General features: G+C 43.2%; 1 protein-coding gene and 1 long non-coding RNA gene across 5 annotated transcripts; both read left to right on the forward strand.

Annotated features, from left to right (window-relative positions):
* Nucleotides 1-4,826: 4,826 nt before the first annotated feature.
* Nucleotides 4,827-88,482, forward strand: LOC143775737 (uncharacterized). 4 transcript variants are annotated; one of them, XM_077264238.1, is made up of 13 exons: nt 4,827-5,000; nt 8,739-9,416; nt 28,598-28,657; nt 42,506-42,558; nt 44,330-44,474; nt 44,565-44,929; nt 49,576-49,804; nt 49,920-50,037; nt 61,287-61,407; nt 77,614-77,725; nt 82,421-82,533; nt 85,292-85,385; nt 87,154-88,482. In XM_077264238.1, exons 1-12 carry the CDS (start codon nt 4,842-4,844, stop codon nt 85,356-85,358), a joined length of 2,220 nt encoding a protein of 739 aa, XP_077120353.1. In that variant the 5' UTR covers nt 4,827-4,841; the 3' UTR covers nt 85,359-85,385; nt 87,154-88,482. The 4 variants fall into 4 exon arrangements, with proteins under 4 accessions (XP_077120353.1, XP_077120354.1, XP_077120357.1 ...); XM_077264239.1 differs by having other exon boundaries at nt 85,292-85,373; XM_077264242.1 differs by having other exon boundaries at nt 4,844-4,941.
* A 2,082-nt stretch (nt 88,483-90,564) lies between these two features.
* LOC143775739 (uncharacterized) lies at nt 90,565-95,222 on the forward strand. Its single transcript, XR_013215698.1, has 2 exons — nt 90,565-92,727; nt 92,806-95,222. It is a non-coding gene; the product is annotated as an uncharacterized LOC143775739 (long non-coding RNA).
* The last annotated feature ends 12,234 nt before the right edge of the window (nt 95,223-107,456 follow it).

The following is a 107,456-nucleotide window of genomic DNA, read 5'->3' on the forward strand; positions in this document are numbered from 1 at the left end:
GAGTAGTAGCAGCAGTTAGAGCAATCCAATGCAGCCTGTTAGTCATGGGCACACTATATATATATATCCTTTATATACAACAGCAGTTAAATTATTATTACTATTATTACTGTATTTATATAGCGCCAACATATTCTGCGGTGCTTTACAAATTGTAGAGGAGATTTGTACAGAAAATTGACATTACAGCATAACAGAAATCACAGTTCAAAGTAGATACCAAGAGGAGTGAGGGCCCTGCTCGCAAGCTTACAAACTATGAGGAAAGAGGGGAGACACAAGAGGTGGATGGTAACAATTGCTTTCGTTGTTCGTACTAGCCATAGTGTAAGGAGTTCATGTAAAGCTGCATGAACCAGTTACCAGCCTAAATATGTAACAGTACAGACACAGAGGGTTATTAAATACATACAGTGTATGAGAACATGATGCGATGAACCTGATTATGGTTGAAGTTTTTTGAATGAGCCACACAGGGATAGTTAGGTTAATGCATTGAAGCGGTAGGCCAGTGTGGACAAGTGCGTTTTTAGGGCATGCTTAAAACTGTGGGGATTGGGGATTAATTGTATTAACCTGGGTAGTGCATTCCAATGAATTGGCGCAGCACGCGAGAAGTCTTGGAGACGGGAGTGGGAGGTTCTGATTATTGAGGATGCTAACCTCAGGTCATTAGCAGAACAGAGAGCACGGGTAGGGTGGTAGACTGAGACCAGTTATGGAGTGGAGCCAGTAGATAATGGTGTTGTCTGAGTGCATGCAAAGTTGGCAGAGCTGGGCTACATTGCAATGTGCAGGATCTGTGAGGCAACAGTGTGGGCTGCGACAGGTGGTGAAATCTTTGCCAGCATTGTAAGCAGAGCTGCTGGGACACAGCCCCGACTGTACACTGGCATCATCATGTGTGGCCATTATACAGTATTGAGCATCGTGTGGGGACATTATAGAGTAAGGAGCACCATGTGGGGCCATTATACAGTATGCAGCACTGTGTGGCCATTATACAGTATGGAGCATCATGTGGGGCCATTATAAAGTATGGAGCACTGTGTGGCCAGTATACAGTATTGAGCATCATGTGGGGCCATTATACAGTATGGAAAACTCTGTGGCCATCATATAGTATTGAGCATCATGTGTGGCCATTATACAGTATGGAGCACTGTATGGCCATTGTACAGTATTGAGCATAATGTGGGGCCTTTATACAGTTTGGAGCACTGTGTGGCCATTATACAGTATTGAGCATCATGTGGGGCCATTATACAGTATGGAGCACTGTGTGGCCATTATACAGTATTGAACATCATGTGAGGCCATTATACAGTATGGAGCACTGTGTGGCCATTATACAGTATGGAGCACTGTGTGGCCATTATACAGTATTGAGCATCATGTGTGGCCGGCCATTGTACAGTATGGAGCACTGTGTGGCCATTATACAGTATTGAGCATCATGTGGGGCCATTATACAGTATAGAGCACTGTGTGGCCATTATACAGTATTGAGCATCATGTGTGGCCATAATACAGTATGGAGCATCATGTGTGGCCATTATACAGTATAGAGCACTGTGTAGCCATTATACAGTATTGAGCATCATGTGGGACCATTATACAGTATGGAGCACTGTGTTGCCATTATACAGTATTGCGCATCATATGGGGCGATTATACAGTATGGAGCACTGTGTGGCCATTATGCAGTATTGTGCATCATGTGTGGCCATTATACAGTATGGAGCACTGTGTAGCCATTATACAGTATTGAACACCATGTGTGGCCATTATACAGTATGGAGCATCATGTGTGGCCATTATACAGTATGGAGCATCATGTGTGGCCATTATACAGTATGGAGCATCATGTGGGGCCATTATACAGTACGGAACACTGCGGCCATTATACAGTATTGAACATCATGTGTGGCCATTATACAATAAGGAGCACTGTGTGGCCATATTGTTTTCTGTTTAGAATTATTGTTTATGAAACGGTGTGATCAGCAGCGCTAAATGGGTGTGGTCAGGGGCAGATTATCAGAGGGTCAATGTGGGAGGTAGCCCAGGGCCCAGTGGTGTGGGGGGGCCCTGGGCTACCGCACAGATTGACCCTCTGATAATCCGCCCGAGTGTGACTGTGAATGCCCTCCGGCATTTATGTGCCCCCGGACCCAGTGGGCAGAGAGAGGGGGCCCGCATCGGGCCCCTTCTCATCTGCTCATTGGGCCCCTTCCGGCGCCCGCACGTCAATAGTTAACAACAGCCGTCAGCCAATCGGAGGCTGGCAGCTGAAGTCGGCCGCAGCGCACACGTCGCCGGCGTCTGACGTCATTGTCAGTCGCCGGCGAGTGTGCACTGCTGGAGGGAGCTCGCCGCTTGGAGCGCTGGTCAGGTGAGGAGACTGTTTGTTTTTTTTTGTTTTGTTTTTTGATAAGCTAACGGTGGACACACTGGGGGCAATGCTGGAGGACACACTGGGGCAATGCTGGAGGACACACTGGGGCAATGCTGGAGGACACACTGGGGCAATGCTGGAGACACTGGGGCAATGCTGGAGACACTGGGGCAGATTGCTGGACACACTGGGGGCAATGCTGGAGACACTGGGGCAGATTGCTGGAGACACTGGGGCAGATTGCTGGACACACTGGGGCAATGCTGGAGGACACACTGGGGCAGATTGCTGGAGACACTGGGGCAATGCTGGAGACAGTGGGGCAGATTACTGGACACACTGGGGCAATGCTGGAGGACACACTGGGGCAATGCTGGAGACACTGGGGCAGATTGCTGGACACACTGGGGACAATGCTGGAGACACTGGGGGCAATGCTGGAGACACTGGGGCAGATTGCTGGAGACACTGGGGCAGATTGCTGGAGACACTGGGGCAATGCTGGAGACACTGGGGCAATGCTGGAGACACTGGGGCAGATTGCTGGACACACTGACGGCACTTCTGGACATACTGGGGCAGATTGCTGGACACACTGGGGGTAATATGCTGGAGACACTGGGGCAGATTGCTGGACACACTGGGGCAGATTGCTGGACACACTGGGGGCAATGCTGGACACACTGGGGGCAATATGCTGGAGTCAGACACTGGGGCAGATTGCTGGAGACACTGTCTGGGGGCAATGCTGTACACACTGGGGCAGATTGCTGGACACTGGGGCAATATGCTGGACATACTGGGGCAGATTGCTGGACACACTGGGGGTAATATGCTGGACACACTGGGGGTAATATGCTGGACACACTGGGGGCAGGACTGGAGGCATGGGCAGAATGTAGACACGGGGCATGATTGGAGACACGGGGCATAATGAAAGACATGGGGCAGGATTGGATCATGGGGCAGGATGGATACGATGGAGACAGATAGGGCAGGATGGGGAGATCATATGGGGCAGAATGGATACTCATGAGTGCAGGATGGGAGAACATATGGCTGGAGCCAGGAATGAGACACACGGTGCCAGGGTGGGGAATATTATTACCATAGGGGCTAATTAAGGGATATTATTACTGCAGTGATGTATTTATTTTATTTTTTGAGTATACTGTTTTAAATGGGGGGCGGTCCTGTTACTGTGCAGAGTGACACTATATCGCCTTTTTTTCTCCATGTGGTGTAATGTAGAAGTTGTGAAAAATTAAGTAATGTGTTCTGCAAGCAGAGCTCGAGATAACTGTATTATTTCCTGCAGAAACGAGTCCTGGCTGGAAGAAATGATGGCGGTCTGTTCTGGATGAAAGATGAAGGACTTCACCTAGAGACGTCACTGGTGAGTCAGTGTTACCTATACACTGACACAATACACTGTATACTATATACAGAGGTCCTGTGTACAATGTCACCAGTGATCACTGTATTACCTCTACACAGACACTGCATACTAAGTACAGATCTCCTGTGAATACTGGCACTTATGGTGATAGTATTGTGTTTTTTTCTTTAATTACTGATCAGTATTGTAGTATTCAGTCACTATGTGGTGGTAATATGTGGTCTGGAAATGGTGTTGTGGTGTTTGTCCCTTGAATGTGCTATTTGGTCACCAAGTGGTGGTAATATGTGGTCTTGCCATGGTGCGGTGGTATTTGTTCCTTATATGTGATATTATTCGATCACTGTGGTTGTAATTTGTGGTCTGGTCATGGCGCGGTGGTATTTGTTCCTTGTATGTGATATTATTGGTCAAAATATACCTAAATTGTATTGCAGATTTTAACAAATATTTAATAGGTTACAGTAGAGTAGGGCCCGGTCATTTTTCTGGAATAATCTGGTTCGGGTGTCACATGACACCCCCGTCACATGACCCCCATCACATGACGGGGGGGGCCACAGTGTCTGAACAGCCCGGGGCCCTGGCTACCCTTAATCCACCCCTGGGTGTGGTTGGGGCGTGGATATGGGTGTGACTAGTTGTGAAATGGGTGTGGTCAGGGCGCGGGCTAAACTTTGCCACTGCGCGCGCAGCTACCTTTGTCCCTCTTGGCCTTCTTCAAAAGTTGGGAGGTATGATGTCATATGCCCTTCATGACACAACAAAGACTTTGTGCCAGGCCGGCTGATCAAAAAAGGAGTCAACAGTTCTGTCATGTAGGTGGTGGTTATCAGGGCTCCCGACCAACAGTCACAGACCACCGATGTGGCCACTGGACCGGTTCCTAAATGGACAGCACAATACAAGTCAATAGGGTCGCACTTTGACCCCAAGGGTACTGAGACAAGGATGCTTGTCATGGTGGCAAAATTGTCCTGGCCATAGTCGCCCTATACCGTGCACAGCACTGGGGTTAATGAAACAGTGACACTGTCTACAACCATGAATAACATTGTGAAATCCACACAGCACTCAGCAGCCCTGCCCTCCCTGCAGGTTATTGACACGGAACCAACGGCGGCTGCGCACACAAGCGGGGAAGGTAATTCTGAAGGACAAGTTGCTGTGGGGGACTGGTTTACGTGCTGTACCAGTGTGCAGGTGGGTGACAGGAGCTGGTCTGAGCTGGGGACTAGAAGAACGACATTCTGTGAGGAGCGCAGTCAGTGTGTGACACACGGAATACCGCAGACGCAGGCTGCTTGTAGAATAGGGGGCGCAGTGGACGGGCCGCTGCACTGAGAGACCTGTGCGTCCGCTGCCAGTGCGGAGGGCACGGCCCGGAGCCTGGTGCCAGTGTGTGAGACGTGGCAGGGACTGTGCCAGCTGCTGCTAGAGCCCCCAGCACAGCGGCCATTGCACCGCACTAGGACTGTGTGCATGTATATGTGGTCTATGGTAATACACATAAAAAGCCTCCACACGCTTCGCTACCTCGGATTTGTCAGGGTATGTTCACAGGTTTTTTTTACGTGGACTTTTCTGGAAGAGAAAGTAATTTCAAAATAATTTTCTGGATGTTTTCTTTATTATTTGCTGAAATGGATTCAAAAGTCCAGATTTAAAGCGATTTTCATAAGAAACTCCTCAAGACTTGATGTTTTTCCACATTGAAAAAAATACTCGGAAAATAAGACAAGCCCTTGCGCGCGTATTCAAAGGATATTTGAAGCATTTAGTCAAGTGGCTTTTGGTACCCCACAGTCCACATAAGCCCAGGTTCATAGTAGTGTACTTCATGTTCTGTAAATGGACCCAATGCCCGATCTCCCCACCCCGGCTTACAGCCTTAGGACTCATGCAGACGACCGTATTTTTGGTCCAACCGTGGGGCAACCTCAGATCAATGTTCTATTAGATCGTGCATATGTCTATTTTTTTTCCTCAGGTATAGCTGGTCCAAGGAAAAAAATCACAGCATGCCCATATTTGATCTAATATTTGGTTCACACTCAGCTATGCAAGTCAATGAGTGCCTGAAAAACATCGGACTGCACTCAGGTGACATCTAAGTGCAGTACGATTTCCGCACACTTACACAATGGAGAAGATGGAGACATATTTTTTTCTCCATCTTCTCATCCGATAGAATCTGATCAGAGTGTGATTTGCATAATCAGCTTGATCCTCTCAGATGAGAGAACATACAGTTGTCTGCAGCTAGCCTTATATGTGTCTGAGATTGTATGCTCGGGTTGGGAGATGCGCAGTCTGTCCTGCCATTGCAGGCTGTATACGAACAGTTAAATACGCTTGTGTAAATCTGCCCTATGAAATTATTCAGTCTGAATGTACCCTATGGCATTGTGCCTCTGATCATATAACCATAAATGTTGTGGTTGTGTAGCAATTATAGAGTTGTTAAAAAACAGAAATTGCAGGCAGGTCGCACATCTCTGCTTTGAAGGTGGGTGGTAAGGTAGTGCCATGTTGTGCAAACCATTAATATTCCAAAGTGCAGATTTATTGAAAGCCACCTTGGCTTGAGATATTGGGGCAGGTTTACTAATAATAATAATCTTTATTTTTATATAGCGCTAACATATTCCGCAGCGCTTTACAGTTTGCACACATTATCATCGCTGTCCCCGTTGGGGCTCACAATCTAAATTCCCTATCAGTATGTCTTTGGAATGTGGGAGGAAACCGGAATGCCAGGAGGAAACCCACGCAAACACGGAGAGAACATACAAACTCTTTGCAGATGTTGTCCAAGGTGGGATTAGAACCCAGGACTCCAGTGCTGCTGGGCTAACCACTGCGCCACCGTTACTAAAATGTCCTTAGTTTCTAGACTGTGTAAACTTAAACTTGTCAGGCTTAACATTGCTTACTTGGCACCATAAATTTGTAGCAAAATTTAGTCAGAGTTTCCTATCTTAAAAGTAATGTATCATAAAAAAAATAAAATGTGAAACAATTGAAAAAAAAAAAGTATTAGCGTTTCAATTCATTTAAAAAGTTTTTATGGTATAAAATGTGAAAAAATATTTTTAAGTGTTTTATTTTTAGCTTTTAACCCCTGCATGCCTGGTGATTGAATTTGTTTTCTGTTTCTTGCACTTTTGTTTTGTTTTTTCTCTTATTCCAAGAGCCATAACTTTTTAACATTTTTCTGTTGACATAGGTCGCGGCAAGACATGTCACATGCCGTTAAGGGGTTAAACACTAGGGGAGCAGCTTCTCACATTTAACATGAAAACGGAGTGTACTGCTAGTTTGTATTATGACTGAAGTAAATGTGGGTGGCATCTGCTCAGGTGTCTGATGTCACTGCTCCTCTCCTCTTCTGGGAGTTTGCAAAAGGAGGGGGGAGGATAAAGTTTAGGATCACAGTGCGGAGGCGTTGCATTGGTGACTGCAATGTAATACTGACGTGAGCACTTTCACTGAGGATGCCTGAGATTTAATTATTTTTGTGAGCGGTGACTAGAGCCGGCGATGGTGCAGGGAGATGGGGCTCAACTTCACTTCAATGCTTCCTTCTATGTTGTTAGGTTTTCAGCTACTGTTAGGCCATTTGCACTATATCTAATCCTGCGAAGGCTGAGTCCTAGGGAAAAGTGTTTCCCAGGAACAAATATTTATAATAGCAGTTGAAATCCTAATAACGTAAGAACAGGGTTAAGGGGGTGTAGCTTGCACCCCCCAACACAGCCCTGGTCACCGCTCGCTCGTCTTTAGGAGAAGCCTAATTCCATTTTATTAGAACCAAGAAAAAAACTACTTAGAGCAATATAAAATAGATATACCAAGGTTAATTATCAAATCCATGATTTTTTTTTTAAAAGACACCATATGATACACTGGATAAAAAATATCGATGTTGAAGAAAAGATTAAAAATTACATAAAGATTATAAAAAGAAAAGCATCAGCAGTGTAGACCAAAGTGCAGTACCGGGTGAAGTATTGATAAACGAATATATAAAGCGCAAGTGCTTAATTGGTGATGAAAATGCCACGGTATAGATCTAGTAAATAGAAGTTACAGTATAAGTTACTGAACCAACAGTGACAATAACATATCACAGGCAAGAGTATAAGACTTGGTTATATACTTCCAATCAAGATATCGGATTTGGCTTCAGCATGGTAGAAGTATTAAAATATAACTTTAACTATATTAGGATAAAATAGCCACAGACTAATTAACAAACATAAAAACACAGAAGTAACCTCATAAAAGTTATCACCTAACCAAAAGATTTTCACTAATCAGTAATCATGTGCAATAAAGTACCTATTGAGGTGATGTACAAATAAACTGTAAACAATTTTGAAAAAGAAACAGTCTCGCCAGGTCTTGGTGGTGTCCTTGCAGAATGATATAAGGACTAAAAAACAAAGATAGAAGTAAAAAAAAAAGTTAGAAAAATGAAAAGAACTATAAAAATTCAAATCACCCCTCTTTTCCCCATCCAAAAATTAAAGAAAATAAGCATATTTGCCCAACAAACAACAAAACCATGCATCTTCTGTGAAATAGCCGCGACACATTAAGCTGCGGCATCGGACAGCTGATTATCGGAGCGCTCCAGGTATCCGGGTTGCCTCTGCAGCTTATTCGGTAAGCGCTATAGCTTGCCGAATAAGGATGGAGCCGAACATATTCGCTCATCTCTACTTATAACTGGTTTTGTCAAGCTTCAATCCTTATGATTGCTGGAATAGTGCTGCATGCTGCGTTATTTCCTTCATGATGATGGAACCCTTGATGTATCATTTTATTACTTCTAAGGCCATCATAATAGTTTTCTGGTATGTTGATAACGCTTTGAACACCTTGAGGATGATATATAGAAACCAAGCACTTCTGACTGTAATCTATTCACTTTAGGTCACTTTTCTTCTGCATTCTTCTATAATGGCTGAAAGTGAAGTACAAAGCACAGAACTCCCTCCTGTCACACAAGAGGTCACTGCTCAGAATCAGATTTTGACACCGCATGCCCAGCCGCCTCGCTTGTGTAGGTTTTACTCCCAGGGACGTTACTGTCAGTTTGGACAGAGATGTCGTTTTCTACACCAACGCATAGATGACAGACGTCCTGAGAAAAAGCCAGTCCTACCAACTGATTCCGGGGAACAGAATAAGGTTACAGAACAGCTGGTTCCTCATAACAAAGACGAACTGAACCTTGTTCTGCCAAAGAATCAAACTGAATTGCCAAACAAGCAATATCGAAACAGAAAGCTTTGCCGATACTTTGCGTCTGGATACTGCTCTATGGATCAAAACTGCAGGTTTTGGCATCCACAGACACTTCCAGCAGTACGCGATAACTTCTCCGGGAATAAGAAACCTCCTTTTAGAACTAAGGTGGAGCGACCATCAGTTATTCCAGAAGAAATAAGGACTACAAATCTTTCTGCAGAGTTGGCCACTAAGCTTAGAGACACGGAGATATCCCAACTCTTGAAGCGGTTTCCAAAGGACAAACTGATCATCCAAGAGAGAGAGGATGGAAAAGTAACATATTATAGGGTAACTGTGGAGCCTACAGATCCAGACTGGGTGAGTCAGTAACCCGTATCCAAAAACAGCACATTATAGTTTTGTTTATGAGAAACCATAATAAATGCATTCTTCATTGTAAAGGAGGCAAAACAAGGTAGTCAACAAAAAACTTGTATATGTACATGTGTCCTTTTTAGTTCTACTTTTATTTTTATCTTTATTTCTGCACCCGCCATTTCACATGACTCTCAAATAAGCTGTCAACTATTCATTTCTGGCAATGACGCAATTTATATCTTGTATTTTTCACCAGTTTCCTCTCTGCAGGTTCAATCGCTAAATGTCAGTTTCCCTTCTAGTTGGTGGAGACTAGTCGCTGTGAAATCCCCCATACACAGAGATAAAAGGAGATTCTGATCCCCTATTTCTTTGTAGCACATGACCAGAAATAGCAGCAGGGAGGACAGTATACCTCGGTTCTGAGCAGGGTATCTGTGAATCAGTGAGATAGAACACGTGCTAAAAAGCAATGTACAGTACCTGTGTTTCTGTCTCAATACTGCTTTTCCTCCCCCTCACTTCTCCGTAAACTCTTATGGGCAGCTTGTAACCTGATTCCTAAGTGAGCCAACTCATGTCTCAAGAAAGATTTAGCTAGTTTTAAGAGTGAATTATTCATTTAAGAATAGAGTGGGGCATGCAGAGAGAAGAGAGATTTTTTTGTCTAGTGAGATAATTAAAAAGTGGCTTATGTTCACTCATAGTCTCATACTAATAATTTTATGCAAACAATGTTAATAACTACTGTTTTTTATTCCTGCAGTTCAGACATGCCTGTAAACATTGCAGGCTTTACAGTAGCTGTAAGTTGGTGCAAGCATTCCTATGCATGTATACACGTGTGAATAAGACGTGAGTTTAATTAGTTTGCATCATATGCAAAAAAAAAAAGCACATCTTCTCCTAGCCAATTGCATTATTAAAAGCAGATTTCACTTGGATGGCATCCATGTGCTGTTCATGATTTTCACGGAGCCATAAACTTGTATGTGGAATTTTGATTTGTGATTCCGATCACTTCATTACAAGTCTGTAAAAAAATGGACATGTAGACGGGGGCGTGGCCTGGCTGTGAAGGGGAACAGTCACATCTTTGTGGAGCTCCTGCCCAGCGCTAGTTATTCACTGAATTTAACTAACTAAAGATCACAAAAACAACTCCCCTTAGTGGACACAAGGTTGGATTCGATCCCGGAGCAGTTTGTGGAGGATTGGGGGTCTCATCCCGGCGTGAAACTCGGGTCCTGAGGAGAAGGAGGGAGCGAGAGTGAGGACGCCGCCATCTTCATTAGAATCAGGAGCTGATCTTCACCGGACTGTAGAGGACACAGGGAGGTACGCGCTTCCCCCCTTTCCTCGCACCGGGTCTAGCCGCTCACGCAATTTACTGCTTATCGGCGGGGACGGCCCCTTCAGCCCGACACCTCTGGAGGTGTCCCACGCCGTGCCGCACCACCGTTACAGCTGCCCGACCTCTGCGCCCTGCAGCGCACTCAGAGGAGCACGGCAGTTGGATACACAGCTGAAAAGACACCCTTTTTCCCCCGGCGGTCTGGTAGATATTCCCGGTACTTCCCTAACAAAGACAACGTGGGATCTGAGATTTTCCCGCCAGCCCCAGCGCCATCTTGGACCTGCCACATTTTACAGGGAGAACCCCTGCGCGCCTGACCAGCGAGCTGTGCCGATCTGAGATCACCCTCCACCTGCAGCTTCTAGCTACATTCTGCACGCTGTCTCCTGATCCCCCATACCCATCTACTTGGTGGCTGAGAGACTGGGGAAACTGCTTATGACCAGAGCACACATTACATTTGGTATGCACTAATACAAAGAGCTATATCTGGTGCTGAGACCCTTCCTCACCCACAGCTCATAATTGCACTCCATCTCCTGCTCTCCCATACCTTTTTGTTCATATCCAGCTACAGCTCAATTAATACAGTTATTTCTTACTGCATTGAGAAATGGACTGTCTCCTAGACTGATTTTCTCCACTGCTAGACAGACATCTAGCGACATCTAGTGCCCAATCTCAGAACTAGAGGTACATTTTATAATATACAAAAAAGACTCAGCTAGCCACTGTTTGCCCCCACTGCTACAATAGCGACACCTAGTGTCCATGTTGAGCTCTAATTCTGTGCACATTATGAGGATTACCTAAAAAATCCTCTTCTTGGAGGCGCATGTGCGGTTTTCAGCGATGATAGTCATATCTTGCTGATCTCCGCTACCCGACTTACTTATTTAGGCCCTAATCAGCACCTGAATCACGCCAAGCTCACCGCAACTGGACTCACTGCTCCCTCAGGAGACCCTCCTGGCGATGCCTAAGAAGGGAGGTGCGGCACAAACACCAGGCCGCAATATTGCTGACCTTCTTCAGAGTGGCAGCATTTCCAAGATGACTACTACGACTTCTCTTCCCTCGGCCTCTACGGGAAACACAGGAGATATAATGGACCAAGATGAGACCAGTCCCCAAATGGAGACAACGATCTCCACGGCAACCCTTACCAAATCCTTGCAAGAGACTTTTCGATCTGAGCTTACTTCAGCCATGCAGAAGATCTCTTCCCAGATACAGGACATTATGCAACGTACGGTGGCCCTGGAGGAAAAGATGGACGCCACTGCAGATGCCTTAGAAGAGGATCGCGAAACCCTCAAACTACACGCAGAACGTGTCGCAGAACTGGAACTCCGATGCGAAGACTATGAGAACAGATCACGTCGGGGTAACCTGCGGATCAGGGGACTTCCCGAAAATATTGTAGCTCTCAAAGACACTGCTACTGCCCTCTTCACCGCGCTGCTCCCTGACACAGATCAGTCTATGCTGCATATCACCAGAATCCATAGAGCCCTGGGCAGACCACGCAATAACGATATGCCCAGGGATGTGATCCTAAAACTACATTATGAGGAGGCACGAGATCTAATCCTGAATGCCGCACGTGAAAATCCAGACCTGCCGGGACTTCCGTCTTCAGTACATATCTACGCGGATATCGCATCAACCACCCTTGCCAGAAGGAGATCCCTCAAACCAGTAACATCAGCCTTGCAGACGGCGCAGATCAAATACAGATGGAACTTCCCCTTTGCCCTCATCTTTACATACAACTCTCAACTGTACACCTGCCGTACACTAGAAGAAGGGAAACAAGCCATGCTTAAAGCTGGGATCCCGATTTCTATAGAGACTTCAGCCATGCCACAGAGAAAACCAAGACCGTCAAGAGAATGGCAAAACATTCCCAGAACAAGGAGCCAAAACGCACGGGTCGTCTGATATGTCCAAATTACAAGATCATCCATCTTGATTTCCGAGGGGCGGAGCGGGCCGTTACTGTTCATCCTGATTGCTCCTGGAGTTGAGGGGGAAGGGGATGTTGGCTCTTTACTGCCTCTCCTCTCTGCCCTCCAGAGTTAGTAATTGTATACTGAATGTTTATATAGATATTCTATTTTGACATTAATCGTAAGTGGCCCATCAGATTGCTGCATCCCTAATTGACCCTATCCTTCCCCTACCTTACTCTGCTCTGACCTCCCCCTACTTCCTCCCAAATAATTCCCATACTGCAGTTCCCTCCTTTTCTTCTTCCTCTCCCTCCTTTTCCCCTCTTTCCTCTCCCTACCCCTTCTTACCCCACCCCCTCACCTCTCCCCCCCTCCACCCATTTCCCCCCCTCCCCCCCTCTTTCTCCTTCCCGTCCCCCCTTTCCTTTCCCCCTCCCCCCTCTCTTCCCTCTTCCCCCTCTCCCCTCCCTTCCCTCTTCCCCCCCCTCCCTTCCCTCTTCCCCCCCCCCTTTTTCTCTTCCCCCCCCTCCCTTCCCTCTTCCCCCCCCCCCTTTTTTTTTTTTTTTTTTTTCCTCTCCTTTCTCTATCCTGCTTCTTCCTATCTCTCTCCCCTGTACACATATCACTCTACCAAGGGCCTAAATGTCGGGTATACAACATGCTGCCTAAACTTGGCGACACCTGGTACTCCACTTAATATGGTAGACCAGATCGCCATACTTTCCGGATATGGTATCCGTTTGTTATTATTAACTGTTATGTTTGTCTTTGTCTCCCCACAGTCTGTTTCCTTCCTATTGTTTCCCCACAGAGATCATCACTGCACTTACCAATCAATTCAACGTTTGCTAATTGGAAATACGATTCTGGTTCCTGCCCAAACCTCCTCATTCTTCAGCGGTAAATATTCACTGAAAAATGTGTAATGTTATTTCTCATAATGTCAGAGGGTTCAACTCGCCCATTAAACGTAAGAAAGCCTTCCTTGATTACTTAAAACACGCACCAGACATTATTTGTCTCCAGGAGACCCATTTTTCCACCTCCTCCCACCCTAAGCACTTTGATGCCAAGTATTCACAACACTATATGTCCAATTGGGATAAAAAAACGAGAGGTGTCGCCACTTTCATTAGGAATAACTTCCCATTTCAGCTCATCAGCACACATTCGGACTCAGAGGGCAGATTCCTTATTACTCTTGGAACATCACAAAACCAGACAATTTGCATTGTTAATAGCTATTTGCCCGCAACTTCCCAGAGATCGGTTTTTCAGCTAATTATATCACAACTAACCACTCTTACGTATGACCACCTTATTTGGTGCGGCGACTTTAACTTTATCATTAATCCTAAATTAGATAGCAGCGCTCAGAAGCGATCGGATTTAACAAAGGCTGACAAAAAGAAAATCCAACACCTAATGAAAGACAACTGCCTGGTCGATGTATGGAGGGAACTAAACGGTCCTGTAAAGGGCTACACATACTTCTCACCTGCACACCAGTCCTATTCTCGAATAGACCTACACTTAACTACTGCAAGAACGATCCCATCTGTCCTACTCTCTCGTCATATTCCATCATCATGGTCTGACCATGATGTTGTCCTATCAACATTTAAATTCAATGTCACCACTTCTAAATTATTCAAATGGAGACTGAACGAATCCTTACTTACTGACCCTGCTATACTCTCTAAAATTAAAGAGGAGTTGGGACTGTACTTCCAGACTAATTCCACTGATGACACTTCTCCTGGAGTAGTGTGGATGGCGCATAAAAAATTTATTACTGGCTCCCTAATCAAAATTGCGTCCCATAAAAAGAAACAAAGATCTGAATTACAAACACGCTTAGAGACTAAACTTATGAAACTTGAACTTGCTAACCAGGCCACCACTTCCCTCTTTCTGATTAAACAAATCAGAGACACTAAGCTACAATTAGACACTATTCTTACAAACAAAACAGAGAGAGCGTTAACATGGACTAAGTCAACTTTTTATAAATATGCAAATAAACCTTCTGGCATGTTGGCACGTAGACTCAGATGCAGAGAATCTTTAAATAATGTCACCTACATCAAAGACTCCAAAGGCAAAATTTCCGCACACCCGGATATAGTATACGAAACATTCCGAGACTACTATCAGAAACTATATACATCCCCTCAGACTTCTTCACCGCAATCCTTATCCTCCTTCCTAGATGAATTGAAATTACCTAAAATTCCCAACTCCTCGATAGACCAACTGCATGCACCAATATCTGAGGATGAAATTTCTGCAGTAATTAAAAACCTAAAAAAAAATAAAGCTCCCGGACCTGACGGCCTCACGGCGCTATACTACAAGAAATTTACAAACATCCTCATACCACACATTAAAACTTACTGTAATGCTCTACTAAATGGCACCCAGATGCCCCCTGAATTCTATATTGCCCATGTGACGGTAATCCCCAAACCAAAGAAAGACCATCTCCTTCCCAAGAATTATAGACCTATATCATTGCTAAATGTAGACCTCAAACTCTTTACATCCATTATTACCACTAGGCTCAACAAATTTTTACCCACCTTTATCCACCGTGACCAAGTGGGGTTTATACCTAATAGACAAGGTCCCGATAATATTAGAAGAAATCTAAATATTATACATTCAGCAAACTACCATAAGCAACCCCTACTACTATTAGCTTTAGACATAGAAAAAGCTTTCGACTCGGTCTCATGGTCCTATTTATTTGAAGTCCTATCCAGATTTGGCATCCCTCGCACCCTTATTTCATGCCTCCAACTATTGTACGACAGTCCTACAGCCTATCTGAAACTCCCGTCAACTAAACCTACTCCTATCAACATTAGTGTTGAGCGATACCGTCCGATACTTGAAAGTATCGGTATCGGAAAGTATCGGCCGATACCGGCAAAGTATCGGATCCAATCCGATACCGATACCCGATACCAATACAAGTCAATGGGACTCAAGTATCGGACGGTATTCCTGATGGTTCCCAGGGTCTGAAGGAGAGGAAACTCTCCTTCAGGCCCTGGGAACCATATTAATGTGTAAAATAAAGAATTAAAATAAAAAATATCGCTATACTCACCTGTCCGACGCAGCCGGGACCTCAGCGAGGGAACCGGCAGCGTTGTTTGTTTAAAATTCGCGCTTTTACTTGGTTACGTGAAGTCCCGGCTTGTGATTGGTCAGGGCGGCCATGTTGCCGGGACGCGGACCAATCACAGCAAGCCGTGACGAAATTACGTCACGGCTTGCTGTGATTGGTCCGCGTCCCGGCAACATGGCCGCCATTAACCAATCACAAGCCGTGACGTCACGGGAGGCTGGACATGCGCGTATTTTGAAAAGCGCGCGTGTCCAGCCTCCAGTGACGTCCCGGCTTGTGATTGGTTAATGGCGGCCATGTTGCCGGGACGTCACTGGAGGCTGGACACGCGCGCTTTTCAAAATACGCGCATGTCCAGCCTCCCGTGACGTCCCGGCTTGTGATTGGTTAATGGCGGCCATGTTGCCGGGACGTCACTGGAGGCTGGACACGCGCGCTTTTCAAAATACGCGCATGTCCAGCCTCCCGTGACGTCCCGGCTTGTGATTGGTTAATGGCGGCCATGTTGCCGGGACGTCACTGGAGGCTGGACACGCGCGCTTTTCAAAATACGCGCATGTCCAGCCTCCCGTGACGTCCCGGCTTGTGATTGGTTAATGGCGGCCATGTTGCCGGGACGTCACTGGAGGCTGGACACGCGCGCTTTTCAAAATACGCGCATGTCCAGCCTCCCGTGACGTCACGGCTTGTGATTGGTTAATGGCGGCCATGTTGCCGGGACGCGGACCAATCACAGCAAGCCGTGACGTAATTTCGTCACGGCTTGCTGTGATTGGTCCGCGTCCCGGCAACATGGCCGCCCTGACCAATCACAAGCCGGGACTTCACGTAACCAAGTAAAAGCGCGAAATTTAAACAAACAACGCTGCCGGTTCCCTCGCTGAGGTCCCGGCTGCGTCGGAGAGGTGAGTATAGCAATATTTTTTATTTTAATTCTCTTTTTTACACATTATTACATTAATGTTGTTGCGATACCCGATACCCGATACCACAAAAGTATCGGATCTCGGTATCGGAAATTCCGATACAGCAAGTATCGGCCGATACCCGATACTTGCAGTATCGGAATGCTCAACACTAATCAACATACAAAGGGGGACGAGACAGGGCTGTCCACTTTCTCCAGCCCTGTTTGCCATGGCCATGGAACCACTAGCTGAGGCAATAAGGCTTAACCCAAACATACTTGGGCCTATAGGACTCGGCGCACAGTATAAGGCAAGCTTATTTGCAGATGATTTACTGCTGACTCTATCCAGCCCACTCACCACTCTCCCAAATTTATTTTCAGTTCTACGTAAATTTGAGTCGATCTCAGGACTCAAAATTAATGTTGACAAATCCGAAGCTCTATTCCTTAACACCACTAAGGACATGCAAACAAATATTATCTCCCAGTTTAAATTTACAAAAAATGAACACTATATAACTTATCTCGGAGTCAATCTCACCTCTCATAAGTCGACCCTATTCAAGTGGAATTATCTCCCATTAATAAAAAATCTCCGAGCTGACTTAACTAGATGGTCTGCCATGAAGTTGACCTGGTTGGGCAGATTGCATGCAATTAAAATGGTCTCTTTGCCTAGATTTCTGTACTTATTCCGCTCTCTCCCCATATCATTACCCCATGAGACCCTACACGAGGTTCACTCTATAATTTCAAAATTTATCTGGCAGGGGAAAAAACCCAGAATCCGTCAAAGAACTATGTTCATGCATAGAAGAATGGGGGGGCTTTCCATGCCTAACTTCACACTGTACTACAAATCGGCTCAGTTAGCCCAATTGACTAACGCCTGCGCTGTCAACCGTGCTCCGAGATGGGTTGACCTGGAATCGTCCCTTCTACTTCCGTTTTCCTTGCCGGGCCTTATGTGGTCCACACAAAAACTACCAAAAGGTCTACACATCACAGCACCTTTCACAGCACATTCCCTGATCCTTTGGAGGAAAGTAAGATTTAAATTTGAACTCCAATCTGGGTCTGCCCCGCTGACCCCCCTCTTCTGCAACCCCATGTTCTCACCAGGACTTGACCCACGTTCTTTTACTTGGTGGAAAGCAAACGGAATTACTACTCTAAAGCACCTCTGCTCACCCTTTAATATAATTTTATCTAGACAAGAATTCCTCCATAAATACAATCCACCCATTAGCGAAACCTTCCGTATCTATCAGGTTTTCCATTTTGCGGAACAGTTTCTACAACGGAAAATCCCTTTTCGCGCGACTGGCTTTGAACAGAGATGCATGGGTGACCCACTGGGAAGGGGAACTATTTCTCTGCTATACGGATCCCTCAATGCAGCACATGGTGTTGACAAACTACAATACATGAAACAGTGGGAGGAAGATCTAGGTATCCAATTAACTTTGGAAAATTGGAGACGATGCTGTGACACAATTTCCAGGGGTAGTCATCAAGCCTCCCTGGCGGAGACATCCATTAAGGTCTTACACAGAACATACCAAGTCCCAAGTAAACTTCACATTATATACCCCAACATTTCAGATCAATGCTTTAGAGGATGTGGCGCAGTGGGAGATATGAAGCATATTTGGTGGGAATGTCCGATAGCCTCGGCTATGTGGCAGGAAGTAGGATTAATAATTGGAAAAATGTATGGCGGGACAATACAACCTGACCCGGCCACATTCCTCTTGGGAGCCAAATACCCTGGATTCACTAATAAATTCCACAAGCTGATAGGCCAACTGCTTATGGCTGCTAAGCTACATATAGCTACCAGTTGGAGGTCGCCATTTCTCTCTGTCCAGACAGAGATAAAATGAATTCAATCCTCTTATATGAACGTATACATGCGACTAGGGAAGATGTGTGGGAAACCTTCTACCAGATTTGGAAACCGTGGATGGATCTTAACACACACTTAAATCTTGAACAAACCTTGACTCTATCTATTTGAGACTCTATCCTGTGAGAGATTCTAATGACACTGGGGTCGAGCCGGCGTGGGGTGGGGTGCGGGGTGGTGGGAGGCAGAACTCATAAGATGGAACATAGTATAACCTTGTCTGGTAAATATACTACAGCTTATCACAAAATAAAGTGCAGCATCTCATTACCCTCCCCACTTTCCCTCTTTTATGTCTCCCCATGTTCTTGTCTTGTCATATTTGTATCTTTGAATTTGAGTTAATATATGTATGGTTTTTCTTATTGAATTCCCTTGTAAGGGAAACTGTTGTTCAATTACTATGTTATTGAAAATAAAAATTATTGAAACTAAAAAAATGGACATGTAAACAGCACCATAGATTTTAACCCCTTCATGACCCAGCCTATTTTGACCTTAATGACCTATTTTGCAATTCTGACCAGTGTCCCTTTATGAGGTAATAACTCAGGAATGCTTCAACGGATCCTAGCGGTTCTGAGATTGTTTTTTCGTGACATATTGGGCTTCATGTTAGTGGTAAATTTAGGTAGATAATTTAGGCGTTTATTTGTGAAAAAAATTGATATTTGGCGAAAATTTTGCAATTTTCAAATTTTGAATTTTTATTCTGTTAAACGAGAGAGTTATGTGATACAAAATAATTAATAAATAAGATTACCCACATGTCTACTTTACATCAGCACAATTTTGGAAACAACATTTTTTTTGCTAGGAAGTTATAAGGGTTAAAATTTGACCAGCGATTTCTCATTTTTACAACAAAACTTACAAAACCATTTTTTTAGGGACCACCTCACATTTGAAGTCAGTTTGAGGGGTCTGTATGGCTGAAAATACCCAAAAGTGACACCATTCTGAAAACTGCACCCCTCAAGGTGCTCGAAACCACATTCAAAAAGTCTATTAACCCTTCAGGTGCTTCACAGCAGCAGAAGCAACATTGAAGGAAAAAATGAACATTTAACTTTTTAGTCACAAAAATGATCTTTTAGCAACACTTTTTTAATTTTCCCAAGGGTAAAAAGAGAAACTGGACCCCAAAAGTTATTGTACAATTTGTCCTGAGTACGCCGATACCCCATATGGGTAGGAACCACTGTTTGGGCGCACGACAGGGCTCGGAAGGGAAGGAGCACCATTTGACTTTATCAATGAAAAATTGGCTCCAATCTTTAGCGGACACCATGTCGCGTTTGGAGAGCCCCTGTGTGCCTAAACATTGGAGCTCCCCCACAAGTGACCCCATTTTGGAAACTAGACACCCCCCCCCAAGGAGCTTATCTAGATGCATAGTGAGCACTTTGAACCCCCAGGTGCTTCACAAATTGATCCGTAAAAATAAAAAGGACTTTTTTTTCACAAAAAATTTCTTTTAGCCTCAGTTTTTTCATTTTCACATGGGCAACAGGATAAAATGTATCCTAAAATGTGTTGGGCAATTTCTCCTGAGTACACCGATACCTCATATGTGGTCACAAACCACTGTTTGTGCACACGGCAAGGCTTGGAAGGGAAGGAGTGCCATTTGACTTTTTGAATGAAAAATTAGCTCCAATCGTTAGCGGACACCATATTGCGTTTGGAGAGCCCCTATGTGCCTAAACATTGGAGCTCCCCCACATGTGACCCCATTTTGGAAACTAGACCTCCCATGGAACTAATCTAGATGTGCAGTGACCACTTTAAACCCCCAAGTGTTTCACAGAAGTTTATAACGCAAAGCCGTGAAAATAAAAAATAATTTTCCTTTCCACAAAAATATTTTTCCATTACGTCCCTCAGGACAGCACCATGGACAGCACCATGGAGGACGTCCTTCCTTGACCTATAGCGGGACAGGATCATAGAGAGGTTAAATGGACTCTCCCACCTCCACCCTTTAGTGTTTTTCCTTCCCAAACTCCACATTCGGCAATCAGACAGATTCTTGTCCCTTAAGTCTGTTGCGTTTTGTTTACCAGGGACATCAGCACTGCCTTCTGTACCTTGTGGTGAAGCAGAAGCACTGTGTCGTGTGACAGAGGATCCCATACAGCTCCTACGGCTCTTACAGCAGTCTCGGCTCCTAAGATAAATGAAACTGTATCCAGGGCTCTTACTGTTAAGACCCCATAGTCTCACTGCCTCACAGTAGATAATCTCCCTCTGTAATGAGGAAGAAACCTACTTTTTCTCTAGCCATAGAATTTGGTTACTCCCACAATGGCAGTCTGAGTGTATAAAGATTCCTGAGAAGATTGCCTCTTGGGATATGTATGAGCGTAATATGCATATATGGACAAATAAGTTGACATACTTATAATGTCTGAACTAATGACTCGAATAAATGCAGTTTCGAATAATTTCAAGTGTCGGAAGATTTTTACTAGCACCACCACCTTCATTAATTCAGAGTCCGGACTCCCTGTGTCTAACATCAAGTAAAACAGGAGTGATGATCCACGTTTCTCTTTCAGCGCTTCTAATGAGAAGCCCGACATTGGTAATGGCAGGAGATATTATCTGCCGGATGGTGTATTCCTTAGTTTCAATAATATCCAACCCTTACTTGGGGTTAGACATCTAAGGATTTGGAATAGACGTGATCTCCTGGATGAGTTATGTGCGTACATCCTAATGCTCTGCCATTATCCACGTACTAACTGTTATTGGTTTGATCTTCCCGCAGTCCAGGGCCTCTGTCCTGCAGGTCTCCTTGTAGTACGGTAAGCTGGTCTGTAACCAAGGCTTAACCTGAGCCCAGAAGGTCCGATGAAGGAACAGTCCTGTTATAAGCACATGCAGCTTATTATTGGTCGGTACAGTCCTCATTGTGTGGTGGCTGTGACTTTCACCATATTTTGCTGGGCAGTAAGGTTTTCTAACCCTGTTCTGGGGCTGCGATGTCTATAAGTATCTATCACAATAAATAACTTGCTTGGTTCATTATTGGTATTGGAGTACAATGGGTGAATTTCCCTCTCTGTTTCTGATGCTTATTTCATTTACCACATTCATACTGAAATTGGCCATTATAGATGTATATCAGACACTCACTACGGTGATTTTCTTTGCGGATCTCTTTAGATATCTATGGTTTTTCTGATCTTTCAGATCATTTATATATCTAGTCTGGTTTTTGCCTGGGACTTTGATTCCTGGGCTTCTGTACCCACCCTGAAAGAGTTTCTTTGGTATTCTCCATGGTGCTGTCCTGAGGGACGTAATGGAAAAAGGGAATTAGACCTACCGGTAATTCGGTTTCCAGGTAGTCCCTCAGGACAGCACCCTTAGTTCCCTCCCTTATGTTTCTCTTTTTAGGCTTGTACGGGATTAATCTACCGGCAGATCGTTCGTCCTTTGGGTCACCATGGCTCGAAATTAAGATGAAGCCGTTAAATGGTTATTACAGACATGTTTGTAAGGGCATGTTTAGACTATTTATTTCCATCCTTCTGTGGTACTTTGAAAAAACACTAGAGGGTGGAGGTGGGAGAGTCCTTTTAACCTCTCTATGATCCTGTCCCGCTATAGGTCAAGGAAGGACGTCCTCCATGGTACTGTCCATGGTGCTGTCCTGAGGGACTACCTGGAAACCGAATTACCGGTAGGTCTAATTCCCTTTTTTAGCCCTCAATTTTTTTATTTTCACAAGAGTAACAGGAGAAATTGGACCCCAAAAGTTGTTATCCAGTTTGTCCTGAGTACGCTGATACCCCATATGTGGGGGGAACCACTGTTTGGGCACACATCAGGGCTCGGAAGGGAAGTAGTGACGTTTTGGAATGCAGACTTTGATGGAATGGTCTGCGTGCATCATGTTACGTTTGCAGAGCCCCTGATGTGCCTAAACAGTAGAAACCCCCCACAAGTGACCCCATTTGGAAACTAGACCCCCCAAGGAACTTATCTAGATGTGTGGTGAGCACTTTGAACCCCCAAGTGCTTCACAGAAGTTTATAACGCAGAGCCGTGAAAATAAAAAATCATTTTTCTTTCCTCAAAAATTATGTTTTAGCAAGTAATTTTTTATTTTCACAAGGGTAACAGGAGAAATTGGACCCCAATAGTTGTTGCCTAGTTTGTCCTGAGTATGCTGGTACCCCATATGTGGGGGGGAACCACTGTTTGGGCGCACGTCAGGGCTCGGAAGGGAGGGAGCACCATTTGACTTTTTGAACGCAAGATTGGCTGGAATCAATGGTGGCGCCATGTTGCGTTTGGAGACCCCTGATGTGCCTAAACAGTGGAAACCCCTCAATTCTAACTCCTACACTAACCCCAACACACCCCTAACCCTAATCCCAACTCTAGCCATAACCCTAATCCCAACCCTAACCCCAACACACCCATAACCCTAAGCACAAGCCTAATCTTAACCCTATTTCCAACCCCAGCCCTAATTCCAACCCTAACTCTAATTCCAACCCTAACCCTATGTGCCCACTTTGCGGTTCGTGTGAGATTTTTCCGCACCATTTTTGAAAAATCCGCAGGTAAAAAGCACTGCGTTTTACCTGCGGATTTACCGCGGATTTCCAGTGTTTTTTGTGCGGATTTCACCTGCGGATTCCTATTGAGGAACAGGTGTGAAACGCTGCGGAATCTGCACAAAGAATTGACATGATGCGGAAAATACAATGCAGCATTTCCGCGCTGTATTTTCCGCACCATGGGCACAGCGGATTTGGTTTTCCAAACCTGATGGAAAACTGCTACGAATCCGCAGCGGCCAATCCGCCGCGGATCCGCAGCCAAATCCGCACCGTGTGCCTGATTCTAACCCTAACCCTAATTCTAACCCTAGTTCTAACCCTAACCCTAGTGGAAAAATAAAAGTAAATATATTTTCTTTATTTTATTATTGTCCCTACCTATGGGGGTGATAAAGGGGGGGGGTTCATTTACTATTATTTTTTATTTTGATCACTGTGATAGGTTTTATCACAGTGATTAAAATGTACCTGGAATGAGTCTGCCTGCTGGCAGATTCGGCGGGCGCACTGCGCATGCGCCCGCCATTTTGGAAGATGGCGGCGCCCATGGAGCAGACGGACGGACACCGGGAGGCTCGGTAAGTATGGGGGGGGGGGGGATCAGAGCACGGGGGGGCGGGATCGGAGCACCGGGGGAGCCGACAGGCGGACTGGGGAGGAGATCGGTGGCGGTGGACAGATCAGGGCTTCCAGCCATGGTCTATGATATTGCAGCATCGGCCATGGCTGGATTGTAATATTTCACCAGTTTTCATAGGTGAAATATTACAAATCACTCTAATTGGCTGTTTCACTTTCAACAGCCAATCAGAGCGATCGTAGCCACGGGGGGGTGAAGCCAGCCCCTCTGGGCTGAAGTACCACTACCCCTGTCCCTGCAGATCGAGTGAAATTGGAGTTAACCCTTTCACCCGATCTGCAGGGACGCGATCCCTCCATGACGCATACGCTGCGTCACAGGTCGGATTGGCACCGACTTTCATGACGCAGCGTATGCGTCATAGGTCAGGAAGGGGTTAATGTTTAGGTGTTCTTTCTGTGAAAAACACAAGTAGAACATGTAAGTGTAAAATGGTCATCTGAATGAAACCTAATTTGATGGGTCATTTGTAGCGACCTGGAAAACCAGTGTTAAAGGGGTTATACAGGTTTGGCACAAAAGTCTGCAGTCAATCTATGTAACTGCAGACTTGTGAATCCTCACAGCATGCGCAGCGCACGTAGTCAAGTTCGCTGGTGTCAGACGTATGCGATATGCAACAGCCGCAACACATGCAGGGATTGTTTAACAAAGAGGCTATTCCTGCATGTGTTGGGACTTGTCGAACAGCCGCGAGCCATGCAGCCACGTCGGCTCGAACAAAATATTCGAGCACGCCGAAGATACTCTATTAGCACACGAGCACGCTCGCTCATCACTAATGTAAAAATGACTTTCTGTGAATATGTTCTGTCTTTTTCAGCTTCTTTTATTCACTTCAATCTTTCAAAGCCGTGATACAGCTAAAAAAAAGTGACTAGATTCTTCTGCCAACTTCTGTTAGGAACCCATCACTATTTTTTATATACAGTTAACAGAAAAGAAACAAAAAAATGTTGGTTGCAAGGATGCCAAGAAAACAACAAAAAAGACGTCATGTTTCTGAGTTGTTTTCCCCTGGAAAAACTCAGAGGGTTTGCCAGCGTCTATTATGTGTCATGTGAACATACCTCATAGGCAGAAACCCAGGGGCAAACTACAATAAATATTGCATGTTACACACAGCTGATCAGTGCCAGCATGGACTTATGGTGTAACTGCTTTTCAAGACTGCACAAAGCTGTTGGACGGTGCCAGGTTGTATAACACAACTGTGCAACCTTCATCAGAAACAAAAGTGACATGGGTCTTGAGAACTAATATGTTCAGCATGAACACCATTGTTTTTAATGTGATCACATCAAGAAACCGCCATCATTACATTGATATATGTTCCTTACTGTGCCATTAAGCAGATTTGCATTGTGGTCAATGTTGTGCAAGAGTGCACATGATGAAAGACTCTTCCAACACACCAATACAAAATCGACATAAGCTACATTGTTTCATATACTTGACTGGTGATTAGAGCATATTATTTTGCTTGAAAATGATTATAGGAAATGTCTTTATTCAAATAACCTGCTTTAGATAAGAATTAATATTGGTGTTTTACAGACACCCATCACTGTCTTACAGTGATATATACCCGCTCTGTTCTTATTCTCAGCGAAGTTGCATTTTTTTAACATTTGCTATATGACTCATAAAGATTGCAAAGTGGAAAAATATATTTGTTACAACTCATTAGCACGTTACACTTTTCTTTTTTCTAACATATACAATGCTGCTCATCATTATTGGCATCCCTTCCTTTTTTTCATAGACTGTACAATATCTTCAGAAATAAATGGACATGTATCATAGTAATGTCCTGGTTTTCTTTTAATTAGTGGTCCAAAATAATGCAACAATAAAACATTGTTTTTCAATTTCAGGGTGGATTGATTTAAATCACGCCGATTTAAATCATGATTTAAATCACGATTTAAATCAAAAGATTTTTTTCTATTTAAATCGGATCGATTTAAATCATGATTTTAATCATTATTTAAATCACTGATTTAAATCAAAAGGTTTTTTTTAATATAAATCACGATTAAAATGAGAAGTGAGAGCAGTGCGCATGTGCGCCCATAGTTACACGGACGAAACTAGGGGCAACGATCTAACGCCAGGGTGAGGGGGGGACCCCAAAGTAAGTAAAAATCTTTTTTGTTTTACTATATGGCAATAGGTAGGTGTTTAAAAGCAGCATGTCTTAATTGTATAAACTATTAATAGCCTCCACATTTTGTTCATACTGCCCCTTTAATTCCACACTTCTAGCTTGGTTTCACTTTTGGTTTAGTTTCTTTTTCCATTCAGTTGACATGCCCAAACTTGTTGGATAGTCAGCATCCTACAGAAACCTCTGGAAGAGCATGGCATTGTGAATGTTACACATATACAGCCTTTATTCTACTGAGTTAAACAACTCAGCTTTATCTCATGATGGAAGAACCTTTGGATGGTAAAATATTTTCCTCAAAAAGCAGTTTATTGAAAAAAATCCGATTTAAATCAAAAAAATCCGATTTTTTTGATTTTTTTAAAAAAACATTGATTTTTATCCACCCTGTTCAATTTACATGTTGCAATTTCAAAGAAGAAATAGAATAAATAGCATGTGCAGCAATAAAGGCACCCCTAATTAATACTTGGTTGTACACCCTTTGGCATTGATGACTGCCTCCAAACGGTTCTTGTAGCCTTCTATAAGCTTCTTCTCAGTAGGTATTTTCTCCCACTCTTCCCTTGTATTTGTTCAAGCTCTTGAATGTTTGCAGGGTTCTTTTTCCCAATGGCAGATTTCAGCTCACCCCAAAGATTTTCAATGAGATTGAGGTCAGGACAAATTGCTGGCCATTTTAAAACAGTCCATTTTTTATTTTTCAACCATTCCTGTGTACTTTTGGATGTGTGCTTTGGGTCATTGTCTTGTTGGAGAACCCATGATCTTTGACTCATACCAAGTTTTACACAGGGTAGGACATTTTGCTCTAAAATCTCTTGATAATTCTCTTATTTAATGATTCTTGTGATAAGGTCAAGGCCTTAGGTACCAGACCAGCAAAGCAACCCCACAGCATTATGGATCCTCCACCATGCTTAACTGTTAGTAGGGTGATCTTTTCCTTATAAGGTTTGTTGCACTGACTGTAAACAAACTGTTGCTTTGTATTGCAAAAAGGCTCTATTTTTGTTTCATTTGTCTACAGAACATTTTCCCAGAAGGATTGTGGTTTGTCAATGTACTCTTTGGCAAAGATCAGTCGTTCCTTTTCATGTCTTTTCTTCAGCAATGGTTTCTTCCTTGGCATTTGACCTTAAAGCTCTGCTTGGTTGAGTGTGCGGTGTATGGTATTTGTTGAAACCATGACCCCAGACTGTTCCAGGTTGGCCTTCAGGTCTTTGGATGTTTGACTTGATGTTTTTTCCACCAATCGCATCAACCTTCGAAGATATCTCAAGTTAATTTTACTCTTTCTCCCGCGCACAGGGAGGTTCTTGACTGTTCCATGCTTGGCACACTTCTTAAAGGGAACCTGTCACCAGGTTTGGCCAATACGAATTACGGCCACCGCCTTTCAGGGCTGATATACAGCATTCTATAATGCTGTATATAAGCCCCCAACCCGAACTGTAAGAGAAGAAAAATAACTTTTATTATACTCACCTGCTGGGCGGGGCGGTCCGATCCGAGGGGTGTCGCTCTTCTTGGTCTGGCGCCTCACATCTGCTTGCGATGCAGCCCTCCTGCTTGCTTCATGTGGATGACACGTCGCTACATGATCCACACAGTCTACTTGTCATGGCGCTCCTGCACAGGTGTACTTACCTGTCCTGTTGAGGGCAGAGCAAAGTACTGCAGTGCATAGCTGCCGGAAGCTGTCAAAAAGCCGTGGGCTTGGTGAACAAAACATTGAAATTTTGCGTCCATGGCCAGGAAACTCTCCAGATATCAATCCCATTTAGAGCTTGTGGTCAATCGTCAAAAAGCGGGTAGACAAATGAAAACAAACTGTGATGAACTGCAATCACGTATTAGAAAAGAATGGGTTGTCATTAGTCAGGATTTGACTGAAGCTGGTATCGAGCGGCCAGGGCGAGTTGTAGAAGTCTTAACTGTATAAACTTGATGTATTTGTGAATAAAAGTGTGAAATCTTATGAATTGCTTATAATTGTATGTCAGTAACCATAGAAACATCTGACTTAAAACGTCTACAAACACTGAAACCGCAAACTTTGTTAAAAACAAAATTTGTGTCAGTCTCCAAACTCTTGGCCACGACTGTATGTGTGAGAGAGATAGGAAGGCAGGATCACCTCTTTCCTGTGGTTGCAGCGTATGGAAGACCCCTTAACAGCTAGTTACTATTTTGAGCAGAGTTCAGGGAAAACTGACAATTCAGTATGCAGCCTGCAGAAAAGAAATGTCTGATAAATAAAGGTTATAAATTATTTACTGGAGATAAATTTTCATTTCACATTTTTATGATGGCTTATTCTGAAAAGATACCCAGAACTAAATCTACGCTTAGATTAAAAGCATATGCAGAGGTCTTGTTCTTATTTTCATCCATATTCCTCTTTTTTTTTTTTTTTTTTTTTTTTTTGAGTCCCCGTCCAGACACTGGCTTCATCTGGCTCCTTTATCATTTTACTTAAACACTAGGATAAAAAACTAATGCATATATTTGTCTTCCACAGCCATTTGATCTAAAGGAAATAGAGATTTTACTGGAGTTCCCTGAGGACTATCCCTTGCAGGTATTTAACCCATTATCTACCAATGTCCTTTTTTTGGGGATTCCTAATCTTAAGCTTCTAGCAACTAAGATTTTATAATTTTTATAATTAGGTCCAATTTATTGTGTTGTGTTTGTAAAATGAATGTTTTCAAAATAGGAAATCATGTCATTGTCATTTTTAATTGAATATTGGGATGTTCTTTTCTGAAAAATCCGTACTTGTAAAAATTTTAATTTGGCAAGTAATGGGATAACATTGCACATTGAGCTTTAATGTCAAACCAATGAGCCTTTACTCCACTTACCATTTTACATTTGTGGAAAGAATTTACTTTCTATGACTTGTTCTCAGGGTTGGGGGTTAATTGTACCTGTTAGACATTTGAGGGGATATATATATATATATATATATATATATATATATTATACTAGCTGTACTACCCGGCTTCGCCCGGGTTATTAACTGCTGTTAGTGAAATAGAATGTGTTACAAAAATGTATTCTGCACACAAAAACCACAAAACAAAGAAATGCAATTATTAAAAGGCAAAAACTAAGCTAATAGAAGCATTTCACAACATATATTTCAACACTAGAGGTATTCCAGACAGATTGAACTAAATTGGCCAAGTAATGTGAAGTAATCTTCTACTACTTATTCGAGAGCGTTTTGATAAACGACATTCTTAGTTTTTCCTTCAGGTGCAAAGACAAACAGATTTTTGGCTTTTCCAACTTTTGAACAGGCCACATAAAGTTGACCACGAGAAAAGCATAGAGATTGTAAATCGATTCCAACTACTTTCAAGGACTGTCCCTGAGCCTTGTCGATGGACATAGCGAATGCCAGTCGAACAGGAAACTGGAGGCGTTTAAAATCAAAAGGCAAATCAGATGGAATGAGAGGAATTGTTGGAATGAAAACATTTTCTCCTGTGGCACATCCTGTCAAAATGGTTGCCTCAATTACATGTGGAAACAGGTTCTTAATCAAGAGTCTTGTTCCATTACACAGCTTTGGTGGATCCAAATTTCTCAATAGCAGAATAGGTGCTCCAGGTTTTAGAAAGAGGTTGTGAGGAGGAAGTCCTTGTGGCTCCAAGGAATTGAGGAACTCAGTTGGATATAGCTCTTGAGGAAACAGCTGCTGTTCTCATGTGTCAGCCTTGTTTCTCGGTCTTCACATTTTTCATTGGCCCGTAATGCAGCTTTTCTTTTCGCATCAGCTGACATTCGTGCCATGGAATTCCTTTTCTTATGAGGCATTATTGTGGTAAAAATAGTCTGTAACTGGCAGTTTCTATATCCTCTCACATACAGGTAATGTGGCTGACATCAGCCTTTCCACCAACACACCCTAACTGACATGCTATTACCTCACACAGGCTTTGTTATACTGAGAATGTCCTTTGTTGCCTATATTAACCAATCAGAGCTCAGATTAATTAACTGTAGCAAAATAGCAGCTGAGCTGTGATTGGTTGCTATTGGCAGCCTGATAAATCCCCAGCCAACAGGAAGCCCTCCCCCCTGGCAGTATATATTAGCTCACACATACACATAATAGACAGGTCATGTGACTGACAGCTGCTGTATTTCCTATATGGTACATTTGTTGCTCTTGTAGTTTGTCTGCATATTAATCAGATTTTTATTTTTGAAGGATAATACCAGACTTGTGTGTGTTTTAGGGCGACTTTCATGTGTCAAGTTGTGTGTGTTGAGTTTTGTGTGGCGACATGCGTGTAGCAACTTTTTGTGTGTCCAGTTGCATGTGACAGGTTAGTGTAGCAAGTTGTGTGCAGCAAGTTTTGCGCTTGGCGAGTTTTGCACATGGCGAGTTTTATGTGTGGTGCGTTTTGAGTATGTGCAAGTTTTGTGTGAGGCAACTTTTGCATGTGTTGCAACTTTTGTGCATGTGGCAATTTTTCCGCGTGTGGCGAGTTTTCCATGAGGTGAGTTTTGCACATGTGGCGAGTTTTGCATGTGGCGAATTTTGCGCGTGGCGACTTTTGTGTTTTGACTTTTATGTGGCGAGGTTGGTGTATGTGTGGTGAAATGTGTGCTGAGGGTGGTATGTGTGTTCAAGCATGTGGTAGTGTGTGGCGCATTTTTTGTGTTTGTTCATATCCCCGTGTGTGGTGAGTATCCGATGTCGGGGCCCCACCTTAGCAACTGTACAGTATATACTCTTTGGCGCCATCGCTCTCACTCTTTAAGTCCCCCTTGTTCACATCTGGCAGCTGTCAATTTGCCTCCAACACTTTTCCTTTCACTTTTTCCCCATTATGTAGATAGGGGCAAAATTGTTTAGTGAATTGGAACGTGCGGGGCTAAAATTTTGCCTCACAACATAGCCTATGATGCTCTCGGGGTCCAGACGTGTGACTCTGCAAAATTTTGTGGCTGCAGCTGCGACGGTGCAGATGCCAATCCCGAACATACACACAACGCACACCTTTATATATTAGATAGATATATATATTATTTAAATTCTCCTATCTTGGGAAGTCATCCTGATTGTCTAATTTGCTCTTTCATCTTCCTCACGCAGAGAACTGGGATCCTTCTAACAGCTTTGCTCAATGCAATTAATTCCACCTCCCTCCTCTCTGAGCTTTTTTACAAGATTACATTCAGGAGATTAACCCCTCTGTGACCTTAGACGTACTATCCCGTCGAGGTGACCTGGGCCTATCTGACCCTCGACGGGATAGTACGTCATAGCCGATCGGCCGCACTCACGGGGGGGAGCGCGGCCGATCGCGGCCGGGTGTCAGCTGACTATCGCAGCTGACATCCGGCACTATGTGCCAGGAGCGGTCACGGACCGCCCCCGGCACATTAACCCCCAGCACACCGCGATCAAACATGATCGCGGTGTACCGGCGGTATAGGGAAGCATCGCGCAGGGAGGGGGCTCCCTGCGGGCTTCCCTGAGACCCCCGGAGCAACGCGATGTGATCGCGTTGCTCCGAGGGTCTCCTACCTCCCTCCTCGCCGCAGGTCCCGGATCCAAGATGGCCGCGGCATCCGGGTCCTGCAGGGAGGGAGGTGGCTTACCGAGTGTCTGCTCAGAGCAGACACTTGGTAAGCCTGCAGCCCTGCACAGCAGATCGTCGATCTGACAGAGTGCTTTGCACTCTGTCAGATCAATGATCTGTGATGTCCCCTCCTGGGACAAAGTAAAAAAGTTAAAAAAAAGTTCCCCACATGTGTGTAAAAAAAAAATAAAAAAAATATCCTAAATAAAGAAAAAAAAAATAAATATTATTCCCATAAATACATTTCTTTAGCTAAATAAAATAAAAAAAACAATAAAAGTACACATATTTAGTATCGCCGCGTCCGTAACGACCCAACCTATAAAACTGCCCCACTAGTTAACCCCTTCAGTAAACACCGTAAGGAAAAAAAAAAAAAAACGAGGCAAAAAACGCTTTATTATCATACCGCCGAACAAAAAGTGGAATAACACGCGATCAAAAAGACTGATATAAATAACCATGGTACCGCTGAAAACGTCATCTTGTCCCGCAAAAAACGAGCTGCCATACAGCATCATCAGCAAAAAAATAAAAAAGTTATAGTCCTGAGAATAAAGCGATACCAAAATAATTATTTTTTCTATAAAATAGTTTTTATCGTATAAAAGCGCCAAAACATAAAAAAATGATATAAATGAGATATCGTTGTAATCGTACTGACCCGACGAATAAAACTGCTTTATCAATTTTACCAAACGCGGAATGGTATAAACGCCTCCCCCAAAAGAAATTCATGAATAGCTGGTTTTTGATCACTCTACCTCACAAAAATCGGAATAAAAAGCAATCAAAAAATGTCACGTGTCCGAAAATGTAACCAATAAAAACGTCAACTCATCCCGCAAAAAACAAGATCTCACATGACTCTGTGGACTCAAATATGGAAAAATTACAGCTCTCAAAATGTGGTAACGCAAAAAATATTTTTTACAATGAAAAGCGTCTTTCAGTGTGTGATGGCTGCCAATCATAAAAATCCGCTAAAAAACCCGCTATAAAAGTAAATAAAACCCCCCTTCATCACCCCCTTAGTTAGGGAAAAATTAAAAAATTAAAAAATGTATTTATTTCCATTTTCCCATTAGGGTTAGGGTTAGGGTTAGGGCTAGAGTTAGGACTAGAGTTAGGGCTAGGGTTAGGGTTAGGGCAAGGGTTAGGGCTAAGGTTAGGGCTAGGGTTAGGGCAAGGGTTAGGGCAAGGGTTAGGGCTAGGGTTAGGGCTAGGGTTAGGGCTAGGGTTGGGGCTAGAGTTAGGACTAGGGTTAGGGTTAGGGCAAGGGTTAGGGCTAGAGTTAGGGCTAGGGTTAGGGTTAGGGCAAGGGTTAGGGCTAGGGTTAGGGCTAGGGTTAGGGCTAGGGTTGGGGCTAGGGTTAGGGCTAGGGTTGGGGCTAGGGTTAGGGCTAGGGTTGGGGCTAGGGTTAGGGCTAGGGTTAGGCAGGGTGGATAAAAATCAATGTTTTTTTAAAAAAATCAAAAAAATCGGATTTTTTTGATTTAAATCGGATTTTTTTGATTTAAATCGGATTTTTTTCAATAAACTGCTTTTTGAGGAAAATATTTTACCATCCAAAGGTTCTTCCATCATGAGATAAAGCTGAGTTGTTTAACTCAGTAGAATAAAGGCTGTATATGTGTAACATTCACAATGCCATGCTCTTCCAGAGGTTTCTGTAGGATGCTGACTATCCAACAAGTTTGGGCATGTCAACTGAATGGAAAAAGAAACTAAACCAAAAGTGAAACCAAGCTAGAAGTGTGGAATTAAAGGGGCAGTATGAACAAAATGTGGAGGCTATTAATAGTTTATACAATTAAGACATGCTGCTTTTAAACACCTACCTATTGCCATATAGTAAAACAAAAAAGATTTTTACTTACTTTGGGGTCCCCCCCTCACCCTGGCGTTAGATCGTTGCCCCTAGTTTCGTCCGTGTAACTATGGGCGCACATGCGCACTGCTCTCACTTCTCATTTTAATCGTGATTTATATTAAAAAAAACCTTTTGATTTAAATCAGTGATTTAAATAATGATTAAAATCATGATTTAAATCGATCCGATTTAAATAGAAAAAAATCTTTTGATTTAAATCGTGATTTAAATCATGATTTAAATCGGCGTGATTTAAATCAATCCACCCTGGGGTTAGGGCTAGGGTTGGGGCTAGGGTTAGGGCTAGGGTTGGGGCTAGGGTTAGGGCTAGGGTTGGGGCTAGGGTTAGGGCTAGGGTTAGGGCTAGGGTTAGGGCTAGTGATAGGGCTAGGGTTATTGCTAGGGTTGGGGCTAGGGTTGGGGCTACAGTTAGGGTTGGGGCTAAAGATAGGGTTAGGGTTTGGATTACATTTATGGTTGGGAATAGGGTTGGTGTGTCTGGGTTAGAGGAGTGGTTAGGGATACTGTTGGGATTAGGGTAAGGGGTGTGTTTGGATTAGGGTTTCAGTTATAATTGGGGGGTTTCCACTGTTTAGGCACATCAGGGGCTCTCCAACGGGACATGGCATCCGATCTGAATTCCAGCCAATTCTGCGTTGAAAAAGGAAAACAGTGCTCCTTCCCTTCAGAGCTCTCCCGTGTGCCCAAACAGGGGTTTACCCCAACATATGGGGTATCAGTGTACTCAGGACAAATTGGACATCATCTTTTGGGGTCCAATTTCTCCTGCTACCCTTGGGAAAATACAAAACTGGGGGCCAAAAAATAAGTTTTGTGGGAAAAAAAAAGATTTTTTTATTTTCACGGCTCTGCGTTGTAAACTGTAGTGAAACACTTGGGGGTTCAAAGTTCTCACAACACATCTAGATAAGTTCCTTGGGGGGTCTAGTTTCCAATATGGGGTCACTTGTGGGGGGTTTGTACTGTTTGGGTACATCAGGGGCTCTGCAAATGCAACGTGACGCCTGCAGACCAATCCATTTAAGTCTGCATTCCAAATGGCGCTCCTTCCCTTCCGAGCTCTGTCATGCGCCCAAACAGTGGTTCCCCCCCACATATGGGGTATCAGCGTACTCAGGACAAATTGGACAACAACGTTTCAGGTCCAATTTATCCTGATACCCTTGTGAAAATACAAAACTGGGGGCTAAAAAATCATTCTTGTGAACAAAAAAATAATTTTTATTTTCACGGCTCTGCGTTATAAACTGTAGTGAAACACTTGGGGGTTCAAAGCTCTCAAAACACATCTAGATAAGTTCCTTAGGGGGTCTACTTTCCAAAATGGTGTCACTTGTGGGGTTTTTTAATGTTTAGGCACATCAGGGGCTCTCCAAATGCAACATGGCATCCCATCTTAATTCTAGTCAATTTTGCATTGAAAAGTAAAATAGCGCTCCTTCCCTTCCGAGCTCTGCTATGCGCCCAAACAGTGGTTTACTCCCACATATGGGGTATCGTCGTACTCAGGACAAATTGCTCAACAACTTTTGTGGTCTAATTTCTTCTCTTACCCTTGGGGAAATAAAAAAATGGGGGCGAAAAGATCATTTTTGTGAAAAAATATGATTTTTTATTTTTACGGCTCTGCATTATAAACTTCTGTGAAGCACTTGTTGGGTCAAAGTGCTCACCACACATCTAGATAAGTTCCTTAAGGGGTCTACTTTCCAAAATGGTGTCACTTGTGGGGGGTTTCAATGTTTAGGCACATCAGGGGCTCTCCAAACGCAACATGGCGTCCCATCTCAATTCCAGTCAATTTTGCATTGAAAAGTCAAATGGCGCTCCTTCCCTTCCGAGCTCTGCCCTGCGCCCAAACAATGGTTTACACCCACATATGGGGTATCAGCGTACTCAGGACAAATTGCACAACAATTTTTGGGGTCCAATTTCTTCTCTTACCCTTGGGAAAATAAAAAATTGGGGGCGAAAAGATCATTTTTGTGAAAAAATATGATTTTTTATTTTTACGGCTCTGCATTATAAACTTCTGTGAAGCACTTGTTGGGTCAAAGTGCTCACCACACATCTAGATAAGATCCTTAGGGGGTCTACTTTCCAAAATGGTGTCACTTGTGGGGGGTTTCAATGTTTAGGCACATCAGGGGCTCTCCAAATGCAACATGGCGTCCCATCTCAATTCCGGTCAATTTTGCATTGAAAAGTCAAATGGCGCTCCTTTCCTTCCGAGCTCTGCCATGCGCCCAAACAGTGGTTTACCCCCACATATGGGGTATCAGCGTACTCAGGACAAATTGTACAACAAATTTTGGGGTCTATTTTCTCCTGTTACCCTTGGTAAAATAAAACAAATTGGAGCTGAAATAATTTTTTTGTGAAAAAAAGTTAAATGTTCATTTTTATTTAAACATTCCAAAACTTTCTGTGAAACACCTGAAGGGTTAATAAACTTCTTGAAAGTGGTTTTGAGTACCTTGAGGGGTGCAGTTTTTAGAATGGTGTCACACTTGGGTATTTTCTATCATATAGACCCCTCAAAATGACTTCAAATGAGATGTGGTCCCTAAAAAAAAATGGTGTTGTAAAAATGAGAAATTGCTGGTCAACTTTTAACCCTTATAACTCCGTCACAAAAAAAAATTTTGGTTCCAAAATTGTGCTGATGTAAAGTAGACATGTGGGAAATGTTACTTATTAAGTATTTTGCGTGACATATGTCTGTGATTTAAGGGCATAAAAATTCAAAGTTGGAAAATTGCGAAATTTTCAAAATTTTCGCCAAATATTCATTTTTTCACAAATAAACGCAAATTATATCGAATAAATTTTATCACTATCATGAAGTACAATATGTCACGAGAAAACAATGTCAGAATCGCCAAGATCCGTTGAAGCGTTCCAGAGTTATAACCTCATAAAGGGACAGTGGTCAGAATTGTAAAAATTGGCCTGGTCATTAACGTGCAAACCACCCTTGGGGGTGAAGGGGTTAAAGCTGTCCCCGCACTTTCTCCCAGAGAGTATTCAATATGATGCTTGTTGGCTTTGAGATGATGATTGATGTTATTTTCATCATTTTGTGCGTCTCGGCAGCGCTCTTTGTTGAATTATAAAAATGCAGTGATTGACAGTAGATGGCTGTATTTTGTCTTACCCTCCTCATTGCCCCTTCTTTTATTAAACCTGGAATCTCTGTTCCTGTCCCACTCAATATTGTAAAGCAATCTAAAATCTTCACATGTGTCATAGCTGGTTGTAATGTAGGGCCCCGGTCCTTTATGTACTAAGGATCTGTACTTCTGTCTCTGGCACCCTGGCAGCACAGTACAACATAATGAGCGCAGCCTGCTGGCATGAGATAAGACTTTAGATATGATTCCTTGCTTTGGTCACGAATATCCACGTACATGGAAACAAGAAACACATTGAAATGTGGTTGGAAAAAACCTGATCCAAAGGGCATACCGTATATACTCGAGTATAAGCTGACCCCCCCCCCTAATTTTGCCACAAAAAACTGGGAAAATTTAATGACTCGAGTATAAGCCTAGGGTGGGAAATGCAGCAGCTACCGGTAAATGTCAAAAATTAAAATAGATACCAATAATAGTAAAATTAATTGAGACATCAGTTGTTTGTGTTTTTGAATATCCATATTGAATCAGGAGCCCCATATAATGCTCCATACAGTTTATGATGGGCCCCATAAGATGCTCCATACAAAATACGCCCCATATAATGCTCCATACAGTTTATGATGGGCTCCATAAGATGCTCCATATTAAAATATGCCCCATATAATGCTGCACAAATATTGATTATGACCCCATAAGATGCTCCATACAGACATTTACCTTGTACAATGCTGCACAAATGCTGATTATGGCCACATAAGATGCTCCATAGACACATTTGCCCCGTATAATGCTCTACAAATGTGGATTATGGCCCCATAATATGCTCCATAGAGATATTTGCCCCATATAATGCTGCACATGGTCCCATACAGATATTTGCCCCATATAGTGCTGCACATGGCCCCATAAGAGGCTCCATACAGATAATTGTCCCATATAACGCTGCACAGGGCCCCATAAGATGCTCCATACAGATATTTGCCCCATATAATGCTGCACATGGCCCAATAAGATGCTCCGTACAGATAATTACCCCATATAATGCTGCACATGGCCCCACAAAGATACTCCATAGAGATATTTGCCCCATATGCTGTTGCTGCGATTAAAGGGAACCTGTCACCGGAATTTGGCGGGACCGGTTTTCGGTCATATGGGTGGGGTTTTCGGGTGTTTGATTCACCCTTTCCTTACCCGCTGGCTGCATGCTGGCCACAATATTGGATTGAAGTTCATTCTCTGTCCTCCGTAGTACACGCCTGCGCAAGGCAAAGCCGAAAAGCACTAGTGCGCATGCGCCGGCGCACTATGTCCCGGAAGTATTTTGCTGTGTTCCGGGACATAGTGCGCCGGCGCATGCGCACTAATGCTTTTCGGCTTTGCCCACAGTTGGGCAAAGCATACTGCGCAAGGCAAGATTGCCTTGCGCAGGCGTGTACTATGGAGGACAGAGAATGAACTTCAATCCAATATTGCGGCCAGCATGCAGCCAGCGGGTAAGGAAAGGGTGATTCAAACACCCGAAAACCCCACCCATATGACCGAAAACCGGTCCCGCCAAATTCCGGTGACAGGTTCCCTGTAAGAAAAAAATTACATACTCACCTCCCAGGCCCCCGGCACTTGCTATATTCACCTGCTCCCCGTTCCACCGCCGACCGCCACTGTGTCTTCCCCGTCCTCCGGACTGACTGTTCAGGCAGGGGGCGGAGCGCACTAATCATGTCATCACGCCCTCTGATCTGAGCGACAGTGCAGAGGACGGGAAAGACGCAGTGGCGCCAACGGTGGAACGGGGAGCAGGTGAATATCGCGCACTGCGTTATACTCACCTGCTCCTGGCGCGGTCCCTGCACGTCTGTTCCCCGGCGCCGGCAGCTTCTTCCTGTAGTGAGTGGTCACATGGTACCGCTCATTACAGTAATGAATATGCGGCTCCTATGGGAGTGGAGTCGGGTCCATATTCATTACTGTAATGAGCGGTACCATGTGACCGCTCACTACAGGAAGAAGCTGCCGGCGCCAGAGAACCAGGGACACCGCACCAGGAGCAGGTGAGTATTATTACACAGCTGCCGCTCCCCCTCCCTTGCCGACCCCTGGGTATGACTCGAGTATAAGCCGAGAGGGTTACTTTCAGCCCAAAAAAGTGGGCTGAAAATCTCTGCTTATACTCGAGTATATACGGTATGAAAGCAAGGATATCTCATAGGATTGTTCTTTGAGACAGCCATAACCAATAAGTTGGCCATGCTTACATGTATGTTATTACTATAGGAATTTAACTGGGAAGGAATAGACCGCACTAGGACAACAAGAAATCTTGATATATCCCAGATAAACGCAAATATTGAATGGGTTGTTTGGTGCTGCTCTCTTATGTATTGGACCCGATGACAACACATTTCCACATTCCTGCCAGAACGTGTGCCCAATCAGCATGTATCGCGCAGCTCTCCTATTCTAATGTATAAGATAGGTGTGCGACACCTGCCAATTGTGCATGCATTCTGACAGGTATATAAAGACTGCGACCTCATCAGTGCAACTCACTGGAAGTGAGCAACGCCAGACAATCCCTTTAAGGATATTGTAACATTTAGATTTTTCTCCACAATGTGCCAACAGTTCTTATAATGGTTAGCTATGCCAGGAGTGTCTGATAGCTGTTATTTCCATTTGCTTCAAGGTAGTTCTAACCCCAAATGAATACATCCCCTGTCCATATATCCTATTGGTGCATAAAAAGGATTCCAACAACCAAGAACATTCTATAACAGCCAGTATCAGTCTCTTAATTGTTAACCTAAACGTTTTCTAGTGAACCATTGTAGCATGTCTATAGCTGCCGCATGTATGTTCGAGAAATGGGGTCTGAGTAATAATCCAAGAATACTATCTGATTATACGTTATGCTAGAACACTATTTCCCAAACTCCAGTCCTCACAGCCCCCAACAGATCGTGATTTCAGGATTTCCTTAGTATTGCACAGATGCAATTATTATCGAGACAGCACAGATTGCCCAAGCTTTTCTCACCTGTACAAAAATAAGGGAATCCTGAAAACATGACGTGTTGGGGACTGTGAGGACTGGAGTTTGGGAAACACTGTTCTAGAAGTATATCTTAGGATAAATACAATGCGTAGAACCACTATAGTAAGTAAATAAATAGTAACACATGTAAAAAAAACATTGAGTACTTGGTTGATATCTTTCTTGTAAAAGCTGTTCCTTGCTATGTGCCCACCCAGTGGCAAAGCAGGACCTGGGCCTGACTTTGTATTACACCTGCCTGTTGAAAGCTGGGTTGATTAAAAGTGCACAGCCCAAATGGGTGGCCAATACCTCCAAATGTACTGAGTCCAAGAAACTGACCCAAAAGAAAGGCTAGCACATCTGCTAGTATAGGTGTAAAATACGTAATAGGTGTAATATTAAATGCTTAGTTCTGTATGCTTAAATAAAAAGAAACCTAGAATACCCGGTTTATCTTTATTTATGTAATGGGAAATCATACATTTTTGTAACATACTTGTATTTAAAGGGAACCTGTCACCCCCAAAATCGAGGATGAGCTAAGCCCACCAGCATCAGGGGCTTATCTACTGTATTCTGGAATGCTGTAGATAAACCCCCGATGTATCCTGAAAGATGAGAAAAAGAGGTTAGATTATACTCACCCAGGGGCGGTCCCGCTGCGGTTCGGTCCGATAGGTGTCGCGGACCGTCCGGGGCCCTCCCATCTTCTTACGATGACGTCCTCTTCTAGTAGTCACACTGCGGCTCCGGCGCAGGTTTACTTTGTCTGCCCTGTTGAGGGCAGAGCAAAGTACTGCAGTGTGCAGGCTCCAGGAAAGGTCTTAGAGGCCCGGCGCCTGCAGTACTTTGCTCTGCCCTCAACAGGGCAGACAAAGTAAACCTGCGCCGGAGCCGCAGCGTGAATACAAGAAGAGGACGTCATCGTAGGAAGATGGGAGGGCCCCGGACCGGTCCGCGACACCTATCGGACCGAACCGCAGCGGGACCGCCCCTGGGTGAGTATAATCTAACCTCTTTTTCTCATCTTTCAGGATACATCGGGGGTTTATCTACAGCATTCCAGAATACAGTAGATAAGCCCCTGATGCTGGTGGGCTTAGCTCATCCTCGATTTTAGGGGTGACAGGTTCCCTTTAAAATTTTACTTTCATATTTTACTTATACCTATGCAGTAATCCATACTTATAAATAAAGAATGGCCGGATAACTAATGCTTAATGCATCCATGGGATAATAAAAAGGACCCAATGCTGCATTGGTCCAGTGACAGCATTCAGGTCATAGTTAGCACTGTCCAGGTGTTTAACGGATAGTGTTTTGTGGATTTTTTTGAGCAGCTCCAGAAGTATTTCTGTTTACAGCAATATCTCATCATGTATGTATTTCTGTACATTGTCTCCTTTCTTTACATAAGAAGAATAAATTAAAAGGGTTCACTTCTGCATTGTGAGGTAAGTGCCACAGATGACTTTGTCTCTGAACATATCTGATCTTACATGCCTCCTGACAGCTATGTGCTTAGCCCTCTTATCTAAAAGTGAGTGACACTGGACAATTCCTATAACTTAAAAAAGACATGACACTATAACAGATTTTAAAAAAGGGCTGGATGATTTCCTCAATACACATACCATTGCGGGTTATAGTTCATTTAGTGACAAAATGAACATTTGGGGAGAATGTTGAACTTGCCGGACCTAGGTCTTTGTTCAGCCTACGTAACATGCCAATTTTTTTCACCAAATCTAAATGATGGTGTTCTGAATATGGCAATAGTGTTTTTGTTTTGGCACCTCTCTATTCCTGAGCTATACCACCCCTTCCTTTTTTTGCACCCCCAGTTTAATGGGATTGACTACTACTGTTTTCTTGATGGCCTATCTTTTATATAGGCCATCAATATTTGACTAGTGGGGATGCGACACCCAGCAGCTCCGTCATTTCTCCAATGGCTTCGACCAGGTACTGCAAAGTGAATAGGCCATTAATAAAATCTAGCCTTGTTAGACAGGGTGTTCTTGTCCTCAAGAAGACTTCCAAAGAGAGGAGTTGATGATTGCGCCTCCTTGGCTAACAAGACCAAATTTATATAACGGGCGCAAAAAATAAGCGTTGATCAGGTTTCAGAAACAGAGAGGCACAGAAATAAACAAAAAACAAACCAGAGTCAAGAGATCAGCAGCACTTTGAATTGACCAGCAACCCGATGGCAGAGGAGACCCTGGTGGACCTATGTAGGCTTGCACAAGATTGATCTTACTACAGATTGTTCATCCATGAAGTCGCCATGGCTTGAGATTGAGCTAAAGTCTGTTAAATATGTAATGGTTTTTATTATTTATGTATGGCAAGTGACAGGACATCTTTAACAGCATCACTTAAGGTCAATCAGCAGGTCTGGAAATGTAATTATCCCACGGATATGCCCTCTATATTGACTGCTGCCATGTTTAATTCCATTGAGTAAGCCCATGGATGCATTACACCCGCCTGATCCATAGTCTTTACTACTGTGCAGAAGTGGATGCTTCCGCATGGATATAACAAAGGTTTATTAGATTTCTATACATGTATTTTAGAAAAACTGTATATTTTCCTACTCCTGTAAATAAACTGAAAATAAAGCCTGAATATACCTTAATTTTTTTATTGGATACCTATTTATTTTAGCTGTTGATGCATTCAGAGAATATTTCAAGACTGTCGTTATTGTAAAAAAATGTTTACTTATTCATTTTATTTGCAGGTCTTCACAATTCAGATTCCTGAAGACCAAGATTTACCCTCCATCATGGGCAGGTATGGTAACATGGCATAAATGTATGAGATGGGAATACAACTCTTTCTATTTTTTAGCCACTCTTTCTATTTATATTCTGAATCTTTTTGAGTGAATAACACATCTCACATTGGTGCCTGCTTAGTATCTGTCATTCACGAAGGCAGAGCAGAGTAAAGTAGGAAATAAACCAAGACTGAGTACTTACAAACTCCATGCAGATGGTGCATTGAACAAATAAGGCGTATCTATATTAATCCCTTCACGCCATGGCTATTTTCCATTTTTTAGTTTTTTCATTTTTTTCTACCCTTCTTCCAAGAGCCATAGCTTTAATTTTTTTGTCCACATAGTCATATGAGGGCATGTTTTTTGTGGAATGAGTTGTACTTTTGAATGACATCATTCTTTTTACCATTTAGGGTACTTGAAAATGGGGGAAACAAATCAAAGTGCAGTGAAATTGCAAAAAAAAGTAAAATTCCTCTAATCTCTTTTGGGTTTTATATTTACCATGATCACTAAATTATAAAACTGACCTGGCAATATGATTCTCCAGGTCAGTACAAATATGTAAATACCAAACGTGTATAGTTTTGGGGTTTTATAAGTGGTGGAAAAAATCTTGCAAATGTTATATGAAAAAATATTTCTGCTTTTGTTGCCTGTTTTAGAGACCCATAGCGATTTCATTTTTCGCAATCTGGGGCTGTGTGAGGGTTTATTTTTATTTGTCCCCTGAGCTGATGTTTTTACTGATGCCATTTTGAGGTAGATACAATGTATTGATTGCCTGTTATTGCACTTTATTGCAACGTAGGAACGTCCCAAAAATGTAATTCTGGCTTTTTGACTCTTTTTCTGACTACGCCGTTTACCGATCGGAAACATTTTTTATATTTTGATATTTTGGACAATTCTAAATACAGCAATACCAAATGTGTATATTTTATTTTTTTTTCAATTGTTTTACTTTAAAAGAGGCAAAAGGAAGGGTTTGATTTGACCTTTTTTTTTTTTTTTTTTAACTATATCTAATAGTCCCCTTAGGGGATTTGAAGCTGCAGTCGTACATGGCAGTGCATCAGCCCTGCAATGTTTATCAGAAACCACAATCTCCTATGATCGTAAAGACAGGCACAGGGGTCATCAGCAGACCCATAGCTGTCATGACAACCCATTGGCTTCCCGCGGAGCATCGCTCCACTCGCAGCTGTTAAAAGTACATGATTGATGATTAAATCAGCCCTTATGTGTCAGGAAAGATGCTGGCTCAGAGGGTGAGCCCGCATCAAAGTCAGAGACATAACATGACATAAATATACGTCATATGTTGTGAAGGGGTTAACATCAGAGTTTCCATTTATAATGAGCCATGACTGCTATTATGCATTCCCAACAATTCAACAAATAATAATAATCTTTATTTTTATATAGCGCTAACATATTCCGCAGCGCTTTACATCGCTGTCCCCGATGGTGCTCACAATCTAAATACCCTATCAGTATGTCTTTGGAATGTGGGAGGAAACCGGAGTACCTGGAGGAAACCCACGCAAACACAGGGAGAACATACAAACTCCTTGCAGATGTTGTCCTTGGTGGGACTTGAACCCAGGACTCCAGCGCTGCAAGGCTGCAGTTCTAACCACTGAGCCACTGTGCTGCCCAAATCCCGATGAATAATAATGACTTATGGGTCCATTAGCTTAACTCTAATAGTAATAGCATGAGTAACAGCATGATGCAGATGTGAACAGAGCCTAAACCTATTTTAATAATTCTTTACAGGCATGTGTGTGACGCCTCGAAGGCATGGCTGGAAGGAAAGCATGCAACTAATCAGTTGGTTGGAAAAGTGGAGCTTTTGTTTAGACCTTTTTTACTCTGGTTAGATCGCAACTTGGAGCGCTTGTATACAGAAGGAGCTCGCCTGGTAACGTTATTTCCTTGCAGTGTAACATAAAATGCACATTTATCCAGTTTTGCATCTTAACGCTAATTCTGTAATTTTTCATTGCTCTAGTTAAAAAGAGACATTGACGTAGAGAAGGCTGGATTAAAGTTTGTGCCTTATCAGCAGTTGCAAGCAGCAGTCACAGCTAAATCAAGCGAGAAGGACAATGCTAAAGATGAGGCACAACATGAGACTGACCTCCAAGAAGATTTGGAGGAAGATGACTCAGATAGCTGGATAAGCTTTGATGAAGATGATGATGATGATGATGACGACCTAGAGTCTGGCACCAGTGATGGGTTGAGAAGTGTGGAAGGAGGAGCCACACACGGTCCACGAAAGGGGACAGAAATACGGTTCTTGGGACTAAAATTGGGAGCTGCCGTGGGCACTTTGACTGCACAGGTCATTGTAGTGTCATCGGAGTGCAGCAGGTGAGAATTCGGAGACACTAAATTTCAGCAACTTCCACAGTTTTGCTAGGAAACTCAAAAAATGTCTGGCAATGATAATGTACCATGCTGAGTCAATGCAAACCTCTGTAAATTAGTGTTAGTGCTTTTCCTGAGAGGACTGTAGAGCAAGTGAAGGCAAAGTGGTCCTTTTTCTTGGTGGCATGTTATGAGATTGCGAAAGTAGTCCTCAATAACTCAGTCTCCATTCTTTGTTCTCCGCTGATGTAGAACATGAGGTGTAGCAAGTGGTGTCAATACCAGTGTCACAGCAAGCTTTAGGTTTTTCTGTACAAAAAAACCTATTTCACTTTTTTCTTTTTTTCAGGATATATTCCTCATTATGTACTTAAACTTCATGGGTCCCAATAACGATGAGCAGGACTGTATATGTCAATGAAGCCAAAATTAGTACACTAGGCAGAATTAATCTACTGAATCTAAGACCCTGAATCATCATTTGCATTTATTTTAAAGCACTTTCCTTTATCCTGTGCTATTGCCCTTTTTGCGCCAAATTCATCAAAAATGGTGCATGTGATTCATGTATTTAACGTGAACTTAAAAAATGGTCTTTCTTCTTATTGTTTTTGCAACTTTTGGCTCCAAAAATATTGCAAAATTTTGGCATACTCAAAATCACACCAGGAGGAGACTAGAGTGAAGCTGTATCCAATTTGTGACTTTTTGAAAAGTCACAATTGATGAATCAGGCTAAAACATCTGGAATTACTAGACTCTGCCTTGAAAAATATTTAGATTTGAGAGTCCTCAGTGGTTGATACCTTTTTTTTTTTAAAATGATGTATTTTTTATTAAAGCATATGACACGCTATTAACACAGTCCGATACAATTTCCAGACAAATACCGTGCATTAGATACATGACCTGATAATATATTTTCATTTTACTAAACAACACCCTTACCACCTAACCAACTCTTACTCTCCCTCCCCCCAATCTCTTGCCCATTATCCAATACAACCATCTGACAGCATCACCTCTTGAGAAAAGATAACAAGCTTTACAAAAACACGCCTGTACATGTAGCAGTCCCCCCAGAATAAACTACAAAACACCCATTCTGCTTTGCAGTAACTCAGCAGACGCCACACCTGGGTAATCCATCCATCCACCCCACACATTTTCAAATTTTGTATTCTGACCTCTCTTACTGTATATATTTCTTTCCATAAGGACAATAAAATTTATCTTGTTGATAAATTTCTTTTTCCCTGGCGGTTTTTCATCCAACCAGTGCATTGCGATAAGCTTTCTCGCAGCATACAACAATCTTGCGATAGTCCGCCTTCCACATTCATCCATAGCAATATCATCCATACAGCCCAAAAGGCAAGTCAGCGGGTTACGCACCACATCTACTCCTGTCACCTCCTGGATCAAGTTAGGCACCTTCACCCAAAAGGGTTGTAGGCGAGCACACGACCACATCATATGTAGCAGATCAGCACCTTCCTCACCTGGGGATATATTGAAGTATGGACTCCCACTGGGACTCCGACAAGGGGCCCACATCCGCCACCCATTTCTCCTTAATCCTTAACGGATGCTTCAATAAAAAGGTATCCATCAGACCCCTGTACATCAAGGTAATGATCCCCCTCGTACTCCTCCGAGGCCCAATAAGATTCAACAAGCTATCTGACTGAAGATTCACACGCGACACCTCATTTTGACAGTTTAGGGCATGTCTCAACTGCAGGTACTGAAAGAATGACTTCTGGGTTAAAGGAAACTCAGTCCTAAGTGTCTCGAATGTTTTAATAACATCTCCATCAAGCAACTGAGACACGAACCAAATGCCAATGCGCCTCCACTGACCGAACCCCCGCAATCTCATGAGCTCTGCCAACCTAGGTTCAAACCAAATTGGTGTATATCTCGTAAATTCCGTTACTCCCCTCCATTGCTTAATTTTCTGCCATACTTTCCCCATCATAGCTATTGTTGGGAATTTTTTGGGGTTAATTCTTAATCTACCTGCTTCAAGACTGGCCATCAATGGGCCCTTCCCTACCTTGCGTTCAATGATTATCCCCGCTGAAGAGCTCTGTCCTGGCTCTCCCCAACCTATCATGTGCTGTCATTGAGATGCTATATAGTAAATCCACCCTCATCCTTTGCCCTTTGCAGATGTTCCAATTTGATGCGCGCCCGTCCACCCCTCCAAATTAAATCCCTAAATAGAGTATTGATCCTATAAAATTTACTCTGAGGCAGCCACACTGGAGCATTATGCAATATGTAGAGGAGCTGAGGCATAAGTATCATTTTGATCAAATTGGCTCTGCCTGCGACCGACAGAAATGGCTTCTTCCAGGCCCCAATCTTCTGCTGGAACTTCCCAAGCAAAGGAGTCAGGTTGAGCTGCACATAGTCCTCTATTTTCCAATGCCCAGATGCTTAAACTCATGTACTACTCTTAAGGGAACCCCAGGGTCAAGAGTCAGAGGAGCCGCCGCGTCTATGGGCAACAACACAGACTTCTCCCAATTAATAGATAATCCGGAAAGAGCCCCAAATTTAGAAATACTGTTCATAGCGGCCCCCAGAGACTCCTGTGCATCTGCCAAGAACAATAACACGTCAGCGTACAGGGCTATTTTTTCTTCATAGTTTCCATACCAAAACCCCTTTACGTCCCTGTCCCTCCGTATTGCCGCCGCCAAGGGCTCAACCGCAATTGCAAACAGCAGAGGAGACAAGGGGCACCCCTGCCGTGTTCCCCTATATAAAGGGAAATCCCCCGACAAGACTCCATTCACCCGTATCCTGGCTCTTGGAGACGCATACATCAGCTGCACCCAACGTATGAACCTCTCACCAAAACCCATAGCCTTCATGACCGCTCACAAATGCCGCCACTCCACACTATCAAACACCTTAGCGGCTTCTAAAGACACCACAACCCTCCGACCCATATTATCCGCCTTTACCTGCATATTGAGAAACAGTCGTCGAAGATTACACGCTGTAGAACTATTGGGCATAAATCCGTACTGGTCCCGGTGTATTAGTGTTGTTATCACCTTGTTAAGACGGTTAGCCAACATCGTGGCCAAGATTTCGATATCTATCGTTAATAACGAGATTGGGCGATAAGAAGCTGGATCCCTCGGATCCTTACCCTGTTTTGGCAGTACAACAATTATTGCCTCCCACATGGACCTCGGCAGCTCCCCCTCCACCAGACCAGCAGCATACACCTCCAATAAGACAGGAAGCAGTATCTCTTTATATTTTTGATACACCTCCCCCGGTTTCCCATCTACTCCCGGGGCTTAATCATTGCGCATAGAGCCCAATGCGTCGTCAAGCTCCTCCAAATTAAACGGCTCCTCGAGAAGTCCCCGATTGGCCACTGAGAGTCTGGGAAGCTGTACCCCTGTCAAGAAACCATCCACCTCCTCCATCGTTGGCTGTACCCGTGATTTATAAAGATCCGAGTAATACTCCGTCATCACCTCCAAAATTGCTTTGCAACCAGTGTGCTCCTTCCCATCCCTTCCCTTCAAAGTGACTATATGTGTGGAATCTCTCTGCGCTGTCACTATTCTGGAAAGGAGATGGCCCGCCCTGTCCCCCTCTTCAAAGTATTTGGCAGATGGAAACATTCTTCTACGTCCCGCAGTTTTAATTGCCATCTGACATACTCTATTCTGCAACACCTTTAATCTTCCCTGTGCCTCTGGGGATTGATCGTTAATTAATGCCTCCTCAGCCTCCTCCAACTCTTTTATCAACATCTGATCCTTCCTGCCTGTTTCTGCCTTGATTCGGGACATCCCCTTAATACAGAGCCCTCTGAAATAGGCCTTCATGGCCTCCCATACCGTCAATACCGAAGCCGACCCAGCATTAATTTTAAAATATTCCTTAATTCCCCCCCCCCCCTCCCCATGTGTCCATCTAAATCAATAAGGTGTAGCCAGAACCAGGTGTAGCCAGGGGTTGATACCTTTTTAATGGCTAACTGAAAAGATGAAAAACGATAAAGGTGCACCATAATTTACCAAGAATGATTACTCTAATCTCTCTGTCTGTCCAACTGCCACGTCAAGGCCTCCTTCGAAAGTTGGGTCCCTGTCCTGTTTTGTCACCCCCCATTTTCTATGGCAGTAATGCATCTTCAATGTTCTAGAGTAATCATTCTTAGTAAATTATGGTGCAACCTTTATCGTTTTTCAGCTTGTATGCTTTTTTTGGTAGGCGCTTGTTCACACTAGTTTGGATGTGCTGGTTTTTTTCTCTATTTGTAACTGAAAATATAGTAACAAATTGCAATCTTTCGAGATTACTCAGGTCTCTTCCTACAAAGTGAAAAACAAAAACCGGTTAGAACATATAAAATAGACGTAACAAAAGGCGCAAATAGAATAATGAATTGAAAGAAAAACCAAAAAAGGCGAAAAACACACAAAGCTAGGCAAAGAAAAATAGGTGCAAAGGCAATGACGAATTGGGGCCTAAGTGTACACATAGAATAAAAGTGTTTTACTTCTGTGTGTGCTCATACACATGTTACAAATGCAAATAAATAAATATTGCTACTAAAATGCTGGAAATTCGCCTGGGACCTTGTGCTAATTTTCATTTTGTGTCTTCAGGTGTAGGATTACAGCAGACCTGTCACTGACTGGAAAGCAGCCGTGTACAGCACAATGTGAAAAATGTAACAGCCGTATATCTGGGACTTTCATCCCTACCATGCTGCACCAATACTCACCTGTGCTGGGGTATGTGGATATTCAAGGAGCCAGCGCCAGAGATCTGGTATTGCTGGAGTGTACCTTCATGGTCAGCTGCTTAAATTGCTCTCATGAAGAACCAGTAAAGGTATGAGTAACCCAAAATAGGAAAGGGTAGATGAGACAATTTTACAATATCCAATGCTCTTTTCTCCCTCAGTTAATGGTTGTGTCATCTCTTTTTCTCTTTACTTGTTCTGCAGAGTGTCTCTTATGGCAAGACTAAAGACTTGAATTGTGTCCAGTGTCACAGCAAGCTCAGCATTATTATTGAAGCAACCAGATTTCAAAAGATTCAACGTTTCACTGGGAAGGATATCGGTATGATGCAATTGTTGTATAAGATTTGGGGGTTTAATAGAAATAATATTTTAAAAAGAACCTGTCAGCTCGATTTTGTAACATAAAGTAAAGACATGGCTGTAATGGCACTGTAATACTGTTAACATTGATACTTTTGGTGAAGAAATTCACTTTGTGGTTCTTCTCTAATCAGCATTTGAAGGTTTCTGCTACATAGATTTTGGTGCACAGGGGCCGGACTGTACACTGTCCTCCCTGTTTGTGATTCCCTAGCCCCACCGCCTGCTTCTTCTGTTTAATGTGGAGATTTCATGCAGAGAAGGTAGGTCACTAAAAAGGCAGTTACTCAAAGTCTGGAAGCAGGTGGAGGGGCCGGGGATTCACAGACAGGGAGGAGAATATCAAAAAGTTAATTTCATTGATTATCTTGTGACTGGTGTCTGTCAACAGGTGGGGAAAAATGGCAATCGTTAGGAAGTGAGTGACATTGACAAGTTTCAATTAATGATGACTAGACAAGTAGGTCAGAGCATCTCCAATGAGCAGGTCTTGTGGGGTTTCTTAGTATGGAGTGGTTAGCACCTACCAAAAGTAAGTACCACACAAGGAAGGACAAGCTGACAAAAGTGTAATGGGCGACCAAGGAAAAATAGAAAAGTTATGGAACACAAAGTGCATCTAGAGCTATCGCAGAGGGATTAGCATGGCTTAACCCTGCACACTGACAAAAATTGCTATGTTCATTGTTACCTGGGAAAGCCATGCCACCAGGATTCTGGCAAATGTGTCCTGATGTTCATGTTGTTGTTAAGCTTCATTATGAAACTCTGTGGCAAGTTCCAGCATGCTTTATACATTATAGTTAATGGGGTTGTCCGGTCCAAATCGATAAGTCTGCTGTCACTCTGCGTGACTGCAGACTTATGAATCCCCTCAGTGCATGCACTGTGCGCTGCAGGTTTTTGACGTTTTTTGAGCCAGGACCGGGAGGGTATGTATGCGTTATGCATACTCAAGGCCAGAGCCCGTGCTGTGGGCACGGCCTCGCTTCTTAGGGTATGTGCACACGTCCGGAAAGTATGCAGAAATTTCCTGAGAAAATCCTGAGGTTTTCCGCAGGAATCCTGCAAGCGTTTTTATCGCATATTTTGCGCGTTTTTTGTGCAGATTTTTCGTGTTTTTTTCCGGAGGTTCTCAATGCAATAATATAGTGGGAAATCTTAAAATCTGCCAAATTTATGAACATGCTGCGTACTTTTCCGCATGCGTTTTTTTTTGCGGAAAAAAAAGCAACTTATGCTCAAAAATTGCGGAAACCATTAAAAATGTTGGGATGCTTAATGTATGCGTTTTTTAAGCGTTTTTGCTGCGGAAAGCCGCCGAAAAAACGCGCAAAAAATCCGTGAATAATCCGGAACGTGTGCACATAGCCTAAAGCTTGTACTAGTGGTGCGTCCATACAGGGCGTAGCCTCACTCAATACACTTGAATTGATCGCGGCTGCGCCCTGACTAGTGACGCGGCCATCCAGGTCTCCACAGTTTAATGAAAAAAAGAAGCAGTAGGAGAAGCAAAGAAAGTATTCATTTAAGAAACAGAAAAGTAATCAATTGCACCCCATCCGAAGCACATCATAAATACACGCCCGACCAAGCAACCAAGGGTGGGTGCTGTGTCTCCCAATAAAGGCTATGAGAAAGATTTTACGGTGAGTATAAAGTGTTTTTTTCTGTCGCCTCATTGTGGGACGTAGAAACCATGGGACATGCTAAAACTGTTCCTGGGGTGGGAAAGAAACTTAATTTTACTGTTATCACATAATTTTTTTCCTCTGTAGCTCAATATGCCGTTTGAGCAACCACTGCCTGTAGTATCTTCCTGCCCAGATTTGCATCTGCCGAAGCAAAAGTGTGGTCCCTGTAAAACTTAGTAAAGGTATGCAGAGTTGAGCACGTGGCTGCTTTACAGAGTTGCAGAACCGATGCCTGATGACGAACCGCCCAGGAAGCTTCTAGCGCTCACGTACAGTGGGACCTGACCTTAAAAGGAGGAACACTGCCCTTTGATTTATACACCTGAATAATGGATGTTCTAATCCAACAAGCAATGGTCGCCTTAAAAGCAGCTAGTCCCCTTTTGAGGCCTCTTTGAAATAACAAACAAGGAGTATGACCATCTGAACCGATCCATAACAGACAGAAAGGTCCGGACCACCCGGACGACATCCAGTTTGTTTAAAGCTCTCTGTTGGATGATAGAGCAAAAAGATGGTAACACAATTTCTTAGTTAAGATGAAAAGCTGACACCACCTTAGCGAGAGAGGATGGAATTGGCCATAAAACTGTCTTGTCCTGATGAAGGATTAGATAAGGAACACGAAAAGGAGAGAGCCGCCAACTCCCGATACTCTTCTGATGGAAGTGATGTTTACCACAAAATGTATTTCATTTGAGAGGCAAATAGTGGATATCTCCTTAATAGGCTCAAAAGGTGGAAACTGTAGTGCCTCCAAGAAGATATTGAGATCCCAAGAAATAAGGGGATGCCTGTATGTTGACCGGTGAAAAAAAGTCTTGACTTGTGGCCTAGTTGCCAGATCCTTCTGAAATAAAATGGCCTGAGCGGAGACCTGACCTTTGAGAGAACGAAGTGCCAGCCCAGCCGCTAACTCTGACTTGAGAAAGGAGAGAAGTACCGGCATGAAGAATGACATTGGGGTGAAGTAATTAGACTCACACCTCCTAAAGTAGGCATACTAAGTGTGATGTTAGATATGCAATGAAGAGACATTTCTTGACTTCATCATGGTCTGGATCACTGGCCACGATAAACCTGTTGCTCTTAAAACCGTGGCCTCAACAGCCACGCGGTCAATTTGAGCGACTGTAAATTCTGGTGGAAAATCGGGCCTTGAGTCAGAAGATCTGTCGGGAAGTTAATCACATCTGCATACCATGCCCTTCGAGGCCAGTCTGGCATGATGAGGATAACCCTAATGACCTCTGCCCTGAACTTCTTGAGAAGCCTGGGCAGAAGCGCTAGACGAGGAAAGATATAGAGCAGAGCGAACTCGGATCAAAGGATCGCCGTTGCGTATACTACGACTGCCAGAGGATCTCAAGACCTGATGACAAACCTGAGAGCCTTCTGGTTTAGCCTCGATGCCATCAGATTGACATCCAGGATTCCAAACCCCTGGCAGATCTCGTTGAATATTTCCTGATGTAGAGATCATTCCCCTGTGGCAGCTTAGGAAATCTGCTGCCCAGTTGTTTGCCCCAGCTATGTGAACTGCCGAGATTCTGCCTTCTCCTGAATAGTTGCAACTTCTGACATGGCGGACTGACTTCGCGTACCCCCTGTTGAATAATGTATGGCATTGTCCGGCTGAATTACAACTGTTAATCCTGAGAGTGATGTTGCCAGTGCAGAAGAGCCAGATGAATGAGTTCCAGTACATTGATCAGGAGACCCCTCTCCTGCTTCCCCAGGATCCTTGAAAGGATAGATGGCAAAAGATCTCTCCCCATCCCTGAAGACAGGCATCCGTAGTCAGTACCTGCCAATGGATGAGGCAGAAAAAGTGACCCTGTGTTAAGAGACGACGTTAACCATCATCTTAGAGATGGATGGGTGCAAAAGGGAAGGATCATAGATTTGACCCAAAGAGTGTATCGATCTGTCTCAACTGGCCAAGAGGGCATTTTGTAGTGCTTTTGAGTAAAATTGTGCAAACGGGAGTGTCTCGAATGCTGCCACCATCTTCCTAGGACCCTCATGCAGAATCGAAGAGGATGCTTCACTAGTCGCCTCAAGTTCCAAATGGTGGACTGAAGAGCTAATCTCTTTTTACTCTGTAAGAAAGACCAATGCTTGGGACATGTTGAATATCATCGCTAGGAATCGTAGTTGCTGTACTGGAATCAACTGGGACATTGCCCTGTTGCTAATCCATCCGAAGCAAGCTAGAGAGTCCATAAGAATCGGGAGGCTCTCCAAGTTCTGAGGGAAAATGGGATCTTTGATAAGGAAGTAGTCCAGGTAAAGGGATCGCCACAATTCCTCTGGTTTGTAGCAGTGCCGTAGTTGGTGCCAGAAACTTCGTAAATACTCTAGGAGCCGTGCCTGGGCTGAAAGGGAGGGACACAAACTGAAAGTGATCCTGATTGATCACAAAGTGAAGATCCCTCTGATGAGTCTAAAAAATGGGTGTACGAAAATAAGCGTCCTGAATATCTATTGGGGACTCAAATTCTCCAGGTTCCATGTAAGCAATGACCAAATGAAGAGATTACATCTTGAAGTGGCACACACGAATTGACGTGTTCAGACACCTCAGGTCTAAGATGGGTCTCACCTAACCATCCTTTTGTTATCACAAAAAGACTTGAGTAAAATCCTTTGAAATGTTCTAAAGAAGGAACTTTTGTAATTTCTGCCTGAATCAGAGAAGATATGCCTTGCTCAAAACTGTTTCTTATCGTGGGGGATCTGGTGGGACGGGCTCTGAAAAATCGACAGTATTTGGGGGAAGGGCAGAGAACTTTATTCTGTACCCTGAAGAGACGACCTCTCTTACCCAGACATTGATTTTCGTCTCCAACCATGCTCCTTGGATGGACAGAAGGCGGGCTCCCACTCGAGAATAATTCCAGCTTGTCATGCATTGGTTCCTCTGTTACCTCTGGAACAACAGGGTTTGCCTCTCTGATTCTGAGACCACACAGAGGGTGTGTATCTGCAGGCTGAAGACTTTCTTCCCTCATGGGCTTTCTGTCTAACCTGTCTGACTTCTCTTGGTGCCAGAAATTGTCGAAACTGGAGTCTACAAAATGGGTGGTTCACCCTGTCCTGAGGGAGACGACTGCTTCTACCTCCTGTAGCATCAGTGGTAATCTTGTTTAATGTAGTCATAATAAGACGAGAGCCATGAAAAGACAAGACTAGTTAAAGACTTTTTTGAGGCAAGATCTGCCCTCTATCCCTACAGCCATAAAATCCAACAGATAGCCACACTATTGCTTACGGCATGAGCCGAGCAGTCCACAGCATTCAAAGATGCTGAACATAAGTACCTGCCGACCTGAGCAATCTGGCCAGCTACCGCAGCCAACTCTGCTATTTGAGACACGGGAAGAATACCCTGACGCAGGTGTTTTGGCTACAGGATAATGCCTAAGATACCCATGTGGCAGAAAACGCTAGGCACATTTTAAAGCCTGCCGCTGCAAAGGCAGATTTGGCCATAGACTCTGTACGTTTATCAGTAGGATCTCTAAGGGCTGCCCCTTCAGAGAGGGGGCAGGGTAGTGGTTTTAGATAAGTGGGACACAGGCGTATTTACCACTGGCGGAGAGGACCAAGATGTTACCAACTCCACTGGGAAGAGGTACAGAAGTGTAGCGAGAGAAGAGAAAACCCAAAGAGCAGAATCGTCCTGAAGACATAGGGACTCAGTTTTCGGATCTATGCGACTACAGGGAGCGACAGGAGGCAACTAGGTAGGCTAACGGACCACCGCCCTGGTATCGACCGCCGACTTTGCCTGGATAACAAGGTTCAGCCCCTTCGACCAGAGAGGATACAGGCTGAACAATACAGTCTGTACTCTCCGCTGCTATGCGGGATGAAACTAAGTGCTCAATTTACCCCCTGTTACCCCAACAATCCATCTGAAATACTAAAAGCGAAAAGGTTAAAAAAACCTAACCTTGTCAAAAGCCTTTGTATCAGGCCTGTGAAGACCTATGTCGCCTCCAACCGACACAACAAAAAAATGAGGAGGCCTGATGCTAGCAGGCTAGATATAGACTGCTGGGGAGGCACCAATTTTCATTCATAATAATGTGTCAGCCTCCAGGTGGCATCAGCTTATACCCCCGGTTTCTTTGTTCACCAATGAGGTGACCGAGAAATTTTTTTGGGATATCCTAATTTTTAATGGGGCAAAATGTGGGACATTTGAACTTTTATGTTATTTAATCTTTTTTTTGTTTTAACTTTATACTGTGGTTTTTTTTTACACCCATTAGGGAACTAGAAGTCCAGCCACAGGCTAAATAAAGATTGCACTTGACAAATTAGTGTTTTGCTCTTTAATTGGGTTATTGCTGGCCTGGTATGACAGTCTTCTATCCGGGAACAAGCATTCCTAGAAACAGTACCCTCAAAGTCCCCAGATCTCAATCCAATCAAACATCTATGGGATACTCTGAAAAAGTAAATCTGATCTATGGTTCTTAAACTTGCAACTTAAAGGATTTTCTCCTGACTTTGATATGGTCTAGTACAGTGATGGGCAACCTTTTGAGGTTGGTGTGTCAAAATTCGCCAAAAAGCCGAACATAACTTGGGTGGTGTGTCACTTCGAGAAAAAAAAACATAATTTCGTGATATTTATAGTTTAAATAGCAAAAATGTATAATTGTAATATATAACTGTATTTAATAAACCGAAAACTAATTATTTAACTTACCTGCTTAGTGACTTCTTTGTTCATCCGTCAGTCGGTTTCTTTTGTTGGTCTTGATATTATTTAACTTGTGTAGGGTGCCGTGAACTAATATAAGTGAGGGGGAGGGGAATTCTTTGACTAACCTGCCTATTAGTGACTTTTTTGTTGCTGAATTTCATTGCCTAAATGGTTTTGATATTATTTAACGCTGAGAATAAGGTCTCACAAAAGTATGTAGAGGGAAAAATTGTGAGTAAAGCCATTGCTATATTTTTCAGGGTGCTAAGTATCTGGTAATTGGTTCCAAGCGCTCCAAATTTCCTGTTCGTAGTGGCACTCCTCTTGATTCTCCAAGCAACACCTTTTCAGATTCTCAAGCTTTGACCTCAAGTCGACAAACACCTGAGCCCAGATGTTGTCTTGAAATTCTGCAAGTTGCATCTCCAAATCATCAATTTGCATCCATTGGAAACCATTTAATTCCAATCTACTGTAGACTACTATATCAGGATACTTAATTATTTTCATGGTCCGTTCTAGGCTTCTAAATTGGTTATATGCAAGGGTTCCACTTCATTTTGTACAGCTGCACTGGCCTTCTCAAACTACTTTGCTACTCGAGGAAGATGCTAGCTTCTACATCTCGCTTGAAAATTTTAAGTTTACTTTCAAAAGCTTTTATGTATCCAAACATAACGTCAATACTTTTGCGAAAACCTTGTAACTTTAAGTTTAGTTCATTAATGAACAGAGATCTGTAAAAAACATCAGGCTGTTGACCCATTTATCATCATCATTATGTTGAGGAAAGTTTCCCAGATCCTTATCCTCAAGAAATACCTTAATTTCTTCAAAGCACTCCACAAAGCGCTCAAGAACTTTGGCTCAGCTCAGCCATCTTACATTATTGTACATCAGCAGTCCATTGTAGGTGGAATAAACCTCCAGTAAAATTGCAGAAAATTCCCGCTTGTTAAGGGGGCGAGCAGCTATTAAATTTACAATTTTTGTAACAACTGACATTAAGTCGTTTAAGTTGGTGAATCCTGCCTTGGCACATAACGCCTCCTGATGGATAATATAATGAAAAGGCACAATTATATGTCCAATAGCTTCCGTAAATAATTTGACAAATCTGACTTTTTTCCTCACTATGTTTGGTGCCCCATCTGTCGTCACTGACACAACTTTAGAGATATCAATGCTTAGGTCATGGAATGTTTGTATAACAACCTTACATATTTTGCTTCCTGATGTACTTGGCACTGATACTTACTTTATCAACTCTTCTCTCATTGTGAGACCATCAGAATATCGACCAATAATGGCCAACTGAGCATGTGATGTGACATCAGTAGTTTCATCAAGAGAGATCAAAAAATATTTACTATTACTTATGTCTCTCTTTAATTGATGTTGTACATTTGTGTTCATTCTCATTATTCGGTCTTTTGTGATATTTCTACTGAGTGGTAACTCAGATATTCTCTTAATAATTGCATCTTTATTGACGTGAAATAGAACTGGTGCAAATCTTAGGAGAGTTTCTTTAATAAAATCTCCCTCACTGAGTGCTTTTCCATGCTGAGCTATGGAGTGAGCAATGCTAAAACTTGCAGATGTTAAATTTGTAGAGCCTTTTACAAATTTAAAGATTGAATTAGATTGGCTCTTTTGTAAAGGTGTAGCTGCATGGATACAGTGGGGCAAAAAAGTATTTAGTCATTCAGCAATAGTGCAAGTTCCACCACTTAAAAAGATGAGAGGCGTCTGTAATTTACATCATAGGTAGACCTCAACTATGGGAGACAAACTGAGAAAAAATAATCCAGAAAATCACATTGTCTGTTTTTTTAATCATTTTATTTGCATATTATGGTGGAAAATAAGTATTTGGTCAGAAACAAAATTTCATCTCAATACTTTGTAATATATCCTTTGTTGGCAATGACAGAGGTCAAACGTTTTCTGTAAGTCTTCACAAGGTTGCCACACACTGTTGTTGGTATGTTGGCCCATTCCTCCATGCAGATCTCCTCTAGAGCAGTGATGTTTTTGGCTTTTCGCTTGGCAACACGGACTTTCAACTCCCTCCAAAGGTTTTCTATAGGGTTGAGATCTGGAGACTGGCTAGGCCACTCCAGGACCTTGAAATGCTTCTTACGAAGCCACTCCTTCGTTGCCCTGGCGGTGTGCTTTGGATCATTGTCATGTTGAAAGACCCAGCCACGTTTCATCTTCAATGCCCTTGCTGATGGAACTAGGTTTGCACTCAAAATCTCACGATACATGGCCCCATTCATTCTTTCATGTACCCGGATCAGTCGTCCTGGCCCCTTTGCAGAGAAACAGCCCCAAAGCATGATGTTTCCACCACCATGCTTTACAGTAGGTATGGTGTTTGATGGATGCAACTCAGTATTCTTTTTCCTCCAAACACGACAAGTTGTGTTTCTACCAAACAGTTCCAGTTTGGTTTCATCAGACCATAGGACATTCTCCCAAAACTCCTCTGGATCATCCAAATGCTCTCTAGCAAACTTCAGACGGGCCCGGACATGTACTGGCTTAAGCAGTGGGACACGTCTGGCACTGCAGGATCTGAGTCCATGGTGGCGTAGTGTGTTACTTATGGTAGGCCTTGTTACATTGGTCCCAGCTCTCTGCAGTTCATTCACTAGGTCCCCCCGCGTGGTTCTGGGATTTTTGCTCACCGTTCTTGTGATCATTCTGACCCCACGGGGTGGGATTTTGCGTGGAGCCCCAGATCGAGGGAGATTATCAGTGGTCTTGAATGTCTTCCATTTTCTAATTATTGCTCCCACTGTTGATTTCTTCACTCCAAGCTGGTTGGCTATTGCAGATTCAGTCTTCCCAGCCTGGTGCAGGGCTACAATTTTGTTTCTGGTGTCCTTTGACAGCTCCTTTGGTCTTCACCATAGTGGAGTTTGGAGTCAGACTGTTTGAGGGTGTGCACAGGTGTCTTTTTATACTGATAACAAGTTTAAACAGGTGCCATTACTACAGGTAATGAGTGGAGGAAAGAGGAGACTCTTAAAGAAGAAGTTACAGGTCTGTGAGAGCCAGAAATCTTGATTGTTTGTTTCTGACCAAATACTTATTTTCCACCATAATATGCAAATAAAATGATAAAAAAACAGACAATGTGATTTTCTGGATTTTTTTTGCTCAGTTTGTCTCCCATAGTTGAGGTCTACCTATGATGTAAATTACAGACGCCTCTCATCTTTTTAAGTGGTGGAACTTGCACTATTGCTGAATGACTAAATACTTTTTTGCCCCACTGTATGTATTCTTTCCTTTCATCCTCACTTTTTTTTTTCAAGAGCTGGGAATGATTAGTTTCAAAATGCCTATTTATATTCCACGTTCTGCTTACTACCGTTTCAATACATAGAACGCAAAATGATCTGCCATTTTTTTCCATAATGCCATACATCTTGGTTCAAGTCTCTTGAAGGGGTCTGCTATAGATACTACCAGTTCCTTTACTTAACCTTTTTTTTTTTATTTTTGGGGTTCTCCATCAGGGGGAGCAGTGACAGAAGATAGAATTATATAGATAGCCTGTTAGCAATTAGGGATTAGCTAGCCTAGCTGACCACAAGATGGCACATGTAACTGTCTTTAAGGAATAGGCAGGGTTAATAAGTAGAAATAGGGGTTACTAAGGATGCACAACAGTAATAGTGGTGAAATGGAGTCTGCATTTTGCTGCAAGTTTAAAAGAAAGGGAGACAAAAAGCGCAAAATAGGGTTTTATCCCATAAATAGACAGGAGAGCTTCCAAAAAACTGCTCACCTGATATTGCAGAGTAAAAGCATATATAAATATAGGCTGCTGCAGATCCACGAGTCGCTCAACGACCATGTAGTACAATATACTGCGTAGGAAATGTGGATTACGTCCGCGCTGCCTTAGCAATAAAATTCCAGGGGATGATGGAGTCTAACGGTGGTGTATTCAACGCATTTCAAGGTCATTTAGACCCCTTCTTCAGGACATACCACATAAAAATAAACCACCGTTAAACTCCATCATCCCCTGGAATTTCATTGCTAAGACAGCGCGGACGTAATCCACATTTCCTACGCAGTATATTGTACTTTGCTGCAAGATGGCGTTCCTTATGTAAATTAAGATGGCTGCCGCTATTTCTAATGGTGTGAAACAGCACCCATAGCACAGGCCCTCGCCTCTCCCAGTCTTCTCATCACTTATCTCAGTTATTATGGTCAATTAGAAATCCACAACACCTCAGAACAGTAGATTGAATGATGGTTGCTGTGGTTATGTGGTTGCTGGTAATCGCGATCACAGGGCCCCCATAGATGCGTCCCCCATGGCATTCCGCTGCTCCCTGCTCTGCCGTCCAGAAGTCAGGTCAAAGATTCCCCTAACGGCCTAACCAGAAGTACCAGAACTAGACACTCTGTGCTGGAGTTCTGTTGTTTTGGCCTACAGACCTCCAGCACAGTGTCTGCACTACACTACAGCAAATGTTTTCTCATCGGCTACTGCACCTGGCCATGCAGGAGCCGAGGATGAAACGTCCTTGGCATGTTACCCTATACTTCTCTGTATGCGACCGCGTGTCATCGAAAATAGCTACGCGTGTCAGTGCTGACACGCATGTCATAGGTTCGCCATCACGGGTTTACTAGGTTCATGTCTTGATAGGGCAGAACTGTTTTGGTGGCGCAAGAGAGAATTACAAAATATTAGGCATGCCATTTTAATATTGTGAATGAAAAATGTAATATGTATTTGCATCTTTAATTCTGTTACAGGTAACAAAAATCAAGGATATATGAGAAAGAAAGCAGTGAGAGATCCTTCCATACAACCTGGGAAACCTCTTCCTGACCGAGGTGCCTGTAGACATTATAGAAAGAGCTACCGTTGGCTGAGGTGAGCTTTTATATTCCTATTTATTCTATATTTATAGCATATAAAAAAAATTAAGACGTGCTGTCCCATGTCAAAGTAATCTAATCCGATAGCTAATGATCAGATCACTATCTTAAAGGCCGACACACACAATAATGTTGGAGATCTTATTTATTGACCGTGTTACTCAATAATTATTGCTATGTGTAGTTCGATCTTAAAATATTGACATGTGTATAATCATGTTTTCTTACACAGTTGTGCTCAAAAGTTTAATCCCCCCCCCCCCCCCCCTCAGAATTTTTGTGTTCTTGGCCTATTTTTTTTTCTCATTCAGAGAATATGAATAACACCAAAACTTTTTCCAAATGACCGTGATCAAAAGTTCACATACCCCATTTCTTAATACCATGTATTGCACCCTCTAACATCAAAGACAACTTGAGGTCTTTTGTTTTAGCTGTGGATGAGGTTCTTTTATTTTCTCAGATGGTAAAGCTGCCCACTCTTCTTGGCAAAAAGCCTCCTGTTCCTGTAAATTCCTGGGCTGTCTACAATGAACTGCACGCTTGAGATCTTCCCTGAGTGGCTCAATGATATTGAGGTCAGGAGTCTGAGATGGCCACTCCAGAACCTTCACTTTGGTCTGCTGTAGCCAATGACAAATTTGCCTCCAGTATTTGCTGATAACATGCTGCATTAATCTTTCCTTCAACTTCGACCAAGTTTCCTATTCCTTTGTAGCTCACACATCCCCAAAACACCAGCAATCCACCTCCATGTTTTACAGTAGGAATGGTGTTCCTTTCATCATAGGCTTTGTTGACCGCTCTCCAAATGTAACGTTTATGGTTGTGGCCAAAAAGTTCAATTTTGGTCTCATCACTCCAAATTACCTTGTTCCAGAAGTTTTGAGGCTTGTCTCTGTGCTGTTTTGCATATTGTAGGCAAGATACTTTGTCGCATTTGCGCAGTAATGGCTTTCTTCTGGCGACTCGATCATGCAGCCCATTTTTCTTCAAGTGCCTCCTTTATTGTGCATCTTGAAACAGCTAGTTTTTAGAAAGTCCTGTATTTCAGCTGATGTTATTTGTGGGTTTTTCTTTGCATCCCGAACAATTTTCCTGGCAGTTATGGTCGAAATTTTTGTTGGTCTACCTGAACATGGTTTTGTTTTTGCAAAGCCCCTGATTTTCCATTTGTTAATCACAGTTTGAATGCTGCGGACTGGCATTATCAATTCCTTGGATATCTTTTTGTATCACTTTCCTGTTTTATACAGTTCAACAACCTTTTCCCGTAGATCCATTGACAATTCTTTTGCTTTCCCCATGACTCACAATCCAGAAACGTCAGTGTCTGGATGAAAGATGCAAGAGTCTGTCTGGATCCCAGAAACTCACTCAGCTTTTATGCACACACACTGATTACAAGCAAATAGGTCACAAGTGAGGATGTTACCTGTTAGTAGCCATTCAAACCCATTTGTGTCAACTTCTGTGCATGTTATCAGGCCAAAATCACCAGGGTATGTGAACTTTTGACCAGGGTCATTTAGATGTTTTGGGTTGTCAATATGATTTAAAAAGAGAAAACACAGTAGTTTGACAATAAATGGCTTCACCCAACCACATACCATGAGTGGAAAAAAACTTTTGGTGTTATCATTCATATTCTCAGAAAAAAGGCCAAGAAAGCAAAAATTCTGCCAGATGTAAACTTTTATGTATAACTGTAAATTAACCCCTTCCCGACCTTTGACGCCACGTAGGCGTCATGAAAACCCGTGCCAATCCGACCCATGACGCCTACGTGGCGTCATGGAATGATCGCGTCCCTGCAGATCGGGTGAAAGGGTTAACTCCAATTTCACCCGATCTGCAGGGACAGGGGGAGTGGTACTTCAGCCCAGGGGGGGTGGCTTCACCCCCCGTGGCTACGATCGCTCTGATTGGCTGTTGAAAGTGAAACTGCCAATCAGAGCGATTTGTAATATTTCACCTAAAAAACTGGTGAAATATTACAATCCAGCCATGGCCGATGCTGCAATATCATCGGCCATGGCTGGAAACACTGATGTGACCCCCCCCCCCACCCCACCGATCGCCCCCCCAAGCCACCGATCTGGGGTCCGCTCCCCTCCGTCTTGTGCTCTGCTCCCCCGTCCTCCTGTCCGCTCCCCCTGTGCTCCTATGCCACCCCCCCGTGCCCCGACGCCCCCCCGTGCCCCGATCTCCACCCCCTTATACTTACCGAGGCTCCCGGTGTCCATCCGTCTTCTCCATGGGCGCCGCCATCTTCCAAAATGGCGGGCGCATGCGCAGTGCGCCCGCCGAATCTGCCGGCCGGCAGATTCGTTCCAGATATAATTTGGTCACTGTGATAAAACCTATCACAGTGATCAAAATTAAAAAAATAGTAAATGACCCCCCCTTTATCACCCCCATAGGTAGGGACAATAATAAAAAAAAGAAAATATTTTTTTTTCTTTTTCCACTAGGGTTAGGGTTAGAACTAGGGTTAGGGGTAGGGTTAGGGCATGTGCACACAGTGCGGATTTGGCTGCGGATCCACAGCGGATTTGCCACGGATCCGCAGCGGATTGGCCGCAGATCCGCAGCAGATTGGCCGCGGATCCGCAGCGAATTGGCCGCTGCGAATTCGTAGCAGTTTTCCATCAGGTTTACAGTACCATGTACACCTATGGAAAACCAAATCCGCTGTGCCCATGGTGCGGAAAATTCCGTGCGGAAATGCTGCGTTGTATTTTCCGCAGCATGTCAATTCTTTGTGCGGATTCCTCAGCGTTTTACATCTGTTCCTCAATAGGAATCCGCAGGTGAAATCCGCACAAAAAAACACTGGAAATCCGCTGTAAATCTGCAGGTAAAACGCAGTGCCTTTTACCTGCAGATTTTTCAAAAATCGTGCGGAAAAATCTCACACGAATCCGCAACGTGGGCACATAGCCTTAGGGTTAGGGTTGGAATTAGAGTTAGGGTTGGAATTAGGGCTAGGGTTGGAAATAGGGTTAAGATTAGGCTTGTGATTAGGGTTACGGATAGGGTTAGGGGTGTGTTGGGGTTACAGTTGTGGTTAGGGTTGGGGTTAGGGTTGGGATTAGGGTTCGGATTAGGGTTAGGGTTGGGATTAGGGTTACGGGTGTGTTGGGGTTAGGGTTGTGGTTAGGGGTGTGTTGGGGTTAGGGTTGTGATTAGGGTTAGGGCTACAGTTGGGATTAGGGTTAGGGGTGTGTTGGGGTTAGTGTTGAAGTTAGAATTGAGGGGTTTCCACTGTTTGGGCACATCAGGGGTCTCCAAACGCAACATGGCACCACCATTGATTCCAGCCAATCTTGCGTTCAAAAATTCAAATGGTGCTCCCTCCCTTCCAAGCCCCAACGTGCGCCCAAACAGTGGTTTACCCCCACATATGGGGTACCAGCGTACTCAGGACAAACTGGGCAACAACTGTTGGGGTCCAATTTCCCCTGTTACCCTTGCAAAAATAAAAAATTACTTGCTAAAACATAATTTTTGAGGAAAGAACAATTCTTTTTTATTTTCACGGCTCTGCGTTATAAACTTCTGTGAAGCACTTGGGGGTTCAAAGTGCTCACCACACATCTAGATAAGTTCCTTGGGGGGTCTAGTTTCCAAAATGGGGTCACTTGTGGGGTGTTTCTACTGTTTAGGCACATCAGGGGCTCTGCAAATGCAACGTGATGCCCGCAGACCATTCCATCAAAGTCTGCATTTCAAATGTCACTCCTTCCCTTCTGAGCCCTGACGTGCGCCCAAACAGTGGTTTACCCCCACATATGGGGTACCAGCATAGTCACAACAAACTGGGCAACAAATATTGGGGTCCAATTTCTCCTGTTATTCTTGTGAAAATAAAAAATTGCTTGCTAAAACATCTTTTTTGAGGAAAGAAAAATGTTTTTTTTATTTTCACGGCTCTGTGTTGTAAACTTCTGTGAAGCACTTGGGGGTTGAACGTGCTCACCACACATCTAGATAAGTTCCTTGGGGCGTCTAGTTTCCAAAATGGGGTCACTTGTTGGGGGTTTCTACTGTTTAGGCTCATCAGGGGCTCTGCAAACGTAACATGATGCCTGCAGACCAATCCATCAGTCTGCATTCCAAAACGTCACTACTTCCCTTCCGAACCCCGGCATCTGCCCAAACAGTGGTTTACCCCCACAAATGGGGTATCAGCATACTCAGGAGAAACTGGTCAACAACTTTTGGTGTCAAATTTCTCCTGTTACCCTTGGGAAAATTAAAAAATTCTGGGCTAAAAAAATATTTTTGAGGAAAGGAAACACATTTATTATTTTCACGGCTCTGCGTTATAAATTTCTGTGAAGCACTTGGGGGTTCAAAGTGCTCACCACACATCTAGATAAGTTCCCTTGGGGGTCTAGTTTCCAAAATGGGGTCACTTGTTGGGAGTTCCTACTGTTTAGGCACATCAGGGGCTCTGCAAATGCAACCTGACACCCGCAGAGCATTCCATCAAAGTCTGCATTTCAAAACGTCACTACTTCCCTTCCGAACCCCGACGTGTGCCAAAACAGTGGTTTACCCCCACATATGGGGTGTCAGCGTACTCAGGAGAAACTGGACAACAACTTTTGGGGTCCAATTTCTCCTGTTACCCTTGGGAAATTAAAAAATTGTGGGCTAAAAAATCATTTTTGAGAAAAGAAAAATTATTTTTTATTTTCATGGCTCTGCGTTATAAACTTCTGTGAAGCACTTGGTGGTTCAAAGTGCTCACCACACATCTAGATTAGTTCCTTGGGAGGTCTAGTTTCCAAAATGGGGTCACTTGTGGGGGAGCTCCAATGTTTCGGCACACAGGGGCTCTCCAAACGCGACATGGTGTCCGCTAATGATTGGAGCTAATTTTCCATTCAAAAAGCCAAATGGTGTGCCTTCCCTTCCGAGCCCTGCCGTGCACCCAAACAGTGGTTTACCCCCACATATGGGGTATCATCGTACTCAGGACAAACTGGACAACAACATTTGGGGTCCAATTTCTCCTATTACCCTTGGGAAAATAAAAAATTCCGGGCCAAAAATCATTTTTGAGGAAAGAAAAATTATTTTTTATTTTCACGGCTCTGCGTTGTAAACGCAAAAATTGAGGCTAAAGGAAATTTTGTGTGAAAAAAAAGTACTTTTTCATTTTTACGGATCAATTTGTGAAGCACTTGGGGGTTTAAAGTGCTCACTATGCATCTAGATAAGTTCCTTGGGGGGTCTAGTTTCCAAAATGGGGTCACTTGTGGGGGAGCTCCAATGTTTAGGCACACGGGGGCTCTCCAAACGCGACATGGTGTCCGCTAAAGATTGGAGCCAATTTTTCATTCAAAAAGTCAAATGGCGCTCCTTCCCTTCCGAGCCCTGCCGTGCGCCCAAACAGTGGTTTACCTCCACATATGAGGTATCAGCGTACTCAGGACAAATTGGACAACAACGTTCGTGGTCCAGTTTCTCCTTTTACCCTTGGGAAAATAAAAAAATTGTTGCCAAAAGATCATTTTTGTGACTAAAAAGTTAAATGTTCATTTTTTACTTCCATGTTGCTTCTGCTGCTGTGAAACACCTGAAGGGTTAATAAGCTTCTTGAATGTGGTTTTGAGCACCTTGAGGGGTGCAGTTTTTAGAATGGTGTCACTTTTGGGTATTTTCAGCCATATAGAACCCTCAAAATGACTTCAAATGTGAGGTGGTCCCTAAAAAAAATGGTTTTGTAAATTTTGTTGTAAAAATGAGAAATCACTGGTCAAATTTTAACCCTTATAACTTCCTAGCAAAAAAAAAATTTGTTTCCAAAATTGTGCTGATGTAAAGTAGACATGTGGGAAATGTTATTTATTAACTATTTTGTGTCACATAACTCTCTGGTTTAACAGAATAAAAATTCAAAATGTGAAAATTGCGAAATTTTCTAAATTTTCGCCAAATTTCCGTTTTTTTCACAAATAAACTCGGATATTATCGACCTAAATTTACCTCTAACATGAAGCCCAATATGTCACGAAAAAACAATCTCAGAATCGCTAGGATCCGTTGAAGCGTTCCTGAGTTATTACCTCATAAAGGGACACTGGTCAGAATTGCAAAAAATGGCCAGGTCATTAAGGCCAAAATAGGCTGGGTCATGAAGGGGTTAAGTAACAATAACCCCCAAAGCTTTTTTCGGTTTTGCGTTTTTGTTTCGCTCCCGTCCTTCCCAGAGCCATAACTTTTTTATTTTTCCGTCAATATGGCCATGAGAGGGCTTTTTTTTTGTGGGACGAGTTGTAGTTTTGAACGACACCATTGGTTTTACCATGTTGTGTACTAGAAAACAGGAAACAAATTCCAAGTGCGGTGAAATTGCAAAAAAAGTGCAATCCCACAGTTGTTTTTTGTTTGGCTTTTTTGCTAGGTTCACTAAATGCTAAAACTGACCTGCCATTATGATTCTCCAGGTCATTACGAGTTCATAGACACCAAACACTTGGAATTTTTTTTCCCGTTTCCAGTACACGATATGTAAACCCCTTTCTGCCATTAGACGTATTATCCCATCGAGGTGACCTGGGACTTAATTCCCAGGGATGGGATAGTACGTCATAGGCGATCGGCCACGCTCACGGGGGTGAGCAGCTGATTATTACAGCTGACATCCGGCACTATGTGCCAGGAGCCTTCACAGACCGCTCCTGGCACATTAACCCCTGAAACACTGCGATAAAAAATGATCGCAGCATTCCAGCGGCATAGGGAAGCATTGCGCATAGAGGGGGCTCCCTGCGTGCTTCCCTGAGACCCTTGGAACAACGCAATGTGATCGCATTGTTCCGAGCGTCTCCTCCCTACAGGCCCCGGATCCAAGATGGCCGCTTTAGGGCCTTTGGGGTCCGGCAAGCCTGCAGCACTGCCTGTCAAATCGCTGATCTGACACAGTGCTGTGCAAAGTGTCAGATCAGCGATCTGACACTATACCATGATGTCCCACCCTGGGACAAAGTAAAAAAAAAAAATTTCCATGTGTTTAAAAAAAAAAAAAAAAAAAATCCTAAATTAAAAAAAAATATATATATATTGTTCCAATAAATACATTTCTTTATGTAAATAAATAAAAAAACAATAAAAGTACACATATTTAGTATCGCCGCGTTCGTAACGACCCAACCTATAAAACTGTCCCACTAGTTAACCCCTTCAGTGAACACCGTAAAAAAGAGGCAAAAAACAATGCTTTATCATACCGCTGAGCAGAAAGTGGAATAACACGCAATCAAAAAGACGGATATAAATAACCATGGTACCGCAGAAAACGTCATCTTGTCCCGCAAAAAACGAGCTGCCATACAGTGTCATCAGCAAAAAAATTAAAAAGTTATAGCCCTCAGAATAAAGCGATGCAAAAATAATTATTTTTTATATAAAATAGTTTTTATTGTATAAAAGCGCCAAAACATAAAAAAATGATATAAATAAGGTATCGCTGTAATTGTACTGACCAAAAGAATAAAACTGCTTTATCAATTTTACCAAACGCGGAACGGTATAAACGCCCCCTCCCCTCAAAAAAAATAAATTCACGAATTGCTGGTTTTTGTTCATTCTGACTAACAAAAATCGGAAGAAAAAGCTTTAAAAAAAGTCATGTGCCCGAAAATGGTACCAATAAAAACGTCAACTCGTCCCGCAAAAAACAAGACCTCACATGACTCTGTGGACCAAAATGTGGAAAAATTATTGCTCTCAGAATGTGGTAGCGCAAAAAATATTTTTTGCAATAAAGAGCGGCTTTTAGTGTGTGACAGCTGCCAAACATGAAAACCTGCTACAAATAGTAAATCAAACCCCCCTTTATCACCACCTTAGTTAGGGAAAAATAATACAATAAAAAAATGTATTTATTTCCATTTTCCCATTAGGGTTAGGGTTGGGGCTAAAGTTAGGGTTGGGGCTAAAGTTAGGGTTAAGGCTAGAGTTGTGGTTAGGGTTTGGATTACGTTTACGGTTGGGTTAGGGGTGTGTCAGGGTTAGGGGTATGGCTAGGGTTGGGATTAGGGTTAGGGGTGTGTTGGGGTTAGAGGTGAGTTGGGGTTGGGATTAGGGTTAGGGGTGTGGTCAGGGTTGGGATTAGGGTTAGGGGTGTGTTGGGGTTAGGGGTGTAGTTAGGGTTGGGATTAGGGTTAGGGGTGGGTTAGGGGTGTGTTGGCATTAGGGTTGGAGTTAGAATTGGGAGGTTTCCACTGTTTAGGCACACTAGGGGCTCTGCAAACGCAACATGGCGTCCTATCTCAATTCCATCCAATTCTGTGTTGAAAAAGTAAAACCGTGCTCCTTCCCTTCCAAGCTCTGCCGTGCGCCCAAACAGTGGTTTACCCCCACATATGGGGTATCAACGCACTCGGTACAAATTGGACAACAACGTTTGGGGTCTGATTTCTCCTGTTACCCTTGGGAAAATACAAAACTGGGGGTTAAAAATCATTTTTGTGGGAAAAAAAAAGGATTTTTTATTTTCACGGCTCTGCTTGGGGGGTCTAGTTTCCAATATGGGGTCACTTGTGGGGGGTTTGTACTGTTTAGGCACATCAGGGGCTCTGCAAATGCAATGTGACGCCCGCAGACCATTCTATCAGTCTGCATTCCAAAACGCCACTTCTTCCTATCCGAGCTCTGCCATGCGCCCAAACAGTAGTTTTCTCCCACATATGGGGTATCAGCGTACTCAGGACAAATTGGACAACAACTTTTGGGGTCCAATTTCTCCTGTTACCCTTGGGAAAATAAAAAATTGCGGGCTAAAAGATCATTTTGTGGGGGGGAAAAAATGATTTTTTTTAATTTTCACGGCTCTACATTATAAACTTCTGTGAAGCCCTTGGGGGTTCAAAGTGCTCACCACACATCTAGATAAGTTCCTTAGGGGGTCTACTTTCCAAAATGGGGTCACTTTTGGGGGTTTCCGCTTTTTAGGCACATCAGGGGCTCTCCAAACGAGACATGGTGTCCTATCTCAATTCCAGCCAATTTTTCATTGAAAAGTCAAACGGCGCTCCTTCCCTTCCAAGCTCTGCCATGTGCCCAAACAGTGGTTTACCTCTACATATGGGGTATCGGCGTACTCAGGACAAATTGCACAACAACTTTTGGGGTAAAATTTCCCCTGATACCCTTGGTAAAATAAAACAAATTGGATCTGAAGTAATTTTTTTGTGAAAAAAGTTAAATGTTCATTTTTTTTTTTAAACATTCCAAAAATTCCTGTGAAATGCCTGAAGGGTTAATAAACTTCTTGAATGTAGTTTTGAGCACCTTGAGGGGTGCAGTTTTTAGAATGGTGTCACACTTGGATATTTTCTATCATGTAGACCCCTCAAAGTGACTTCAAATTTGATGTGGTCCCTAAAAAAAAAAAAATAGTGTTGTAAAAATGAGAAAATTCTGGTCAACTTTTAACCCTTATAACTCCCTAACAAAAAAAAAATTTGTTTCCAAAATTGTGCTGATGTAAAGTAGACATGTGGGAAATGTTACTTATTAAGTATTTTGTGTGACGTATCACTGTGATTTTCAGGGCATGAAAATTCAAAGTTGGAAAATTGTGAAATTTTCTTAATTTTCTCCAAATTTCCGTTTTTTCCACAAATAAACGCAAGTAATGTCAAGGAAATTTTACCACTAGCATGAAATACAATATGTCACAAGAAAACAATGTCAGAATCACCAGGATACATGCAAGCATTCCAGAGTTATAACCTCATAAAGGGACAGTGGTCAGAATTGTAAATTAAGGGTTAAGGGGTTAAAACCAATGCTGTTGTTCAAAAGTACAACTTGTCCCACAAAAAACAAGCCTTCACATTGCCATTTTGACCATAAAATAAAAAAAATATGGCTCTTGGAAGAAGGGGAGCAAAAAATGAAATTGCAAAACAAAAAAATACCTTTGGTCATTAAGGGGTTAAAAAAGTTAGGAATTTTGAAAAAAATAAAATAAATTGGTTTGAGATTGATTTTCTGAGAACAGTAACTTTTTAAAATCAGAATCAATGTAGCTTGTCTTTTCCGTGGCAAGCTAGTGTTGTTATTTTGACAATTATTTATACATTTTTGGCTACATACTATGCTATGTTTTTGATGTCTTATTATTGCATCTTTTTGTATTATTGCAGCGACCAAAACAGAATTGTGGTGTTTTTTTTTCTTTTCATTATGGCATTCACTGATTAACTTCATAATTTCATTTTTTGATCGGACTTGTCTGGATGTATTGCTATCAAAAATATGTACCGTATAAACCCGAGTATAAGCCGACCCCCCTAATTTTGCCACAAAAAACTGGGAAAACTTATTGACTCGAGTAAAAGCCTAGGGTGGAAAATGCAGCAGCTACCGGTAAAAGTCAAAAGTAAAAATAGATACCAATAAAAGTAAAATTAATTGAGACATCAGTAGGTTGTGTTTTTGAATATCCATATTGAATCAGGAGCTCCATATAATGCTCCATAAAGTTTATGATGGCCCCATAAGATGCTCCATATTAAAATATGCCCCATATAATCCTGCATAAAGGTTAATAATGGCCCCATAAGATGCTCCATAGACACATTTGCCCCATATAGTGCTGCACAAACCTTGATTATGGCCCCATAAGATACTCCATATAGACACTTGCCCCATATAATGCTCCACAAACGTTAATTATGGCCACATAAGATGCTTTATAAAGATATTTGCCCCATATAGTGCTGCACAAACGTTGATTATGGCCCCATAAGATGCTCCATACAGACACTTGCCCCATATAGTACTTCACAAACGTTGATTATGGCCTCATAAGATGCTCCATACAGACACTTGCCCCATATAGTGCTGCACAAACGTTGATTTTGGCCCCATACAGACACTTGCCCCATATAGTGCTGCACAAACGTTGATTATGGCCCCATACAGACACTTGCCCCATATAGTGCTGCACAAACGTTGTGGCCCCATAAGATGCTCCATACAGACACTTGCCCCATATAGTGCTGCACAAACGTTGATTATGGCCCCATAAGATGCTCTATACAGACACTTGCCCCATATAGTGCTGCACAAACGTTGATTATGGCCCCATACAGACACTTGCCCCATATAGTGCTGCACAAACGTTGATTATGGCCCCATACAGACACTTGCCCCATATAGTGCTGCACAAACGTTGTGGCCCCATAAGATGCTCCATACAGACACTTGCCCCATATAGTGCTGCACAAACGTTGATTATGGCCCCATAAGATGCTCTATACAGACACTTGCCCCATATAGTGCTGCACAAACGTTGATTATGGCCCCATACAGACACTTGCCCCATATAGTGCTGCACAAACGTTGATTATGGCCCCATACAGACACTTGCCCCATATAGTGCTGCACAAACGTTGTGGCCCCATAAGATGCTCCATACAGACACTTGCCCCATATAGTGCTGCACAAACGTTGATTATGGCCCCATAAGATGCTCTATACAGACACTTGCCCCATATAGTGCTGCACAAACGTTGATTATGGCCCCATACAGACACTTGCCCCATATAGTGCTGCACAAACGTTGATTATGGCCCCATACAGACACTTGCCCCATATAGTGCTGCACAAACGTTGTGGCCCCATAAGATGCTCCATACAGACACTTGCCCCATATGCTGTTGCTGCGATAAAAAAAAAAAAAAAATCACATACTCACCTCTCGCCGCTCAGGCCCCCGGCACTTTCAACATTCACCTGACTTCATTCTGGCGCCGCCCGTCTTCAGTGTCTTCTGCTCTGACGTTCAGGCAGAGGGAGTGCACTCATTAACCACATCACCGCGCCCTCTGACCTGAGCATCACTGCAGAAGACGCTGAAGACGGAGCGGCGCCCGGAACGAGGAGCAGGTGAATATCGCGCAGCGCTCCCCTCCCCTCCCCTTTATATTCACATGCTCCTGGCGCTGTGCAGTCCCTGCTTCCCCGGCGCCGCAGCTTCTTCCTGTACTAAGCGGTCACTGTTACCGCTCATTACAGTATTGAATATGCGGCTCCACCCCTATGGGAGGTGGAGCCGCAAATTCATTATTGTAATGAGCGGTACCATGTGACCGCTCAGTACAGGAAGAAGCTGCAGCGCCGGGGAGCCTGGGACCTGCAGGGACCGCTCCAGGAGCAGGTGAGTATAATTAGACAGCCCCCGCTTCCCCTCCCCTGCTGACCCCTGGGTATGACTCGAGTATAAGCCGAGAGGGGGACTTTCAGCCCCAAAAAATGGGCTGAAAATCTCGGCTTATACTAGAGTATATACGGTATGTATTTTTTACATTTCTTTATTCTTAACTAGGGAAAAGTGGAAGGATTTGAATTTTTATGTTTTTTTTAAAACTTCTTTTTCTACTTTTTATTTTGTTAGCCCCTTAGGGGACTTATATTTCTGTATATAGTACAAGCAGGTTCAACAGTATTGCTGTATAAAGTGGAAATCACAGTCTTCTATGATGCCCAACCAAAGGAAGGTATCACATGACAGGCACTTTGGTGCCTATAGATTTGCATGCTATAGAAGCGATCAGCCTGCACAAAATGAGTGTCCCATAGTGGGACAAAGTGTCCTGCCGCGGCTGCTGCGCAGGCGTACTTTATCTGCCCTGTTGAGGGCAGAGCAAAGTACTGCAGTGCGCAGGCGCTGGGCCTGTCTGCCCTCAACGAGGCAGACAAAGTACCCCTGCGCCGGAGCCGCAGCAGGAAGAAAAGAAGAGGACATCATCGCATGAAGATGGGAGGCGCCGGACCGCGACACCCATCGGACCCGAACCGGGACCGCCCCTGGGTGAGTATAATATAACCTGTTTTTCTTATATTTCAGGGTACATCGGGGGCTTATCTACAGCATTACAGAATGCTGTAGATAAGCCCCTGATGCCGGCGGCCGCAGCTCATACTCGAATTTTGGGGTGACAGGCTCCCTTTCAGGGAAGGCTCGGATTCCGTCAGTACCTGCCCAGCAAGAGGGCCAGGTACGGAATCAAACTCTATAAGCTGTGTGAGAGTACCTCAGGGTACATCTACAGCTTTGGAGTATACGGAGAAAAGGACACCAGGATTGAACCCCCTGAGAGTCCCCCTGTCCTGGGAGTGAGTGGGAAAATTGTGTGGGATTTGGTGCACCCACTGCTGGATAAAGGTTATCACCTCTTTACTGATAACTTTTATTCCAGCTTCTCACTTTTCTAAACCCTCTCAGCATGAGGTACCGCAGCCTGCTTTACTGTCCGCAAAAATCAGAGAGGCCTACCGAAAACGCTACTTGGGCAGATGCTCAGAAGGAGTGACAGCAGAGCCCAATGTAGCGACCACCTGCTGGTGGAAAAGAACAAGAGGAATGTCCTTCTCTTGACCACCATACATGGTGATGGCAGCACTGTACGAGGTACCTCAATACAGGTCAGCAAACCGGACTGTGTACTGGGTTACAACAAAAACATGGGGGGGGGGGCGTTGATCTCTCCAATCAACTTCTCCAACCGTACAGTGCTTTGAGAAAGGCCAAGGTGTGGTGCAAAAAAGCTGTCCATGCACATCGTACAAATGGCAATGCTCAACGCTTTCCTGCTGTCACAATGTGCACGCCACACCGATACGTTGTACCTTCAGTTCCAGGAGGTAGTGGTTAAGGCCCTGATATTTGGCACTCAGGAAGGAGCGGGCCCCAGTGCTTCCGGAACTGAGGGTGCTCGTATCGTACCAGGTCAGCATTTCCCAGGGGTGGTCCCGCAAACTGGAAGTAAAGGTAAGCTGCAAAAAAGGTGCCGAGTGTGGTACAAAAGGGAAATACACAAGGACACCATTTATCAATGTGACATCTGCCCTTAAAAACCTGGCCTGTGTATGAAAAATTGCTTCAAATTGTACCACACCTCCATGCACTACTAATTTATTTAGCTTTACAGGAAACAGTAGATTAGTTCCACAAAGGGGGCACATCTAGATAAGTTCCTTGAGGGTCTAGTTTCCAAAATGATGTCACTTGTGTTTTGTTTTTTTTTCTTACTGTTTAGGCATATCAGGGGCTCTGCAAACAGAACATGACCATTCCATCAAAGTCTGCATTTCAAAACGTCACTACTTCACTTCCGAGCCCCGACGTGTGCCCAAACAGTAGTTTTCTCCCTCATATCGGGTATCAGCGTATTCAGGACAAATTGGACAACTTGGACTAGCGTGGGCATTGCTGCGGGGTGTCAGCTGTCACATACAGCTGACACCTGCATGCGATCGCCGCGGTGCTCACTGTGAGACCGCACGATCATGCCGCCGTACTAGTACTGCGGTTTGCAAGAACTCAGTTCCCGTAGAGCAGTACTAGTACAGGGCATGTCGGGAAGGGGTTAAGCGTAATTAGTGGTTGTGTGCACACAACCCGACCAGGTGAGCCCAGTTGTGCAATTCTTTTAACGTTGTTACTCAGATAAGATCCTATTTTTCCATTGCTTCATTGGGGGACACAAGAACCATGGGTGTATACTGCTGCCACTAGGAGGCTGACACAATGCACAAAAAAGTTAGCTCCTCCTCCGCAGTGTACACCCCACCGACTGGCACTAGGTTAATCAATTTTTAGCTTAGTGTCATTTCTCCAGGCGGGATTTGACGCTGGTCTTGACCTTAGTTCGCTAAAGGGCCAGGTTTCAGCACTTTCCATTCTTTTCCAGAAAAATCTATCCTCCCGTTCTCAGGTCAGAACTTTTCTTCAGGGGGTTGCGAATGTGGCTCCCCCCGTACCGGACCTCTGGGACCTCAATCTAGTTCTGGAAGCCCTGAGGAGTTCTCTCTTTGAACCTATCCGAGAGGTTTCCCTGTCCTTTCTGTCTTGGAAGGTGGCGTTTTTGGTGGCCATCACCTCCATTAGGCGAGTTTCGAAGTTGGCGGCCCTTTTTTATCACCCTCCTTTCTTGGTTCTTTACCAGAATAAGGCGGTTTTGCGGCCTCCGCCTTCCTTCCTTCCCAAGGTGGTGCCCGCTTTTCACCTAAATGAGGATATTGTCCTCCCTTCTTTTTGTCCTGCTCCAACTCATGCTCTGGAGCCTTCATTGAACAGGCTAGACCTGGACAAGGGCGGTGAGGGTCTATCTGGCTAGGACTGCCCCCTTTAGGAAGACAGACTCCCTTTTTGTCATTCCAGATGGTGCGCGAAGAGGCCTGCCTCAAAGGCTACGGTTGCTCGCTGGATCAAAACTGCAATTTTGGAGGCTTACCGGGTCAAGAACACAGTGCCTCCCCCTGGGACTAAGTCTCACTATACCCGGGCAGTGGGTGCCTCCTGGGCGGTGCACCATAGGGCATCCGCCCTACAACTTTGCAAAGCGGAAACTTGGTCTTCCATCCACACATTCACCAAATTTTATAAGGTCCATACCTACGCCTCGGGAGACTCCAGCCTATTCAGAAGGATCTTGAAGACTTGAAAGAAGCTTCGTAAAATCTGTTTCTCGGAGCCTTCATTGGGGGACACAGCACCCTCCCGTGTTTATCAGCTGTTTTTCTGTGTTCTACTGTTAATGTTTTGATTGTCTGTTTATTCGCTTTATCTTATTGTTTCTCCTACTGCTTTCTCACTAACTGATTAACCTTGTGCCAGTCGGTGGGGTGTACACTGCTTAGGAGGAGCTAACGTTTTTGTGCATAGTGTCAGCCTCCTAGTGGCAGCAGCATACACCCATGGTTCCTGTGTCCCCCAAAGAGGCTGTGAGAAACAGATTTTACTGTAAGCAACCAAAAATCCTGTTTTTGCACATTGTCTCTCTCCAGTCCTTCTCCCTTGCCATACACTAGACATCATTGCATTGGGGGGATTACTGTCTTTGTTTCTTTTACAACTATACAATTGTTTGGGAATTACTCTTATGAAAGTGGAAATTCCAATTAACACATATTAACGTTTCTACTATAAATCTTACTCCTAGTAAGTCCTACTTACTACAATGTGCATTTGTGTAAAAAATAAAAAAAATTAAAAATTAAATATATTTATCATATACATCTTTGTTGATGTATAACCTGCCCATTACCTTTTTTCTCTACAGATTCAGATTTTTACATCACTTATGTGTATATGAAGTTGTGTTGTATTGATTCATTTGTTGCACGCAATAAAGCTTCACATTCTCCATGCTTTTCCTTTTTATGATAGGTTCCCATGCTGCGGGAAGGCTTACCCATGTGATGGTTGCCATGATGAAGCGGAAAACCATGAAATGGAGCTGGCTTCACGCATGTTATGTGGCTATTGTGCTAAGGAACAGGTGAGGGTTTGCATATACCGTATATACTCGAGTATAAGCCGACCCCCCCTAATTTTGCCACAAAAAACTGGGAAAACTTATTGACTCGAGTATAAGCCTAGGGGGGAAAATGCAGCAGCTACCGGTAAATGTCAAAAGTAATAATAGATACCAATAAAAGTAAAATTAATTGAGACATCAGTAGGTTAAGTGTCTTTGAATATCCATATTGAATCAGGAGCCCCATATAATGCTCCATACTGTTCATTATGACCCCATAAGATGTTCCATATTAAAATATGCCCCATATAATCCTGCATAAAGGTTAATAAAGGCCCCATAAGATGCTCCATAGACACATTTGCCCAATATAATGCTGCACAAATGCTGATTATGGCCCCATAAGATGCTCTATAAAGATATTTGCCCCTTATAGTGCTGCACAAACGTTATGGCCCTATAAGATGCTCCATACAGACACTTGCCCCATATGCCGTAGTGCCCTACAAACGTTAATTATGGCCCCATACAGACACTTGCCCCATATAGTGCTGCACAAACATTATGCCCCTATATAGTGCTGCAGAAACGTTATGGCCCCATATAGTGCTGCAGAAACGTTATGGCCCCATATAGTGCTGCAGAAACGTTATGGCCCCATATAGTGCTGCAGAAATGTTATGGCCCCATATAGTGCTGCAGGAATGTTATGGCCCCATATAGTGCTGCAGGAACGTTATGGCCCCCATATAGTGCTGCAGGAATGTTATGGCCCCATATAGTGCTGCAGGAATGTTATGGCCCCATATAGTGCTGCACAAACGTTATGGCGACATATAGTGCTGCAGGAATGTTATTGCCCCATATAGTGCTCCAGGAACGTTATGGCCCCCATATAGTGCTGCAGGAATGTTATGGCCCCATATAGTGCTGCAGGAACGTTATGGCCCCATATAGTGCTGCAGGAACGTTATGGCCCCATATAGTGCTGCAGGAACGTTATGGCCCCATAGATGCTCCATACAGACACTTGCCCCATTTGCTGCGATAAAAAATAAATAAATCACATACTCACCTCTCCGTCGCTCAGGCCCCCGCACTTTCAATAGTCACCTCTCCTCGTTCCGGGCGCCGAACTGTCTCCAGCACTGACGTTCAGCAGAGGGCGCGCACTGACCACGTCACCGCGCCCTCTGACCTCAGCGTCACTGCTGGAGACAGATCGGCGCCCGGAACGAGGAGCAGGTGACTATCGCGCAGCGCTGCGCTCCCCTCCCCGTATACTCACCTGGTCCTGCCGCTGTGTAGATCCTGCTTCTCCGACGCCGCAGCGCTTCATCCTGTACTCAGCGGTCACATGGTACCGCTGATTACAGTAATGAATAGGCGGCTCCACCCCTATGGGAGGTGGAGCCGAATATTCATTTACTGCAATGAGCGGGACCATGTGACCGCTCAGTGCAGGAAGACGCTGAAGCTGCTACTGCCGGCGCTGGGGAAGCAGGGACCGCGCCTGGACTAGGTGAGTATTTTTAGACAGTCTCTGACATTTGCAATTAAGTGGCACAATCTCACTAGGGAGTCTATTCGCTGATAGCAATAGCTCCCGCTACCTCCCTCACACCACAAACATCTTCCCGATGGCTTGTCAAGGCATCCAGGTGCCTGCTGTACTATTACAGTATATAGTACAAACATTCAAGTCTCCTACTAAAAACTTGTGAAAAGTACAGTAATTTAATTAAAAATTAAAAAAAATACATTTGAACCTTACCTCATTTTACCTATCTGAATTTAACCCCTTACTGACATTGGACCTACTATTAAGCCGATGTCAGTATCCCCTTCTTTGATGTGGGCTCTGGCAGTGAGCCCACCTCAAAGCCAGGACATATCACCTGAAATGTACCTGCAATAGCTGTGGGCGGAATTGCAATCTGCCCGCAGCTGTTAACTAGTTAAATGGCTCTGTCAAACTCTGACAGTGGCATTTAAATCGTGCTTCTGGCTATCGGGCCAGAAATACACGCATCGGTGACCCCTGTCACATGATCGTGGGTCATCGGTGCATCGGCATCACAACCTCTATGGTTGTTGATGCCGGATTGCTGTGAGCGCCACCCTGTGGTCAGGGCTTATAGCAAGTATGCAATTCAGCTACTTAGAGGTAATCTGAGCATGGCCTCTATGTAGCAGAGCGATCAAGTTGTGCCAGCTTCTAGCTTCCCATGAAGGCTATTGAAGCATGCCAAAAAAAAAAAAAAAAAAAAAGTTTTAAAAAATATGAACAAAATAAAAAAAATATATAAAAGTTCAAATCACTCCCATTTCGCCCCTTTCAAAATAAAACAATAATAAAAAGGATTAACCTGATCGCTAAACGGTGTAGCAAGAAAAAAAGTAAAAACGCCAGAATTACGTTTTTTTGGTCGCCGCAACAATGCATTAAAATGCAATAACGGGCGATCAAAAGATTGTATATGCACAAAAATGGTATAATTAAAAACGTCAGCTCGGCACGCAAAAAATATGCCCTCACCCAACTCGAAATCACGAAAAATGGAGACGCTACAAGTCTCGGAAAATGGTGCAATTTTTTTTTTTCTTTTTAGCAAACTTTGGAATTTTTTTCACCACTTAGATAGAAATGAACCTAGACATGTTTGGTGTCTATGAACTCGTACTGACCTGGAGAATCAACATGGCAGCTCTGTTTTAGCATTTAGTGAACCTAGCAAAAAAGCCAAACAAAAACAACTGTGGGATTGCACTATTTTTACAATTTTTCTGCACTTGGAATTTTTTTCCTGTTTAATTGTTACACGACATGGTAAAACCAATGGTATCATTCAAAATTACATCTCGTCCAGCAAAAAATAAGCCCTCATGTGGCCATATTGACGGAAAAATAAAAAAGTTATGGCTCTAGAAAGAAAGGGAGCGAAAAACAAAAACGCAAAACTGAAAAAAGCTCCGGGGGTGAATGGGTTTAAATAAAGTTTATTCTGTATCACCTTGTCCATAAAAGTCTATTCTAAAAAAATTAAAATGGCTCAATTGCCGCTTTGTGGTCACAGTACATCGCCCAGAGAATCCAATACAAAATTAACAAAATGTATGTACCCTAAAATGGTAGCAATAAAAACTACAGCTTGGCACATAAAAAAGCCCTTGTATAGCTCCATCAACGGAAAAGTAATGTTATGTATGGGTCCCAGAAAATGGGGAGAAACCCAATTTTTTTGTTTTTTTATATAAAGTTCTGAATGTTTCTTAAGCTACTGTATATACTTGTCTATAAGCCGACCCGAGTATAAGCCGAGGCACCTAATTTTGCCACTAACAACTGGGAAAACTTATTGACTTGAGCACAAGCTGGATATGTATTGTCCCATCATTCCTATCCTGGTATGCATGGTTCCTCATCCCCATCCTTGTATGCATGGTTCCTCATCCCTATCCCTGGTATGCATGGTTCTTCATCCCTATCCTGGTATGCATGTGCTCCTCATCCCTATCCTGGTATGCATGGTTCCTCATCCGTATCCTGGTATGCATGGTTCCTCATCCCTATCCTTGTGTGCAAGGTTCCTCATCTCTATCCTGGTATGCATGACCCCCTCATCCCTGTCCTGATATGCACGGCCCCCTCATCCCTATCCTGTATGCATTTTCCCCTCATCCCTATCCTGGTATGCACAACCTCCTCATCCCTATCCTGGTATGCACGGCCTCCTCATCCCTATCCTGGTATGCATGGCTCCTCATCCCTATCCTGGTATACATGGCTCCTCATCCCTATCCTGGTATACATGGCCTCCTCACCACTATCCTGGTACGCACATCCTCCTCATCCCTATCCTGGTATGCATGGCTGCTCATCTCTATCCTGGTATGTACGGCCTTGTCACCACTATCCTGGTATGCATGGCTTCCTCATCCCTATTCTTGTATGTATGGCTCCTCATCCCTATCCTGGTATGCACGGCCACTCATCCCTATCCTGGTATGCACGGCCACTCATCCCTATCCTGGTATGCACGGCCACTCATCCCCATCCTGGTATGCTTGGCTACTCATCCCTATCCTGGTATACATGGCTCCTCATCCCTATCCTGGTATGTACGGCCTCGTCACCACTATCCTGGTATGCACGGCTTCCTCATCCCTATTCTTGTATGTATGGCTCCTCATCCCTATCCTGGTGTGCACGGCCTCCTCACCACTATCCTGGTATGCACAGCCTCCTCATCCCTATCCTGGTATGCATGCCCAATCTCCCTATCCTGGTCTGCATGGCCACTCATCCCTATCCTGGTATGCACGGCCTCCTCAACCCCATCCTTGTATGTACGGGCTCCTCATCCCTATACTGGTATGCATGGTTCCTTATCCCTATTGTTGTATGCATGGCCCCCATGAGAAAAGCATGAAAAAAAAAAAAAACATCCTGCTTACCATCCCTGCGCACCCTCGCAACATCTTGTTCCTGTGCCTGCAGCTCCTGCGGCTGAGCCATCATGAGCCCCCGCTCATTAATGGAATGACTATTCACCTTTCTCCATACCACACCAAGTGAAGATTAAAAAAGTTATGAGTCTTGGAATAAAGGGAGGATAAAACAAAACCGCACAAAAATTGAAAAACACCGAGTTGAGAAGGAGCTAGCTTCACACTCGTCTAGTGTTTAACTCCTCTTTTGTTTGTTTTATGCAGCCATACAGTACTGGGAAGCCCTGCATTTCATGTGGAAGCATGATGAATAAGAACATCCACTCAATACACTGGGAAGGAGGAAAGGGCTGCAGAAATAGAGTGAAGATGTCAAGGTATGGCTCATAACCAAGATCCCATGCACACAAACGCCAACATACCATCCAGTGCCCACACCCAGCTCGTTCTCACACTCAAAGCGCTTGCTCACGCCCATCGCCCTTGCTCACGCCCATCGCCCTTGCTCACGCCCATCGCCCTTGCTCACGCCCATCGCCCTTGCTCACGCCCATCGCCCTTGCTCACGCCCATCGCCCTTGCTCACGCCCATCGCCCTTGCTCACGCCCATCGCCCTTGCTCACGCCCATCGCCCTTGCTCACGCCCATCGCCCTTGCTCACGCCCATCGCCCTTGCTCACGCCCTTCGCCCTTGCTCACGCCCTTGCTCACGCCCTTGCTCACGCCCTTGCTCACGCCCTTCGCCCTTGCTCACGCCCTTCGCCCTTGCTCACGCCCTTCGCCCTTGCTCACGCCCTTCGCCCTTGCTCACGCCCTTCGCCCTTGCTCACGCCCTTCGCCCTTGCTCACGCCCTTCGCCCTTGCTCACGCCCATCGCCCTTGCTCACGCCCATCGCCCTTGCTCACGCCCTTCGCCCTTGCTCACGCCCTTCGCCCTTGCTCACGCCCATCGCCCTTGCTCACGCCCATCGCCCTTGCTCACGCCCATCGCCCTTGCTCACGCCCATCGCCCTTGCTCACGCCCATCGCCCTTGCTCACGCCCATCGCCCGTGCTCACGCCCATCGCCCGTGCTCACGCCCATCGCCCGTGCTCACGCCCATCGCCCGTGCTCACGCCCAGCGCCCGTGCTCACGCCCAGCGCCCGTGCTCACGCCCAGCGCCCGTGCTCACGCCCAGCGCCCGTGCTCACGCCCAACCTGTGCTCACACCCAAGCCGTATTCACACCATCCAGAGTATTTTATCCAAATGTATTTCTAGTGAAGTGAAATTTAGAAACAGATATCTGAAAATAATCATAATGAAACTATGAACTTTCAGGCATGTAGTCTGACAGAAGTGAAAGCCGGGTCCTGCTTCCCCTTATACTCTCTGAGAAGGAATGTTTTAACACCTATGTAATTTTATTTTTAAATATGGATAGTGACTAGCAAGGCAAGGGGCACCTTTGTCACCTTTTTGTGCATAAGATCATTTTTAAAAAATCTGCGCACAGGTATCTTGCCGCTGAGATGTAGAACCTGGATAGGGAGTGGTCCGTTTTCCACTAGCAATAAAATGAATGGGCAGTATGTAAAATAGACAGAGGTCCAAATGATACGTTCTTTTTGATCACCCCATGCTTTCTGCTAATCAATTGTTGAAATTGGGCGGAGTGCGTCAGGTGGTTTTTGGACCCTAAACTATCTATTCCTTATTACTCAAGCTGACAAAGTATCTAAATGTCTCTAAATACTAAATGTGATTCAGTTTGAATGTAAATTCCTGCTGGGACAGAGGAATTAGGAAGAGTTACTCACTTTTTGCTTCATGATAATTCCAACTAGCTGCAGGTTAGAAAACGCCGGTAATGACGTAGGACAGCTGTAAGAGATGTGAGGTTAGCGCTTGGGCTGTGTGACACTTCTAGATATTGTCACCTCCCAGATGACTCTTCAACATTATTTTCTGCATGTTTCGGTAGCTACTCAACATTTCTTTTAGCTATTTAACTGCATTTTGCGTGGCATAGAGTGACATGTTAAGATGTTTATCACTATTTGAAATAAGGTTGTATATGTTTTAGCATACAGGGGCATGTGTACTAATATTGTTAGTTCATGTATTTAAAATGGTGAGAGTTTAGGTGGCTTAACCCCTTCATTCCTTGGCCATTTTCCGTTTTTTTGTTCTCATTTTTTAATCTTCTTCTTCCAAAAGCCATGTTTTATTTTTCCAGTCATATAACTGTATGAGGGCATGTTTTTTGTGGGATGAGTTGTACTTTTGAATGACACTATTTATTTGGCCACATAGTGTACTGGAAAACAGGAAAACACTTCAAGTACGGTAAAATTGCAAAAAAAAAAAAATGCAATTCTACAATGTTTTTGAAAATTCACTTTTGTCATCATTTTCCAACACCCGTAGCGTTTTTCTTTTTAGGGATTTGGGGCTGGGTGATTGCTCTTTTTTTGCTCCCTGAGCTGATTCTATTTTTGGGTGGATATGATGTTTTGTATGCCTCTTATTGCATTTTATTGCAATGTTGCAGCAGCAAATAAACCCAGTAATTTTGACGTTTTGATTCATTCTCTCGTTACACGATTTATTGATTGGATTAATTTATTTTATGTTTTTATTGATCGGACTTTTACAAACACAGCGATACCAGATATGTGTATTTTTTATTTTTGTTAGGGGGTGATTTGAACTTTTTATTTTTTTTTATTTTGACTGAAATAAATAGTCTCTTTCAGCTATGTATAACAGAAATCGCAGTCTCCTATGAACACCGGTCATGAGCCAACAGTCCCAGGAAAATTGTAATGAAAGACACGGTGGGTCATAAGCAGACGCCCAGCTTTCATGACAAACCATCGGCACTCCACAATCACGTGGCAGAGACGCCGATGGACGGGATGAATGACAGCGAGAATTAAATATTACGGTCAGTGATTGACCAGATCAAAGGCAGGGACACAACCTTTGACATATACGTTAACGGTCATGAAGGGGTTAACTTAGAAGAGCTTAATAGGGTATTTTACAATAGGTTTTTAAAACCAGATACCCCTTGAAATTTTACTCTGCCACTTTCATGCTTCGTTTTAAGATTTTTTTCTTCAAATATTATATTGACTTCTTACTTGCAGAAAGGATAAGCAAAAATATGCGAACACCTCCAAGACATTGTCACGAAAGAGTGTGAGCAAGAAGTAGCTTCCTTCCTCCCAGGTAACATGAGTGGTAAGTATATAGAAGAAGCTGAATTATTTATTGCCTAGTCATGTGTTTGTTTGCTTGTTCACTTGCCACATGTTGAGTGAGATGGTATGTTAACAGAATAATGTTTAAAGGGAGCCTGTGATTAAAAAAAACCCTCTATTACTCTGAAGATATGGGGCTAATCTGCAGGTGAATAGAGTTCTTAAGCTGTCCAGCGCCTGCACTGAGAGCCCCACTGCATTTAACACACAACGGTAAGGGGGGGGGGCATATAATTCCTTGTGCCCATTGGTACCCCCATGCGTGTCATTACGATACTCCTGTGAAAGCCAGTGTTTAGCTGGCTTTCATATGAAATCGAGAGATGCACATTTGAAATTGCCACGTTCAGAAAAATCTGATCTATCAAAATATAAAATAATTAATCCAATCTGTAAATGGCGTAACGAGAATAAAAATTTAAATGCCAGAATTACATTTTTTTTTGGGGGGGGGGGCCACAACAACGTTGCAGTAAAATTGCAATAAAAGACGATCAATACATCCTTTCTACTCCAAAATGGTATCTGTAAAAACGTCAACTCGGGCTGCAAAAAATATGCCCCCACACAGCCCCATACCTGAATCATTTAAAGTGTTTTGGGTCTCGAAAAATGGCGACAGAAGCAGCAAATTTAATTATTTTTTTTTACCACTTAAATAAAACAAAAGTACATATTTGGTATCTGTATAATCATTTTGCCAGGTCAGTTTTACCATTTGGTGAACATTAGTGATGAGCGAATATACTCGTTACTCGAGATTTCCCGAGCATGCTTGGGGGACCTCCGAGTATTTTTTAGTGCTCGGAGATTACATTTTCATCACCTCAGCTGAATGCTTTACATCTGTTAGCCAGCTTGATTACGTGTGGGGATTCCCTAGCAACCAGGCAACCCCCACATGTACTTATGCTGGCTAACAGATGGAAATCATTCAGCTGCGGCGCTAAAAACTAAAACTCCGAGCACTAAAAATACTCGGAGGACCCCCGAGCATGCTCAGGAAATCTCGAGTAACGAGTATATTCGCTCATCACTAGTGAACATGGTAAATAATTTTTTTTTAAAATGTGAAATATACACTTTTTTTTGTAATTTCAATGCACATGGAATTTATTCCTGCTTTCCAGTGCATCACTTGATCAGTTGAATCATCCTGCCAAAAAAAGGCCCTCGTAAACAAAACAAAATCATTATGGCTCTCGGAAGAAGGGGAGGAAAAGATGAAAATGTAAAAAATGGAAAATAGCCTAGTCATGAAGGGGTTAATGGTATGTTAAATTAATAAATGGGTATATTAAATCAATAAGGTCACATAGATTATCTGTAAATCAGTTAATAACAAAAATCCTTATGTGTTTCTCATTCATTTCTACTACTTATTTATGTAAAGTTTGTTGAAACGACAGTAACTATTTTAGTTTCTGGAGTGTGTAATGTCTTACGTGTACCCTGCAGTTAACACTGGAGGCATACATGGTCTTTGTAGATAGAAGGGGGCAGAGAGTTGGTTCCTATGGTGGGACTAGGAGTCACCAATGTGACATGGTTTATTAACAAAGTACACCCAATATATGGCGTAAGACTTTCAGATTAAAAGAAAAAGGATTAATGCCATGCTCTGTATCCCCAATGGGCTAGTTCTAAGTATTTCAGAATGTGTCTGTATGACTACTGTTATTTAGTAGCTGTATGGACCTTTCCACATTTTATCTTCTCTCATTTATATCTTGTTGTTTTATCCCCAGTGTCCTATCAAGCATCACATCCCATTCTGATGAAAAGTAAGATCATAGTACTGGAACCAAGAAGTCAGAAAATATACCAAAAACTTCAGTATAAAAATGATTAATGCATTGCTTTTGTTGCTTTATTAAAGGGGTTATTAACATGTTAATGGAAAAAGCCTGCTTAGTTATGTTATATATGTCTTAATGTCGTGAATTGTTTGTACTTTTAATTCTGCCATTCACAGACAGTATAGTTTATTTGTTAGGGTTAATAAGCAGGCAAAAGTTTATTTTCTTAGGAAAATGTAAAATAAACAAAATTACAATTCAGTTGAAGATAATCTCGAATGCGGCTAATCCAACCGGAATGAAAAACCAGCATTATCGTCACCCACATCACATTCTATGATGTATATAGCCATCATGAGGTTTTAACCACTCTCCATGACTGATATATAAGGCTATGTTTCTACGGGGCGTATTCCTTCAGTATGTGCTGCAGATTGGACGCTGCGTACAGCCGCAGCGTCCAATCTGCAGCGTCCTGATGTTACAGCATAGTGGATGGGATTTTATGAAATCCCTTCTCCACTAAGCGTGCAGGGCCGCATCTGGCGGCCCTGCGTAACCGGACATGTGGCGCGTCTTTCCAGACCGCTGCATGTCTTTATCTTGAAGAGACGCTCCGTCTCCGCAAGATAAATAACCCAGTCTATGAATACGATGCCGTGATTCCGCATGTGTTCAATGAACACATGGGCAATCACCGCGCGTACAACGGGGCAGCGCTTTGGATGGAGCGGGGTATCCGCTGCATCCATAGTGCATGGAATCCTCAACATGGAGATAAGCCTAAGTCATGCTGATCTTGCAGGTCCCACCATTGCATGTGCAAGATCAGCAATCAGAGCAGCCTCCTGCTCAAACTTTGAATATTGAGGAGACCATCAATCACTGTGGTTTAACCCTTTTAATGTCCGGTCAGTAGAAAGAGGGGCCTCCCTCTGTCAGCCCACCATGAGATTGCTGGGTTTATGGTACCTTTACAGTGGCCCACGTGACCACTACCTTAATGCTCCTTTTAGAGTCTAATAGGATGTTTGTCAGCATTCTGCTGACTTACTGGCATAATGCACAGCATTTCTGAAGTATTGTTGTGTATCATATGAACGATCAGAAGTTTAAAAAAAAAATACACAAAAAAAAAAAAAAATCAGCCTTTTCCCTGTAAGTGTTGCTTTATTATGAAAACATAACTGCTTTCTTAGAATCATCTTGTCCATAACAGTTCCACCTATAAATATATAATTTATCCCATACAAAAACTCTTTAAAAATATTGCCTCTGAAAAATATGAAATAAAGTGTGATAAAAAAAAAATCACATGTACCCCAGAATGATACCAATCCCACAAATAATAACCTCACATAGCTTTGTCGATGGAAAAATAAAAAAAAGTTCTGGTTGCCAAAATATAGTGACCAAGAAACCTCATAACAATTTAATTTTTTTTTCCTTTTTAAATAGAAGTGCTAAAATTCTGCAGGAGTATTAAAGGGAACCTGTCACCAGTTTTGTCTGATATAAGTTATGGCCATCACCTTTCTGGGCTAATATACAGCATTCTATAAGAAAAGAAAAATAACTTTTATTATACTCACCTGCGACGCGGTCCGAGGGGTGTCGCTCTTCTCTGTCTCCCATCTTCTTGCAATGCCGTCCTCCTGCTTCGAGTGGATGATGCGTATCCTCTGCACCATGCTCCTGCACAGGCATACTTATCTGCTCTGTTGAGGGCAGAGCAAAGTCTTGCAGTGCGCAGGTGCCGGGGATCTTTGACCTTTACCGATAAATGCACACTGCAGTACTTTGTTCTGCACTCAACAAGGCAGATAAGTCCGCCTGCGCAGGAGCGCGTTGCTGAGGAGTCTGTGGATGTTGCAGGGACGTGTCATCCACACGAAGCAAGCACGAGGGCGGCATCGCAAAAAGATGGGAGGCGCTGGACCAAGAAGAGCGACACCCATCGGACCAGACCACGTCACAGGTGAGTAAAATAAAAGTTATTTTTCTTCTCTTACAGGTCGGGTTGGGGGCAGATATACAGCATTATAGAATGCTGTATATCAGCCCTGAAAGGCGGTGGTTGCATCTTATATCGGCCAAAACTGGTGACAGGTTCCTTTTAAAAGCAAAAAATATATGTAAATCTTGTATCACCATAATAATACTAACTGCAGAATAACGTTAATTTGGGGAACACTGCAAAGAAGAACATCTCCCCTCCCCCCTCAAAATAAATTTTTAAAAATGCGGTCTCCCACCCCACCAGCCAGAAACATTTTTTTTTTTTTTTTTTTTTTAAACTCCTCATATGTTCTCCAAAAAGATGCCTGAGAAATTTGACTTGTTCTGCCTCAAACAAGCCATTATATGGCTGTTGATGGGAAAAGAACATTGCTTACTGGGGGTTTCATCTTGAAGCAAGTAAAAATTTCTTTGAATTCAGGGCACAACAGGAAAAATAAATCTTTCTAGTCAGAATGATGGTCACCTTGATGGGCTGCTTTATATGTCACGTTGTTTTCATTTCTAACGGAAACTATGACACCGATCTGAAAAGAATGTAAGATTTATGTGATATGGTTATATTTTATAGACAAAATACAAAAAGCTAGAAAATAAAGATAGACGTTCAGAGCCCCTTTTAAGTCCGTTTAATTTAGCCAAGTGATGTTGCTACTTAGACCCTACGTTTAAATAGAATTGGTCACCAAGTTTCACAATACAACCTGCATACAACCTGCTTGATATACTTACTTTGAAATGCCATGTCAGACTATCTATCATTTTGAAAGATTTTCTAATATTAAAATGAGCAATTCCAGTCCAGCATTAGCTGCAGCTGGGCTCATAAAATGCTCATTCTAATGTCGGGATAGTACAGCCAGTTTGACATAAATTTTCATAGTAGGTACACTGAGAAATCTGTGTGATACATGTAATTTGTTGGTCTTAAAATTAATTCTGATTTTGTATTGCCTCCTTCTAGAGAAATGATTTTTCTGTATCTGATCTATTATATTTCCCAACCACTATAGCAATTTTCCTTCAGAACCAATACATATTTTGTTTCTGCAGTAAACTGTTAATTGACACAAACCTTTATTACCTGGCAGCTAGTGATGAGCGACTATACTCGTTACTCGAGATTTCTCGAGCACGCTCGGGTGTCCTCTGAGTATTTTTTTAGTGCTTGGAGATTTAGTTTTTCTTGCCGCAGCTGAATGATTTACATCTGTTAGCCAGCATAAGTACATGTGGGGGTTGCCTGGTTGCTAGGGAATCCCCACATCAAGCTGGCTAACAGATGTAAATCATTCAGCTGCAGCGATGAAAACTAAATCTCCGAGCACTAAAAAATACTCGTAGGACCCCCGAGCATGCTCGGGAAATCTCGAGTAACGAGTATATTCGCTCATCACTACTGGCAGCTAAACCTGTGGCCTCTCATGCATGTGGTGGGGTTATGCTTGAGCCTCAAATTTACAGCCATAATCCGATTCCATCCCATTGGATTAGGATAATATCAATCTTGTGCAAATTGAGCACCTCATGTACAGATTATATTTTTTTCAGGCAGCATGCTACAGAGCAGGGTGATATTGAGGCTTGTGGGAAAGCATACAGTATATCCTGTGTTCAGGCTATTTCATTCTGCTTATTGTGTGCTCTTCAGTTGGGTAGGCTGTCGTCATCAGTGATTGATGGCTATCTTGTGTAAGTGTGCATACAGAGATAGCTGTCAGATAGCGGGACCACCCACCTGACTGAAAATAAGAAGAGATCAGTGATGAGTGGTCTTGCTCAGATAAGCTGTTATGCAAGCATGCTCCTGTGCTGAGTGTCTTCGGCGTCCTATAAAAATATGTTCTAGTCCCCGCGGCTGCATGTATCGCAGGTGTTCGACAGCCGCACACATGCAGGGATTGCCTGTTTGTTAGCTGCGGGAACTTGAAGTCCCTCGGCTAGCACCCAAGCATGCTCAGATAACAACTTATCTGAGCATGTTCACTCATCTCTAGGTTAAAAAAAACTAGTTCTGCTGACTCTCTTCCCACAAGCCTATATATCACTTTGCTCTGTAGCATGCTGCCTCCAGATGGATGGCATTTTCAGTGTGACATTTAGCTGTAAAATATCCATTTACATTGTAGAATACTTGTTTTACCAAAAGATGTCGCTGTAACCTTTTCCCTTATGACATGCAATAAACCCGCAGATTGTTTTGCATCAGATTGCAGTGGTTTTGTGACAGTTTTTTTTTTTATATTTACCTTCCATGGATGAAGCACCATTGAAACCATGTTTTTCCCCTGTATAACTGGAGATGGTAAAGAGTGCTCTTTAAAACTGCATAAAATAGTGGTAAAGCCATGTGCAAGTTTGTCACACAAACTCCTGAATGTATGGGCACGCTGAGGCTGCTATCCGACTATGAGTATTTGGCGAGTTTTTGATGGGTATGCATTTTTGGCATGTTTTTTTTTTCTGTGCATTTTTTTTTTAAAAAAAACCTGCACTTTACAATGCCAGCAAAGTGAGTAAGATTTCTGGAATCTCCTGCACAGTCTGCTTGTTTTTTTCCTTGCAGATTAGAACCATCAAAGCATTTTTTTCAAATCATGTCAGTTTTGTGTTTTTTTTGTCGTATTTTTCAACCATTCTGATGAATGAGGAAAAAAAATGCATCACAAACCCACATATTTTGCACAATGGTTTTCCTGCCAACACTTGACTTTTTACTGCAGTACAATCTGTTGCAAATCCTCAACGAGTGCACATCCCCTAAGGTAAATTGGGTTACTTGTGTTTTGTTTTCATTGCGTTTTGTACATGCGTTTTTTGACGCTCCATTTTTTTCTCTTTTTTTTGGAGTGTAATATTTGCTGCTTTGTTTTTTATACTCCCTGCTATTTGGCTATGATAAAACTTTGTTGATGTAGTCATGTGTTGCTCACATGTGTTTTTAGTGCACTTCTACAGTGGAAATGCACTAAAAACAAGTGTGATTTTAATCAAATGCAATTTTTACCTGCGGATAATTTGTATCTAATGCAAGTCTATTGTGAATATCTGCACCGAAAGCTCACCGTACCCGCAAGAGAAGGTGACATGTTGCAGATTTCAATCATGCTCTGCAGGTCAGTTTATGCAGCTTGAAAAAAAAAAAAAAGGCACAGCAGGTAGCAGGTACGAGATTTCCATAAATCCTATCCACTTTGCTGCAATTGTAAGATGCTGCGTTTTTTTGCACTGAGAGGACTAGCCGTGTCAAAAACTCATTGTGGGATCTCAATCTGACCGTTTCTAAGCACGTTTAATAAGATTATAAATTATTTATAATTATTAGATTCTTTTACTTTCTAGTGAAAATGACATAGCCCTTGGTTAATAATAATGATTTCATCTTTGAGGCAGAAATGATCATTTTGAGCGAAATTCTAAATAATTTGGCAGAACCCTTTATGTTGTCAGATTGATATGGTTTTGTTTTCTGAAATAATTTTTCTAGATCTTACAGTGACTAAGGTATAAATCCACACACTGTCCGGTAGGCTGCGTGTGCATTTATACCTTAGTCACTGCAAGATCTAGAGAAATTATAAGGTATAAATCCACACGCTGTCCTGTAGGCTGTTCATAGTGGCGTTATGCTGATTTCTTGTGTCATCCAGATTCAGGAAACAACTGGCTTGCAGGTGTTACACTAGCACTCAGTCCTATCAGGGAGTTGGGATTTAGGAAGACGCACACCAAGTGCTCTGCTCATGAATACATGTTACTTACCTTTTGGTCGAATTATCCATACAGCATATTATTATCTTTTTGCCATTTACTCTTATAACACAGTAGACTTGTCTCTATTATGCTATGGTGATAGATCTGCTTTTCCTGCAGACTTGTCTATGGAACTTATACCTTTTTTAGGCTACATTCCCACGATCAGTGTTTGCTGAGTTTTTGACTCTGCAGATTTTCTGCACATAAGTTTACTTGCGTTTTTGTGTGCGTTTTTTTTTTTGTCTTTGGTATGTCATGCATTAAATAAAGCTGCTTTGTTTTTTAAATGTCCTGATATTGACATTCTTAGGCCGGGTTCCCATTAGAGTATGGCATCCGATGAGTCTCTCATGGGAGAGCATCGGATGCGATATGCTAATGACCCTCGGCTCCTGCTCTGCTGTGTGCGTGATCCGAGTGTCAGTGATCTGTGCTCTGATCCTCTCGCATGACAGAATCGCAGCACAGCTGCCTCTCCTCTGCTGCCGGCGTCAGCATGAATCGCACTGCACCTGGGAAATATTCAAGTGCAGTACGATGTGTCACATAGACTTATATATGTGTGTTTGATCTGATTCTCGGGCTCAATTGCTCGCAGCATGCGGCAGTTGTTTTCACTTGAGAAAATAATCGCAAATGTGAGCTGCCCCGTAGAGAAACATTAGGGCGAGTGCAATCAGATTTGTCGTATTGCACTCCTCTGAATGGATATCAAGTGGGAATGAGCCCTTAGGTGCGTATTACATGTGTTGTTGATGCATTTACGCTGCGTAAAAGCACTTATTAATTTTTCAAATGTTGTCCATAGAGTAAAGAACTGGCACTTCATATCCTAATATAAACCCACAGTTCGGACTTACATGTAGATAGCCGATGAAGCGAACACAAAATTCAAATACAAAACAATATTTTATTGATAAAGATTAAAGTAACATATATATATAATAAAATTTGCAAAAATAGAGTGCCCAGAAGGGGGAAGAACCAGTCAATCTGTAAATATGAGATAGGTGTGTAATATAAAAGTGCTAAGACCTGCTAGAGTATAAATCCAATTAGACTCTTATAGATAGGCAGCTTGCGCAATGTCTGGGATCTGTCAAAATTTCAAAGGCATAAGGAGGTCCAGATGATCAATACAATAATGAATAATGTAATGCTAGTAATAATCTTTATAATAATAATCTTTATTTTTATATAGCGCTAACATATACCGCAGCGCTTTACAGTTTACCAAGCAAGATGACAGAAAATACCCCAAGCAAGCGCAGACCAGGATATGGATGCGTAGATGTTGTAAGATTGAACTTAGAGTGTATTGGGGGACACTCGCTTGGCACGGGATTCAAGCACTTAGGCACGTTTTTTCTACTTAAACAGTCCACACAGTTTATTATGGCATCATAAACCTGATTACCTGGGTATCTACGTGTAAGTCCGAACTGTGCAACATGTAAAAGCACATGTACTTTTTTTACCTGCCGATTTTCCGCATCTAATGCAAGTCTATAGGGAAATTCCGCACAGAATACTCGGCGTACCCTCAAGAGAATATGACATTCTGCGAATTGGAAAAAGGTGCCACAGGCGAGTTTACACAGTGGACATGAGATCTCTATGAATCCCCTCCACTTTGTTGGTACTGTAAAACAATGCGTTTTTACTACAGCGAAAATACGCAGTGTGCAAAATGCGATAAAAGCTCATCGTGGGCATGTAGCCTTAGATCTTTCTTCATTTAAATTTTAAGAGTGTTTTTGCAAGTAAAATTGCCATGTGGAGATGAATAGTATAAAAAAAATGAAAACCTTAACCAGTAAGCTGCAATCAACTGAATCATTCATGACTGAATTACGTGATGTTATGCAGATATCCAACTCAGAATTCTGAAATATTCATGACTGCACCTTGGGAAATGTTTCCTCGTTTGACAATATAGTATTACTCCTATCTGTTTCTCTTTAGTAGAATTGAACTAGTACAGAAAACCATGCATATAGGAATTGCACTACCATTCTAAAGTTGTACATGAGGAACTCCTCCATACGCTATAATTCAATGTATTCTCAAAACAGAATTACTGCGTATCTCTCATAGAACAAGTACATTTACTGTACACAAGGTTGGAAAATTAATTATTAATGTATTTACTTTTGAAATAATTTCTTATTGCTTAGGAACTTGTAAATTACCTTGTAAAATACTGTTTACATCCAATAAAATTGATTTGTCTCCTGCTTTCAGCCAGTGTGTAATTGTCTGCCTTTTTGTTTGTTCACAAGTAAAGTCACAATGAGATAAAGATGTCACAATAATTATAAATGACCCATATGAAGGACTGTTATGATAGAATTAATTTGCATGTTTGGTAAAAGACTTAAATATAGATTTTTCTTTCACCTTCTCATGGTATAAAGTTGTGTCTTAGAATGCCAACGTAAAGGTACAGTGTTTCTCAAAAACAAAACATCAAGCAGAACAAATTGTAAGAGGAAACAGTATGGTAGGAAAAATGAAAAAAATTCCCTTATTTTGTGCAGGAGAAATACATTCCCAATGATTGAAAGATGCATAATTGTGTGCACACAATCAAATGTGGGAGTCAAGTGCTTACAAAATGCTAAAAAGCATGAACATATTGACGACAATGTCTAAACTACTTACTGTTTTTAATTACTTGTAACTGCTTCAGGTTTTGAAAGCTACAAAGCAGTTAAAGGGAACCCGTCAGCAGGATTGTGCTCAATAACCTACAGACAGTGTCAGGTCGGCGCCGTTATACTGATTAAAATGATACCTGGGTGATGAAATCCGTCTTGTGGTTGTTTTTGTTTAGTCTTTATTTTCAGTTTTGATGTGCTCATGCTCTGACGCGGGCCTGTGTGCGGGGATCTTCTATTGCCGATAGCTGCTGTTGCGCAGGTGACGGCGGTGCCAACTTGGAGGAGCCTTTTTTTTCCTCTAGCAAGTTGGCACTGCCTGCACAGTAGCAACTACAAGATTGCCTAAAGCTGATTTTTTTTTTTTTTTATTAACCCTCCGTCAGGAACAATGGATCTGACAGGCGCAGCTCTTCTACTTTCATTTCTCCCTTCTCACCAGATTTTCAGGAAATCCCCTCCCTCTAGATAGTCTCCTGGCTCTAGCTGCTGTGTGAAACCTGATACCACTAGTGATGGGCAGTCCGGCTCTTTTTGGTGATCCGGCTCTCATGGCTCCGCTCACCAAAAAGAGCCAGCTCTTTCGGCTCACAAAACGGCTCTTTTTGGATCCTAAATGGATCCCTATTGAATAACTGTTCAGGCGTCCGAAACTCCGCCCACTTCTTAGAGCCAATTAAATTGAAGAGTGGGCGGGGTTTTGCTCAGGTGGGCGGAGTTACACATGCCGAAGCCTGGGATTTTACGCCCAGTGAGAGCCATTCAGGAATTTTAGTGGCTCTCACTGGCGTGCCGGCTCCCATCGTTCACAGCAGGGAGCCAGCTCTTTGTGTCGGCTCGTTCGTGAATGACACATCACTAGATACCACAGTTGGTCTGCAGAGCTTCAGGAAGGAAGATATAGCTGTGCTGGCTTCTCAGGCTCATTGGTCCCGAACACATCACACTTTATGAGGTTGGTATGTAATGTTTTTAGTCATTACTATTGTTTATTTAACTTGTTTTATGAATGGATAGAGAAAGGTTTGTGGATATTTCATATAAATAACCGTTACTTGATATCATTAGGGGCTATTTGGTGGGAGTTTTGAAATTTGTGTATATCAAAGTTATTACTTTTATGTTGAGTAAATGGGTTTGTTTTGCACCTGATAATGTGTAGTCTCTTTTATTACATCCCTATGAAGGTCTCTGATCACTTTTAGATCACTGAAATTGAGAAAATTAGATATTCTAGGCATTTTTCTAGCCTGCGCTTGACAGGCACATTGTTCCATTACCAGTTAGTGCAAATATTGTTCCTGACGGAGGGTGTTAAAGGAATCTATGGTTACCATCATAAAGAATACTTAAATGCACATTACACATGCGATAATGGTCCAGTGCCTGCCTGCAGAAGAGGATTTAAAAAAATATATATATTCATTATGTAAACTAGAGCGCAGGTCACTGAGGAATCCATGAACTGTCAGAAGCCATACTGGTGAATACATGAAGTCCCCCCGACAGGCCGCCCCGGAGCACAGGCATTTCATTAACTTAAAACTGAATATAAAGATTAAACAACAACCACAAGATGGATTTCATCAACCAATGTATCATATTGATCAGTATAATGGTGCCGCCCTGACAGTGTTGTAAGGAGGAGAGTCAGCCTCGGTGTGCCTTGTCCGGGACGAGTCTGGAACCACCGGTGCTGTCACCCGCGTTGCAGGGGGGAGAGATTAGTTCTCCGGACAGACCTTTGAATTTGAGACCAGGTGGCATGGAGAGCATAAAATGGCGACAGTGCGCAGGAACAGGTTCAGTAGTAGCGGGAACTGTAGTGTGCAGGGGCTGAGTGCTAGCTCTCTTGCGCTGCACAGTCAGGAAAAAGTAGGCCCAAGCCAGAGTTGCCTACGGAAGCTTACCGGAGACTTCAGGTGGAGACGCTTCCAGAGATCGTTGACAGTGCTGACTCCCATGATACCACTGAGCGTGAGTGATCCCTCCTTACAACCAGACCGCAGTGGACACACTCCCAGACGGGACGACCAGGCCACAGTCAGAGTGCAGCTGCCTGACATACCCGCTCCTGTATACTCCTGTGCTGTGTCGGCGCTTAACGGAAAGGACTGTTCGCCTTTTAGTGGATCTCCTTCTGGACTCAGGATCTGCAACCGGACATCCCAGGACCACCGACGACGCCGGAGTCCAAGACCCCTTCTGCACCAGGACGACACCGGGTTCTTCAAGCGTCAAGGCCGGGATGCCACCACCATCATCTCAGAGATACCAATTGTTTAATAGCTAGAAGTACAGTGTATATACACTGTGTTCCAAGTTATTATGCAAATTGGATTTAAGTGTCAAAACGATTTAATTGTTTTGTTTTTCAAATAAACTCATGGATGGCATTGTGTCTCAGGGCTCAATGGATCACTGAAATCAATCTTAAACACATGTGATAATTAGTTTTCCAGGTGATTCTAATTAAAGGAAAACTACTTAAAAATGATGTTCCACATTAAGCAGGCCACAGTTTTCAAGTAACATGGGAAAGAAAAAGGATCTCTCTGCTGCCGAAAAGCATCAAACAGTGCAATGCCTTGGTCAAGGGATGAAAACATTAGATATTTCTTGAAAATGTAAGCTTTATCATCTTACTGTTAAGAGATTTGTGGCTGAATCTGAGCACAGTCATGTTCGTGCTGATAAAGGCATAATGAGGAAGGTTTCAGCCAGGCAAGTTCATCGGATATAGAGAGCAGCTGCTAAAAAGCCATTACAAACCAGCAAACAGATATTTGAAGCCGCTGATGCCTCTGGAGTCCCTCGAACCTCAAGATGTAGGATCCTTCAAAGGCTTGCTTTGATTCATAAACCTACTATTCGGCCACCCCTAAACAGTGTTCACAAGCAGAAACGGTTGTAGTGGGCCCAGACATACATGAAGACTAATTTTCAAACAGTCTTGTTTACTGATGAGTGTCAAGCAACCCTGGATAGTCCAGATGGATGGAGGTAGTGGATGATTGGTGGATGGCCACCATGTCCCAACAAGGCTGCAACGTCAGAAAGGATGTGGAGGAGTCATGTTTTGGGACAGAATCATGGGAAAACAGCTGGTAGGGCCCTTTAAAGTTCATGAAGATGTGAAAATGATCTCTGCAAAGTATATAGAGTTTCTGACTAACAACTTTCTTCCATGGTATAAAAAGCAGAAACTTGCCTTGAGGAGCAAAATCATCTTCATGCATGACAATGCATCATCTCATGCTGCAAAGAATACCTCTGAGTCATTGGCTGCTATGGGCATAAAAGGAGATAAACTCATGGTGTGGCCACCATCTTCCCCTGTCCTCAACCCTATAGAGAACCTTTGGAGTATCATCAAGCAAAAGATCTATGAGGGTGGGAGGCAGTTCACATCAAACAGCAGCTCTGGGAGGGCTATTCTGACTTCGTGCAAAGAAAAGCAGAAACTCCAAAAACTCACAAGTTCAATGGATGCAAGAATTGTGAAGGTGATATCAAAGAAAGGTTCCTATGTTAACATGTAACTTGGCCTGTTAGGATGTTTTGGGGTTAAATAACTTTTTTGTTCAGTGAATGTGACCTCTTAATGCTGCAAATTCCACAAATGAGCATTTTCAGTTCTTTAAAACATATCAAATGTTTAGAAATTCTACTGTGCCTAATAATTTGGAACAGTGCATTTTGAGGTTTTATTCATTTTGGAGATTATAATGTTATCATTGGGAGGTTTCTTCAATAAAATTTGATGTATACTCTAATGGGTGATGACTTTTATTAGACTGACTGTAATTTGGACTGACCATTTAGGAAAATCCGAGAAAAATATAATTTGCATAATAATTTGGAACATAGACCAGTTGTTAGATGACTTTATACATTTGCCTTACACGAAGTACATAAGAATCGCTGCTTTATTGTCAGAATTATTTATGCTTTGTTTATATAGCTGTATCATATTCAGCAGTGCTTTACAGACATCATCATCACTGCCCCCATTGGGGCTTACAATCTAAATTCTCTATCAGTATGTCTTTGGAATGTTGGAGGAACCCGGAGGAAACCCACGCAAAAACGGGGAGAACATAGAAATTCCTTGCAGATGTTGTCCTTGCTGGGATATGAGCCACTATCCGTTGAGCCACCCTGCTGTCCTAAAAAGAGGTAAGAAATAATTTAACTCCTTAGTAACCGGGTGAAATTTTTTAAATCTGACCAGTGTCTCTTTATGTGGTAACTCTGGAACGCTTCAACAAATTCCATTGATTTTGAGATTGATTTTTTTCGTGACATATCGCACATTATGATAATGGTAAATTTATGTCAATATTTTCTGCATTTGTTTATAAAAATAACAGAAATGTTACAACATTTTTTTTTTAAATTTTGCAATTTTCCATCTGTGATTATCCCTTTAATCCGCATAGTCATACTACACAAAAACCTTAATAAATTACCTTTCCCTCATGTCCACTGTGCATTAGCACCGTTCATGACATCTATCTTCATGATGGCAGCGCCGCACATGTACAGCACTGGAGGTAATTAGAGGGGTATAAAAGATCAATAGCTGAGGTCATAGTACACTCCTTCGGAAGAAGCAAGAATGCAAAACATGCGTTAGGCTACGTTCACATTTGCATATATAGAAATGAACGTCAGTAAGTTATAAGCACATGGCGACTCAATTAACAATTAGCTGCTATTAGAGAAACATGAGTCAAAATTGGCATACAAGTACTATTTAAATATTTATTGAAAATTTCAATTTCCACTTTAAAATTTCATCATATATAATATAATGGCAGTAACAAGTGACTATATATCAAAGTGCATCAAGTGCTACAGGCTCACAGAACGGGATAAATGTGAATCATATATTGCGGCCATGAATGTTACCAATCTCCACACATGTGCAGTAGAGAGAGATGCATACCAGCAAAAAATAAATGTTGCGATAATATGACCGCACTAACCATATGGTGCATCATAGGCAAAACACCCCGCAATATGTACGAAATAAAGTGCAAGAAGTGAAAGGGTTAATTACCCATGAGTATCCAAAATGACCCGTCTGGAGCCCGGAATGCTACCCCAACGCGCGTTTCGCGTCTTGTGTCTTCACCGCTTCCTCAGGGGGCGTTCACATTTGCGTTGTGCGCCGCAGCGTCGGCGACGCAACGTACAACGCAAACAAAACCGCAACAAAACGCACGCTAAAACGCTGCGTTTTGCGACGCATGCGTCCTTTTTGGCCGAAAGTTGGACGCAAAAAAATGCAACTTGTTGCGTTCTCTGCGCCCAACGCTTGCGGCCATGCGTCGCAAAACGCAGCACAACGCATGTCCATGCGCCCCCATGTTAAATATAGGGGCGCATGACGCATGCAGCGACGCTGCGGCGCCGAACGCTAATGTGAACGTAGACTAAGGGGTTCTCACACGTGGTCCTTCAGTCTGACTCTGGTATGTTACCCTAAGGGTTATATGCATCTTTTTGCTATGTAGATTGCCCTGCACCAATATAATACTATATTGCACTTTAAATCACTTTCCTCTTTATTTATGCACTTTTGCAGTGATTATGATATAGATTTAAATGAGATATATATGGGTATTGGATGGTGCTTGGCATAATCTGCAAAAAGGCATATAAGGAACTATAGGAAATATTGCAGCAGGGTATGTGGTTTAAATCAGCAATAGGATGTAATTCTATCCAACTAGAGGGCAGTGTAATAATAAAAGAATATGAAAAATCATTTTATATATATATATATATATATATATATATATATATATATATAATATAACATTTCTGTATTAATTTTGTATGAATAAATTGTGGAGATTTGTGAATGCAATTTTTGAGAAGGTTATAGTGAATATAGTTCCATAGTCCAATATAATGAGGACGGTGTTTTTGTGAAAATAATCATGTATTGTTAAAGAACTATCTAATATTTGTACCACTTCTTACTTGAAGGTATCATGTATTGTCTAATCATGTACTACTTACAATCTGTGTTTTGTTATTGTGTTTAATAAAGAATTGCTGATTTTATTAAGAAGTTCTCCAAGCTTTTTTGATAGTATAATTTAATCATTGGTGACTTTAGTTAGGGCAGTTTCAGTGGAGTGATGCAGCCGGAAGCCAGATTGAAGGCTGTCGAAGAGGGAGCAGGAAGAAAGTGGGAGGACAGTTCAAGATTGACGTGTTATTCCAGTAGTTTTGAGGCATAGGGGAGAAGTGATATGGGGCGATGGCTAGATGCAGAGGATAAGTCAAGAGAGGGCTTTTTGAGGATAGGTGTGATTGAGGCATGTTTAAAGCTTGAGGGGAAAACACCAGTTGTTAGTGATAGGTTGAAGAGATGGGTTAGGGTTGGGATGAAGACTGTGGTAAGGTTTGGGATGAAGTGGGATGGGATCGGGTCAAGTGCACAGGTGATGAGATGTGATCTTGAGATTAGAGTGGAGAGTCGATCTTCTGTAATGGTGGAGAAGTTGATTTTGGTGGAGGAGGGCTGAGCAGTTAGGAGGAAGGGCTCTGGGGGTTGTCGACCAAAACTGTCTCTGATGTTATCAATCTTGTGCTTGAAAAATGAGGCAAAGTCTTTGGCCGAGATGAGTGGAGAGGGAGGGGGTGCTGGGGGAAGGAGGAGAGAATTGAAAGTGTTGAATAACTGGTTATGGTTGTGAGACAGGGAGGATATGAGATAAGAAATAAGTTTGTTTTGCTGCAGCGAGTGTGGCCTTGAAAGTAGTGAGGGACTGTTTGAATGTGATGAAGTGCTCATTGGTGTTACTACTATACTTACCTCCGCTGGTCCCGGGTCTGTTCCTGCCGACACCGCACTCGCTGCCTCTTCCTCCTCCGCAATCCTTGCTCCTGCTTCCTGGTCTGGTTCCTGGCGAGTCTCTCTTCGGGCACGTCGGCGCGCCTCTCCTCTGCAGCCTGTCACGCGCTCTGTCTCCTCCCATCCTCTTCTTAGAGATCGGGCGTGCGCACACTCCTCTTCCTTATCCTGGGCTGCAACATGACCCAGTACTGTTTGTTAGCCAATAGTGGCTGGGCATCTTGTATTTCAGGCCGCCCTTTCCTTGTGGAGGCGCCTGATTGTTGAGTTCTACTCTGAGCCTCTGCTCTGGTTCTGCTCACCTTTCCAGGCTCATCCTGCTTTCTGTTGTTTCTTCATCTGATCGCAGTCTCTGTCAGTTCCCCTAGCTCCTTGTACCTTACGCTTCCTGTGTCTCTGTTTTCCTTCTGGTTTCTCCGTTCTTCCCAGTCCCGTTATCCTCTTCTATACGTAATCCTCTCCCTATCCAGTTCCCTTGTCCCGTCCTCCTTCCGTCCTCTCCTGAGCCGATCCCTGGTCCTGGCATCCGTGGTACTCGAGGCATCCAAGTTTCTTTCCTAACTATCCCTGTATAGGGGTTGTCTATACTGGATCGCTCACTTAGAGGAGGTTTGGTATCACGGTCCAGTGGGTTCACTCTTGTCCACCACCGTCTCTGACTTTACACTGTCCCTGGCGTGAGATCTTTTCCATTTCCGCTCAGCAACCCTGGTAGCCCTTCTTAGTTCTTTGGTGAGACTGGTGTGCCAGGGCTGTCTGTTGATTTTGTGAACTTTGGTATGTGTGAGAGGGGCGACCGATTCCAGAGCTACAGCTATTGTGGAGTTATATAAAGCAGCAGCGGCATCCGCATTGTGTAGGGAGCTTACAGACATAAGAGGGAGGAGGGATTCAGAGAATGAGTGTAAATCAAGGTGTTTAAGATTTCTGCGAGGGTGTGCGAGTTTGGGGATTGTGGACAAGGAGTGGAGAGGGAAGAGAATGAGTAGGTTGTGGTCAGAAAGAGGGAAAGGTGAGTTAGGTTAGATAGGGAGCAGAGGCGGGTGAAGATGAGGTCCAATGTGTGGCCATCTTTGTGAGTGGCTGCAGAAGACCATTGAGCGAGGCCGAAGGAAGAAGTGAGATAGAAGTTTAGTGGCAGTTGAAAGGGAAGTGTCAATGGGGATGTTGAAGTTGCCCATGATGATAGTTGGGATGTCAGAGGAGAGGACATGGAAGTAGCCAAAGAAGGTGGTGGCTGGCCCTGGGGGGGGGCGGTAAATGAGAGCCAGTTGGAGGGGGAAAAGATGTGCACAGAGTGCACTTTAAAGGAAGGGAGGGTAACAGAGGGTGGCAGTGAGATTGGGGTGAAGAAGCAGTTATCTGAGAGGAGAAAACCAACTCCTCCACCAAGCTTGCTGCTGGGGCGAATGTGGGAAAGGTGGAATCCACCATACGAGAGTGCAGAAGGAGAGGCGGTGTCAGAGGGGGTGAGCCAGGTTTAGTTGATGGCGAGGAAGGAAAAGTTTGTGAGTAATGAAAAGATCATGAATGTAGGAAAGTTTGTTGCAGACAGCGTTCCATAGCGCTCCTGTTAGTGGGACTGGGGAAGTGGGAGCTGGGTGAATGGGTATATGGTTAGAGAGGATACAGAAAGTTGTGTAAGTGTGTGGATGGGAGGTAGAAATGACTGTGGGAATGTGGTGAAGAGGACCAGGATTTGGAGCAATATCACAAGCAGTGAGGAGGAGCAGAGAAAGTGTTTCCAGGTGGGAGCAGGAGATAGCATGAAGGGGCTGTCTGTGTTTGGAGACAGAGGATTGTATGTTGAGGAACAGTTCAGAGGAGGAGGTGAGATGAATGGGGAGGATTGAAGAAGAGATGACCAGTTCCTTAGTAGATGTCGGGATTAGGGGGGTTAGCACAAAGTGAAGGATTATAGGGGTGAGAGAGAAGACAAACAGAAAAATTGTTTACAGTGACTGTTTCCAGTTCCCTTCTGGGTCAATTCTGGAATTAATTCTGAGCATCACACTTCTATGATATACTTATGTGATACATCGGGCAGACTGTGTGAAGTGGATTTAGGTGTGAAGCAGAGGGGAGTGGTCTATGCTAATATTGGTCACATAATTAAGAGTGGACCAGATGTTGTATATGATCAAGCCAAAGTAAACAAGGTCATAAATAACATTGAGGGTATTGGAGGGGTCAGTTGAAAAGCATACCAAGTTTTTAAACAGGCTGAGGTAGGAAAGTTCAGTGTGGAAAAGCTGGATGACCTACCTGCAGGGAGAATAGACAAATGGACATGCTGATTAGAGTGAGATGGTGGCAGGTGGCTGGGTACAATGTGTATATATCATTCTGGAATTAATTCTGAGCATCACACTTTTATGATACTTATGTGATACACGGGGCAGACTGACATACAATGTCTACAAGTAGTATTCAACCCCCTGCAGATTTAGCAGGTTTAATAAGATGCAAATAAGTTAGAGCCTTCAAACTTCAAACAAGAGCAGGATTTATTAACAGATGCATAAATCTTACAAACCAAAAAGTTTTGTTGCTCAGTTAAATTTTTATAAATTTTAAACATAAAAGTGTGGGTCAATTATTATTCAACCCCTAGGTTTAATATTTTGTGGAATAACCTTTGTTTGCAATTACAGCTAATAATCGTCTTTTATAAGACCTGATCAGGCCGGCACAGGTCTCTGGAGTTATCTTGGCCCACTCCTCCATGCAGATCTTCTCCAAGTTATCTAGGTTCTTTGGGTGTCTCATGTGGACTTTAATCTTGAGCTCCTTCCACAAGTTTTCAATTGGGTTAAGGTCAGGAGACTGACTAGGCCACTGCAACACCTTGATTTTTTGCCTCTTGAACCAGGCCTTGGTTTTCTTGGCTGTGTGCTTTGGGTCGTTGTCTTGTTGGAAGATGAAATGACGACCCATCTTAAGATCCTTGATGGAGGAGCGGAGGTTCTTGGCCAAAATCTCCAGGTAGGCCGTGCTATCCATCTTCCCATGGATGCGGACCAGATGGCCATGCCCCTTGGCTGAGAAACAGCCCCACAGCATGATGCTGCCACCACCATGCTTGACTGTAGGGATGGTATTCTTGGGGTCGTATGCAGTGCCATCCAGTCTCCAAACGTCACGTGTGTGGTTGGCACCAAAGATCTCGATCTTGGTCTCATCAGACCAGAGAACCTTGAACCAGTCAGTCTCAGAGTCCTCCAAGTGATCATGAGCAAACTGTAGACGAGCCTTGACATGACGCTTTGAAAGTAAAGGTACCTTACGGGATCGTCTGGAACGGAGACCATTGCGGTGGAGTACGTTACTTATGGTATTGACTGAAACCAATGTCCCCACTGCCATGAGATCTTCCCGGAGCTCCTTCCTTGTTGTCCTTGGGTTAGCCTTGACTCTTCGGACAACCTGGCCTCGGCACGGGAGGAAACTTTCAAAGGCTGTCCAGGCCATGGAAGGCTAACAGTAGTTCCATAAGCCTTCCACGTCCGGATGATGCTCCCAACAGTGGAGACAGGTAGGCCCAACTCCTTGGAAAGGGTTTTATACCCCTTGCCAGCCTTGTGACCCTCCACGATCTTGTCTCTGATGGCCTTGGAATGCTCCTTTGTCTTTCCCATGTTGACCATGTATGAGTGCTGTTCCCAAGTTTGGGGAGGGTCTTAAATAGTCAGAAAAGGCTGGAAAAAGAGATAATTAATCCAAACATGTGAAGCTCATTGTTCTTTGTGCCTGAACTACTTCTTAATACTTTAGGGGAACCAAACAGAATTCTGGTGGGTTGAGGGGTTGAATAATAAATGACCCTCTGAAAAGACTTTTCACAATTTAAAAAAAAAAATAAACAAAGAAATAACATTCTTTTTTGCTGCAGTGCATTTCACACTTCCAGGCTGATCTACAGTCCAAATGTCACAATGCCAAGTTAATTCCAAATGTGTAAATCTGCAGGGGGTTGAATACTACTTGTAGGCACTGTACATATACCATTATCATACACTCTTACAGTAAACTCTTAAAGACTTTGAGACATATGACAAAAAACCCATCTCATGGTTTGGCCAAGTGAATACATTTAATATGGTCATATTGCCTAGGTTTCTTTGTTTTTCAAGCAGTCACATTAGTTCCCCCACCAAGCTTCTTCAAATCACTTAGGGTACTGTCACACTAAACGATTTACCAACGATCACGACCAGCGATACGACCTGGCCGTGATCGTTGGTAAGTGGTTGTGTGGTCGCTGGGGAGCTGTCACACAGACCGCTCTCCAGCGACCAACGATGCCGAAGTCCCCGGGTAACCAGGGTAAACATCGGGTTACTAAGCGCAGGGCCGCGCTTAGTAACCCGATGTTTACCGTGGTTACCACCGTAAAAGTAAAAAAAAACAAACAGTACATACTTACATTCCGGTGTCTGTCCCCCGGCGTTCTGCTTCTCTCCACTGTGTCTGTGCCAGCCGGAAGCACAGCGGTGACGTCACCGCTGTGCTCGCTTTCCGGCTGGCCGGCGCTCACAGTGCAGAGAAGCAGAACGCCGGGGGACAGACACCGGAATGTGAGTATGTACTGTTTGGTTTTTTTTACTTTTACGATGGTAACCAGGGTAAACATCGGGTTACTAAGCGCGGCCCTGCGCTTAGTAACCCGATGTTTACCCTGGTTACAAGCGAACGCATCGCTGGATCGCTGTCACACACAACGATCCAGCGATGACAGCGGGAGATCCAGCGACGAAAGAAAGTTCCAAACGATCTGCTACGACGTACGATTCTCAGCAGGATCCCTGATCGCTGCTGCGTGTCAGACACAGCGATATCGTATGGATATCGCTGGAACGTCACGGATCGTACCGTCATAGCGATCAAAGTGCCAATGTGTGACAGTACCCTTAGATTCGCTCTGATTAGGTTTGTGTGGAGTA

This window comes from Ranitomeya variabilis, chromosome 5 (genome assembly GCF_051348905.1).
Source record: "Ranitomeya variabilis isolate aRanVar5 chromosome 5, aRanVar5.hap1, whole genome shotgun sequence".
Taxonomy (NCBI): Eukaryota; Metazoa; Chordata; class Amphibia; order Anura; family Dendrobatidae; genus Ranitomeya; species Ranitomeya variabilis.

Excerpts from the sequence above, each read along its gene's own strand:
- LOC143775737 (XM_077264238.1), top strand. The coding sequence starts at position 4,842 with ATGAATAACATTGTGAAATCCACACAGCACTCAGCAGCCCTGCCCTCC. Across the intron at positions 44,930-49,575 it reads GTGTCATCGGAGTGCAGCAG|GTGTAGGATTACAGCAGACC; the intron begins GTGAGAATTCGG and ends TTGTGTCTTCAG. Across the intron at positions 82,534-85,291 it reads AATAGAGTGAAGATGTCAAG|AAAGGATAAGCAAAAATATG; the intron begins GTATGGCTCATA and ends TCTTACTTGCAG.